General features: G+C 43.0%; 3 protein-coding genes across 9 annotated transcripts; 1 reads left to right on the top strand and 2 right to left on the bottom strand.

The window, feature by feature from the left end:
* Nucleotides 1-4,796: 4,796 nt before the first annotated feature.
* TDRD5 (tudor domain containing 5) lies at nt 4,797-54,439 on the bottom strand. Of its 3 annotated transcripts, none has more exons than XM_072128469.1 (16): nt 54,270-54,439; nt 50,670-50,900; nt 48,177-48,560; nt 47,662-48,095; nt 46,659-46,742; nt 37,811-37,867; nt 31,812-31,968; nt 30,049-30,164; nt 28,889-29,100; nt 18,428-18,640; nt 17,680-17,746; nt 17,392-17,596; nt 14,878-15,014; nt 12,911-13,078; nt 12,660-12,828; nt 4,797-5,448 (listed from the first exon to the last, which is right to left on the bottom strand). In XM_072128469.1, exons 2-16 carry the CDS (start codon nt 50,896-50,898, stop codon nt 5,213-5,215), a joined length of 2,868 nt encoding a protein of 955 aa, XP_071984570.1. In that variant the 5' UTR covers nt 50,899-50,900; nt 54,270-54,439; the 3' UTR covers nt 4,797-5,212. The 3 variants fall into 3 exon arrangements, with proteins under 3 accessions (XP_071984570.1, XP_071984571.1, XP_071984569.1); XM_072128470.1 differs by having other exon boundaries at nt 4,797-5,451; nt 12,660-12,825; XM_072128468.1 differs by having other exon boundaries at nt 4,797-5,451; nt 54,270-54,438.
* Nucleotides 54,152-71,740, top strand: NPHS2 (NPHS2 stomatin family member, podocin). Of its 2 annotated transcripts, XM_072128472.1 has the most exons (9): nt 54,152-54,460; nt 61,797-62,067; nt 65,611-65,714; nt 66,135-66,207; nt 67,276-67,358; nt 68,860-69,063; nt 69,732-69,787; nt 71,222-71,300; nt 71,391-71,740. In XM_072128472.1, the coding sequence occupies exons 2-9, from the start codon at nt 61,821-61,823 to the stop codon at nt 71,664-71,666; spliced, it is 1,122 nt and encodes a 373-aa protein (XP_071984573.1). In that variant the 5' UTR covers nt 54,152-54,460; nt 61,797-61,820; the 3' UTR covers nt 71,667-71,740. The 2 variants fall into 2 exon arrangements, with proteins under 2 accessions (XP_071984573.1, XP_071984572.1); XM_072128471.1 differs by lacking the exon at nt 54,152-54,460 and having other exon boundaries at nt 60,208-62,067.
* Nucleotides 69,687-109,852, bottom strand: AXDND1 (axonemal dynein light chain domain containing 1). 4 transcript variants are annotated; one of them, XR_011850410.1, is made up of 25 exons: nt 109,538-109,852; nt 107,963-108,132; nt 107,675-107,775; nt 105,559-105,649; nt 102,994-103,079; nt 101,453-101,509; nt 101,241-101,349; nt 99,175-99,296; nt 93,726-93,866; nt 91,730-91,834; nt 91,220-91,340; nt 90,423-90,524; nt 89,713-89,879; nt 89,102-89,177; nt 88,533-88,767; nt 86,534-86,747; nt 85,599-85,692; nt 80,418-80,632; nt 80,265-80,343; nt 79,741-79,851; nt 76,929-77,045; nt 76,752-76,843; nt 75,793-75,929; nt 74,021-74,171; nt 69,687-69,757 (listed from the first exon to the last, which is right to left on the bottom strand). XR_011850410.1 is itself a non-coding variant. In XM_072128465.1 (24 exons), the coding sequence occupies exons 1-24, from the start codon at nt 109,581-109,583 to the stop codon at nt 74,074-74,076; spliced, it is 2,886 nt and encodes a 961-aa protein (XP_071984566.1). In that variant the 5' UTR covers nt 109,584-109,851; the 3' UTR covers nt 73,910-74,073. The 4 variants fall into 4 exon arrangements, 3 of the variants coding, with proteins under 3 accessions (XP_071984566.1, XP_071984567.1, XP_071984568.1); XM_072128465.1 differs by lacking the exon at nt 69,687-69,757 and having other exon boundaries at nt 73,910-74,171; nt 109,538-109,851; XM_072128466.1 differs by lacking the exons at nt 69,687-69,757; nt 109,538-109,852 and having other exon boundaries at nt 73,910-74,171; nt 107,698-107,775; nt 107,963-108,101.
* Nucleotides 109,853-119,168: the final 9,316 nt, after the last annotated feature.

Genomic DNA, 119,168 nt, shown 5'->3' with positions numbered 1-119,168 from the left:
ACGTATGACAAGCCCCCGGGAAACAAAAGATGAGCTGTAGTGGATGAAACGCACCCGAAAATATTGAAATATCTTAGGTTCACCCTGCTGCTTCATTTGTCTAAGCCTCAATCACAGCCTCCTGAGTGACAAGACAACCTTCATTCCCGCAACGGGAGAAACCACCAAAACCATTACCAAGCTTGTGCACACCACAGGGAAGCATTCAGAATTCCCAAACAATGGAGAAAAGTGGAAGCTTGGATCTTCTCACACACGAGCCCTGGTCCATACTGGGAGTGTAGCAAAATTGCTGGACTTTGAAAAGCTATTATTCCACAACCACAATTCATCAGTTCCAAAAACACAGTTCATGCAACAGCTTCGGCAGTTCTTTGTAGTTGGCAAAGTTCCAGGGATGTGCATCAACCTGGTTTGGGATGTTTTTGTAAATATTTTTTTTTTTAATTGTCAGTTCTTCCACAAAGTTTCATTTTTTTTTTAGTTATTTTCAAAAGATTTTTTAAGATTCCTGTTTCTGTAAACAATGTCAGTGGTATTATCAGCAGAGCATAACTTTCCATTGCAGTGTGTCAGTCATAGGTCACATATTGGTCACCTGCAGCGGCAGAGGATTCAAAGTAGCCACATACCAGTGCCACTGAAGCTGGGCGGCCTGTCAGGAGGGGAAGCAGAAGAATAGTAGCGCAAGAAAGAGGTTCGTACTGCGGTAAATCCCTTCAATGTTTCAGAGGGCACGTGGAGGGGTTGTCATGGGGCCCAGAGAAAGAGCAGGGCATTGACATTGTGACTAATGGCTACTGTGGGGCATAACTTTGACTACTAGGGGCATAATTGTGATCTCTAGGGAAACAACAGAACACTATTAAATTTGTCATAAGAAAGTGTAGGAGATGGTCTCTAAATCTTCAGAGCTGAGTTCTCGTGAGACGCAGTTGACATATCCTCCAAATGCGCTGCTTCACACATAAGCTCACAATTTTGCATTCAACGCTGAGCTTGGTTTTTGTTCTGTTTTCATATACTTCTGAACATGTCCGTGTGTGTGTGTATATATATATATATATATAGGGCCAGTGGAGTGCCGGGCCCAGAGATGCAGAGGGGCCCACATAAGGCTGTACATAAGGAATCCATGTAGAAAAAGGTGGCTGTATCTAATGAATCCATAGTCGGTGAAGGGGGCTTTATATAAAATAACCATGAGGGGCCCGATTGGTATAATAAACTTGAAATTGTTAGGGAACAGGAGGCTGTTTTAGTTTCTGAATTTCTAATGCCACCACGTGAGTTCACTGCAAAGGGGTCCACTGAGGCTCTATTGCCCAGGAGCCTACTGAAACTGGAGCCGACTATGTATATACACACACATACACAGCCTTTATGATTAAAAGGGTTGTCCCTACTATTTTACCAGTGGAGTGGGGGAGGCTATAAAAACAAGAAAGCAGTTGTACAGCAATGTGCCTCCCATTAGCCCGGTCTCTGTATGTAAACAGAGATGCAGCAGTGAGGTCACGACACAGCACACATCCTCTGCAGCCTCAGCACATTGGGGAAGAGTTAATTCCAAGCGCATGTGCAGGATGCAAAACATGTGGTGCACCATCCCGATCACAAGTCTTTCAGTGAAAACGCAGATGTGATAGGGAAAAACTTCTGTCCATGGTGCTGGAATTGCCTTCCTAAAAGTAATTCAATAACAGAGTGTGAACACAGCTAATTGTGTCTGCAATTTAAATGCATTGGGCAAAATGCATCAAACGCATTTGTGTTCTGCAAGTAGTAACATGTGTTTTGTCTTTTTACATTAATGATGACTAAGAATGTCACACACCACAAACTGCTGCTAAGAAAATGTATTTACATGTGATTTAAGTATTTTGTCCAACGCATTTAAAAACACATTGCAAACTCATCGTGTGAAAGCAGCCTGAAGCAGTTTTTGAATCTAATGGTAGCAGGAACGGTCATGGGGATACCGAATTTAAATAGGTTTTAGAGTTTGCCAATAACTTTTTTACACTTCAGTGGAAGGAGCTTTCTGTGGTGTCATTGTCTGCAAGATGAGATGATCAATTTCTATGCTACAATTTTAAGGGCTGTATGGCGTTTTGATCACTTTATATTACATTTTGTATATGCTGCAAAAACTGACACAATTCAACTTTGGGCGCTAAATGCCGGGAATAACCTGGTCCTACAATATACGATGTGCCCGCGTATGGGGATTTTCCACATCATCTATACTGCAGATCGCACATTGCAATAGATCGGCTAAAATCGGACAGCCTCAGGTCTTTGTATGACCCAAGGCTGTCATGGTAACAGATCGCTGCTCCCAGATGACTTCACAGAGAGCAATGAACGAAGGACTAGCAACGATCACGGTTGTTACCTGTTAAGGAGGTCGCACTGGTTTCGGACGCCATCTTGACTACTGTCCGCCATCTTAGATACAGCGGCCACCTTGGGGGGGGGGGGGTATGCTTCCCTCTTAGAAGCTATAGGGTTAAATGTTTTAATTCAGCTATTTTTCTCATTTAAACTGTTGTTTGCCTTTTCACAGTATCCTTGGCATTTCTTACCGTCCTTCGGGCCTCTGTATTCTTGTTATTTATTTTGGTTATGAAGAAGCTTCTAGGAGCCATTGTGTAGATAAGCATGGCTGTAAACACGGCCTAGTCATTTTTCTCAGAATGTGCTGGTACAAAAACATAATGGCCAATAGAATCTAAGTGTCTTATCAACATCCCAAATGCTGATCTTCATGTGTTAAAATATAGCTGTATCTGTTTGAAATAAACAGTTTGATTTGAGTGCATTGGAAGACCGACTGTGTTTTTCATTTTACTCTGTCAGCTCCGGTCGGTGTTTGTTGCAATATGCAGTAAATTCCAACCTTGTATGGAGAGAGCTCATGAGGCTATCTCCATATACCCAAGCCAACATGTGACGTACTCTTATATCACATCGGTAACGGGTTACTAATAATTCCTTTATATAGCGCACACAGATTATGCAGCGTCGCACAGAGCTTGGATTTGAAAACTATCATTTGTACTTTGGCATTTGGAGCTGGGTAAGTTGTATTTTTTTGCAGGATGAGCTCAATGTTTTTATTGATTTGAATTTTTTCATAACTTCCTGAGGGACGATCAGACCAAGATATCAACTTCTATGTGGCACCACTATTTAAGTTCCTTGTTTGCAATTAACCACTGTACTTAAAGGGGTGTTCTCGTCTGGGCATTCACATTCAGTTCCATTAATCTGCCATATGTAAACATTTCTTCAATTAGATGTTTATAAAAAAAATGTTCCTGTGTGAAGATAATTTCTCATAAATGTAGTGATATGGTCCCTTAGAAACGAGATAGCTTCCTCGGATACGACCACCTCTGCTGGAGGGATTGCACAAAGAAACTAATTGTTTTTGTATATGAAATGTCCGGGAGTTACTACATGTCCCGCACCCTTCCTGTGGTAATGATCGCTGAATCCAGGTGGTCAGGCAGGACTCTATAGCGCATGTCTGGCCACCGCTGCCAAAATGTGAGGTGGTCGTATCCGAGGAAGCTATCTGGTTTCTAAGGGACAACATGGCTACATTTATGAGAAATTATCTTCACACAGGAACATTTTGTTTATTAACATCCAATTGATGAAATGTTTACATAAGGCAAATGAATTTAATTAAAAGTAAATGCCCAGATGGGAATACCCCCTTTAAAGGAAATCAACCACTTAAAAAAAAACACAAAATAGAAATACTCGCCTCCGCTGCTCCGGATGGCTGATTAATTCTACATTTCTTTTCTGGGTGATCCCGATGCCAGGATCAAGATAAAGAGAAGCGGAGTATTTGTAGTAGCCTTTGTTTTTTTTTTAAGTGGTTGATTTCCTTTAGAGGTTTTTAGAGTTACTGTACAATACAGCCCGTGAGCCCTCATCAATTGTTAACAACAGCACACTATACACATTCAGTGGGTAAAGTTAAAAGCTTAAAATATGCCATTCTGTCTGGGCCAGTCAGGAATGGTCACACAGTTGTTCTGAAGTCTCTGCTTTGTTATTTTAGCTGTGTGCTTAGGGTCATTGTCTTGTTAGTAGGTGAAGCTTCAGCCTAGCCTAAGGTGCAGAGCACTCTGGAAGAGGTTTTCTCTGTACTTGGCTGCATTCATATTTCCTTCAATTGTAACAAGCCATCCTGTCCTTGCCCCCATAGCACAATTCTGTCACCACCATGTGTCACTGTTGGGACTGTATTTGTCAGGTTAACAGCAAAAAGTTCAATCTTCATCTCATCAGACCAGAGAATCTTATTTCTCATAGTCTGGGAATCCTTCATGTGGTTTTTTGCAAACTGTATGCAGCTTTCATGTCTTGCCCTGACGAGAGGCTTCTGTCGGCACATTCTGCCATATAGCCCTGACTGGTGGAAGCTGTAGTGATAGTTGAAGTTTCTATCTCTCTACTGCAGATCTTGGGGATCTTTAGCTCTCACCAATGCTCTTCTCCAACGATTGCTTAGTTGGGCTGGATGTCCAGGTTTAGAAAGAGTTGTGGTCATCCTAACTTCTTTAATTTAAGGATTATGGAGGCCACTGTGCTCTTAGGAACCTTGAGTGTTGCAGAAATTCTTTTGTAGCTTAAATAAACACAGCTGGACTCCAATGAAGGAGTATAACCATCTCAATGAGTATCAGAAAGAAATGAACAGCATGTGTGTTAAATAGCATGAGTGTCACAGAAAAGGGTTAGAATATTTATGACCATGTAATATTTCAGTTTTCCATGTTTAATAAATTAGCACTGTGTGTGTGTGTACGTATCAGGAATTACAGCCACTACTACACAGTAATTACACTACACACATCACTCCAGGCTTATTGCAATGCAAGTCACTTTTTTTTTTTTTACAAATATACAACAATGTAAACGATCTTGCAGACAAATATTTAGGCTTGAATCGCAAAGCAGTTTTTGATTCAGTCAAAGCCAGAAAACAAATTCTAATAAAGAAGTCAACGCTTTATACTGATCTGTGGTTAGGGCATATAAATTGGCTTCAGATCTACAACAAAAACTCAAAAATCAAACATTCATTTATAAAAAGCATAAACTAAAAAAAAAAAAAAAAAAAAAAAAAATTACATTACAATGAGAAAGCTTTGAGGGTGAAAAAAAAAGCATCACTTCCCATTGTCCATTACACTTTTCCGGGCTCAGTGACCCAATTTAAAAGACTTCCAGGGGTGGCAGCTAAACGGGCTGCAGGTCCAAGAGCTATGGTTGCTGAGCTCCTTGGGATCTGAAACTTATGAAATCCAAGCAGTGGATTACTCCCTCTTTCTGTTGGATTGAGACTAGAGGATTCATGAAACAAACAATTATCTTCCAGTGATTGTGTTTTTTCTTCTTCTGTTGTGAATTGCAAAATGTGATCTGCTAAAAGGTATTAAAAAAAAGACAAAAAAACAATACAATCAAATGGAAATTCTCCACAATTTATATCAAGTATTATTACAAGAACACCACTTAACGAGCAGTGGTCAGGTGTGTGGTTTAAGGTCCTAAATTGATGTTTATATTGCTTTTGAGTTGCATAAAAATGAAGAAGAAAAAAAAAACCCCAAAAACTATTTATACTACTTGCCTAGATGTGTGTGCAATGAGGCACATTACTCGCACCTCCTCTTGCATCCCGGCTTCACTGCGCAAGTGTCATACCAACGGCGCTTGTAAAGTGAACCCGGGGCCTGGGTTTGGTTGCAGTATGCCAGCTTCACTAGCTGCAACGTGCAAGTGCCAAAAGCTGCAGACGAGGTACATACAAGTCTTTTTTTTTTTTTTTTAATGTGATCGTGTTGGGCGATTTGGGATAGTAAACCATCAGTCCATAAGGATCTGTGGGGTAGTTTAGTGTCCCAAATAACCATGACAGATTCCCTTTAATAGCTCCCTACATACAAGGTACAAGTTGTTTGATAAAAGATGAGGTTTCATCATTGTAATTAAAACATTTACTATATCCAAAACTATATAGTTCTTATCTAATATATTGATATGGGGAATAAGACCCTTAGAACAGTGAAAATACAGCACAACCCTATACTCTATGCTATTAGGTATTAACCAATAAAACATTATTGAACGCTGGGAAAATTTGGAGACAGATACTTAGTGAATGTTCACTGGAGGTAAACGTCCCCTGCTTTCTGCTCATACCTAGCTACAGAGATTGTCCTGTTCCCCAGTCAGTACCCACAGCCCAGTCTGTGCCCCTGCACAAATTCCTCCTAGAGGCGAACTCTAAAGTCATAGGACATCCCCTAATTTCAGAAATGAAATATTAAAAAGACATATCTGATACCCCAGTAAGTAATGGGTAAGGGGAATATATTTTTGGCTAGAACATCTTAAAAAGTTGCAACACTGGAACAAGGGAAAGCTTTTCCAATGGGAAGGTGGTCATCAAATATATCAAACACGGTTATTGGGGCAGATTTACTTACCCGGTCCATTCACGAATCCAGCGGCGCGTTCTGTGTGGAGGATTCGGGTCTTCCGGCGACTCACTAAGGTAGTGCGCCCGATGTCCACTAGGTGAAGCTGCTGCACCGAATTCCGTCGGAGTGCACTGAAGTTGACCAAGCCAGGCCGGGTGCAGGCAAGCAACACATTTTTTTTGTTTTTTTTAAAATGCGGCGGGTTTTCCGAATCTGTTGGGTTTTCGTACGTCCACGCCCCCGATTTCCGTTGCGTGCACACCAGCGCTGATGCGCCACAATCCGATCGCGTGCGCCAAAAAACCCGGGGCAATTCAGGTAAAATCGGCGAATGGAAACCGAATTACCGGTGAGGACGATTTCCTATTTTCCATATCGTTCGTTTGTTCTCAGGAAGACGCTTTCAGGATCCAGGCTGCCAATTTTAGAAACCCTGGGTTCTGATGCAGGAATGGTCCCTGATGTAGTAGGTCCGGCCTCTTAGGAAGAATAACTGGAACGTCCACTGTTAACCTCTGTAGAATTTGGAACCAACTCTTCTTCGGCCAGAAGGGTGCTACCAGGATAAGACTGGCTGGACTGACCAATACCTTCTGCAGCACCTTGCTTATCAAAGGGATTGGGGGAAAGGCATATACCAGATCTTGGCTCCGGCCTGCGAAAATGCATCCAGCCCCCAGGAAACCTCTTGGATTCAGAGAGTAGAACCTCTCTACCTTGCAGTTCTTCCTTGAGGCAAACAAATCGATGGCAGGTAGTCCCCATCTTGAAATGATCTCCTGAAAAACCTCCTCGTTCAGACTCCACTTGTGTGGAAGGATCTGAGATCTGCTGAGATAATCTGCCACCACATTTTCTGAGCCCTTCAGATGAATGGCTGAAATTGAGCGAACATTTTCTTCCGCCCATAAGAATATTCTCCGGGATATCCTCAGCAGCTCCCTGGATCTGGTTCCGCCCTGTCTTTTTAGATAGGCAACCGTAGAAGTATTGTCTGACATGATTTTTATGTGATGCCCCTTCAAATCGTTGGTGCAGGCTTCCAGTGTCTTCAGGACTGCTCTCAATTCTCTTTCGTTTGAAGAGATTTGCGCCCTTTCCCGGGAGCAACAACCCTGAACATATTTTCCTGGCAGGAGAGCTCCCCATCCGGATCTGCTGGCATCTGTCTGAATCTGGATCAATAGCCATTGCACCCATTCCACTCCTTTTTAAAAGGTTCCTGGGATTCTTCCACCAATTTAATTTTTCACTTTTGAAGAAATTACTAACGGCCAATGCAAATGATGATGATTTCTTTGAAAGGATCCAGGGTTGTAAGGTCCTCGAGTGATTTTGGCACCAGGCCACACTCCGCGATGACAGCGATGACATCATGCATCCAAACTGACACAGATTTCCTCTTCTGGAAATTTCTGATTTTCCCAAGAAGCTTGTCCACTTTCTCCTGTGGAAGATATGAGGTTTGTATTACAGAGTTCAGAGATAGCCCTAATTTTTTTTTTATGTGATTTGGGGCCAGGTTAGATTTTTCTAAATTTATAATCCATCCCAGGGATTGCAATATTTCAATTGTGGTCTTCTTCTGACTCTCCAGGTGACTTACCAAAACTCCTATCAGCAAGAAGTCGTCTAGGTAAGGCACCACAAAGATCACTTCTGTTCGAAGATATTTCACTACCTCCGCCATAACCTTGGTGAAGATCCGAGGAGCTGAAGAGAGACCAAAGGCTAATGCGGTAATACTGGTGGTAATACTGCAAACCGTAAGTATCTCTGTGACTCTGGGTGTATAGGTACATGGTAGTATGCATCCTTGAGGTCCAAGGTTCATAAATTGAGTGGCAGATTTCACCGACTCCATTTTGAATTTGGCATATGCTACCCATTTGTTCAGAAACTTCAGGTTTGTGATTAATCTGAAGGCTCCATTTGGCTTTTTTATTAAGAATAAGGGAGAATAGTGACCCATACCTTTTACTTCTGGAAGGACTGGACTGATCGCGTTCAGCTTAAGCAGGCCAGAAATTCCTCCCAAAGGAGACCTGTTAGTCTGTTTGAAGATTGCTTGGATAGTATAAACCGGTGAGGGGGTGGTGACACAAACTTGATAAAATAACCGTCTTTGATTATTGAGAGAACCCACCTGTTTGAAAAATTTTCACCCCCAATGGTAAAATATAACATCAGTCCCCCCCCCACTCTGGCATCATTGCCATTTGTCTTGTTTATTTGCGGAGCTGAAAAGAAACTGCTGACGTCCCCATCCATGGCATCCTTTAACCCCTTCCCGACGTGCGCAGTACTAGTACGGCGCGCGCCGGGTCCCGGTGCATGGAGAGGGCTCGCGGGCCGAGCCCTCTCCATAGCCGGTAAGGCTTTGCTGCATATTGCAGCAAAGGCATACCGGTAACACCCGCGATCGCCGGCGGCTTCAAAAAGACGGCGGGGCATGGGTGCCGCCATCTTGCCGCTCCCCAATGACGTCACGGGGAGCAGCGATCCATCGCCATGGTAGCCTCGGGTGTTCCGAATACCCGAGGCTACTTCGTTTTAACCAATTCATTACAATGTGCTAATTGCACATTGTAATGAATGGGCAGTAAAATCCACATATGCTGCCATGATGTAGTATGGCAGTATATGGTAGGATCGATCAGACAACCTAGGGTTAAAGTACCCTAGGGAGTTTGAAAAATAGTAAAAGTAAAAATAAAAAAAATGTTTAAAAAAAAAATTATAATAAAAAACCTAAAAATTCAAATCATCCCCCTTTCCCTAGAACTGATATAAATATAAATAAACAGTAAAAATCATAAACACATCAGGTATCGCCGCGTCCGAAAATGTCCGTTCTATCAAAATATAATAACGGTGTTTCACTGCATTTAACCCCGTAACGGAAAATAGGGTCCAAAGTCGAAAATGGCATTTTTTTTGCCATTTTGAAAAATATAAAAAAAATTTATAAAAAGTGATCAAAAGGTCGAACAGTGCCAAAAATTATAGCAATGAAAACGCCATAAAAATTCGCAAAAAATGACACTACCCACAGCTCCGTACACCAAAGTATAAAAAAAGTTATTTGCGCCAGAAGATGGCAAAATCCAAAAAACTAATTTTGTACAGGAGGCTTTAATTTTTTTAAATGTATGAAAACATTACAAAAACCTATACAAATTTGGTATCCACTTGATCGTACCGACCTAAAGAATAAAGTAGACATGTCATTTGGAGAGCACAGTGAAAGCTGTAAAATCCAAGCCCACAAGAAAACATCGCAAATGTGTTTTTTCACCATTTTCACTGCATTTGGAATTTTGTTCCTGCTTCCCAGTACACGCCATGGAATATTAAATAACGTCACTATGAAGTGCAATTTAAGAAAATAAGCCCTCCCACAGCTCTGTACATGGAAAAATAAAAAAGTTATAGATTTTTGAAGGTGGTGAGTGAAAAATGGAAGTGAAAAACTAAAAAAGGCCAAGTCGTTAAGGGGTTAACTGAGTAGAATCCTGAAAAGGTAGATCCATTTTTTTGACTACTTTGGCAATGGGGACATCAACCTTGGGTACATTATCCCAAATCCTTGTCTCCTCTGGGTCAAACAATAAACGGTTTTTAAACTCTTTGGGAATAGTAAAACGTCTTTATGGATCTTTCCATTCATCCAAAACAAGATCTTCCAAATTCTCAATAATAGGAAAAACTCACTTTTTTCCGTCTTAATCCAACAAACAATTCACCTACCACCGACCTTCTATTGTGTTTTCTATATTTAAGGTGTCTCTTAATGCCTTGATAAGCCCGTCCATATCTTCATTTGGAAACAGATACTTGGGGTCATTAGGTACAGATTGTTGCATCATATCAGACTCATCAATATCCATTTCATATGAACATGAAGGTTGCTCATCGTCAGTATCTATACATACAGGATTTCCTCTAATCTTCTTATGCGGTGGACTTCTAGAAGCTTTAATCTCCTCACGCATAACAACCCTTAATTCTATTAGTATCTTATCCAAACAAACCTTGCACAAGCTCTTTTTATAAGCCAAACCCTAAGTTTTGTATACCCCAAGTTTTGTATTACAAATCTGGAAAAGTTTAGACGGTGCCTTTTTTGTTTTTTTCCTTAACACAACCCTTAACCTTCTCCTTGACAAACATGTCCTTCTCCCATTTGTAAAAAAACGGAAAACAAGAGGAATGATGCTTAATAAAAGCCGACTCCCAAACACAGCATATAGTGCCAATTAGTGCCAATACATATAGTGCCATATAGTGCCAATACGTCCTACTCACAGAACCCAGGGTTATGGAACGAATTTCAGCCGCCTCTGCCATCTTGTTCTCATAGACCTCAGCAGACAGCGACTACGCAACGATCTTATACATATTACCGGCGTCTGACATCATCTTACGCGACCCGTCCCCTAGGCCGTGACGCCAAGGCCTCTGACGTCAGTTCCGGCAAAACCGGAAGTGACGTTGCGCACTGAGGAAGCGCTATGTGCCGGCTGCCGCGGACCCACGAGCAAGTCGTAGAGCCGCCGACACCTGCCTGAGGGCAACCAGAGCCTGGGGACCCCAAGTAGGACTCCGAAGAGGCCGGACGAGGGAAGCCCCGGGGGAACAGGCACCCACGAGGGGTACGAGATTCCACCTCCCCCTGGAGGAGAGAGAGGTTTTACTCTCAACCCTATCCCTGTAGGGACAGGAAAAACACTGGTGGGAGGTTGAGGGTGGGGCCTTTTAAATGCTCTCAATTTCCTGTCCCTACAGAGGAAGGGGAAGAAACCTCCAGGGGGCCGTCATGGGGGACGATATGGAAAATCCATGCGTTAACTTCAGAACCACAATATTTATTGCATTCTGATTGCTACTACATCAGCTTCAGAGACCATTCTGATCTTCTTTGATCTGCTACTTTACCATCTACCCATTTGAACTTGAACCAATTTGGCAAAATTCTAAATTGCAGCCATGTACTGGACATGACCTAAAAGGTATCCCCCTCAAAATTCCATGATACTGGAGCATCAGATATGTCATTTTGGTGTGCCCTGGGACTTTTGGATTATCCTGTATAGAGAAGGGAAAAAAACACATTAGAAGCCAAATTCAGCAGTTAAATGGTTACAGAAAATAGTGTCGTTGGGATCTGAAAAAAAACATCCATGAAGTTCAAACAAGGAAGGAAAGGGGTGAAGGGTAGGTATATCTTATATAACCATCAGTGTTATTTTCTTGTAAGAAGGCATCTGAAGCTCTCTGCTGCGACCAACTATTCCACAGATCTTATGTCCTACAGCGATTTAAGGGAACCTGTCTCCAGGGACCTCATTTTCACATTACAGCTGCATTACAAATTCTGCTTTCTCTAAGCATTTGCATTACAAAATAATTGTGTGTTAGAACTTACCTTGCACCCTGACAGAATCCTCTGTGTAGTCCAAGAGTTTGGGTTTTGGTTTGGATGCATTTAAAAAAAACAAGTTACTTTTCTGTGTTACTCACTCCCCTGCTCTTGGCCCTCACCTTTGTGCTCCTGACCGACGACTCCCTCCTGCTCCTTCACAGAGCACACAGATTACTGAGATGACATCAAAGGGAGAGGGAGGAGCTGTACAGCACATGATGTTTTTTGAAATGCATCAAAACCAAAGCCCAACCCCTGGGACTACACAGAGGATTCTGTCAGGGTGCAAGGTAAGTTAAAACACACAATTATATTGGAATGCAAATGTTCAGATAAAGCAGAAAGGCATATTTACAATCAATCTGTAACGCACTCCTGCAACCTGTTTTTAGTAAAAATGAGGTCCCTAGTGACAGGTTCCCTTTAAAACTTCTTTCCTACAGGAGGTGCCAGTTCTCCCTTGAAGCAATTTAACCTGGAATGAATTCTCTACAATATTTTTTGTATGGACCATTTATATATGTATACAAATTAATAATGCCGCCCCCTCCACTGCTTAGTCACTAAATAAATCTTATTTTGTCAATCTTTCCTCATAACTGAGACCCTCCATACTTCTCAATATTACCACTTTGTCAAGTAACAATTTCACTGCTGGCTTCTACTTCTATTCTCTATATTCCTTGGCATATGCAGCATAGGGGTTAACATTCAGCTTTTACCATGAAGATCTGTAGCAGGCTGAACAGTCTTCTCAGGCTTGTCATATCTCCCTGGTGCAGAATGTAGGATTGCAGATTTCTCTAGACAGTCCCTAGTCTCTATTAGAGATATGTAAAATTCCTCCATCTGTTTAGAGAGTTGATCTTCATTGCATACATTCTTTGTCTGCTGTAAAAATGTAAAAACAGTAGTTCAGTGTTCAGTACAGCTTAGGTCACCCCTATGACATACCACAATTGGATATACTAACCTCTAGTTTGGGTTTCTCCTCATGATGTGTACTTATGGTCTTTGCAGATTTTAACGCATCATTTAGAGATACCATGCTCCCAGAGAAAGACCACTGCTCATCCCACAGATCTTCCCCAATAGGAAAAGCTTCTAAATAAGGCAACTCAGGCTCAATGTCCTCTGTCTCCTGAATATAAAAAGGACAGAACTATAACCACTTTGTCTTACATAAATATGGTTTTTGTGAACAACACCTTGGATAAGTAACACACATCTAATCACTGGAGTTTCTGCTCCAAGACCGAATTACATAAAGAAGTGTTCTATAATCAGTGTGTGACCACTGCATCTACACGGCCATTTATACAGCAGCAGTAGATGTATTATTTAATACGGCAATCATTTTATGGCTGAACTTTTGTTGTTTTCTGGTTATTGTCTGAATGATGGTTTGTAGCAGGAGTATTTTTCGATTACATTATTTTGGGATCTATATGCCCCCTGTGGCATATAGCCAGCCAGGCCCCCCCCCCCCCTGTGGCATATAGCCAGCCAGGCCCCCCCCCTGTGGCATATAGCCAGCCAGGCCCCCCCCCTGTGGCATATAGCCAGCCAGGCCCCCCCCCTGTGGCATATAGCCAGCCAGGCCCCCCCCCCTGTGGCATATAGCCAGCCAGGCCCCCCCCCCCCCCTGTGGCATATAGCCAGCCAGGCCCCCCCCCCCCCTGTGGCATATAGCCAGCCAGCCTTTCCCCTAGGTCCTCGAGTATAGCCGAGTTAGGGTTTCTTGGCACAAATTTTGTGCTGAAAAACTTGGCTTATACTGGTGTATAAATGGTATACAATTTTTTCAATTATTTTTCTTTCCATTACTTCTTCCACTTTTTTGTGCTGTCTTGTGACCAAAAAGAATAAATCTATGATTGCTTGATCAATTTTTGTAATAGTGTTTGGTAGGATAAACAATAAAGGTTTTGTAGTAGGAGAAGAAGCTAAGGAGTTTTTCATAGTGTGGGACCACTGAATAGCATCCACTGTATGGCCAACCGGTATAGGGGGTATGGCAAATAGGTCTTCTATTAGTATTACAATATAAACCAGAACATTGGAGCTAGAAGTTGTTGAATAGCTGTTTGTCACCTAAACTGTACCCTGTGCATGGGAACCCCATTCTTTTGGCACAATGGTCTGACGAAACAGATCATCTGTGTGACTGGGGTGTTAAAATGACACGATTATGGCTGCTATCATGTAAAACGGGGCTTATGGATAACTTTATAGCCAGGGATTTCGCTGACAAGTATGTAAGAAACAGACATCAGACATAATATGCACCACATTTTTCAGGGGGCAGAGAACGGACCTTAATTTATAGGATAAGACAAAAACAATGGTCAATATCCATTTACACAACTACCCTTCAAGAGTTGGGTAAAGACTTAGCGGACATGAGTAGTCGTACATAGTATAACTTGCTATTGTAGAAAACTGAGCTACACAGAAGATATATGATACATGTCACTTATGTCACGTCACAGACCTGTGAAGTGGAGGTGCTACTCACTGGAGCCCTGGGACAACTTTAAATATGTGATCAACACATGATCCCTACTGATCCACTATCCTAAAAAAAAAAGCCTAACAAGAAAAATCCTGGAAAGCTCCTCAAAAAGAGACACTTTACTATGAATTCCTTCTGCAAATGAGAATAAAGCAGAGCCGTGAGTGGTGACAACCTATAAAGAGATTTATTAATTTACTGTACATTACAGCCTGCCCTTTCCTTCAACTAATTTCAACAGATTTGCCCACTTCTTAACCATATTGGTTTACAAAAGACACAACAGCAAACTCCTGCATAAACATCTGCTAATAAAGTCTACTACAATAATGCAAATAAATTATCTTCGGAAAAAAAAAAAAAAAAATGTAAAAGAGATATATATATATATATATATACACATGTGTATATTATGTGAGACATACTCTAGTCTGTGAAACAGATTCTTGAACTTGGACTTCTACTGGTTCCCTTTTAGTACTTTCACTCAGTCGCGACTCATCTTGGGATTTTTCTTGCGGCTTCTCCGAAGACTGGATAAGGTAACGCATTAATGGATTATCTGCCTGTATAGAGAGGAAAAAAAGAAGTTGTAGATTTGTGGATGTCTAAATACATTTGCTGGCCACAAAGCTTGTAGAGGTGAAGCATGTTGTCACCAAATGCTTAAACGACTTAAAAGAGGACCTTTCACCACATCACACATGTGGAGATTAGAACCCTAGCCTGTAAAGGCTGTTACACAGATTCAGGAGCACCTAAAATTTTCTTTCTAGCCCCCACGGTTGCAGAGATATGATTCCCTGTTTCTGACCATTATAAACGGTGTTTGGTCAAAGAGAAGGAGCCGGGCTGGATGTGTTCGTTATGATAATCTTCTCTCATACTGTCTAATTAGTGGCAGGCAATGTCAGAGAAGCGATTATGAATATTGATCTGTGATATATTTTTTTTATATTCATCTAATGGCTGTGTTCACACACATTCCGCTAACATTCTGTTGACATTGCGTTCACATGTTTTGCTGGTGGTTGCATTTATGCAGCGTTTATACCATGGTTACATTTATGCAGCGTTTGCGTCACGGTTGACCGGTGCTTGTGTCACGCTTACGCAGAGTTCGCACCGCACTTACACGCCATTTGCATTACGCTAAGACAACATTTGCATCATGTTTATGGCGTTTGCACCACGGTTACGCTGACGCGGCTTTTGCATCACACAGTTATGCTTACACAGCTTTGCATCATGGTTACGTTTACACGCCGTTTGCGTCAAGTATAAGATTACATGGCTTTTGCGTTAGATGCTGTTTGCATCACATTTATGCATACGCAGAGTTTGTCATATTTACGCTTACGCTGCGTTTGCGTCACATTTATGCTGCAATAACATCACAATTGCAGTTTGCATTACGCTTACACAGTGTTTGGATCATGGTTACAATTACGCACCGTTTGCAAAACAGTTATGCTTACACTGTCTTTCTGTCACGTTTTTGCTTTGCTGCGTTTGCATCACGTTTACGCTTACATTGCCTATTCGTCACGTTCACATGGCAATTACATCACGTTTACGCAGCATTTGCATCATGGTTAACCTTACACTGCGTTTACACATACACAGATTTTTCTGTTTATATCGAATTTTACTCATATTTATTCTTACGAAATGGCGCTTGTGCTTACGGCGTATTTACACCAGTGCCACACGTTTGCGTTTACACTTGCATGCAGTTTGCATTTATGTCTTGTTTGCTTCACGTTTACGCTTATGTGGTGTATGTGTTGAGGTCTTATTTGCACTTATATTTATATAGCATTTGCGTTTGTGTTTCCTTTAAATACGCGTTTACCAATGTGTGTAACATTGCATTTTTGTAAACAGAATTAGAATTATTAGAATGTGTGTGAACGTAGCCTTTAGATGCACAAAGAGAAATTACAGCTCATCACTGACAGTATGAGAGAAGATTATGCCTCCAGCTCCAGCCCTAGCTCCTCCTCTCTGACCAAACGCACATTATAATGGTCAGACCTCGGGACTAATAATTCTGCAACCGTGGGGGCTAGAAGGAAAATTCAAAGTGTCTGTGAATCTGTGTAGCAGCCCCTACAGAATGGCATGCTAATCTCCATATAAATTAGGTAGTGAAATGTCCTCTTTACAGGGATTCTGTTAGAATTTTGGGCCATATAAGACTTTGGACATTGTTGGGTAGTAGCCCTGGAGTTCTGTTTAACCATACCATTGTATGTGTTAGTCGCAGTAATATTGTGAAGACACAAACAAAATATGGTTATATAGACCACTAGAGCAAATACCTTAGGGTACCTGAACAAGAGTGTGCTATTTTCTTGGGACTCAGATCAGTTTAGTTTCTGAGCCATATGTCCACAAAAAAAAAGTCTGCATGTCATTCCCTTTTTTTTTTTTTTTTTGCAGATTCACAAAAACACCTCACACACCAAACAATCTCACTAACTTGCCCCTACCTCTTTCCACTTTGTGGATACGGATCAAAAATATGGACAGTGTGTCATCCATGATCCATTACATGCATAGAAAATTGTATTAATCTTATAGTATTTAAATGTAGAGTATGAAAAAGTTTATTTGTAATAATTCTGTGTGCTTATGGTAAGCTTTTACTTTTAGGATTTAACATTTATTAGCAGATTGCGCCCATTTGCCCCGTTCTTTTGGTTTCCTGTTATCTTGTACTGGATACTTACAACAACATTTACTTTTGTTGGGTGCATCTTAAGGTTGGTTACTTGGCATCAGTAAATAAGAAGCCTGAATAAGCCAACCTATGACAGGACCGGACCAAGAACTAAATTAATTTTTTTTTTCAAAGCATAATAGACTACACCAGCACACAGTACGGTGTGAGAGCATACAATAAAGTCATATTTATAAATGAACAGAAATCTTACGTGCCTTGAAAAACCTGGGCTCTTGAGCCAAGCTGGCATGTCCCGTGTCAATCAGGACTTGGTGCAGGTATACGTCTTCATCAGTTGTAGTATCACAAAGAAATAGGCACAACTGGTCTGAAACATACTGAAGTACTACTCCAACCAAGGGGCCACGTGCACAATGGTTCTGGAACATCTTTATGCCTTCGACTGACCATTGATTCTACAAGAAAAAGTAATAGAAGCTTGTACCAAAATGGGCAGATTTACAGGTTTTTCTCCAAATTAGTGAAATACATTACTCACCTGAACTGGCTTCAAAAAAGCCAATGTTGAGTGTACTGCCTGGGCTGGTAACGTCATATAGCAAGCTCTGGCAAAATAAAATTTAATTAGAATAAATAGAAACACTAAATTGTTTTGAAAAGCATATAACAGATGATATAACCAGATAAAAACATTGCTTGTGAAGGATTTCAATAAAAAGATGCTGCAATGCAGAGTGTGAAGGCTGCAGCAAAATAACACATTATATTCTGCACATGCTGCAAAACCAGAACAAAAGGACAATTTCAATGCATTTTCTGCGTTATTTCTTAAAATGTTACACATTTGTAATAAGCGGTGGACTTCATCTTCTGGCTCAGACATATTGGCAGTCCATCAAGTCTTTGTGAGTGACAGGCAAGTCAGAGGCCATGAGATACAAGTATGAAACTAACTGCTGCAATCTGCTGGTGGTCTAGAAGGGTAAAAAAATTTTAAGCTGTTAATAGTCCCTCCAATAATTGTTTCCCTGACTATGCTGTCCACAGTTATTATGAAGAGAATAATATGATGTTCAGGGGGTAGGAGGGAGGATCTATAAACAGCTTAGCAAACTTACTGAAAAGATGCTGTTCTGTGCGTCTAGCCTACAACCACAAATTATTAGTGTAATAATTTGGGCAAAGCCAGAATCATCAAAAACTGGATGTGCATGGATAGTATGTGTACACACTGTTAAAAACAATATGCAACATACAGAACTTATGCGCGGATTGACAATTCTTACTTGAGAAATCTCAGCCAACATCTCTTAACTGTGGCCAAAGTACCAAAGTCTGGGAAGAAGACTTGGATGTCCTCAGAAGAGATGAGTGCATGGACGATTACCCTGTACCACCACACATCGCCATCTACACTAAGTGCGTAGATCTCACCAACGATAACATATTCGTCAGGCACCACGTAACGGCTGGATACATGTTCATTTGAATAACAGAATCTGAAAGAAGAAAGTAAAATATATCATGGTATTGGTTCTGCGCATTCAGTATAATGCATGTATTTAGAAGACAGTTTTCATTGTGTTCAATATAATCCACAGGCCATGTTTGAGCTTAGTCATGTGAAGAACAAAATACCTGCTGGGGACGGAAACCAGTGCAAGGCCAAGCTCACATCCACATGAGTTTAGCTCTACTATAAACTAAATTTGGGAGGCAAAATGAATGCATTCAGCTGAATGAGCCCTTGTTTGTAGGAGTCAGGGGCGGGAATCCAGCTTCTTGATGCAGTGTAATAAATCTGTTCTTTCCCTGGTTGAGGACACTTTTCCTCACCTGTATTTTCTCTTGCCCTTACAAGGGCAGTAGCAGAGCTTTCCCTTAAACACTTCTCCTTAGATTACCCTCAAAGCCCATCAGGACGAGTTTCTGGTGGAGTCACCTATTGTCATCATCGGACTATAGGTCTAACTAGTGGTAATTCATTACATAGAATAGTAGGGCTAATACTATGGCAGTGGCTCAAGAATCTTACACCCCTGACTCCTGCACACAGCTCATGTTAAGATCTACCATTTAGCAGAACATGAGATAATTCAAATATTAGTTTTTTTTGTGACATAGACTCATGGTATAAACCCTTTCCCAGCCCAAGGACGTTTCTCATATACATCCAGATTTCAAAAGAGGTTGATATATATGGGGTTTTCAAATGTTATATATTTAAAATGTCATTAAAAACAGTAATTATCCCCAAAATTGTCAACTCTGAAAATACAGAAAACTGATATTCGATTTGTAAGCTGCGTGACATCAAAATAAAGGCGGTCCCTTACTTAAGAACACCCGACTTACAGACGCGACCTAGTTACAAACGGACCTCTGGATGTTGTTAAGTTAAAGTACTGTAGCCTTGGGCTACAATGATCAGCTGTAGCAGTTATCACAGGCGTCTGTAATGCAGCTTTAGTGTTAATCCGATTCTTATGACAAGCTAACATTTCTAAAAATCCAATTGTCACAGAGACCAAAAAAGTTCTGGCTGGGATTACAATTATAAAAATACAGGCAGTCCCCAACTTAAGGACACCCGACTTACAGACAACCCATAGTTACAGACAGCCCCCTCTGACAAAGCTTTCTGAATGCTTTACTATAGTCCCAGGCTGCAATAATCAGCTGTAAAGTGTCTGTAATGAAGTTTTATTGATAATCCTTGGTTCCATTACAGCAAAAAATGTTTAAACTCTAATTGTCACCGCGGCCAAAATTCTTTTTGTCTGGATCTACAATTATAAAATATACAGTTTCAACTTACATACAAATTCAACTTAAGAACAAACCTACAGAATTTATCTTGTACGTAATCCAGGGACTGCCTGTAAATTATCCAGACATTTCAGAAATTATAAAAATGTAAAGCAGACGTGTTAAATGTTACAAAACAACCAATTTAGGTGGTAAAAAAAAACAAAAACAAAAAACACACACACTATCTGCCTAAAACGGATGATTTTGAATTTTGAAAATGGCATTTTTAAAAAAAAAAAAAAAAAAAACATTTTTTTTTAGCATAAAGAAAAAAGCTTCTCAGCCAAAATTTACCACTAAAATTAAGTACCACACATGAGGAAAAAAAAAACCAAAAAAAAACCAAACATCTCATAATTGCTTTGATAAGTAAGAGTGTTCAAAAGTTATAACCATATAGTGACATTTCAGAATACAAAAAAATGTACTCATGATAACAAAATAAACATTCTCTAATTCACCGCTAACAAAAATGCAGCATGTCACAGATATAAGTCCAACCCAGAGGTCGCACTAACATATTTCTAGAAGGGTAATAATACTCCTCTTACTATTTTTGAGGAGTATTTTTAGCCGGGAAGGAGTATGAAATTTTCAGTAATGCAAGTATATAACTCATAGCTGTATATAATGTTGATAGACGCTAATTATATAAGAAAATCATGTGTCAGTATCTTCTGTGTTTAAATAGCAAATTGAGGCAGTTATAGTGATGTTACATCATGCACTGACCAGACTGGAGCTGACGCCACCAACCCTCCAACCAAAGTCGCCGAAACCTCCCACCACCAGACTGCGGCCCACCAAAACCTCCCACCACCACACTGTGGCCCTCCGAAACCTCCCACCACCACACTGTGGCCCGCCGAGACCTCCCACCACCACACTGTGGCTAACGCCGCTGACACCAAACGTACAGACTGCGGCTAACGCACAATGTATCCCCCTCCCCATGTGACCAGACTGTGGCAGCTGCCGCCGAGCCCCAGTGTCCAGACTGCAGCTGACACTGCAAATCCATGATAGTTGCTTTGTAAAATGCTTTGGTGTCTGTGTTGGGGGGAGGCGTTTTTTTTTAGGTTTTTTATTAATTGAATTTGTGTCTGTCATTTTTTACATGTTTTTACTGTTTATGCATTCTGTTTCACATACACCTCATGCCAACTCAGCACCCGCCAGACACGCAGTCCCACGTAACACACACCTGCCACCTCAGCACCCGCCAGACACGCAGTCCCACGTAACATATACCTAATGCCACCTCAGCACCAGACATGCAGTCCCACGTAACATACACCTGCCACCTCAGCACCCGCCAGACACGCAGTCCCATGTAACATATACCTCATGCCACCTCAGCACCCGCCAGACACGCAGTCCCATGTAACATATACCTCATGCCACCTCAGCACCCGCCAGACACGCAGTCCCATGTAACATATACCTCATGCCACCTCAGCACCAGACATGCAGTCCCACGTAACACACACCTGCCACCTCAGCACCCGCCAGACACGCAGTCCCATGTAACATATACCTCATGCCACCTCAACACCAGACATGCAGTCCCACGTAACACACACCTGCCACCTCAGCACCCGCCAGACACGCAGTCCCATGTAACATATACCTCATGCCACCTCAGCACCCGCCAGACACGCAGTCCCATGTAACATATACCTAATGCCACCTCAGCACCAGACATGCAGTCCCACGTAACATACACCTGCCACCTCAGCACCCGCCAGACACGCAGTCCCATGTAACATATACCTCATGCCACCTCAGCACCCGCCAGACACGCAGTCCCATGTAACATATACCTCATGCCACCTCAGCACCCGCCAGACACGCAGTCCCATGTAACATATACCTCATGCCACCTCAGCACCAGCCAGACACGCAGTCCCATGTAACATATACCTCATGCCACCTCAGCACCCGCCAGACACGCAGTCCCATGTAACATATACCTAATGCCACCTCAGCACCAGACATGCAGTCCCACGTAACATACACCTGCCACCTCAGCACCCGCCAGACACGCAGTCCCATGTAACATATACCTCATGCCACCTCAGCACCCGCCAGACACGCAGTCCCATGTAACATATACCTCATGCCACCTCAGCACCCGCCAGACACGCAGTCCCATGTAACATATACCTCATGCCACCTCAGCACCAGACATGCAGTCCCACGTAACACACACCTGCCACCTCAGCACCCGCCAGACACGCAGTCCCATGTAACATATACCTCATGCCACCTCAGCACCAGACCTGCAGTCCCACGTAACACACACCTGCCACCTCAGCACCCGACATGCAGTCCCACGTAACACACACCTGCCACCTCAGCACCCGCCAGACACGCAGTCCCATGTAACATATACCTCATGCCATCTCAGCACCAGACATGCAGTCCCACGTAACACACACCTGCCACCTCAGCACCCGCCAGGCACGCAGTCCCATGTAACATATACCTCATGCCACCTCAGCACCCGCCAGACACGCAGTCCCACGTAACATATACCTAATGCCACCTCAGCACCAGACATGCAGTCCCACGTAACATACACCTGCCACCTCAGCACCCGCCAGACACGCAGTCCCATGTAACATATACCTCATGCCACCTCAGAACCAGACATGCAGTCCCACGTAACACACACCTGCCACCTCAGCACCCGGCAGACATGCAGTCCCATGTAACATATACCTCATGCCACCTCAGCACCCGCCAGACACGCAGTCCCATGTAACACACACCTGCCACCTCAGCACCCGCCAGACACGCAGTCCCACGTAACATATACCTAATGCCACCTCAGCACCAGACATGCAGTCCCATGTAACATACACCTGCCACCTCAGCACCCGCCAGACACGCAGTCCCACGTAACATATACCTAATGCCACCTTAGCACCAGACATGCAGTCCCACGTAACACACACCTGCCACCTCAGCACCCGGCAGACACGCAGTCCCACGTAACATATACCTCATGCCACCTCAGCACCCGCCAGATACGCAGTCCTATGTAACATAAACCTCATGCCACATCAGCACTCGCCAGACACGCAGTCCTATGTAACATAAACCTCATGCCACATCAGCACTCGCCAGACACGCAGTCCTACGTAACATAAACCTCATGCCACCTCAGCACCCACCAGACACGCAGACCTATATAAAATACACCTCATGCCAACTCAGCACCTGCAAGCCATGCAGTCCTACGTAACACACACCTGCCACCTCAGCACCCGGCAGACATGCAGTCCTACGTAACACACACCTGCCACCTCAGCACCCGCCAGACACGCAGTCCCACGTAACATATACCTCATGCCACCTCAGCACCCGCCAGACACGCAGACCTATATAAAATACACCTCATGCCAACTCAGCACCTGCAAGCCATGCAGTCCCATGTAACATACAGGTCTTCCCTGACCTTATCACATCCATTCCTGTCAGGCCCCCTCACCTCCATAAACTTGTATGCACACAGTACCTGTACACATTCTACTTGCAGGCAGCCATTACAGCTCGACTTCCTGTGAGGAGACTGCGTAGTAAGCCACGCCCCTTTCCCGGAGGCCCCGCCCCCTCCGGTGACATCACGGCTACCCGGAGCAGCTCCATTCTAGAGGCTACCAGCGCTGTAGTGTGAGCTGAGCAGTGCCGGCCCGCGCGCTGCCATTGTCATGTCCTGCACACCAATGCTGTGCGCTCCGGACCGCTCACCTCACATACTACAGCCAGGGATAATTGCCAAGCGTACTTTGACGCTTGGCAATTATTCTGGGGAGTAATGGCGCCTCATCATGCGTCTATGACGCTTGGTGAGGCGTTAATGCGATCTCTGGTCCAACCTTTCTATCAGTCCTGCTGTACACAATTTCAGTTGCCCCTAGACATGACCCTGTAACTTCTCACTTAGGGTTGGGTGGCCGCCAACTTGGATGCGATTTTGCAGATTAGATATCCATCGGTCTCTGCTGTGTGCCTGTAGCCACGCCCCCTGCACGGAGCTCAAAGACACATACACTATCACATCCTGTTAGCACATGGTGAGAGGCTGCAAACTACCAGGAGATAAGTGATCCGGGGGAAGGGGAATGCAGGCACATAGCTGCGATATGTAGCAGAGCTAATAGTGTAACAAAGTAATTGTCTATCAGCCTCTGTGTAATCTCACACATCTCTAATCTGTCTCATCTCTGTGTCAGTACAATGTCAGAAGCCAAATGTAATTGTATTTATACCTGTACCCTGATAACGTAACCACATTGTCACCCCACAAAGCTGGAATCTTACACTGAGCAGCCAAGCGAGAGATAGTTTTATTGCTGTTTTAGCTCCTAAGTAAAATTGTAAAGTAAAGGGTGAAAATCTTTATTATCACTAGGGGATTGAAATGTGAGAATTTTCTTTTGAGGGGAAACCCCTTTAAGCTACAAAATGGCTACGTCATTAACGGGTTAAGAGGGTAAGCAGTCTCAAGGGGAGAATTCCTGTATTGGTTCAGAGTTCTGATAATACAAAAGAGGACCAAAGATAGAACACAAGGGGGGGGGGGGATACGGAGACAAACTTCTTTCAGAAGATTTAAGAAATCTCTTGATCCAGCTATTCTCAATGAGTTTTACATTGCAAAAAAAAAAGTTAGTTTTAAAGGGGTTTTCCCATAAACTAAAGTTAGGCCCTACCCATGGGACACTTGCTGAGCCCCCAACATATCGCAAAAAAGAGGGGTCTGTCAGACCCCTCGTCGCTCCATCAAAAACTAATGGAGCAGGCGGCTGCACACAACCATCATGCTCCATTTATCTCTACAGAGCTGACAAAAATCGCAGAGCCGAGACCCTTTAAAACTAAGACTTTTTTTTAGGAATGTAAAACTCGTCTGCTCCATTAGTCCCACGGACCCCTCGTTTTCACGATCGGTGGAGGCCTCAGCACTGAGACCCCCAATGATCAGCAAGTTAGGCCTACGGGATAGGGCCTAACTTTAGTTTGTGGGAAAACCCCTTTAAGACCTTTTTTTCCCAAGACTTTTTTTTTCAGAAAGTCCAGTATGTTGCCTTCATTTTAGGGTTCAACTGATGACTTCTGATCTTTAAGAAAATTGAGAATGGTTCTCCAGACACACCGGTAGATTTTTGAGGTGATCAGAGGTCGCACTAACATTTTTCCAGAAGGGAGTATTTTTACCTGAGGAGGAGTATGAAAATTTTGGTAATACGCCGCACACACAGCACACACTACACTACACTCGCACAGCACACACTACACTACACTACACTCGCACAGCACACACTACACTACACTACACTCGCACAGCACACACTACACTCGCACAGCACACACTACACTACACTCGCACAGCACACACTACACTACACTCGCACAGCACACACTACACTACACTCGCACAGCACACACTACACTACACTCGCACAGCACACACTACACTACACTCGCACAGCACACACTACACTACACTCACACTACACTACACTCACACTACACTACACTCACACTACACTACACTCACACTACACTACACTCACACTACACTACACTCACACTACACTACACTCACACTACACTACACTCACACTACACTACACTCACACTACACTACACTACACTCACACAGCACACACTACACTACACTCACACAGCACACACTACACTACACTCACACAGCACACACTACACTACACTCACACAGCACACACTACACTACACTCACACAGCACACACTACACTCACACTACACTACACTCACACAGCACACACTACACTACACTCACACTACACTACACTCACACAGCACACACTACACTACACTCACACAGCACACACTACACTACACTCACACAGCACACACTACACTACACTCACACAGCACACACTACACTACACTCACACAGCACACACTACACTACACTCACACTACACTACACTCACACAGCACACACTACACTACACTCACACTACACTACACTCACACAGCACACACTACACTACACTACACTCACACAGCACACACAGAACACTGCACACACTCACCCGGCCTTGCTCTTAAGTCCCGACGTAAATGCAGGCAGCTGCAGGCAGGTAGGGAGATGGAGCAGGACAGGGAGCAGCAGCCCCGCTGTCCACAGGTCTCCCGGGGCCTGTGCTCTCGCTCTGGAGCGCTGCTGACACAGATCACTGTGTCACGTGTCCCGCTGAGCGGCCCGGCGCGCTGTGATCGCGCTACAGACATTTCCCTCTTTTGCAGCGCGCACCAGGCCGCTCAGCCTGCGCGCTACAGGGAATAATTGCCAAGCGTAACTTTACGCATGGCAATTATTTGGGGGGGTAATGGCGCCTCATTACGCGTCTATGCCGCGTGGTGAGGCGTTAATGCGACCTCTGGATGTGATCTTCTTCCTACTCTTGAGTAGGGTAGATGACAGGATGTGAAAGGCCGTTTTTTTCAGCATCCATGCAGTTAATTATAATTGAAGGATATTGGGGTGACAGATTGAATCTTGAGACGGGAGATCTTGGTTCAGAGCAAGGATCCAGAAGTCTCCAGTCTCTCATGCAAGTGATCACGAGGCTGGGAGAGAGTATCTATTCTAATTTCTTTTTCAGGAACCACCAAGTCATGTTTTTTTTTTTTATTTTTAGAGGGATCCTTATCTTCTTTTCTAAATGTCCCAGCTGACAATAGGAATGTTTGTAGGCAAATTAAGACTGATGGGATCGTGGACGTTAGAAAACCTACCAACTTCATTACTTCACTCATGGAAAGGAGGTTCTATTTGCTAAAATTATAAAATTTTCTTTTGTAGGGAAATTAAATTTTTATTGGGGGTAAGGCCACATTCACAGAGCCCCCATGGGAACATATATCCGGCCGTAATTTTTGTCCGGATATACGTCCCCATGGACTGCTATGGCAACCTGGCAGCGGTAAGGTGCATGGGGTAGAGCATGTTCTACCTTTCCCTGTATGTATGGGCAGGCAGCGCTATTTCCTATGGAGCGGACCAATGTGAATGCAGCCAAAGAAGGTGTCCAGTAACTCCCCCCAGGAAGTATTTTTGTTGGAATGGCCACATGTCTGACTTTTCTCAATTCACCATCCAGCCTAGAGAGGAAAAGGTTTTCAGAGTAAAAACAAGGTTTTGAAAAAGTCGATGGGGGTCTGTGCTGAAAAAAGAAATATGTCCCGATAAGGTATAATCTGTATGCCGTTCAGGTGAAGAAAGGCTGATACCTCTGCCACCACCTTGGTGAAAACCCTTGGGACTGCAGAGAGGCCAAAAGTAAGTAATTTGAAATGAAAATGACTGACCAACCAGTATATCCAGACCACAAATCTCAGGAACAGTTATGAATTTTTGTGACTAAGCACTCAGTTACATGCGCCTTGAAGATCTACAGGCACCATGATTGTATCTTTATTTAGAAAAAAAAAGTTCTCAACTTTATGGTCTCCATTTTGAATTACTCCATAAACCAGAGCCACCAGAGACGCATAGCAGGGAGAATTCTTAAAAGGGAAGCCATGCCCGCAGCTTCCTATAGTCTGTATAGCGCGTGCCTGCGGCAAGCACCCCTGGGAGGGTTATGGCCTGTCTGAACAGCCCAGGATTGCCCTCCAGGTGGGGCTTGAAGAAGGAGCAAGAAGGAGAACGAGCCCCTCCAACCACATGGCAACCCTCCAGTGCCGAACCAAAGCCACAACACTGGGAACGGGTAGCAATGCTGCTCCTCCACAACTGGCCTAGGAGCAGGATTTCAAGTATCCCAGGGACAAGAAACTATTGAGGAACAAGGGGGACTGAGGAAAATATATATTTTTAAAATTTTGTTTACGATTGTATAAGGGAGAGTTCAATAAAATAGCTGTGTGAAGCTCAGTGTAATTTTCTGGAAACTCGTTTGGTGCCCCCCAAGGTGGCAGTGTGCGAATTAAAAAGTTATCGTTGTATACGTGATAGGTCGTGATTTCTGAACAAAATATGATTTGACAAAATTGGAGCTTTTTACTTGAATTACAGGCGGTCCGCTACTTTAGAACACCTGACTTACAGATGACCCCTAGTTACAAACGGATCACTGGTAATTGACTGTACTTTAGCCCTAGGCTACAACAAACAGCTGTAACAGGTGCCTGCAATTCAGCTTTATTGTTAATCCTGGTTTTTATAACATTTTTAACATCCATTTGTCACCGAGACCAAAAAAAGTTTGGAGTTTCAATTATAAAATATACAGTTTAGACTTACATACAAATTCAACTAAGGACAAACCTACAGACCCTATCTTGTACGTAACCGGGGACTGCCTGTACTGTGAATTTTATATTTTCAAACACATTTGTGGATTGCTCAGGATTTTATAGATTCTTGTAGCCTTCCTTTTCTGAAATATTTATTGGTAATAAATTGTAGTCAGAACTATTCTATGTATGATCTATGTAGTTTGTCTCCGTACACTGAGAAATTGCATAACAAATTTTAAGATTCTATTTGTAAGATTTAAGTGGCCCTGCCAACTATTCCCATGATAAATACATAAGTGTAAGACTGTCCTAGGCAACAACTCACATCATAAGCTTGGAAACAAATACTATAGGGGAAATAAGATCGAGCAGTAACAAAAAAAATGATAAAGCAGTAATGTCAGTGTGGGGTTGCAGGGACACCAACCACATTTCGATGCTAATAAGCTACTTCCTCAGCTGTAGAAAGTGTTTAAGTACAATTTTTTTGTACCTTTAAGTGTTTTATTATGGGTTTGGGTTGTTTATTAATTATCCAAGATATGTTATCCATTTGTATGCCAATGTGTTCACAGAGAATGGGGGAAGTCACACGAAGCTAAAACTACAGGCTCTGAAACAAAGTATTTCTCACCTCATTTCTATCATCATGTCTTCCAGCTTCTGAGAGGTCTCTGTACCACAACACCGGATATAGAAGTCACTTGGAGAAGTCACATTCTCCACATAAACCCCAACCATGAATCCACGTTTCATACGAGATATACTGCAAAGTTTTTTCTTTCTCACAGCATCAGGTGGGATCTCCGACTGAGAAACCGCCAGTGGCACAACCATAGAGCTCCACTGAAGAAAACAATATGGTAAAATATGTATATACACACACATATATATATATAATGCACTCCATATTTATTAATAATAACAGTTATACGTAGGTAAGGCTCATTTCACACTACCGTTCCTTCTCTCTGTTAATTCTTTTATTTTTTACTTTTTCGACAGAGGTTTAACGTATCACTTAAAAATCCCATTGACATCAAAGTGAATTTTATGTTAGCCGTTATGTTCCGCTTAGGCAAAGAACCGGTTTCCATGTGTTTTTTGGACTGAAAAAATGGACGGAGGCTGCAGTACTTTTCCTCCGTTTAGAAAAAAAAAAAAAAACACATGAATAATGGATCCATTCCAAGCTGGCCATAACAGAGGACATAAAACATGGGAAGGCAATGGTTCAACCTCCTTTCTTTCCTTTTTTTTAATGGAGGGAAGGAACGGTAATGTTAATTTAGCCTTATGCAGCCCAAAAAATAAGAAGCTGGCTGTATTGGTGTACAATTTAAAATAATAATAATAAAAAAATACTAAATACACCCCACTTCATAATATTCCCAGTAGTTCTACAAACTAGTAGGTCATGGTGTAAAATCTTGTTTCAGGAACCAACACCTCAAACAGCATTCACTCAGTGTCTCCTGAGGACTGCGTATTCAAATATTTTAATTATTTTACAGGGGATTTTTCATCAGGTTGGATCATACAAAACTCAGATCTGCGTAATTATACTGTTTTGTCCTTTAGAAGTGGAGGAGGAAGGGGGACAAGTGAGGACAGTGACGCTTCTTTCACATTGTATAACAATGTTAGAATGTTTGTTAAAAATGCTCTTAAATAGCCCTTTAAAGTTTTCCCTTCAAACAAAGAGAAAAGTCATCAGGGCAGGAACAAACGAGCCGGAGCAAACAAAAGTATTCCTTCAAAAGTTAAGAGCCTCAGAAAGAAGCAAACTAATACCAGAATCTTTCCATCTGCTGGAGAAATAATCACAGGAGGCTGCAACCTCTCAGATTTCTGTGTAGGTATATTCCATCGGGTAATGGAGTCATCAGCAGCAGCAGACTCGCTCTCATCTATAAGAAAAGCATATAACACATACACACACTACCTCAGTTTATATTTAATAAATGCATTAAGAAATAAAAATTAATAGCCAGGATGACGTCAATAATGCTTCACCTGCAGCACTTAATCAGTGAAGCAGAAACCCGTTTCTCCTTTACCCCTTCTTGACGCGCGCCTTAATAGTACCGCTTCCAGTCCCGGTGCATGGAGAGGACTCACGGGCTGAGCCCTCTCCAAAGCCGGTAAGTCTTTGCTGAATATTGCAGCAAAGACTTATCATTAACTCCCGCGATTGGTGCTGACACCGGTCGCGGGCGTTATCCCACCAAACGCCGCCGGCAAAGCTGCTGGCGGCTTCAAAATATGGTGGTGCATGGCCGAGCAGCCTCATTCCCCGTGATGTTGTCTTCCGAAGACCTGAGGCTGTCTCGTTTTAACCCATTCGTTACAATGTGCTAATTGCCCATTGTAATGAATGAGGAGGAAAATCCCCATATACTGCCTTACTGTAGTATGACAGTATATGTAGGAATGATCAGACAACCTAGGGTTAAAGTTCCCTATGGAATCTGAAAAGTAGAAAACCTAAAAAAGTAAAAACAAACCAAAATAAAATAGAAAACCTAACAATTCAAATCACCCCTCTTTCCCTAGTACTCATACAAATAAACATAATAGGTATCACCGCGTCCGCAAATGCCCGATCAAAATATAATAACACTTTTTCACAGCATTTAACCCTGTAACGGAAAATGGTGCCTAAAGTCGAAAATGGCACTTTGCCTTTTTGAAAAATTAAAAAATTCAATAAAAAGTGATCAAAAAGGTCATACAGTCCTAAAAATGATAGCATTGAAAATTTAATCAAAAGTTGCACCCACAGCTCTGTAAAAAAAAAAAAAGTATGAAAAAGTTATTAGTGCCAGAAAAATGGCAAAAACCAAAAAAATAATTTTTTTTTGCACAGGAGGTTTCAATTTTTGTAAATGTATGAAAACATTATAAAACCTATACAAATTTGGTATCCCCGCAATTGTACCGACCCAAAGAATAAAGTAGACATGTCATTTTGGGCGCATAGTGAAAGCCATAAAATCCACAAGAAAATGGCGCAAATGGAATTCTCTGTTTCCCAGTGCACGGCATGGAATATTAAATACTATCACAACGAAGTGCAATTTGTTACGCAGAAAACAAGCCCTCACAGAGCTCTTTACGTGTAACAATACAAAAGTTATAGATTTTTAAAGGTAGGGAGTGAAAAATGGGAATGAAAACCCAAAAAAGGGCCAGGTCGTTAAGGGGTTAACAATGCTGAGCTTATACCACCCTCACCACCTCCAATCTTTTGTGGCCTCTAACAGGTTTAACTCAATTCTTTCCGGCACAGCTGGAATTTAATCTGTTGCCAGGAACATTGGTGAGAGATGTTTTTGGTTCTTTGCTGTCAAATGGGCAGTTCCAAACTAAAGATTTGCAGACGGGTTATCCTGAGCTGTAGCAGAGAACTCAATAAGAAAAGTTTCTGTACCTACTATGGTAATTCGGCTATTACTCATTGCTTGGAAAGATTGGAGCTAAAATAGTGAAGTCCAAAAGGTCCTCCTCAATTATCAACCACCCATCTGTAAAAATAAGTCAACTCATTTTCTTACCATTTACATTTTTCTTTCTTGATTCAATGTCAAAAAGGCGCCAATCCTGACCATCTTTTGAGTCCTCCAAATAAAGCAGGTCACCTAAGGAACCCACAAGGTCCAAAACAGACATGAATCCCAACTCTTTAAATGGCAGGTCCTTTCCAGTGTGTTGCTGGGAACAGAAGGAATGTGGTTAATAAAGTCTCCCAAAAATATCACAGACATGCATTCATCCAAGTAGAACAGTACAATAATGAATGAAAAAATAAAATTTCAAGTAGGAATCTTTAAAGGAACCCTACTTTGACAAACATTTTTGTCTAAGTATTAAAATGCAAGGGGCGCGCTCTTGACATGCAGCGGCAGTAGACGCACGCACCTGCTTACCGGACACTAATCAGCACCACTGCGTTGCCCAGCAATCAAATATCCCAAGGCAATGCCCAAGGGGAGGCAACAGAAACTTACCCCAAAGCCAGCGGTGCACCCCACAGCCACGTTCCAGCGCTACCTCCGCTCCCAGTCAAGTCCGCCGATAGGTCAGGAAAGATAGACGTTGCTCCGACACGTGCTTCCCTGCTGCAAACGTCGAGCGAGCACCACCAAAGTCTTCAGCTGCAAAGAGTAAGCAGGCGCCCAGCATCTCACTGCCCGCACCCACCGCCCACTGGGCTCTTGTTTCCCAGCGAGCCTGGGAAAGAAGAGCCCACCGCCAGAGAGGCCCCCAGAAGCCACATCCGCCATCCGGGCAGCCCCTGAGGGAAAATGGCAGGAGAATGCGCTGGACCCGGTGTCCCCCACCCATCAGCGGGCGAGGGTGCCGGGTCACAACGGGGGAGGTGGGGGGGGGGGGGGGAGGAATGCCCAGCAGACCCCCATATCTCAGAGCTGGTACTCTCCTATAAAGGGAGCCCCCTCCACACAGGCCCCAAACATGGACTCCATGCCGTGAACCCTGGAACCTCCGCCAACACAATTACCGGCGCAGTCACAAGCCACCCTGACTAGATGGGACAATCGATCGTGGAATGGGCTTTGGGCCTGCAAAAAAAGGGTACAGGTAGCCACTGAACTCCAGGCCTCACTGCCACTGCTGTTCTCTCCCTCTTCATCGCCAGGCCCCAGCCCCTCTCCCCACGGGCAAACCCCAGATGCTCTGAGCTCCTGCCTGCACAGACCTGGGCCTACTCATATGCGCAGGACTTTGTTATGCTGGAGGAGCCCCACTAACCCGGGCTGACTTGCACAATGCTATGAGATGGAGAAGATGCAGTGGCTGGACAAGGTGCACCACTACATGGAGCAGGAGAGATCAGGGGTAGGCTCCCTATAAAGACAAACTGCATCTCACTAAACCAGACTTGAGCAACTAGAACAGCGGGCAACCTCGCAACAGCATATGATACGATCCTTAACTCTGGAACATGACGACCTTGAGAACCGGGTTGCCAAAATAACATGCGGGTGAGAGGCCCCCCCGCGAAAGAGGCAGACAGAGACCTCTGTCTCATTATCCCCACAATCTTCAACAACGTTCTGGGAGACCCACCGACTCACCAATTGAGTTAGATAGAGTACACAGGGCCTTAGGTCCGGGGTTTGGGGATCCTGATATTTCCGACATCATGTCCCGAATTCACCACTATCGCACTAAGGAGCAGCTGATGAGATGCACCTAGGACAAAGGTTGACGAACCCATGATGAGGCTTCCTATACAAATTCTATCAGGCCTCTCAACCCGCACACGTTATGCCCTTTACTTGACAAGATCCATGAATGTGATGTTCCCTATGTCTGGGGTTTTCCTTTCCATCTGGTGGTATGAAAAAAAGGCCACTCATTACCAGTCCATGATCCCAGTGATTTGCAAGCTCTATTCGACCTGTTTGGGGCCCCCCTGTGATGTTCCTGACTTGCTACAAGCACCTGTGATACCCTGGCTTCAAAGAAGGCGCTGCAACCAACCGGGTGACTCTTTTCAGCCCAGGAGGGGTAGTCATTGATTTACCATGAAGAAGAGTCTCATGAAGTTATCTATTTAACCCAGTTAGAATTGTTGCACAAAGCCTGGGTTGATGGGTGCACTCCCATCTTCCTCCCTACCCTGGGCCTGCGGCGGGGCCAGATCGAATCATACCATACCATTCAGCCTGCCATGGGCCAGCTTAGGGCCTCGGATACTGGTTTGCTGACACTAATGGCATGCGGACAAAGGGGAGGGCATGCCAGCTCTCCGCTCTCTGTATTTCCTTACTAAATCCCCCATTAGGGACCCCTAGGTGTTACCTGCTCTCAGCGGTAATAAGGCAATAGGGTGGGCTGGCCCTTCTCAACTTGGGGCCCTACGGCACCTGGGGATGGCATCTCACATAATGAGGTGGATTGGAGCATTGTACTCCAACCAGACAGCGTCTGTGAGGGCCAACATTATATATTCTGATTCCTTTCCTATAAGGAATGGAACGTCCCAGGGATGCATGCTGTCTCCCCTCATCTTTGCCCTCACAATAGAACTTCCCCTCCAGAGGGTAAGGAAAAGTCCGGATATTAATAATCCGGGGCGATAGCAAATAGGAAAGAAAAAAAAAAATTGTGCAGCACTGCTCAATCTGTGTGCACTATATAAATAAAGGAATGATTATTATTATTTTGGGAAGGCCTCCAACTAACCCACTACTTAGGATCCTTCCCATCTCCTACCTCGTATGGTCGGTCTCTGACGGGTCTTGAGGGCACCTGCATACAGCGGGGTCCTATCAGAGGAACTCTCTTAATAGCATACAATCTAATAGCCCTTCCACAAGACCATGTCCCAGAGTAAATGAGAACGAGATCTGAGTCTAGACCTCACTATGGAACAAAGAGAAAAGGGCACACTACTCCATATTTTCTGTAGTTGCTCCACGCTAGCCCCATACTGGACATCAGTACTGGGGGCGATTTGCGAGGTGACGGGTAGAGAGCTGAAGGATGACCCCGCTTGGGTCTTGCTCCACCATCATGAGATCTTTGTCACATATCGAAGGTCCCTACTGTGTCTTCTCCTTAACGCGGCAAAGGCCTGCATTTCGGTGTGTGGGGCACGACTCCCTCCTCAACCCATTTACATTTACAACAGCCTTTATTTTGTCCATAGGCATTTTGAGGAATTTATCAAGCCGTGCACTCCTCAATTCTGGCATAACAAACAATGCAAAAATAGATTATTGTATAATTTTGCACTTCTTAGAGTGAACTTGCCACCTGCTACTAATTTTATACTTAGGACAAATGTGAGAAAGTGGCTGGGGTTAGCCTTGCATTGATCTCTAAAATTGGTCATGTGGATTGCCCATGAAAGAAAGTTCTCAGAGTTTAATCCTCTGGTTATATTTACACAAAAAAAGATCATTTTTAACCCCCTAACTTTGCGATTTTCCTCCCGATTTAGCCCCCATCACTCAGTGATGGTCAGTGGAAAATTCCAGAGTGTGGGCGGGGACTTAAAGGGGTTGCCCCATTTCAGCAAATTAATGTTATTGTTTGTATTATAAAAATGTATACAATTTTCCAATACACTTTCTGTATCAATTCTTCACAGTTTTCTAGATCTCTGCTTGCTGTTCTGCTATAGAAAGCTTCTATGTTTGCATCCAGTGGACAGAAATCTAACCATGGTCACACAGGTGCTCGGCTCATTATAACACACAGCTCTGATTACTCTCTGACGGCAATGAGACGTCCACTTGTGTGACCATGGTCAGATTCCTGTCCGCTGGAAGTAAACACAGAAGCTTTTTATAAAAGGGCAGCAAGCAGAGATCTAGAAAACCATGAGGAATTGATACAGAAAGTAGAGTATATTGGAAAATTGTACAGTTTTTTATAATACAAACAATAACATGAGTTTGCTGAAATGAAAATACCCCTTTAAGTTATCAGGATACCTTATACAATAGCACACAGCTCTGCTACATCGTATAATGAATAAAATACAGTCAGCACGGTTATGTCACCCCCTCCTCTGGATCCAGCGTGCTGCTGCTGAGACAGGAAGTGCCTGTGTCTGTAGCGCTGTCTGCTTCCCGTCAACCCCCTCTTCTGCAATGCAAGATAAGCTAGAGGAAACCTGACAAGCATAGTCAAAAGATTTTGGTCGGGTCCAGGAAAAACTAAATTGATAGAGACAGGTTGTAATTATATGTGTGATACACTGTATTTTTGAACATGGAATTAGAGAATGTGTTATTTTGTTATCCTGAGTATATTTAAGAATCTTGCCTACATAGGAAAACCCCTTTAAAGCGATCCAGTAACTAGGTCATTATTAGCTGGCAACAGGTTCCAATAGCCTATGCCAGTGGTGGCGAACCTATGGCATGTGTGCCAGAGATGGCACTCAGCCATTTTTGTGGGCACTCAGACCATCGCCCCAGGACAGAGTTCACCAAATCCACCAAAACTTCCTGCAGTCCCAGGAAACTTAAGAGATGCTGCTCTCAGCACTATTTTAAAGTGACACTTCATTGGCTCTTTGGAATTGCAGGAATAGTGAGAAGGTGCTGACAGAAGTGCATTATCTTTGGAGGTCTTCCTGCTGAACCCACCATTCTTCCTCTACAGAGAGACCCTGCAGAAAAGCTACAATGATGTCCGAATTTGCCCCTCCTTCTTTGAACTTTATTGGTTGCCTCAGAGGCAATTGAGACGATTGAAAGATGTGGGAGAACAGATAGCAATAAGTTACTGCTTCAAATGCCATGTTGGCACTCCACGTTAAATAAGTGGATTTTGTTTGTAGTTTCACTCTGTCTCCAAAAGGTTCGCCATCACTGGCCTATGCTATGCAGATTTGAAAAATGCCTTTGTCGGCATTCTGAATCATATCAAGACTTTATAAAAGATTATTTCATACTACCTGGTTACCTACCACCAGCTAGTGGAGAGTCCCAGATGGGGAAACTACAGCAGTCTTTGTGCCCATGTTGCTATAACTCCTCATGCATTCTCGGTCTACTCCATACTATCCTCCTCCCCTCTCCTGACTGCTCAATGCAAATTACAGGAAGAAGGAAGGGAGCTGCATGAAAGTGGAGGAGAGGAGACTAACAAACACATGCTGCAGTTGCCTTGTGCCCCCCCCCCCTCCCTCAATAGCATAGGCCAGGGATGGCTAACCTATGGCACTGGTGCCAGAGGTGGCACTCAGAGCCCTTTCTGTGGGCACTCAGGTCATCACCAGAGAGGACTCCAGGTATCTTCCTGCAGTCCCAGACAGCCCAGGACTTGCTGTGCACAGAGCTATTTTAAAGTGACAGCTCTACCTGGGACTATTTTCTGCTTTATTGGTGTCCTCAGGTGCTGGTATCAAAGAAAACTGTGACAGAGAAGGGAGTATAAATCACAAAATAAATTTCTGTGTTGGCACTTTGCGATAAATAAGCGGGTCTTTGTTGTAGTTTGGGCACTCGGCCTCTAAAAGGTTTGCCATCACTGGCATAGGCTATTACAACCTGTCAGCAGATAAAATGAGATTCATGCCAGCAGGTTCACAAGCTAAGCATCTAAACATTACACATGAAACTTTTTAACTTTTCTTCAAATTAAAAAACAATAAAATTTACGATACAAATTCCCTACATGATAAATCTCCACATCTCACAATTGCTGCAGAATATGAGCTTATGGATATAACAGGGTTAGGTTTCTGCTTGGGCTGTAAGCCCACCAGGTTTCTGCTTGAGCTGTAAGCCCACCAGTATATGAAAGGGTGCATTCATAAGCCATCATTTGCACCCTGGTTACATTGGCATACAAGTATTTTGGCCCGGGCAGACATTTCAACTACAAGCCAATGGAAACCACAATCATGTGTGTGAGCACATAAAAATCTATTTGTCTGTGCCCCATTAGTTAAATCAATAGATAGCACACAGACAAAAATTATGTACATGTGCAGGTAGCCCAGGAAAGGATAAAGAGATTGGTTGTAATAGGGCTGCAAATTATAAATATTTAAAATAGAAAATCTCACCTTGAATACAGAAAGCAGATGTGAAACTGGGAGTCCTTCTGCATATTTACAGACAACCTGATTTAAAAAAGAAAATTAAAAATCATCATTATATAGACATTCACTTTAAAATCTCAAAATCTACTGCTTCGAAATATCAAAAACACTCCTGTAATAAGACAGGGAAATGCAGGAGCTTAAATACCATGTGCCCTTTATAGAAAAATCTGTCAAATGTTAAAACTGTGCAGCTACTCATTATTTAAAAGGACATCTACCCTCAGTCTCATGGTAGATTTCCAGCATTATATGCTCGTTTCTCTATGCACTAATTGGAATAGTTTTGAATGCATCAAGATTATTAAAAAATATGTAAATGAGCCAGAGGCGCCCAGGTGATGCCAGCCTCTAGCCATTGTCAGGTTTAAATTTATGCATACACCCCACTCTCTACAGACCCAGGCCGGCTCATAGCTCCTTGGCCAGAGCAGGAGGTAGGATTTCAGCATTGAGGGGGCGGGGAGAGAGTGCGTGCATAAATTAAAATCTGGCGATGCCATGAAGGGGTGCATATTTTTTAATAGAAAACCACAAAAAAAACCCACAAAACACAACACATTCAGGTTTTGAGACAATGCACTGGGGCAGGGTCTGGCAGGCTATATACACTGGGGCAGGGTCTGGCAGGCTATATACACTGGGGCAGGGTCTGGCAGGCTATATACACTGGGGCAGGGTCTGGCAGGCTATATACACTGGGGCAGGGTCTGGCAGGCTATATACACTGGGGCAGGGTCTGGCAGGCTATATACACTGGGGCAGGGTCTGGCAGGCTATATACACTGGGGCAGGGTCTGGCAGGCTATATACACTGGGGCAGGGTCTGGCAGGCTATATACACTGGGGCAGGGTCTGGCAGGCTATATACACTGGGGCAGGGTCTGGCAGGCTATATACACTGGGGCAGGGTCTGGCAGGCTATATACACTGGGGCAGGGTCTGGCAGGCTATATACACTGGGGCAGGGTCTGGCAGGCTATATACACTGGGGCAGGGTCTGGCAGGCTATATACACTGGGGCAGGGTCTGGCAGGCTATATACACTGGGGCAGGGTCTGGCAGGCTATATACACTGGGGCAGGGTCTGGCAGGCTATATACACTGGGGCAGGGTCTGGCAGGCTATATACACTGGGGCAGGGTCTGGCAGGCTATATACACTGGGGCAGGGTCTGGCAGGCTATATACACTGGGGCAGGGTCTGGCAGGCTATATACACTGGGGCAGGGTCTGGCAGGCTATATACACTGGGGCAGGGTCTGGCAGGCTATATACACTGGGGCAGGGTCTGGCAGGCTATATACACTGGGGCAGGGTCTGGCAGGCTATATACACTGGGGCAGGGTGTGACCAATGCATTTCCCACCCTCGGCTTATACTCGAGTCAATAGGTTTTCTCAGTATTTTGTGGTAAAATTAGGGGTCTCGGCTTATACTCGGGTCGGCTTATGCTCGAGTATATACGGTATTCTCACACAAAAAAAACCCTTGACCAGATTTTTCAGCAAAAAAAAATGTAAAAAAGTTATGCCTCTGAAAAGATGGTGATGTTAAAATTAACAAGATTTTCTACTAATTAGCTTTTATTCAGTAAAATTGGGAAAGAATAAAAAAGCCATATAAAGGAGGAATTTCCATAATTGTGGTGATCCATAGAATAAAAATAACATTATTTCTAAAAGGTATGGTTCACTGTGTAAAAAAAAATTAGCAGACATTAGAGAAAATAAATTAATTTTGGTGGTTTGATATCAGAAGTAGATCTGATAGCAGATTCCTCCTGCCCCTGCCATAATGTGTAATATAATCATCCTAAAACCTAAAGGAAACTTTTTAAAAACTTTATTTTAGGAATATGTAAATTAACTGCAGACGCTACTGGGGAATGGAGTAGTTTTCGCTCCCAGAGCCCATCCAGACTAGTACACGCCCAGTAGCCTTTGCAGTTAATTTACATATTACTAAAATAAAGTTAAGTTAGGTTCCAGCATTATTAACCCCTTCCCGACATTTGACGTAATAGTACTGCATGCCGGGAGGTGCGTTCCCGCAAAATGCAGTACTATTACGTCAAGCTTCTGGCGCTGGCTCCTGAACGGAGCCGGCGCCAGAAGCTGCGGGTGTCGGCTATATATTATAGCCGACACCCGCCTCTAACACCCGCGATCGGAGATTTCTCCGATCGCGGGTGTTAACCCCTACACCCCACTCTCTACAGACCCAGGCCGGCTCATAGCTCCTTGGCCAGAGCAGGAGGTAGGATTTCAGCATTGAGGGGGCGGGGAGAGAGTGCGTGCATAAATTAAAATCTGGCGATGCCATGAAGGGGTGCATATTTTTTAATAGAAAACCACAAAAAAAACCCACAAAACACAACACATTCAGGTTTTGAGACAATGCACTGGGGCAGGGTCTGGCAGGCTATATACACTGGGGCAGGGTCTGGCAGGCTATATACACTGGGGCAGGGTCTGGCAGGCTATATACACTGGGGCAGGGTCTGGCAGGCTATATACACTGGGGCAGGGTCTGGCAGGCTATATACACTGGGGCAGGGTCTGGCAGGCTATATACACTGGGGCAGGGTCTGGCAGGCTATATACACTGGGGCAGGGTCTGGCAGGCTATATACACTGGGGCAGGGTCTGGCAGGCTATATACACTGGGGCAGGGTCTGGCAGGCTATATACACTGGGGCAGGGTCTGGCAGGCTATATACACTGGGGCAGGGTCTGGCAGGCTATATACACTGGGGCAGGGTCTGGCAGGCTATATACACTGGGGCAGGGTCTGGCAGGCTATATACACTGGGGCAGGGTCTGGCAGGCTATATACACTGGGGCAGGGTCTGGCAGGCTATATACACTGGGGCAGGGTCTGGCAGGCTATATACACTGGGGCAGGGTCTGGCAGGCTATATACACTGGGGCAGGGTCTGGCAGGCTATATACACTGGGGCAGGGTCTGGCAGGCTATATACACTGGGGCAGGGTCTGGCAGGCTATATACACTGGGGCAGGGTCTGGCAGGCTATATACACTGGGGCAGGGTCTGGCAGGCTATATACACTGGGGCAGGGTCTGGCAGGCTATATACACTGGGGCAGGGTCTGGCAGGCTATATACACTGGGGCAGGGTGTGACCAATGCATTTCCCACCCTCGGCTTATACTCGAGTCAATAGGTTTTCTCAGTATTTTGTGGTAAAATTAGGGGTCTCGGCTTATACTCGGGTCGGCTTATGCTCGAGTATATACGGTATTCTCACACAAAAAAAACCCTTGACCAGATTTTTCAGCAAAAAAAAATGTAAAAAAGTTATGCCTCTGAAAAGATGGTGATGTTAAAATTAACAAGATTTTCTACTAATTAGCTTTTATTCAGTAAAATTGGGAAAGAATAAAAAAGCCATATAAAGGAGGAATTTCCATAATTGTGGTGATCCATAGAATAAAAATAACATTATTTCTAAAAGGTATGGTTCACTGTGTAAAAAAAAATTAGCAGACATTAGAGAAAATAAATTAATTTTGGTGGTTTGATATCAGAAGTAGATCTGATAGCAGATTCCTCCTGCCCCTGCCATAATGTGTAATATAATCATCCTAAAACCTAAAGGAAACTTTTTAAAAACTTTATTTTAGGAATATGTAAATTAACTGCAGACGCTACTGGGGAATGGAGTAGTTTTCGCTCCCAGAGCCCATCCAGACTAGTACACGCCCAGTAGCCTTTGCAGTTAATTTACATATTACTAAAATAAAGTTAAGTTAGGTTCCAGCATTATTAACCCCTTCCCGACATTTGACGTAATAGTACTGCATGCCGGGAGGTGCGTTCCCGCAAAATGCAGTACTATTACGTCAAGCTTCTGGCGCTGGCTCCTGAACGGAGCCGGCGCCAGAAGCTGCGGGTGTCGGCTATATATTATAGCCGACACCCGCCTCTAACACCCGCGATCGGAGATTTCTCCGATCGCGGGTGTTAACCCCTAACACGCCGCGGTCGCGCTGACCGCGGCGTGTTAGAAGCATTTAAAGTTGAATAAAAGGCAATCGGACCCCCCCCGCGGCACTTACCGTGGGGGGGGGGGGGGGGTCCGCTCCTCCGATTGCAGCCCCGGGCCTGCCGGTGCCCGGGGCTGCGCAATCCTCATCCAGAAGTTAGGTTCCGGCAGGACCCGGCTGTAAGACACTGGGCATGCGCAGCATGCTCAGTGTCTTACATTACACAGTGCAATACTTCTGTATTGCACTGTGTAACCTGTAAAAAAGCTTGAACAAGTGATCAGAAGATCACTTGTTCAAGCTAAGATGTTAGTAACTGTAAAAAAAATAAATAAAGCTTTTTTTAAAATAAAAATAAATAACAAAATAAAGTGAAAGTCCCCCCAAACACCACATTTCCTTGTACACAAGTAATAAAGTATAAAAAACACTAAATCACAAAAAAACCCCACTTATTTGGTATCGCTGCATCCGTAACAATCTGTACAATAAATCCTAATCAGAATTGGAACCGCTCGGTGAACGTGGTAAAAAAAAAAACAAACCAAAAACTTGCCAAAAATTAAAACTTTTTATCAAATTGCTTTACAAAAAATGTTCTAAAAAGTGATCCGAAAAAGTTACAATCACCAAAATGATACCAATGAAAAGAGCATCTTGTCACGCAAAAAATAAGCTCACAACCAGCTCCGACAACCAAATAATACTATTTTTATGCCGCTATAAGAATGGCAATACTAAAACAAATGCAATTTTTTCTATTCTAGTTTTCCTTCAATAAAATTGGACAAATATAAAATAAACTATATAAATGAGGTATCACCGTAATCGTAGTGATCCGTAGAATAAAGATAATATATTATTGTTATGCTACAGTGAACACCCCCACAAGAATTGATGATTTTATTTTCCTCCACACGTAAAAAGTTAATAAAATTGCTTCAATAAGCTAAAACCCCACTAAAATGAAGGGTTTTTTTTACAGTGCATCTCATCTCGCAAAAAATAAGCCCTTATTTGTCTAAATTGCTTAAAAAAATAAAGATTGTATAGCCTATTCCCAACACGCGTTGTAATAGAACGGTGCGGCGGGTAGTGACTTGCCAACACGGTTAAGACACAGTGATCGGGGCAAGATGGCAGCTGTTCCTGACGGCCATCCATCCTGCCCCATGGAACAGAAGGGTTACGTCCCGCCCACATGATCGCTGCTATTGGCTCATCAATTCAGACGAGCCAATAGCAGCGAATTTACTTATGACGTCAGTAATACCGATCACCATGTCTGTAGACACGGTGATCGGGGCAGGATGGCGGCTGTTCCTGACAGCCACTAATTGTGCCTTGCGGTCCAGAGAGGTTTTGTTTCCCCCCTCTGTCCATGTTTGCCGCTATTGGCTGGTCGATTTGGTCCAGCCAAAAGCAGCAGTATTCGTCACAATGGGCATCGCTAGGGTGAATAAGAGCAACACTTGGCGATAATTTCCTTACGAAAAACGAAGATTTGTTACAAAAGCGCTGGCCGTGTACATTGTACAGATTACGCTGTACAACTCTTACGAGCTGTTCCAATGTGCAGGTCCTGCCGTATCATTTCTCAGTTTTCAAGAGGAAGATATTAGGAAACTAATATTGGGACAAGAAGGACGGGGCCCCAGTACCTCTGGTTTAGATGTTCCAGGACAGCATTTTCCCGGTGAATTCTGCTGCTTCTAATGGTAGGACTCAATAAAGAGTCTGTTCCAAAAGAGGAGTTAGGATGGACACTACATACTAAGGATGGACACTACATACTACTAAGAGACCTGCGACAACTCCAGAGTGACAAAAGTTTAGTTGGTCCCCTGGTATATTCTACCTCCTTATACGCAACACATTCACAATTCACGCCCAACCTGTTGTGAATTCATTTCAGTAAAATGAATAATTGTAACAACTGTTATGTCCCGTTGCTCCCTATACCCCTCGATTATCTCATAAGGGGCGCCACATAACGGGCACTGAACTTTCCAGAAATAATTGCAATTTCCATCTTGGACTCCATTGCACATCATATTTGGAAACCACCTATATGTTCAAAATGCTCATTTCACCACGTGTATTACACTATACCACATATTAGGGTTATATATACCACATATTACACCTTGCTATATTCCCCAAGGGGTGTACATTCAACAATTATGGTCACTTTTCGGGTTTTCCTCTGTTTTGGTACCACTACGGCTCTCCAAATGTATCCTGACACATGTGAAGGATTTCTGTCAAATTTGGCCTCTAAAAGACAAACATCCCTCTTTTCCTCTACTGTGCGCCCATAAAGCATTTTATATGCACATGTGGGGTACTTCTACACTCGGGAGAAATAGTTTTACACCTTTTTTGGGGTTATTTAATATATTATCCCTTGTGGCTTACAAAAATTAGGGGTAAAGTGACATTTATAGGAAATTTTCACCTTTTTAATGTTTAGGGCCTAATTGGATAATTTACCTGTAGGGGCAAATATATATATAACACATTGCAAAATTCTCTAAGGGGTGTGCATTCAAAGATTAGGGTCACTTTTCGGATTCTTATCTGTTTTATACCACTAGGGTTCTCCAAATGCATGTCAAACATTTCTGTCAAATTTGGCTTCTAAAAGGCAAACATCCCCCTTTCCTTTTACTGTGCGCCCATACAACATTTTATATACACATGTGGGGTACTTCTACACTCGAGAGAAATAGGTTTACACATTTTGGGGGGTTATTACATTTTTTTTATCCCTTGTGGCTATAAAAAATTTGGGGTAAAAGTGACTTTTTTGAGAAAATTTTCACCTTTTTTCCCTTTTGGGGCCTAATTGAATCAAACACCTGTTGGGGCAAATACACAAATTACACCTTGCTAAACTCTCCAAGGGGTGTGCTTTCCAAAATGGTTTCTCATGTTTGGGCTTTCCTCTGTTTTGGTACCATTATGGCTCTCCAAATGCATCCTGTCACATGAAAACTTTTTCAGCCATATTTGCCCTCCAAAAACGAAACAGCGCTCTTTCCATTCCAAGTGCCCCCTGTGCCCGTACAGCAGGGTACAGTGACAAAATGGGTATTGGCATACTCATGAAGAATTGCCCTAAACATTGTAAAATCCATTTTCCTTTTGAACCCATTGTGAAGGTGCAAATTTTTGTGTTCAATGAATCTATAGTAAGATAAAATTACATTTCTGTAATTTCATTTTCATTTATCTTTCACCCTCATGAAACGCTCATACGGTTAACAAAATTCCCAAAGGTTGTTTTGAATATTTTGAGGGGTGTAGTTTCTAAAATGTCAGGAAGGTGAAAAGTGGCTTCAGCGTTAAGGGGTTAAATTACAAATTAGGGCAGAGGCAGGTACAGTGGCGTAACTACCACCGTAGCGGTTGCTACGGGGCCCGGGGACGCACGGCCGCATGTGCCTAACCCGCCTACTCCCTCCCAAACAGCTTCCCATACGCCGGCCGACAAAGGGGAGCGACCACCCACCCAGTGACTGACCCACCGCACTATCCCCGCGCGCGCCCCCAGCAATTGCTGCCCGCCCCCCCCTGCACTTTCTGCCCGCCCCCCCTGCACTTGCCGCCCGCGAACCCACCTGCCCGCCCGAACGCCGAACCACCCAGCTGATGGCCTACACAGCCGCCACGCTGGACATCAAAAAAGTAAGTACTATTATTTACATGTGTTTGTATATATATATGCTAACGTGTGTGTTATATATATATATATGCTTATGTTTGGGTGTGTGTATATATACACTAGTGCTTGTGTGTGTGTGTGTCTATATATGCTAGTGCTTGTGTGTGTGTATATATATAATATATAAATGCTGTATGTGTGTTTTTGTATATGGTGCGAATGTGAATGTATGTATGTATGTGCTGTATGTGTGTACATGCTATATGTGTGTGTATATGCTATATATATTAAATGTATGTGTGTAAATGCTGTATGTATATGTTGTGTTTATACTGTATGTATAAGTATACATATACATACTATATGTATATAATGTGTATGTAGTATACAGTAAGTGTGCAAATTTGATGTGCATATACTGTATGAGTTTGTATATATGTGTATAAATGTATTTGTGTACATAAATGTATGCATATGAGTGTATACATGTATGTATGTGGATGCGAGTATAGGATAGTGAATGTATGAGTGTAGAACTTTATATGTGTGTATATGTCTGTATAAATTTGCATATATCTTTTAAAGGGGAAGGGGGCCCCATGCAGAAATCTGCTATGGGGCCCAGCCACTACTAGTTACGCCACTGGGCAGGTAGGAGGAAACGGTTATCAAATCTACTGATGGTAGATTTCTCATGGTAGGATTCCTTTAAAAGCGCTCCAAAGATATAAACACTTAGGCCCCTCCACACTTGCGAGCGTGATGTGTTGGACTTGCATCACACTCTCAGTCATTGCTGCATGGATCTTTTGGCCCAAACGCTGCAAACCGGAACTGAACTCAGCCATGTCAGTTCAGTTCTGGTTTGCACGGTTCAGGCCAGGCAATCCAGGCAGCACTTGCTGAGACTGTGATGCGAGTTCAGCGAATCACACTCGTGAGTGTGTAAGGGGCTTTATAGTGACATAGGGCAGATTTGAAAAATAGGGCTGTGTCCTTGAGGCCAAGAGTTCTGAAGTAAGTCACTTGATCCAAAAATTGAAATCTACTTGACTGCTAAATGTGAAAGAAAAGGTTAATAAATTATAAAATTCCACCAGTTTTTGGGCCTTCTGAATTATATTGTATTAGCCTTACATGTCTTATATCTTGACGTAGATCATTGCCGATGACAAAACCGGCTCTTGTCTGTGATAAACAGAGCTTCAAATCTTTGTCAAACTGTAGGGAAACAGCACAAGAGTCACATATGCAGCAATAAATACGATAGTATCCAAAAAGCAAAATGAAGGTATAGGATTATCTCAGACATTTATATATTTATATCCACAGGATATCACACGTGTCTTACAGATGCAGGTCACACTGGCTGAAGTGTTGCATAATCAAAGAAGAGAATAAATAGAAGTATAAAAATGTTGGATATTTCATGGAAATTTGCCTACTGTGTGAGACGGAGGATGTGGAAACCCAATGGGATGTAGAATGAACATGGAGGAATTTTGTAGGAAAATATAACAATACCTTAAAATCTGGTCAGACAGCCTGGAGTGGTCTAAGAAAACATGGCTCAGTGATGCCTTCATCTACTTGATCAACTACAGATCAGCTGCACTGAACTCTCTGCATATTAGTGACCTATAATTTTGTGAGTCACAGCGAAACTAGAGGTCTACTGTCCACTACTCAAATAATATAATATTTATGGGGAAGTAGTTCCACCATGGTATTAGGCCCCTTGCACACTGCCATGTTCTCACCAGACCATAACCCAGTGTTTAAAGGGGTTGTCTGGGATTATGTTTTACATATGGCTGGGGGACTCAGCCATAGAACTTAAACTTACCTCTGCCCCTTCCCCCACTGTCCTGAGCCAGCGCCTACCACTGTCGCTTGTGTTTGCATACAGAGGTGGGCAGCAACACACATCTACAGCTTATCCTTACTTGCAGAGGCCGGCACCGATGCACACTTGAGGTGCTCCATGAGTTTCAACCCCTTTAAGATAATGTCTGCATAGACTCATTGGTAAGAAGGAGCGTAAAGACCAAGTCTAGGGTTACTTACCAGTAACTCAGAATGTCATGATACGGTGGCTTTCTAAACCAGTAACCACATAAAGACACACTGTTAAACATACCTTCTCCTCTAGGTCCCCTAGATTGCAGTCCTTGGTATGTTCTTCTACACAAGTCTTTACAGAACCTGTGTTCAGGTTTGGACTCTCTTCAGTACCATTTTCTATGTGTGTTAATGGTACAATGTCCTGTACTGTAGCTGGCGTGAGAGAACTTGAAGTTGAGACATTAACGAAATCTGAATGTTCAGCTCTTACAAAAGAAGAAACTATTTCAGTATCTCCTTCCCCCTCAGTAAGGCTCTGAGCGGACTGCTTGGTAGCATAGTATTGCACCTCTGCTGCCATAAACAGCTTATCCAAGGTGATGACGCCAGCAGATTGAGGGGGTGCAGGCGTTGGGGGACTGTCCACAACAATTGGTTTTTTGGGAGGGTTTTGTTCTCTTTGAACAGAGACATTGCTAGTCCCTTTGAAGACGTTTCCTGGATTTAGGACTAGAACAAAAAAAGAATATCACAGAAAGGAAGAAATTACCAAAAGAAAAATAAATAACTGCAGCAGCTATGAACACTCACATTGTAATGTTGCGTTTCTAGCAGGAGCCTTAAGCATCAGCAATGAGCCAGCTTTAGTCTGCTGTACCTGCACAAAGTCAGACACCGACCTGAGGACTTCTAGGAGGGAATAAAAGCCGTAGCGCGTATACTGAAAACTCCGACCAAACCGTTTATAATAGGCCGTTTCCAGCTGGGATACCAATAATGACGATATGGAGAGAAGGTCCCGTAATTCACTTTTCACTGATGCTGGAAGCACCGGGGCTACTCTACCACGCCGCACCAAATCCATATGAGACACCGGTCTTACTGTACGGCGCTTGTAAATCCCTTTCCTTTTACAAGTGGTCTTCTGTCTAGATACCAGCTCGGCCATACTCCTGGTTTCTTCATTAACCACAGCTTGATTAAACGAAAGAGACGAAGAAGAATAATGACTGACATATTTATACACATTTTTGGACATATCAATACAAACTAATTCAATCTGAGTTAGAGCACACTAGAAGCACTTACTGTAACACTTCCCAGTACATATATACAGTGTATGTACTGCATACATTTTGAATTTACATGTCATTTGTAAGTGGAGCTTATATTCATTCTTTTGTAAAAATCTGTACTAAAAAACACACATATAAAAGTAGTGGATTTGACCTCAAATCAACCTCAAGTCAACATGAACCTACCACAATAGCAATGAAAACATTAAAGGGGTTGTCCAGAGTCAGTTTTTCTTTGAAAGGACATCCAACAATAATCCTCAGGACTTCTTTTATTATAACTCTATAGGTCACTGATATATATATAGTTATACAAGTTATGCAAATTACCCTGGGGCACTCATTCTAGGTCACCCGGGATCCTCAAATTTTAATTTATGCACACCCCCCCCCCCTTCCCACAGCGATAGATTGGTTTAAGGGTTGCACCGCTTGCCGTAAGGGGGGGGGGGAGAATATTAAAATACAAGGCTCCCTGAGGTGCTTGGTTTACGTAGTCTGAGCGTCCCAGGGCAATTTGCATAAGTTTTATAACTTTACATTTAAACAAACAAGCTATACTCTCCCGTCTCTGGTACGCTGGTTCAGCACAATGTGCTGAATGTGCTACTGTCAACACTGCATTAATGAGTCTATGTATACCCTGATAAATCTACCACCAGGGCTATATGTAAATGAGCCTGAGGGGCTCCAGGTTCCATTAACACCTATGGAGCCTGAAGCTCCTCAGGCTCATTTGCATATAGTCCGTCATCCTGGTGGTAGATGTCCTTTAAGGGTATCTACAAGATTTACCTCAGCGATAATGCTACATTGTACAAGCATCAGAGACCAGACACGACCTGCTGGTTTCTGATACTGCTTGGCTGGCCACACCACAATCCGCAGCAATAAGTGACACCCACACTATAATGCTACTGTATTACAGCATGGAAATGCTGTGCAGACAAATCCACAGGTAATGTCAAACATGACATTCAAATAAAATTTTAGTAAAATATCCTATTTTATAGATTCTTTTAGTTTTGTACATTTGTGAATATTTGTGGCATTTTCCATATGAGATGGGGGAAGGTGAACAGCACAGAATTATTTCTGTGGCTGTAGGATGGATGTAGTTCGTGCGAGGGAATTTTACATATCTGCCTCTCATTCTCTTGATCTCATCAAGTATCGCTCAATAGGCCCAAAAACTGGCAAACAAGCCCTGAAATTAGGCAGAATTCCTGCCACATTGTGCCCATTTGCTCTTACCCTGGTTCCACACCAGGTAGGGTGAAGGGGGGCAGCACAAGGCGTTACTGCCAAATGCCGACACACAAGCTACAGCATTTGTCTGTTCAGGCACAAGCTATAGCGCAATAATAGAAGTGCCACGGTTCAATCCCATCAAAGAGACACCAAATTTTTATACAGAGGGTTCTTTACTTAAGGACACCGACTTACGAAGGACCCCCAGTTACAGACGAATCCTCTGTGTACTCCTAGGGGTTGAGCTTTGGTTTGGATGCATTTCAAAAACAACATGTGACTTCATGTGCTGCAGACTGCTCAGCTCTTTGCCCCTAGCTCCTGTACAGCTCCTTCACAGAACTCATAGCCTGCTGAGCTGACATCAGTGGGAGAGGGAGGAGCTGTACAGGAGCACAAAGGTGGGGGCAGAGAGATGAGCAGTCTGCAGCACAGACAAGTCACATGTTGTTTTTGAAATGCATCCACACCAAAGCCCAACCCCTGCGACTACATAGAGGATTTTGTCAGGGAGAAAGGCAAGTTAGAACACACAATTATATTGTAATGCAAATGCTTAGAAATAACAGAAAGGCAGATGTGCAATGCAGGCGTGATGGGCTTCTGGAACCTTTCTTTAGTGAAAATTAGGTCTTTTGGTGACAAGTTCCCTTTAATAACGTATACACCTTCTTTATACCATATAGATGATTCTATGTCCATCGGAGGTCTGGAAGAAGACAAAGCCATCTGGTAGCAGTTTCTTGAGAAAACTTACCTGACAACACCACAGTGCCATCCACATTAGTACGGATGTGGACCACATCTGGCATATCTAGGAGGAGCTCCATGGTGGACCTGTAGTCTAGGGTCCTGAGTGGAAGAGGTGCCCCTATCATCATGCGGTAGTCATGCTCCAGTTCTTGAATACCGAGGCCAAGCTTGGAGGCGATCAGCAATGAACGCACATCCTTCTTTAAGGTTTGTAAGATCCGATCCTTGTTCATTTCTGTGTAATAATGGAAAAGCACAACTAAAAAAACTTTCTTATGCACCAGCTCCTCCTGTTTCGCAATCTAAAGTGTACAAACAAGCGTAAAAAATAAAATAGAATTGTCTTGCCACCATGTCTGGAATCACAACGTTGGACGATCAATATCTCAATGAAGTGAAGCAAGTGATGGCACCGGGGCCCACCGAAGTCACTGAATTGCTTGCAGCGGTTCCATGACTGCCAAAACTTGTAGCCCAGTGTCAGCTATGGTAAGGTTACAGCTGCAATCGTTTTTCTGTTGTCTTGTCACTAAACAATTATAACTAAAACCCTGAGTGTGCCGTCACAAGTACAGATCGTGCTACATTTACAAGCGCAGCGCGTCCCAGCGAATGCATTTGCAGTATAACACGTGCGATGGCTAGGCCACTCAATGCATTTCACTGGAAATGCTAACGAGATCGGATGTAGGCACGGCCCCCCTGAGCTAGCACAGCGCTTGTAAGTGCAGCTGTAGCGGTATTTGTGACTGTACCCTTAGTGTGGTCACATGCATTGCTTTGATTCTGTTTAGCACACGGGGGTGTACCATGGCCCAATAGTTCATGTGTTTCTATAGAAACGCATGCAATCTGCCACCAACACCTTGATTTGTTTAAGGGCACTGTCACACGGGACGTTCTGGCTGCGTTTGCACCCAACGCAAATGCAGCCAAAACGTCCCGTGTGACCCCGCCCTAAATGCAAGACACTGTGTGCTAGTTACCAATCGCATGCGTTTCTGTAGAAACACATAAACAACCAGGCCGTGGCACGCCCATGTGCGTTTTGATTCCGTTTTTAAAAAGAATCTAAGTGGTACATGTGACCGCACCCTGATCAGACTCTGATCAGGCCCATGGATATTTCTTATATTTTGGCTTACTTTTACATGCCCTGGCCTCAACAGTGTTTTGCTACATTTTCAGGACAACCTGGAATACTCCAGAAATTATGAAAAATTGCAATTATTAATAAAGCTTACATTAGGAGAGACAACAAGTCCTCTTTCTAGTTTGTTTTGTAATTTTATATAAATCCCTACAACCAAGGGCTCTTTCACATCACAGTTGTTTATCTTGTCTTACTGAGCCATTGTTTTCTAAGGGTCCTTAGGCTGGATTCACACGACGGGCACACGGCATTGTGCGGGGAGAGGAGGAGGGGGAGAGCGCTGCTCACCCCCACCCTTCTCCATAGGGATATATGGCGCACGGCGCCGTATGCCCTGAAAAAATAGGACGTCCTATTTTTTCACGGGGCATGGAGCAGTACGGTGTCGCACATGTGCTGCACCGTACCGCTCCCGAAGGGCGCCGCGCGCCCATTGCCGTCTATGGGGGACGTATATCGGCCGTATATACGTCCCCCTTGTGGTAGTGTGAATGCAGCCTTACACTGTATTTTCTTCCATCCGGTGTCTGTGGAAAAAATTCTGAAATCTATCCTATATCACAGATGAGGTACAGAAAAAAAAACAAACCCTGATGACAGGTTGTTTTTTCCCCCCACTTGTGAGGCTGGGGAAACAGTTTCTTCTAACCAATGTTAAGCTTTCAGATATTTTATTTGCAGATGTGAAGACAAAAACGTGGACAACAGGCAACAAATGCGTAACACACGTGCAAATGTGAATATGTCTGATTGCTGCAGCTCCCAATCACTTTCAGGCTGTATTCACACGTGGCATCAACGCATGCGTTTCTAAATGCAGATGTTAAAAGTAATTTCTATAGGCAAATTTCAGCTGCTGTATTGCACGTCAAAGCGCATGCGTTAATGCCACGTGTAAATGCAGCCTGAATATCAGGGGCTTCCAGCTCTGTGTCAGGGGCTGGATAATGGTTCCCATTATCAGACACTGTTGACCCATCCTCTAAATATCGGGACTATGTTCTCATAGCAGTAACCTGCATTTGCACTTTTATGTCAAAACCAGAGTGACACACACGGCCATATAAAAATATATACGGCCAGAATACAGCCCCATGCATTCCAATGGCCTATAGGGCCATCCATGTACATGGCCGTATTGTCCACCGTACTGTACCGTATAAAAATATAGAGCATGTCCTAGTTTCCACCGTATTTCCGTTACGTGCAGCCCATGGGAATGTATAAAATCAATGGGAACGTATAAAATACGGGCTAAATATGTGCAGCATGCGGCTGTGCACCGTATGCTACCGTATATACGTGCAGTATCCATAACCAGTGGGAGGTGCATTCTGTCATCCAGCCATCCCCCATCTGCCAGCTCACTGTATTTTATACGGATACGATGCAATAATACAGCCGTATATACAGAACACAAAAGACCATACGGTCGTGTGTATGAGGCCTTGTATAATTGAAAGATTGAAACTCGTTTGGGTTTAGAATGCTCTATTTTAGCTTACAGCGATGCTAAATATTGCTAAATACTGCTGCGTGAACGCACCCCAAGCCCCCGGCCAGACAGAGAGGAGTGCAGGGGCTAACCCTATACCCATACACAGGGACAGCAGTGCGGATGGGGCTAAGAGCTGCAGTGCAAAGGGATCTTCTATGAGGGTCTTCAGCCAGCTACACAGGTATATGGCTGCCATTACGTGTTGGTTGCCATGGGAAGAATCAGAATAGTCTCCCGCCAGTATTGCGCATGAGTTGTCAGTCATGTAGGATCCTGCAGGGGATATTAACCCATGCAGCTCCAACCTGGGTTTAAACACAATGCACTGTGGTCTTTTTATGTCTTTTTGACACATTACAAAGGCTTCAGTCTGGATCACGTGCTGAGGTAACATTGTATTTCCATTACCTTTGCTAAAACATAATGCTACTTCAGCATGTGATCAAGATTGTAGACACTGGAATGCGTCAAAAACACAGCAAAAAACACAACGCGTAGTGTGAACACGCTCTCAGGGTCTATGCACACAGTTAAAACAACATTGCATAGACTTCCATTTACAGGTGACATGCATTTATTGCAATCCCCATTTATTGTAATCCGGAGACTACAGCCACATGCACACTGGCGCAGCTTTGGTGGAACCGCATTAGTAAAACGCGATACCTCAATAAGTAAGGCATATCGACTGTCATTGTGTCACCCCAGGGGTAATACAGCTGAGGCCTCACAACCCCAGCATGGCTGCACCCGCCACCACATGATGGAGCTACTGGGACCAGGCATCACCACAGTCTCACCTAATGTCCCCAGCTAGAGGTTACAGGACAGATTATGCTCCACATTCACCACAGTGAAAAGACTGGAGCTATATCCTGTCACCTACTGACGCCATTGTCTCTACTTATTGGAACGTATTCACATGTGCGGCATAAAACAGGAGATGCGCTTACTGGACGCTCAGGAACCCTTCAGCCGCGCAGCCAGATACCGCACCAGCCAAGTCCAGCTACTCCCAGAGCAGCGCGGCGCCACCAGTGCAGAACCTTCCGCCCTGCACCGGTCCCGCGGGCAAGTTACTCCTCTCTCTGCCAGGATTCTTCCGCGCTAAAAGTAATGGCGGCTGTGGAGAAGGCGCACTAAGGTCTCGTTTTAACTCTTGATGTTTTGAAGTCTACGGAAATGCTTGTAGTAAAGATAAGTGAATGGTGATGGATTCCCATTATGTGATCACTGGAGATGTGCTTTCTTTTAATATTTGGCAGAGGGGATATATTAGGGACTTCTGGTGGAAAGGATTCTTTAATTTTTGAGTAAAATAAAAATAGTTTTTTTTCCGTACAAAGACTGTTTCAGGCCAGAACTGCCACCAGAATAATACATTACTGTAGATTAGCCTTCATCTCTACTTTTCCACACAGAAAAGGGCATGCAATGAGCCTTTATCCTCCAGTGTCCCCATCCCAAATGTGCCCCTTCCAAACAGCGCCCACCCCTGGTGATAAGGGGAGACGTTCGCCAATGGCACTTGTCTTTGGATTAAGATTTCCAGCAGAGGTCGTACTGTTTTTCAGAATCATGAAAATACTCCTTTTACCATTATGAGGCGCAATTTTAACCGAGGAAGATGAAGACATTTTAAGAAATGCAAATAAATAATTTATAGGTATAAAGTCATTTATACAAGAGATCCGATACTGACGCTGTTTTCTGTGCATGAAGGGATAGTTCTGGGATAACAAAAAATTGAATGGAGGGGGGGAAGCTTAAAGGGAACCTGTCATGAGAAATTGGCCTAATAAATCTCTACCAGTATGTTTTCAAGCAGTTGAACACCTTCCAGATCATCTTTATTTCATGGCCCATTTTGGTGGCATCATCCAAAAAATCTACTTTGAAGTGAGATGTAAGTTAGATGTATAAAGTCAGGGAGGCGGAGAGTTTAACACTGAAGTCAAGCTCTCCTTGCTTTGAACACCTCCTCCCATGTGATTGACATCATGCAGATCTACTCAATGATGTCCCTGGACGCAGGACCATCACTTACAGTGAAGGGGCATTTCAAGTCGACTTCAGTGTTAAACTTTCAACCTCCTTGACTTCATAAAACCAATTTACATCTCACTTTAAAGTTGATTTTTTGGATGATGCCCCCACACCTGGCCATGAAACAAACATGATCTAAAATCTGCTCAGCTGCTTCACAACAAACTGGTAGTGGTCTATTGGGCCAATATCTCATGACAGGTTCCCTTTAAAAAAAATAGTAAACTACTTATCCTCACTACCTCCGGTGCTCCTGTTCTCCTGTCACTGCAGGACTCTTTGTCTATAGATGCTGGTGGTGGCGCCCTGACCACTGGACAGAAGTGCAGGCAATAACGGGATAGCACCAAAGGCCTTTGTACACAAACAGAGACGGGCAGTGACAGGAGAATGGGAGCACCCTGCAGGTGACTATAAGTACTTGATTGGTTTTAGACCGCCCTCTATCCATATACTTTACCAGATTTTTTTAAAGTTCAATTTGGATTCTTTTTTCCATTACATTGATAGATTGGACATTTTGGGATGTGGCGATACATAACATGTTTGTTTATTTTTGTATGCATTTTAGGGAAAGGAGGGGGAGTGATTTAGTTTTTTTTTAATTTTCATTATTTTTAATTTATCTACTTTAAAAAAAAAAAAAAAAAAGAAATTAGCTATTGTATCAGGCCCCTTAGGGTCCTTGAATCAAAGGGGATCTGGTCACATATAGAACGCTGATGATATTTAGAATTTTAATTGACCTAGCCTTTCTGCTGCCTGAGGCAAGCTATAGAAAAACGCCCCCTCCCCTTCATACATGTAATATATAAAGGAGTGTCAGGACCAGACCCAATCATATTGGTTTAATGTGAAAATAAAGCAATGCAAAATACATAGAGTGTGCCACCATGTCCTATAGAATAAACACAGTGAGCTACTACAAACAACAATATACATACAACAATCAGCCATATAATATAAAATCAATACAGTGTGCTGCCATATACCATATAATACATACAGTGTGCTGCCATATACCATATAATACATACAGTGTGCTGCCATATACCATATAATACATACAGTGTGCCCCCATATACCATATAATACATACAGTGTGCTGCCATATACCATATAATACATACAGCGTGCTGCCATATACCATATAATACATACAGTGTGCTGCCATATACCATATAATACATACAGTGTGCTGCCATATACCATATAATACATACAGTGTGCTGCCATATACCATATAATACATACAGTGTGCTGCCATATACCATATAATACATACAGTGTGCCCCCATATACCATATAATACATACAGTGTGCTGCCATATACCATATAATACATACAGCGTGCTGCCATATACCATATAATACATACAGAGTGCCGCCATATACCATATAATACATACAGTGTGCCCCCATATACCATATAATACATACACTGTGCAGCCATATACCATATAATACATACACTGTGCAGCCATATACCATATTATACATACAGCGTGCAGCCATATACCATATTATACATACTGCGTGCCCCCATATACCATATAATACATACAGTGTGCTGCCATATACCATATAATACATACACTGTGCCCCCATATACCATATAATACATACAGTGTGCCGCCATATACCATATAATACATACACTGTGCCCCCATATACCATATAATACATACAGCGTGCCCCCATATACCATATAATACATACAGTGTGCAGCCATATACCATATTATACATACAGTGTGCCCCCATATACCATATAATACATACAGTGTGCTGCCATATACCATATAATATATACAGCGTGCTGCCATATACCATATAATACATACAGTGTGCTGCCATATACCATATAATACATACAGTGTGCTGCCATATACCATATAATATATACAGCGTGCTACCATATAATACATACAGTGTGCCGCCATATACCATATAATACATACAGTGTGCTGCCATATACCATATAATACATACAGTGTGCTGCCATATACCATATAATACATACAGCGTGCCGCCATATACCATATAATACATACAGTGTGCTGCCATATACCATATAATACATACAGTGTGCTGCCATATACCATATAATACATACAGTGTGCTGCCATATACCATATAATACATACAGCGTGCCCCCATATACCATATAATACATACAGCATGCCCCCATATACCATATAATACATACAGTGTGCTGCCATATACCATATAATACATACAGCGTGCAGCCATATACCATATAATACATACAGTGTGCCGCCATATACCATATAATACATACAGCGTGCAGCCATATACCATATAATACATACAGTGTGCAGCCATATACCATATAATACATACAGTGTGCTGCCATATACCATATAATACATACAGTGTGCTGCCATATACCATATAATACATACAGTGTGCTGCCATATACCATATAATACATACAGCGTGCCCCCATATACCATATAATACATACAGCATGCCCCCATATAGCATATAATACATACAGTGTGCTGCCATATACCATATAATACATACAGCGTGCCCCCATATACCATATAATACATACAGCATGCCCCCATATACCATATAATACATACAGTGTGCTGCCATATACCATATAATACATACAGTGTGCCCCCATATACCATATAATACATATAGCGTGCCACCATCTAGGCACGCTGAATGTACATACATACATACACATATATAAACAGTACATACAGCAAATATACCGACATACATATATAGAATATATATACATACACATACAAACACACACAGACACATCTATACATACACACTCATATATATATACATACATAGAAGTTACCTTCACTCTTTTCTTCTTTTTTCATCGGCCTTGTCTTCCGGTGGGGGGGTTTGCCAGGGACGTGGGGAACGGGGATGTCGGAGCGGGGTGGGTGAAAATGGAGCGGGGGGGGACAGAATTGGAGTGGGGGGGACACCAGCACGGACATTGGGCTGGGGTGGGGACTGTTATGCGGGACGGGCAACGGGAAGATGTGCCGGCCGGAACACATGTCGGCGGGCAGGAGCCCGACGCCCCCCCGTAGTGTAGCAGGAGGCGCGCCGCCTGAGGCGAGAATCTCAACTCGCCTCATGGCAGGTGCACCCCTGGCTATAGGAGCCTCCCGACAGTCACAGCAACTGATGGGCATCCTCCGATTAAAGATGGCAATTTTTATTTACTTGTTATTCCACTGCATATGTTGCATATGCCATGTTTCTATATATTTGCATCTTATGATGTGTGTTTGATCTGCCTGGTCTTTACCATCACGTCTGCTTCCCAGCATCCTATTTTCTTCTGTGGATCCACTCTAGATGGTTTTATTGAACATTTTTTCATGTATATGTAATAAAAAAAAAACCTGGTTTGCTTGTCTTCTGGTATTTATCTTCTCTTCTGGCAATTACCTTTTTTCTGAGTGGCAAGCTTACATCAATGTTTCCGTTTTCGCTGTGACATATTGTACAAGGTGTCTACTACTTTTTACTGTTCTCCATTGACCACTTGCCTTTTTTATGCTGCAGGCCCAGAGCCAGGCAATGGCTGACTCCGCAGGCCCAGAGCCAGGCAATGGCTGACTCCGCAGGCCCAGAGCCAGGCAATGGCTGACACTGCATACCCCAGAGCCAGGCAATGGCTGACACTGCATACCCCAGACCATGCAATGGCTGGCGGCTTAGAGCCCGGACCAGGCATTTGCTGATGTTGCAGGCCCTAGTCCGGGCAATGACTGTTGCCATAGGCCCCGGACCAGGCAGTGGCTGATGCCGTAGTCCTTGGACCAGACAGTGGCTGAAAACGCAGGCCCATGCCTGGCAATGGCAGATGCTGCAGACACGGACCAGGCAATGGTTAACACCGTACGCTCCTTAAAAGGCATAGGCTGTTGTCTGTATTGAATGAATTAAAGGGGTATTCTCGTCTGGGCATTCACATTGAATTTAATTAATCTTCCATATATATATATATACATTTCTTCAATTAGATGTTATTAAAATAAAATTTAACTTTGTGAATATAATTTCTCATAAATGTAGTCATATGGTCCCTTAGAAACAAGACTGTGTCATTGGATACGACCACCACTGCTGGAGTGATTGCACAAAGAAACAAAAAGTTTTTGTATATGAAATGTCTGGGGGTAACTACATGTCCCATGTGCCATCCTGAGGTAATGATCGCTGAATCTAGGTGGTCAGGCAGGGCTCAATAGCAGGGTGGTCGTATCCAAGGAAGCTATCTTGTTTCTAAGGGACAACATGATTACATTTATGAGAGATTATCTTCACACAGGAACCCTTAAATAACATTTAATTGAAGAAATGTTTACATATGGAAGATGAATTAAATTAAATCTGAATGCCCAGATGGGAATACCCCTTTAAAGGAAACCTACCACTTTTTAAGGTAGGTATGAGATGTAAACACCGGGCACCAACTCAGGGTGAGCTGGTGCCGGAGCTTACCTTAGCTAGTGTTTTAAACCGCTATATCGCGGTTTAAACACATTTTGATTTACAGCCCCGAGGTAGCTTCGGCGCTGCACGCGGCCGTGCGCACCTCCATAGGAAGTGCCGGAGGCGTCACGCACGCACGGCCGCGCGCAGCGCTGACATAGGAAGTGCCGGAGGCGTCACGTGCGCACGGTCGCGTGCAGCGCCGAAGCTACCTCGGGGCTGTAAATCAAAATGTGTTTAAACCGCGATATAGCGGCTTAAAACACTAGCTAAGGTAAGCTCCGGCACCAGCTCACCCTGAGTTGGTGCCCGGTGTTTACATCTCATACCTACCTTCAGAAGTGGTAGGTTTCCTTTAAGTAAATTTTTCATTGGTCTACCAGTTGACACATTATATATGTGTTCCCTGCTATTCTTGGATATAGAACACATATCCAACACGGGGATATATTTATCAATGTGTTTTCGCTGTCTTGATTTGCATAAAATATCTTTATGACAAAGGGGTGTGTCCTATGGGATAGGCGTGGCTTTTTTATTTGTCAAATGTTTGGCTGGCTTTTTGGGCATAAACTTAGCAAACTAATAGAAGTTGCAAAGTAAGAATAGACTGCATTAAACTAAGTCAGATTGATCAAAGTTTGTACTTTCGATAAATCCGCCCAGTGGGTCCATATCCCTCTTTCTGCTTGTTATACTATGGATCAAGTCCTTAATTGCCAAAGTTCTGTCTCTTTTTAGGATGAAGGTTTATATCCAATTCCATGACAATTTATTTCTCACAGGACTCCCCCTCACTTCCCTGCAGTCCTCCCCCACAGAAAAATATTTTTCTAGCACTAATGAAAAGTGAAAACCTGCTGCATACTCAGCACCTACAGCAGTAATGACTGCTTACATTAACCCCGTGTGTCCACACCAATCAGTCTGTAGCTACTGCCACAAGCTACAGAGATGGCTCCTTGTGACATGAGGGTTTTATGGTATGGATAGAGAATGTAGTTGTGTCTCACTGGGAAATATTCCTACCTGCTGGATTTCAGTGACCCCCTTTATCATCGTAGTTGTATTTTTACACTGCAGGACAGTGAGAGCTAATATCACTATGTTATATGTAGCCCTGGCCTGATGGTTTATACTAAAAGGGATATATCCCATGAAGAGCATTTGTTACCTCTACACAGATGAGACTGGTAGACACACAGCTAGTACAAGAGCTCACCACTTCACTCACCTATGGGACGGTGCACTGCTATGTATCTGCAATGAATCTGAATTTGTAGGTGAATTTTGGTAGGTCAATTCATAAAAAGGAGTATATCATTTGTATATAATGACCAATTGTGTGGCTAATCGGACATATTTTGTAGTAACTGCAGCCCACATCATATGTTACTGCATAGGCATATAGTGGGCCTACAATACGTTCCCATTGATTCATATTATAAAAACAAAATTCCCAACCTTCAACACAGGACCCCCTTGGTCTCTTCTTTCTGGTTCTGGTTAATGCAATGTCACCAAATGCCAGTACAGCTAATCAATGGCTAAAGCTAGTTAAGAAAGTCACCATTGCCAGTCAAGTTTGTGCCTGGTAGGACTCAGGACTCTGTGGTGGGTAGTTGGTGAGTATCTTATATATTAACATTTAAGAACCTCTTTAGGAGATCAATCACGGCCTATCTGTGTAACAGAAATGGAAAAACTATGGGAGCACCCCATTGAAAAGTAGTAAGAGAAGAATAGAACAGCTGAAAGTTACAAACTATTGTGAAAAAGAAGAATAATTTGTTTCAGTATGTGGTATTTATGAGGATAACAGATTTCCCAGAAAATAGAATGTGGAATGTAATTGACTTTCCTGTTTTTAATTACTGCCTGTCTGGTGACATGTCCCACCTGCTGACATCCCATAAGTACACTGTGCAGCCCCCCCTCACTAACCATCCCACCATGACTGAGAAAAGATCACGCAGTTCCTCCAGAGAGCCTCCTCAGAAGCAGAGGCCGTCCCCTGGCCATGGGTCTAAAAGGGAAAAGAAAGAGAATCAAGGCTCGGGAAGATCAAGGAGCGGGAGGCCCAGAGAACCCACAAAGAGCGATGCTAAGGTATCGGCCGTGGTGGATGTGGATGATGTGGTGGCTTCAGACGAAGAAACTGAAATTATGGCTCTTCTAGAGGGGGAGCAAAAGGATGACGGTAAGGATTGTAATCCACCTTTTATTTTACTTCTTGATCATATGTAGGATTGTATTACAGACACATTATTATATACTGTACCTAACTTTGTAATGTTACATATTGTAAATACCAGTAGATATCATTTATTAATGGAATAGAAGATATTTGTAATCATTAACCATAGTAAAGCGCTACATATGTCTATGACACTCTTCTGTTATAGAAGAGCATAATAAAAATTAAATGCTGAATGAGAACAGAAGGGTCCATGGTCGTGTTCTACTATTGCTATATTTCAAGGGCAAATGCAAATATGTCACATCACTCCTGCAATGGATCCATTGACCCCAAAGAAACACCTGTGCTTTCGTTTGCATAAGGGAGTGACCCAGGCAGATTTAAACATAGTTTGGGGGGTTTTATAGCTGCAGACATTAATGGGGTCTCTCTGAATTGTTTTTCCAATTAAAGCAAAAGCTGCAAAAATACTTCAAAAGATTAAATTCACTTAGAAGTATTTGGCCCATGAAATACGGACCTGATTGAAACATTTCTTCCAGGTCTGACTCCTGGCTATAAAATCATCTGTGACACTAGAAGTCCCTGACAAAACAAAAAAAAAAGCCTGCATCATACACAGGCTGCTAGTATTATAGATTAAAATATGATTAAAATGATTAAATATGGCTGAACTTTACAGCCCAAATATCTTCTGAATTAGTTTTGAAAAGTTCAAAACTTTTCAACGTTCAATTTCTCCATATAGTTTATTTACCGTACATACTCGAGTATAAGCCGACCCGAGTATAAGCCGAATTTTACCACCAAAAACTGTGAAAACCTTTGGACTCGAGTATAAGCCGAGGGTGGGAAATGAATTGGTCACAGGCCCTGTAGTATATAGCCTGCTAGCTCCCTGTAGTATATAGCCTGCCAGCTCCCTGTAGTATATAGCCTGCCAGCCCTCTGTAGTATATTGCCAGCCAGCCCCTTAAAGTATATAGCCAGCCCCCCTTTACTATATATCGCCTGCCAGCCCCCTGTAGGGTATAGCTTGCCGGTAAAAAAAAAGTAAACTGACTACTCACACTCAGACGCCCCGGGCAGCTCTTCTTCTATCTTCATGTGCTTGGCAGCGCCTCTTCTTTCTTCAAGCGCCATGTCCGCGGCAGCTCCATGTGTGCTGTCTGGCCGGCGCACAACTGTAATGTCAGCAGCGGCTGATATCAAAGTTGTGTGCCGGCTGGGCCGTGTATACGGAGTTGTTGCGCACCCGCAACCAGATAGAAGAAGAGCTGCCTGGGGCGTCAGAATGTGAGTAGTCAGTTTACAGTTTTTTATATACCCGAGTATAAGCCGATTGGGGAATTTTCAGCACAAAAATTGTGCCCGATCACGGGTATTACCGTTTATGGAGAGGGCAAAGACTTACCGTCTATGGAGAGGGCTCTGCCCGCGTCGGGAAGGGGTTAAAAAACCAGATAGTGTAGTGATATATAGAAAGATCCATCTATCTATACCAGTACATGCAGCATGTGTCACAGTGTTACTCTATGGAAGCTCTAGTCAGAAGAAATCCTTCCATTGACAATGTCTATACAACTAGATGTCTAAGCAGAAGTCATCCAGTACTGAAAATGACAGAATTCTTGTATTGAATGAAAGTATCGCACAAGTATTGAGGTTTCGATGCATCGCCATTGCCAAAACCTACCATTTGATTTGATGCATTATGAAGCAAACATACCTTGAGAATTCTGTAGCTACACTGATGCAGGATCATATCTTGGTTAATCCCTGTGCTGCGTGGTTTTGCTGATAAAACAATTATAACATTCAGGACCTTGGGACAGCTGAAAGCACTAATCAACCTGAGCTGGATCACTCATACACAGAAGCTGGGGGATGGTGCCTAATGTTCATAATGTTATATCTGGTTTTTCAGCAAAACCACTCAGCACAGGGATTAACCAAGATATGATCCTGCATTAGTGTAGCTACAGCATTCTCAAGGTATGTTTGCTTCATAATGCATCAAATCAACTGGTAGGTTTCCTTTAAACATCAAACATTTTGGATATCCTTCCACAAGCTTCTCACAGTAGTTGGTAGGAATTGGGGCTCTTTGGTCCTGGTAGAACGGTGTAACTGAGCCATGTTTATAGGCGCTTTTCTTTCACCAGCCTTTTCATCTTTGCCCATAAGTTTTTGATAGTTTAGAGATCAGGGCTTCATGATGGCTATTCCAAATCTTGGGCCAGCATATGTTGGTGCCCCTGGCACCCTCTGCATCCATCAGAAGGCTCCGACCTCCTGTTAATCTCGGCGGGCATCTGCTATGTGATGCGATGCTGTGGCAGGGCACTTCTACATCAGATCTATAGGGAGTGCACAGGCGCAGAGTAGAAACACCACGCATTGCTGGGTGCACCCCTACACACCCCTTCATGCCCACTTAGCGTGGAGGTGGCATAATGGGGAATCTGCTTATTTACCAGAAACTGTACCTATTTCATCTGTATTCCAGATTTCAAAACCCTGCTAAATGCGCCCAGTGGCTTTTAGGGCTTAAGTCACTTTGTAACCATTTTGCAAGAACCATTTGTGCCCAAGCTTTAACTTCCTGGGTGTCTTGGAATGTTACTTCAGTATTGCCCCATAATATTCTTTCCTCGACATGCTATCTATTTCGTGAAGTGCACCAGTCGGTCTGCAGCAAAACAGCCCCACAACACGATGCTGCCGCCCTTGTGTGTCACATTGGGATGGTCTTCTCAGCATTACAAGCTTCTCCTTTTCTGTACATTCCCATCTTTTTTGTACGAGCGTATAATTGTTTGTACAGGTGAAGAAGGCACCTTCAGGTATCTGGAAAGTGTACCTAAGGACGGCTATACATACCCCCCCCCCCCCATACGGTTGTGTAAATGTAGCCTAACACTGTACATGCCATTTTATTAGTCTCTCGAGACTGTTTATTGTCCAATCTGCCTCAGTTCTGTGCACCTACAACTATTGACAAACCTTCTACAAGTGGACAGACAAGAGACAGGCAGGATCATGAATAGATTAATATATTTCATAACATTTATTGATTAAAAATACATTTTGTTTGTGTATTTTGAGAAAGGGTCTGAGACCAGAAATCTACAGATTTTCTTTGCAGTTAAACTGGCTACATGGGGGACATTTATCAGGACTTGTAAAATGTGGGGGTGAAGGGATGCGCAGAGTGGGCAGGGCCTGGTATAGAATAGTACGCCAGCACAGCGGGTTTTTTATCATATGGTTCAGGCATATGATAAATGTCCCCCATTTATGCTACCAAGTTTTCTATTCATGTGCAGCGCTGTACCAGCTTTTCATTTCATTGCTTTGTCTGGATGGGAATTGTGATGCATACACAGATTCTCTCCGGGGAGGGCTAGCTTGCCAGTCTGGGATTTGCCCTCATAATATTTTTGTGGGCTAGTGGTGGAGGGTTCAAATATCTATCCTGTAGTTGCCTTCTGTTTCTTCAGTTTATAAATATAGATGTTCTGTCTTATTGTGTCTTCCCAGCTGTGAAGTCTGCAGGTCACAGATTATGTGAAGTGCTACTGACTTTCTGCTGTTTGCTGCTGGCCATCCTTACATTCCCTTTTTCCATCTGGTTTTGCATTAAGGTAAGAGTAAAAAGTAATATTTATGAGGTCAATGGCTGCGTGTACAAAGCCTAAAAGCTGAAACACAAAGCCCTTCTGTGTGATGCACGTCCTTTCTCACTGCCAAACCGCAATGCTGAACTGTAATCCTTATAACAGTACAGCGCTGTGGTCACTGGAAAGGAGGGGACTCACCATGATGCACAGAACGCAACCGTGTGGTCAGGTCGTGAAACAGGACATAACTATGGGGTACATTTAGGGCCCGCACTTCCGTCGGGTTTCCTGACTATTTCTAATTCGGATTTTGGCGCAATTGCGCCGACTTTCATGCGACAGAAATTACCCGACAACCCGACTGATTCAGACAAAGCACGGAATTTAAAATTCAAATTGTGTCACAAGACAATGCACTCATATTTGCACTTTTCTCCTTCACAGATTTTGAGAGAATATGAACGAGCTGTGATTTTCCGCTTGGGTCGCTTGCTGCCGGGAAGGGCCAGAGGACCAGGTACAAAAGCATTAACCTTAGAGGCAGGCCCCGATTTACATTTTTCCGAATTACGAACGACTCGTACTTAAGAACATGGATCACACCACTTGGTAACTTGTGCTGTTGAGATCCCCATTCAAGCGGATTCTCCTTTGCCCGGCGCAGCGGCTTGTGTTTTCTTTTACAAGCCACTGTTATCTCAGATTGTGGATAAAGCGTGCATAATTATGTATCTGCTGAGGCGCTCAGGTGACGTGAGCCTGAACACCTCAGGATAATTTGCATGTTTTCATAACATTATATTCACGCTATTAGGGAGCCCTGGATTTAGCTGAAAAACGTTCCATCATCCCCTAGAAGTAACGAGCATCCATAATGAAAAGTCTAACTCTGATAATCTGATGGTAGATATCCTTTAATATCATGTGCCGAGGGTGATGTTATCTAAGGTCCTGTCAGATTTTCCACATCTACACAGTGTATGTATCTGACCACATCACAGCAGTTTTCATGGAGGCAAGGAGAGGAGTAGAAGTCCATGGAAGCTGCTGTAATTTAATGTGCTCAAATACAGACAAGGGGTAGACGTTGCAAATGTAACAGGACCTTAGATGACATCACCTTGGTCAAATGACATGCCGAGAAGAGACATGGGACATGGGGAGGATAAGATGGGAGGGGCCAGCTGAGGCGGGCACACCTCCTCTGATTCCAAGTAATATTAAGATAAAGATGATTATGGGAATGTAAGGGAAACAATTCTTAGATAGAAGAAGGGTGTCAGTTAGTTAATAGGGCTCCATGGGAACCTGTCACTAGCTGTATATGTGAAAATGTGGTGAGAGGTGACTGTGGTGACAGTAATTACTGTGCTGAAAAATAGTATATATGATGGGGCTCTTCAAGGACCCTTCATAGTACTGATATGTTATTTTATCATCAGTCATTAAATCCTGGAATCATTATTTTGTTCAGGAATACCTGAAATCAGTGTCACAATGTAGTAGAGGAACTTTACTTAGGCATGGCAGTCGTAGCAACTATACACCAATCTCATTTAAGGTATGATTTATTTTCTATTTGCAGGGATCTTTTTTTATCTCCCTATTTTGGACAAATTTACAAAATTAGACTTCCGTATAAAGACGTTTGAGGTTCCCTTCCACCAGGTAACTATTTGTATGTGTAAGAATATAAGCAGAGCAACTCCTGGTACCATTTCTGGAAACTTGCAGAATATTACCCCTTTGTAGAACCCCTTTATTGAGATTTTTTTCAACTCTTTATTTCTAATTTTATTTTTAATGGAGAAATAAAATTATAAACAGCCACAACAATGAATTTCAAGATATACAATACATCATACAACTCCCAACTTTCAGTGGAGAGAAAAAGGGAGAAAATAGGCAGCGCATGTAATAGTTTTGTGCCACAAGCCACACCAATTGCCCCACCACCAAGCATGGTATACTATCAACCTTAATGGCTGACACATAGTATAATGCCCCCTTCTTGTGATATAAAACGCCTATTGACTCATATAATATCACCTCTTCATTTTATCCCCCCCTTTCAGTGGCCCCACACACTTATATTGGCCTAGTTTTCAGTTGTTCCTATCTCCACTTCCCGTCACATGATGGCCCCTCTATCACCCTCCTCAAATTGTCCTCCACCCCCTTATACTCTGGACCCTTGGCCTCCACCTCCCCGATATTGTGGCCCCTTTCCTCAACTCCATTCATATTGTGGCCTCCTGTCCTCCACCCCCTTATATTGTGGCCCCTTGGCCTCCACCTCCCTGATATTGTGGCCCCTTTCCTCAATCCCATTCATATTGTGGCCTCCTGTCCTCCATCTCCCTCCTATTGTGTCTCTTTTGTCCTCCACCCCCCTCACATTGTGGCCCCTGTGCTCTATCCCATTCATATTGTGGATCCCTGTCCTCCATCCATTAAATAACAACAACAAAAAAACTTGCTTTCCCTTGTTCTCCCGCAGCAGTCCTGTTTCCTCTTCTACCTTGGCTCTGAGCTGACTTAGAGGAGGGAGGCCGGTAGATCTAGCCGAAGTGATACCTCCACACATGTCTACTAAAGAGAAGCAGCCATGTATAGAGGTAGCAGAAACCTGGTCTCGCCTCCTGATCCTGCAGGGCACTCCAGAACAGTTGACCAGGATGGTGGAACCATGGCGAAAACCAGATTTTCACTGCTATCGTGCCGAATCCGGGGTGATTGGGAGCTATGTATACATTATTCACCTCAAACCACAAACCATGGGAGGTTAAGGATAGAGAAAAGGGAAGGAAAAAGAATGTAAACAATGTATTTTATCTTCTCATGTATGTTAACATGAAAGGACCCGCCTTTTATAATGGAACCAGGCGGCTGTGCACATGATTTCTGTTTGTTTCTGACTGCATGGGCCACACATGATAAGAGAAGAGAAGGTCCTATTCCTGCCCGTTTTGCGGCCAGGCCAGTGTTTTACAATTGGATCTCAGACACTGATGACACCACAGACACTGATGAAAGACGGGCTGCAAATAGGTTACTTTGGGCCTATTGTTTGTGGCCCACAAACGGCACACGTTCGTGCTTGTGGCCTTACACAGAGGTTAAAGGTGAGAAACAGTGTATACAGTAATATTTTTTCTTTTTTTATTAGATTGTTACCAAAGATTTAATCACCTTGGAGGTCGATGCAATTTGTTACTACCGCTTAGAGAATGCTGCTTTATTTCTAACCAGTGTGAGCAATGTCTCCAATGCTCTGCAGTTGCTAATCCAGAGTACCACAAAGCGTCTTCTGGCTCACAGGTCATTCTTGGATATCTTACTGGAAAGGAAAAGTATTGGAGAGGAAGTAAAGGTAAAAGCTTCAGATATTGTAAATCTTGTGTGAGACGTTGTTCATACATTGGCCCACATTTACTAAGCAGTCTGCGCCAGTATTCTGGCGTAGACTGCACATAAGTACACGTGGAAACTGCTTGCACATGTCATTATGACGTGTCTGCGGCAGTATTGGGTCAACACAACACAATACTGTGCACATAATTGGGCGTTCCAGGGCGCATTTGCACTTAGCACCACATTTATGTCGAAAGTCTGACATAATTGTGGCGCACGCCCCTTAAACTGAATGCACCAGATAGAAACTGGGGCGCCTTGGGCACCCACAGAAATCGCCACATGCATGAATTGGGTGGACTCTGCGTGGTAGTTAGGCAAAATGCACTAAGCACAGTTTGCCTCACTTTCAATAAATGTGGGCCATTGCATTTACATTCCATTTACATTGAGATAACAATGCGTTAACATTGTGCCTACATTGCTGTTATGTAAACACAACATTTGAACGCAGCCTTATGGAGGACATTAGGGGGATAGGTGGAACATACTTGCAAAATTTGTGATTTTTAAAAAAAAAAACATTTCATCTCAAAATTTTGTATAAAACAAAACAAAGGATCCTAGGTATGATGAGAAGTAACAAGAGTTTTCTCAAGTTGTAAAGATGATTTAACTTCTTTACAGGTTGCACTGGATGCTGTGACATGTCACTGGGGGATCAAAGTAGAAAGAACAGAAATGTAAGTGCGAAGAAACATTACTGGAAATTTTTTCCTAATCGTATACAAATATTAATATTTTGGGTTACATTGTCTATACAGTTCTGTGATAATTTGTAATAATATTCTAATCCCTGTTGCTTATATCACTATGTGTTTACTACAGAATTAGTTTCGGTTCACATTGAAGCCACTTTACAAATCAGCAATTTATCAGTGTATTATTATTATTATTATTATTACAATTATTATTATTGGAAGTCTTTTTGAGCCAGGCAAGTCATCTGGTCATTTCATGGTAGTGTGCAGCATTGATATTGGGGTTGCCCTGCAGACCTATTGGCAGTAACATGAAGCTTCTGGCCCCAATGCAAAATACTTTATATTAGTATTACATATTCAGCATCATGATAATTGGGTTGTTATTATACTAATATGTTTTGCAAATTTTTTAATAAGAATCTGAAAAAACATCACTGTGGCAATACAAAATATAGGGGCCCGATTCGCGTTTTCCCGACGTGTTACCCGAATATTTCCGATTTGCGCCGATAGTACCTGAATTGCCCCGGGTTTTTGGCGCACGCGATCGGAATTTGGCGCATCAGCGCCGGTATGCACGCGACGGAAATCGGGGGGCGTGGCCGAACGAAAACCCGACGTATTCGAAAAAACCGCCGCATTTAAAAAAAAAATTGTGTTGCGAAAATTTCACTCACCTTCATCCTGGATAGGCCGGTGTATTTCGAGGCATTCCAGCGGACTTCAGTGCAGCAGCGCCACCTGGTGGACGTCGGAGGAACTGCTTTGATGAATCCCGGCCGGACCCGAATGCAGTGCAGAGAACGCGCCGCTGGATCGCGAACGGACCGGGTAAGAAAATCTGCCCCATAGTGTCTTTGTAAAGTTTATTGACTTCCTATCTAGATTATAGGTGCATATGATTGCTGATCATAGTTTTTGGGTGCCAGAGTCTGATGGATAAATAGAGCAATAGACCATCAGTCTATTCACTTTTAAATAGTGATAGTGTTTTTTCACTATTGGCCCCAGATAAGTAATATTTATCTGGGTCTGTCTCTAATATACTAGTATAGAGAGACTCCACGGTGACATCACTTTAACAGCAAAGTCCTATTACAGCTGATTGTGGCGCAATGTCAATGCAAAGTCATCGGTTAGTCTCTGTATGCAGGTCACAGTAATAGAAGGTGCTGTTCTATACTGGAGGAGCGGTCAGGGGTGAGTATGTCTTTCAGATTATTTTTACTCCACCTGGGACAAATAGTATAAGAATTTACCAAAACAGACAACCCCTTTAGTGTAGCTGTGCTTGCCACCACTCTTGCGCATTTCCACTAATGAATTAGAGGAACTGGTGAATAAAGTAGTTTATGGGCAAGGATCCAATTGCATTGGAACCAATTTCTTCTTATTTTTCCATCCCCTCTTTAGTAAAGACATTAAGCTTCCTGAAGAAGTTAAGCAATCAATGGCAGCAGAGGCTGAAGCCCAAAGACATGCCAAAGTAAAGGTAGGGGTGATGTAGGCCAAAGTAATTCACACCCGCTTACATGGAACAGATAGTTTATATTATAATATATAAAACATTTGTATGTGGCAGGTTCTTGCAGCAGAATGTGAAAAAACGGTGTCAGAATCCCTCCGAGTCGCAGCGGAGAGTTTATCGGGATCACCCACAGCAGTCCAGCTCCGGTATCTCCACACATTACAGTGCATGACGTCAGAGAAGCCCACAACCTTCCTTGTGCCATTCCCTTTTGACCTCATGAACCTCAATATTCTGCCAAATTTGCAGGTGAATAATACAAAGACGGACAAGCCTAAATCTGATACCGAAGCAGACCAGGAAACTAAGAAGGACTCTCCCATGCTATAAGCCCTGGACATCATTGAGTAACTAGAGACTAAAGTTGACCTATGTTTTATTTTGTTACTGAATTGCCATATTATTGCCAAATGTCATTATATTGAAAAATAAAACTAAGTTAAAATAATACGTGTGGTGACATCTACAATTATTAGATTCCTGCTTTCATTTTCCTTGCTCAGTAAAGGAAATTAATGGAACTGAATGTTATGAATAACTCCTCCTCAGCTTTCACCTTACAACACTGGGATTAGCTGTTATTTTTAGGACACCCTGCTTTGTAATTAAAGGGAGATTTTCTGCAGGTTTTATTGCTGACATTACTCTACAGGAGACAGGGGGAGCTGTATAAACATCCCAGGAGATGTTGGTCAAGAATCCAGTTTAATGTCCTCTGTGCTAGAGTGACATGTCCCCTGGATGTCACTGAATACTCCTTAGCCTTTCCGCTTTGCTTTTAGTGACCACTCTAGTATCCAGTATCACTAAAGCCATAGTACAATGTAGGGATGCTGAGAATTTGCAGGAACTCTCTGTGACAAAAGCAATCATTGCTCTAGAAGCTTTATAACATGCCGTAACTTCATGTAATGGTGTATACACAGCTCTCCTGTCCTCTATCCAGCATAGTAAGCAGCATGGAAGGATAGAAATCTCATATTTCTATATACTTGATTTGGACCATTAAGATGTTTAAAGGAAACCTACTATTTGATTTGATGCATTATGAAGCAAACATACCTTGAGAATGCTGCAGCTACACTGATGCAGGATCATATCTTGGTTAATCCCTGAATTGAGTGGTTTTGTAGAAAAACAATTATAACATTCAGGACCTTGGGAAAGCTGGGTTAGGCTGGATGCCTACATAAACACATTACACACCAGCTTGTGTGATGACTAATCAACCTAGCAAGACATGACTAATCAACCTGTGCTGGATGACTCATACACAGCAGCAATTGATTATTCTGCCTTCAGGCACAACCCAAGGATTACATCATCCTGTGCAGCAGTGAATAACTATTATACAAGATGAAGCGCTGAGCAAGCCAGAAAAGCGAGAGAGCTTTGTTATCATAATTTTATAATTGTTTTATCAGCAAAAACACTCAGCACAGGGATTAACCAAGCTATGTTACTGCATCAGTGTAGCTACAGCTGTCTTAAGGTATGTTTACTTCATACTGCATCAAATCAAATGGTCGGTTTCCTTTGATCTCTTGGTATGATTACATCTGAGGGGGAGCAGAGCATGAGGGGGGGGGGGTCACTATTTTCAATTTTATCAATGGGTAAAATATTCAACTTTGTAAACATTATGTGTTAATTCTATAACAGTGGACTGACTCTATTATTGTATATAATTATATCTCACCACATCAATGCCTATTAACTTTATATAGAATTAAAACTTACTTCTAATTACTAGGTTTTGTTAATTAAATATGTAGGTGTTTTATTCCAAATATTTAGGTGTTTGATGGGAGATATGGATTATTTTTATAAAAAAAGGCCTATGGCCAATTCTTTGTATCCTTAAACCGATGCTGCTGCACTGTTTCCACTGGAACTTTTTGTCTCTTCTCATCACTATTTTTCTGTTCAGTATAGTCCTCACCCTTTTTAAATTTTTGGATCTAATGGACTATTTCTACCTGTATCAGCTATTCATTCCATATTCTGTAGCTATGCCATAGTTAGCTGGGATGTGAAAAGTTCACTACATGCTTAAAGAACAACCGTAAAGTATAAAAACATTTGCCTTACTTTGAACTAAGCAAATATAAGCAATTCAAAAATGTACTCTAATTAGCGATCTTCAGGGCAGGCCCGGCGTCAGCACCCGGATGACCCGGGCAAGTGTCGGGGTCCCAGAGCTCCAAAGGGGCCCACCACGATGATGTGGCGCAGCTGATTGCAGGAGGTGGGCGGAGAGGTAGTGGGATGGGCCCGGGGGCTAAGTATGAATTCACCATCCCCTCCCGTCGTCCAATTATTCTGATTCATATGAATGCTCTTAGCTGATGTACCGGCCACTTCAGGAATAGCTGAATATGATTTATAAGAAGGAATGATATATATACCAGGCTGTATATCAGGATATAAAGAAGCCAGATGTATGATACAGATATCGTTGGAGTTGTTGTCAGTCTCTCTCCAGCTGTGCTCAAACTATTTTTGTCTATTTATTTTATTTTTTGACAGTTACACTTTAATATTGTGCAGACAGAGTTTACACATGGTTTACATTCAACATGTCATTTTATTATAAAGAAAATAGAATTATCGCAATGATATAAAACTTTGCATATATATGATGATTGACTGAAGTCAAGCCACGGACGGGTGTGTAATCTTACCATTATAAGGTATGGGGAAATAAACCCTGATTTATTGCTTTATAACTCTTGTATTATTTGTGCTGCTTTGCTTTACTTGATTTGGGCCTCTTTTTTGTTGGTACAGGGAGACTTAGATGTTCACTTTGAACCTCGACATGAGTTGGAGTTTCTATAAAAAAAAAAAAAACAGATTGATATGACAAAGTTAAAGAGCATGAGAATCAGATGGAGGCAAGTATAACCGAATCATTGGGTTTACACAACCTGAGACACACTGTATATCCAGTAGTTTTAAAACACAATACAATAAACATTTGTCATCTTTCTGTTTTATAATAGTCTTTAGCTTTGGGACTGAAAAGAGATTTTAGATATTTGCATTATTAATAAAATAGTTCTAGAGAATTTTTTTCTTAGAACTTTGTTTTTCTATTCCTCCATTATTCCTACTGCCAATATATAAATAAATTGATAAACCTGTGTTTTTTACCTTTTAAATGAGGAATGTCTCTTTACACTTCAGTACAATTCATGCTAACAGGGTCATACTTTACAGAGAAAACTTTTATTAACAAAAGTAAACCTACCGTAATTGTCACATTACATTTCTAGTTAAACAGAGGAAAAATATGCTCTTAAATGCTACCAGAAAAATAGAATATTTTTTTTAATTACAACATGGCAGCTGAGCTGAGCAGTCCTGTAATGCTGTACAGATCTCATTATCAGATATTAATTAGAGTCAAACGTGTGTATCTTTAGGTGACATTCTGGTGGCTCACAACCAAATTTGTTTGTTTTTTCTGTATTTATTAAAGGGGTTACACTCGAGTATAAGCCTAGTTTTTCAGCACAAAAAATTGTGCTGAAAACCCAAACTTGGATTATATTCGAGCAAAAAAAATATTGGCTATATACTGGGGCAGGGGGCTGGCTATATATTGGGGGATATGGGCTGACAGGCTATATACTGGGAGGCAGGTGCTAGCTATATACTATGGGGAGGGTCCAGCAGGCTATATAACGGGGAGGCTGTGACCAATGCATTTCCCACCCTCGGCTTATACTCAAGTCAATAGGTATTCCCAGGTTTTTGTGGCAAAATTAGGGGTCTCGGCTTATACTAGAGTATATACGGTACTATATTTGTACATTTTCTGTAGAGGCGTCTCCCAGCCCCGCTAGTTTCTGATTGTATACAGAGATTGCAGCGTTGATGTCTCACGTCTGTTACCACCATTCGGGCCATTTTTGGTACTTATTGCTAATGCTTAAAGAGAACGAAGTTTTTTATTGCCTCTACTGCTAATGGCTAATAATTTCCTAACAATGGACAAATCCTGTTATCACTCCAAAAAATAAAGAACCGGAATGATGGTAATGAGTTACAGTAAGTTTGTTGCATCAGAAATTTGTCCTGGTTCCTAACATGTACAGGCAGTCCCCGGGTTACATACAAGATAGGGTCTGTAGGTTTGTTCTTAAGTTGAATTTGTATGTAAGTCGGAACTGTATATTTTATCATTGTAATCCCAGCCAGAACTTTTTTGGTCTCTGTGACAATTGGATTTTAAAAATGTTGGGTTGTCATAAGAATCAATATTAACAGTAAAGCTTCATTACAGACGCCTGTGATAACTGTTCCGGCTGATTATTGTAGCCTAGGACTAAAGTACAATAAATTACCAATATCCAGAGGTCCGTTTGTAACTAGGAGTCGTATGTAAGTCGAGTGTTCTTAAGTAGGGGACCGCCTGTATATGGTAAAATGGTAAATAATTTCTTCTTACCATGAATTACTTCCTTGTTTTCTACATCTACAGATGATTTGACTTCCATTTCTTGTATCTTGTGTAGTGCGGCTTTCAGTTGTTCCTCAAGACTTTCCGACCTTTCTTCAGCGTTTTGTGCTCTCAATTCTGCATGACTAAATAAAAGCATGTACATATCTACACAAACTCAATAATTAAGGGCATACAACTGGCAATGTATAATGACTCATCTGATAGTTGGTAACTTTGTTAGGGAAAATACATTTTTTATTTACCTCAGTGATGGAGGTAGGTTCTATATGCGACTACCAAATTCATGGACAATCATTGTTTTTCATGTCACTAGTTGTTCACATTGAGGTTTTACTAATAAAAACAGTTTTGGTGACAACTAAACCCAGTTATGTTAATTTATCCAAATGAATGTGATACATTTTTTACCGTCAATTGAAAGTGGGATCTGAAATGGGGGTCATGGGCAGTGTAAAAGAGAACCTCAAGTGCAACAAAACTTTCTATCTCTGGAACCCCAATATATCTGCTGTATTTGCCACAGTTTTGCAGTGAAGCCTCTAATCTTCTTATAAAAACGGAATCATCATTTTTACTATTTTCCCCTTTCTTTTCCTTCCTGCTTTGCCATCAATCTCATGATGCTTCAGCACAACATTACATGATTAGTTTTCAATACATTACATGATCCCTGTCCCTATTTACACAGTCTTTATTTATACAGTAGGTATGTAACACTAACCTGTCTTATTATTAACATATACTTTAATACCATAGACTACTATGATGCTACACATAATAAACTTTAGTTTTTTAGAGAAACATCCCTTTAGTAATGTTATTTCTTATATTATACTATTTGATATCCTTCAGAAAATACAACAATGTAATAAGCAAATCAAAAAAATAAAACTAAACATCTTGTGAATTCAACACTAATATATATTTATAAGGCAGGTACTTACAGTAGACGCTTTTCCAATTGCTCCAAAGATGATAAGGACTCAAATGCTTGTATGGAGCGTGGGGTGCTGGGGCGGCTAGCTGTGAGAACACCCTACATAGCACACAGTGACAGACTTGTTTTATTTTACTACAATTACAATAGAGTTAAAAAAAACTAATTAAAATAAATGCCTAACCTGTGTAAAAACAGGGATTTCCTCTTCCCTCAAAGATTTTTTAGAAACGATGCCATCGAATCCTATGACCCTCATGACATCCTGAGCAGGAGTCTCTGCAGGGTTGCAGTACAGAACCTGTGTGCCAAAGTAGTGGAGGCTTTACAATAGAAAAATGTTCTTATGGGCACTGATTACCATTACAAGACGTGGAACTGTTCACACCTTGTGCTTTGCTTTTACCCTTTGACCCTTTATATTGTGCAATGCTGTGCAGAAAAATACTGCGCATTACACTGTCCTGTATACTGAGAACTTTTGAAAAAAGTTTTGTAGGTTAACAAATAGAAAGCTGCCTCCAGTGCTCCAGATACCTAGAGGTATAGTTTTTCTTTTTGTATACTGGAAAATCTATATATTTCTTACCCAGATTTCTCAGTGGCTTTTAAAACGCTATACACCTACAAAGGTAGTCCGCTTAAATGGGTATTCTCATGTAAGTTTCTTATATGTACTCAGGATCACACACATTCTCTAATTCACTGATATTGATAAAAATGCAGCATTTCACAAATATAATTCCAACCTGTCTCTATCAGTCCTGCTGTACACAATTTTGGTTGCCCCTACACTCGCCCCTGGATCTTCAGAGTTTAGGGTCGGGGTAGACATCTTGTTTTTCTGTCTGACACTGCGCTACAAGCTACAGACAGGTAAGATCTTTATCCAAGGCAGGGAAGGTATATAGCAGAGCTATGTGTGTTATAGTGAGTTATCAGAGCTAAGAGTGTCATTGGGGCTCATTTACTTAACCGGTCCTGTCGCGCTTCTGTGGCGCGTTCTCCGACGTGAATTGGGGTTCTGCCGGGATTCACTAAGGTTGTGCGCCCGATATCCAGCACGTGTCGCTGCTGCGCTGAGGTCCACTGGAGTTCACCTTCTTCTTCCTGGTGTATGTGAGTGCTTGATCTTGCGACACATTTCGTTTTTAAAATTCCGCTTTTTTCCGAATCCGTCGGATTGTCCAAAGGCCACACCCCCTGATTTCTGTCGCGTGAAAGCCGGCCGATCATGTGCGCCAAAATCTTGGTGGAATTCGCCGCCAAATGGAAAAATTCGGGAAACCCGACGAAAGTGCGGCTGCAGAGCCCTTAGTAAATGAGCCCCACTATGTGTAATAGGCATCTCATGTATCTCAGTGGGGCTTATTTACTAAGGGTCCGCGGATCACATTTCTGCTGGACTGTTCACGGTTTTTGGGGAATGCACCGCTATGACTGGGGTTAAGAAGGGTATAATGTCACACACGATCGGTTTTTCGTACAGCGGTGCCGGCTTTCGTGCGAAATCGGGGGGGAGGGTCGCCGGACGATTCGACTGATTCGTACTGAGCACGGGATTTAAGATTAAAATTGTGGGGAAGAAGGAGGTAAACTCCAGCAGACCTGATGGGGAAGCGACACATGCAGGATACCGGGCGAACAATGTTAGTGAATCGTGGCACAGTGCACTGTCGTCAGACAATGCACTTTAGGGAACTCCTCCGGACGGGTAAGGGAATGTGCCACATCAGCTTTGATTGGTCTCATCTCTTTTTCTATGTGTCAGATATTAGTAGAATGTTCAAAAGCCAAATAAAAGTGTATATAAACCTGCGCCCTGCTAATCTAACCACATTGTCACCCCACAGAACTAAATGGGTCATGAAGTGTCTGCTTAGAGAGTCCCTGCCCACACTCTGGAATTTTACACTGACCTGTCTAGGGACTGATAGGAGCTAAAACAGCAATACAACTCAGTAAAATTGTAAAGTAAGGGGTTAAAAATGATTTTTATTGTGTAAACAACACTAGGGGATTGAATTTGAGAATTTTCTTTAATAGGCAAACCCCTTTATGGAAATATATTTCCCCTCACTGAATATATAGCAAAAAAGATATGTCAGTGTATACCAGCATGTTGTATGCCTCATGGCTGTTTTACTTGGCACCTACACTTATGTGTATTATGTGCTTCAGCAAATGTAAAGGGAAAATGTGAAAAGTGCGTAATATATTATTTAACCTCAGAGCGAGCTTCTTTCTGCAAATAGTTTTTTAGGAATCCTTTGCGTGGTTTGTGCCAACCTGTGGTGGTTTGATTTCACGGTGAATTGTTTTGGAGCCTGAGCTATATTACACTGTAACGCCTGTGCTGGCCGCAAACAGTTGAACATGATCCCTTGTTTGCGGCCTGTTTGGCATCAATACAAAATGTCTGTCTGGGCTACTATGATGGGCAGGTGTAGGACCTGCTCTATAATTTGCCTGGGCAGTTAGCCCCAAACAGTGATCATGTGCAGTACACCAGACAAGGACATGAGCAGATCACAAGGAAAGTAATGGAGCCTTATGTTAACCGCAACCAACATCTAGCACACAACCATTAATCATCTGAGTGCATGAGGCCTTATTAGTAGACAAGCTTAGATTATAACATTGTCAGAACTCTCTGAATGGCTTCTGATTGCAGGCTTCGGAGCCTGTGAGCCAAACCCCTCAGATGCCTTGCAGTATCCCTGGAAAGCTGGGTGGTTTATTCAGGAGCTCAGTGCTAGTCTCAGCTATGCGTTGAGTGATGCAGGGCCAAGGCAGTCAGCTGCTTATACATTGTTTAGGAACTGGATAAATGGCTTATCCCCAATTTACTCAGGGCTGGTTATACAGAGCCCTGTATCTTGCTTGATCCTGAACCCCAACTTGAACCCTGAACCTTGTATACTGCTTGTACCCCGATCCTTAGCCGGTTTCCTGATACTTTTCTATCTGCAGAACATTAATGAATGACATGTTACCTCTTTATTGCCTTTGCTTTGTGAATCCTCTGGAGTTGATGATGGTGTCGCCCGCTCTGTAACCTTTGTGAGAAGCAACTGGCAGGTTTCAATCCATTCATTACAAGAGATCTAAAGGAGCAGAACATGTTGCCTTATCATTTTGAGGGAATAAAAAACCAAGGCATCTTCATAGACTGCTTGCCTTATCTTATTTTTAAATACCACGCCCATATAATTCATTGTTCAGCTTTAGAGTTCATATAGAGTCTTTAATAAATTTATGGAAATGACTAGGCTTTTGTGGATCTTTGGAATAGCTGACCTCAGGAGTCGGCCACAGCAGGAATAGGAGAAGGTCTTGGGTGTCTTCCTACAGCAGAGTAACATTAATACTTCTATGTTAAATAAAATTGTCCAACACCTTCCCCTGAGCCCTTTTCATTTTTTTCATCCATCTGATGGACGTGATATTTATCCCTCTGATGAACTTTATATCTTTTTTTTTAAACCATACTAGTAAGAAAAATACTGATAGATAGTACCTTGATAGATTGTAGTTGTCTCATCTCATAACCCTCATCGCTCACTATTGGGTTGTTCGCCACCATCTCTTGGCAACACCTGTCATGGAGAGAGAGCTTTAGCTTTGCATATTCTCATAATTGACAATATACAATGTTAATATTTCTACTCACTTTGTAATGTAACAAGAGAAACTATTGACTTTTTCAGATAAGGAAAGAGCTGCTTCTTGCATTTGCTGCAAAGAAACTGTTTCTGGAAACGCTTCTTCTTCAAATCCAGCGACAACTGTGTTATCCGAGGCGTCAGAATGAGAAGAGTAGTCAGGAGACATTAACATGAGAACGTTCACCATGTACTGCACCATGGCTGTATGAAGATTTGTAACCTGGGGGAGCAGTAACAAGACGATATTTATTTTTGGTTCTTTCTGTGTCATTATTCGAAGAGCTATAGACATAACTTTTTTTGTCTTGTACTGACCCTACTTTGGGGGACTTATAAAGTATAAGCCATGTTTTAGTGTTCACTGTCCTGTCTGTCCGGCGAACGGTTGCCACGACAGACTCGGGTCTCGTTTTAACCTATTCACTAAAATGTGCGATTCACACATTGTAATGAATGAGGAGGAAAATCCACAGATACTGCAAAACTGTAGTATGGCAGTATATGGTACGATCAATCAGACAACCTAGGGCAGTGGAGGCGAACCTATGGCACGGGTGCCAGAGGTGGCACTCGGAGCCCTTTTAGTGGGCACCCAGGCCTTCACCCCAATACAGACTTTGCCAGACAGGACTCAGGGCTTCCTCCTGCGGTCCAATACAGCTCAGTACATGCCATGCTCAGCGCCATTTTAATGCAACATCCCTTGCTGCCAGGGCTACAGGAGAAACAAGAAAGTGTGGACAGAGAGATTATTTTTGGAGCTCCTGGTCTGGGAACCTGGATTCTTCCTTTTTAGGGCACTTTGCGAGGAAGCTACAATGCAAATTTCTCCATCATATTTCTATTATATTGGTGAACTCCGGACGGCAATACGATTGAAACCTGTGATATAGCAGGTGTCAATAAGTTACAGCTTAAACTGTCATTTTGGCACTTTGCAACATATAAGCGGGTTTTGGTTGAAGTTTGGGCCTCTATCTCCAAATGGTTCGCCATCACTGACCTAGGGTTAAAGTACCCTAGGGGTTCTAAAAAATAGTTAAAAGTTAAAAAAAATAATAAAATAAAAAAAAATAAAAAAAAAAAAAAAAATATATATATATTTAAAAACTCAAACATTCACCCCCCCCCCCACTTTCCCTAGAAGTCATATAAATATAAATAAACTGAAAAATGATAAACACATTAGGTATTGCCGGATCCGAAAATGCGTATAATAACGGTTTTTAACCCCGTAACGGAAAATATCGTCCAAAGTCGAAAATGGCATTTTTTCCCATTTTGAAAAATATTACAAATTCAATAAAAAGCAATCAAAAGGCAGTACGGTCCTAAATATAGAAGCATTGAAAACGTCATTGAAAGTCACAAAAAATGACACCACCCACAGCAAACATGGAAAAATAAAAAACATTTTTTTGTACAGGAGGTTTTAATTTTTGTAAATGTATGAAAACATTATAAAACCTATACAAATGTGGTATCTCCCTGATCGCAGCGACCCAAAAAAATAAAGGAGACCTGTCATTTGGGGCGCACAGTGCAAGCCGTAAGAACCAAGCCCACAAGAAAATGGCACGAATGCGGTTTTTCACCAATTTCACTGCATTTGGATTTTTTTCCAGCTTCCCAGTACATGGCATGGAATATTAAATATTGTTACTATGAATTGCAAATTGTTACACAAAAAACAAGCCCTTACACTCTTTACGTGTATAAATAAATAAGTTTGATGTTGGGGAGTGAAAAATGGAATGAAGGGCCAGTTCGTTAAGGGGTTAAAGCCACAGGGCTCCCTTCCTCCCACAGCTGCCATTACAGTGGCCCCTCTGCTTCTATGCTGGGCACAGAAAGTTATTCTGTACAAATGGATTTCAACGGATCCCCCAAGGGTGAGGGATTGGATTGTTTACACAAAAAAAATGTTGCTATATGAAAAAGTCTACCTGGAAAGAATTAATAAACCAAAGCTCTTTATGGAAATATGGGAGGGGTGGGGAGAGGGAGATTGAGGAAAATTCTAATTAGTGATAATAAATCTGGGAGAGTAGAGAGAGGGAAACAATTTTTTTATTTTTGTCTGTGTTTTTTTTTTTTTTGGGGGGTGGGGAGGGGGGGTGGGTGTTGAGATAAGTATAGTATGGAGTATAATCTCTAGATATATGTATATGAAATGTAACATCTCTTGGCTAAGGTTGGATGTTTAACTCCCAATATGTACTCTGTTTTTGTTTAGGCTAGAGATGGGAAAGTATATTATCTACGTGATTGTTATGTTCTGTATACTATATGTATATGTATTGGAGATTTATATATGTGGATTATAAGAAGAAATAAAAAACTTTAAAAAAAAAAAAAACAGTGGCCCCTCTCCACACAGAGATGCTTTTATAGGTCCCCCCTCTCCTCCCAGAGTTGCCACTACAGGGGCCACTCCTCCCTCCATAGTAGCCATTACAGCCCCTCTCAGAGCTGCCATTAAAGGGTCCCCCACAGAGCTGCCATTACAGTGGCCTGCCACCCCCCAGAGTTGCCGTTGCGTGGCCACCCTCCCCCCAGAGCTGCCATTACAGGGGCCCCTCTCCCCACAGAGCTGAAATCACAAGGCTCCCTCTCCTCCCAGAGCTGAAATCACAGGGGCCCCTCTCCCCCAGAGCTGAAATCACAGGGCCCCTCTCCCCCAGAGCTGAAATCACATGGGCCCATCTCCCCCCAGAGCTGAAATCACAGGGGCCCCTCTCCCCCCAGAGCTGAAATCACAGGGCCTCTCTCCCCCAGAGCTGAAATCACAGGGCCCCTCTCCCCCAGAGCTGAAATCACAGGGCCCCTCTCCCCCAGAGCTGAAATCACATGGGCCCCTCTCCCCCAGAGCTGAAATCACAGGGGCCCCTCTCCCCCAGAGCTGAAATCACAGGGCCCCTCTCCCCCAGAGCTGAAATCACAGGGGCCCCTCTCCCCCAGAGCTGAAATCACAGGGCCCCTCTCCCCCAGAGCTGAAATCACATGGGCCCCTCTCCCCCCAGAGCTGAAATCACAGGGGCCCCTCTCCCCCCAGAGCTGCCTTTACAGGGCTACCCGTCCCCTCACCTCCTCAAAAGGCTGCTTTAATGCTGTGAAGGGCAGCCCAGCGTTTTGACACAGCTTCCACTCACGCTACTGGTACCGCTGCTTTCCAGTCAGGCACCGCGCACTTCCTCTGAGAGTCCGCACTCTGAAGCCGGCCATGGTGGCTCACACAATGACGTCATTGTGCGAGCCGCCGTGGTAGGCATCAGAGTGTGTGGCGCGACTGTGTGTGCTGGCCCCGCTCAGGAACTTTTCAAATATATAATGGCACCTGAAAAAAACGTCATCAAAATCTGCCCCCTAAAAGCTCAATGCCTTCTCCTGTTCTGCTGTCAGCTGTGGATCCTAAAGTAGTTTAATTTGTCAAGTGTGGGATATTGCCCTACATGTGAGAAAATTCACAACAAAATCGGTTTTCTCATTTTATCCTGCATGATTGTGTAAATTTTCGGACTAAATAATCATTTTATTGTCAAAATGTTAAAATTCAAAATACAACCTCCATTTTGTTTCTTGTGAGAAGCTTAAAGGGTTAACACACTTACCAAAGGCAGTTTTGAATAGTTTGAGGGGTACCGTTTTAAAAATGGGGTGATTTGTGGGGAGTTTCTAGTAAATAAAACTTTGAAAACCCTTTTGAAGATGAATTGTCCCCTAAAAATATTGGGGCAGATTTACTTACCCCGGTCCGTTCGCGATCCAGCGGCGCGTTCTCTGCACAGGATTCGGGTCCGGCCGGGATTCACTAAGGTAGTTCCTCCGCCGTCCACCAGGTGGCGCTGCTGCGCTGAAGTTCCCCGGAGGCGCGCTGGAATGCCCTGAAATTCACCGGCCTATACCTGGTGAAGGTAAGTGTAATTTTCGCGACACATTTTTTTTCTTAAATGCGGCGGTTTTTCCGAATACGTCGGGTTTTCGTTCAGCCACGCCCCCCGATTTCCGTCGCGTGCATGCCAGCGCGATGCGCCACAATCCGATCGCGTGCGCCAAAATCCCGGGGCAATTCAGGGAGAATCGTCGCAAATCGGAAATATTTGGGTAACACGTCGGGAAAACGCGAATCGGGCCCTTAGTAAATGACCCCCATTGAATCTGAAATTCACTTGAAAATTTGGAAAGTCGCTGTTCGAACTGTAAGCCTCCTAACATCCTAATAAAATAACTGAACATATAAAAAATCATGTCAGCAAAAAGTAGACATAGGGTTAATGTTAGTTAGAAACCAATTTGGGCCGTTAGACTAACTGTATGATAAGTATAACATTTAGAAATCCGAAAAATAGGAAAATTTTTAAAAATTTCACAAAATTTTGGAATATCTTTCAAGTAAAATATAGAATTAATGTGAAGTAAAACATGTCATGAAAAAAACTGTTTGAAAATAAACTCGGTAAGATAGAGCGCTCCAAAGTTATAACTGCATATCGTGACACAGGCAGATTTAAAAAATAGGGCTGTGTCTTAAGGGTGAAAACGAGGTTTAAACTGGGGTTAAACAATTAAAAACACTTAAAAAAATAGTTTTGTGTTACCATATTCTAAAAGAAACTCAACAAATCCTGTCTCCACAAAGTAGGGGGATAACAAATTGGTGCGGTTCCAACTGCAAGGATCCACACCAATCACAAGAATGAGGTTGTTGTTCTTGCTAGTTAATGGCGCAGCATGTCCTGCATGTGCAGGAGTGTCAGAAATTGCCAAGCACAGTTCTCTGGTATCTCTTGCACTCTCATGATCCACTATGAGAATACCACGCGGAATGCTCTGCAACATCGGGGACTCTCATTGGCACTCACAGCGCATGGAGTGGCAGAATGCATGGTCGATCATGGGCATCCCAGCTACCAGACTCTCACAAATCAGATTGTTATTCCCTATCCAGGGGATAATGAGAAAAAATTAAGATTATTATATAACAAGTTGTATGGAACCATTTCCCAGTAAATTATGTATTGTGAAACTTCTGCAAAGACCTCATTCAAAATGTCCACCCTAACAATCCAAAAATATAAGCAGAATACACAAAAGGTTATAAGTCTTGTAATATTATGTGATTTAGGATAGAAAACTGATTATATTGTTTCTTCAAATTGTAATTTTTCTCACAATAACTTCCCAACCTCTTGGGTGAGCTGCAGATCATCTCTCTCTGTTCCATTTGTTGTGGTCAGTACCCAGTTTTGCAACATCTTCAAGACCTCTTCCAGTTTCACTCTAGTAAAATACAAGCTATTATAGTCAGATCTACAGAGATCATTATATAGACTATTCAATCTAAGAAAATATTGTCATATTATAGTGGTATATACAAGGCAATCTATTGTGGTATAGAGGCTGTAGTTTTTTTTGGTTCTTCACTTGAACTATCTCCATGATTACTATTTAATAATTTCAAGACTGTGAACTTACAGTACAGAATTTACAGTACATAGGGGCACATTTACTAAGAAAAGTGCAGTCTGTACTATGTGCAGTTTGGCAGTGTATAGTACAGGGGGCGCCACATTCAGGTTTTATGGCGCCTGCTCTTCATGAATCTGGCGCCCCCTGCACTGCTTCGACAGAATGCACCAAATTTTTTTCTGGTGCACCTTTAACACGGGGAATGCGACACATTTCTATTGAACTTCTAATCTTTTTTCTGTCCTGCCCAGTTGCTTGCCCTGCAGCATTTGATAAAAACCGGACCTCATACAGATGTCATCCGTGTTGTGTCCTTTTTTTTTCAATTTAAATTTTTCTTTCTTGCTGTCTGCACATCTTTGATTTCTATGGGTCTGTTCACATGTCCGTTTTTTATCAATGGGTCAGTATGCTGTGCTCTAAAAAAATGTATAGCATACTGATGTTAAAAACATCCTCCTAAATGAGCCCTATTACTAACAGTTTTACAAATGATCTATTTTGGTTTACAAAACATTTTGAATATGCATTCTATAAGGGAACAAATGATGGGCAATGATGTCAGCATGACTTTCCTTAACATCCATCAGCCTTACATATCTAGAGAGTATGGGTAGCATAAATTCAGTATGTGGTAGTGTATTGCCCTTACTTTTTATCTGGAATCATCCCTGAAATGTCTTCCGATTCTGTGTTTCCTATAAGTTCCAATATCCTTTCTGCATGTGTTATCCAATCAGGAAGCAGATGGTTTAGGGTCAACCAATCAGATTCTTTTATTTCTTTCGGTGTTAGTTTCAGTGGATGCATAGGCAATGACCAGCTCTCAATGCTGCTTGAAAAAGACATAAGGCCTTTTGCGACTCCTGTGGATCAAGGAGAAGAATATAGACATTTCTGTACTGCCACTAAAATCGCTTCTTCAGAAAAGGAAGTAGTTTCCAATACAAATATAATTTCTTACATATTAAATACAATCATCACAAGTTAAGGATTAAAGGGGTTTTTCATAAAAAGTATAAAAATAAAGTATTATAAAGTATATAAATAAAGTTTAATTACCTGGTTCACACATGTTGCCTCTTCACTGATACTATCTGCTGGGCTGGAAGTGTTAGTAATCATGGGACGGCTGCAGCCATAAGTGCTCTCACTGGCCCAGGTGACATCATTTTTTCTATGTCACTGGGAATGGCAGGGGTCAGTGATTACTATGATCACCAACACTTCCAGCCCAGCCAGGAGTGACAGTGAAGAATGGACAGGAGCATCACTGGAACTAGTAGCCACAGTAGAATATGTATACCACATATACTCTGGTTGAAAAAGCCACTCAATTTATACTCGGGTATGTAAAAAAATTAAGCTTAATAATAGCCCTCCGGCACTGACCGGGCCCAGGAACTATCATGCTGCAGTATCACCGCCAGCTGACATTATAGTTTCTGTGCCGGCAGATTGCTCTGGCATGCATCTTCCGTCCAGGTTGGGAACCCGAAGATGTGTGAGGAGAAGAGGGCGCCGGAAGTCAGCGCCAGAGGGTGAGTACTAACTTCATTTCTTTAAGGGGACGTTTTATTAATGGAGGCACTCTCCTGGGCGTTTTATAAATGGAGGCACTCTGCTGGACGTTTTATTAATGGAGGCACTCTGCTGGACGTTTTATTAATGGAGGCACTCTGCTGGACGTTTTATTAATGGAGGCACTCTGCTGGACGTTCTATTAATGGAGGCACTCTCCTGGACGTTTTATTAATGGAGGCACTCTGCTGGACGTTTTATTAATGGAGGCACTCTGCTGGACGTTTTATTAATGGAGGCACTCTCCTGGACGTTTTATTAATGGAGGCACTCTGCTGGACGTTTTATTAATGGAGGCACTCTGCTGGACGTTTTATTAATGGAGGCACTCTGCTGGACGTTTTATTAATGGAGGCACTCTGCTGGACGTTTTATTAATGGAGGCACTCTGCTGGACATTTTATTAATGGAGGCATTCTGCTGGACGTTTTACTAATGGAGGCACTCTGCTGGACGTTTTATTAATGGAGGCACTCTGCTGGACGTTTTACTAATGGAGGCACTCTGCTGGATGTTGTATTAATGGAGGCACTCTGCTGGATGTTTTATTACTACTTTTATGGGGGCACTCTGTTGGACATGACATTAATAGGGGCACACTGCTTTACTTTTAATCTACATTACTTTTCTAGGGGCACTCTGCTGAACATTACTTTTCTGGGGGCACTCTTCTGGACATTACTTTTATGGGGGGCACTCTTCTGGACATTTTTTTATGGGGGCAGTCTGCTTGACATTACATTTAAGGGGGCACTCTGCTGGACTTTTTTTTATTGTAGGGGTTTCTGTGGACATTTCATTCATGAGGGGAGACTACTGGACATGTTATTAGATAGTAGCACCTGCATTTCCTACCCAAGGCTTTTACTCAAGTTAATAACGTTTTCCCAGTTTTTCATGGTAAAATGCAGTGCCTCGGCTTATACTCGGGTTGGCTTCTACTCAAGTATATACAGTACTTTAATTTTAGTATATAGAGCACTATCTCATCTTGAAGAGACTGTCTCTTTTATTCTGGCATCTGTTGGATTTTTGTAATATTTCTATTCCAGCACCACAAAGTCACTCACCATTTTCCCCCTCCACTCTTCTTCTGAATTGCTCACTGAGTTCTTCTATGGTGTTGTTCAGGTCTTCCATAGCCTTCTGCTCTGGAGCTGGACTTCCGTCCAAATCTTGATGTCTTTTAAGTAATTTCTCTCCTAATTGAGACCATTCTTTCTGAATATCAGAGGCAATTTTTAAAGACTCTTGACAGCTGAGAACATTATTCCCCTCAAACCGTTGTTGTTCTTCAACCAGCATCTACATAAATATTACAAGTAGAATTAATATAACTTTATTATTTCCTAGTTTTTGTAAAAACAACGAGAGGGTAAATAGGTTTTGCACATTAGATAGCTGCTGGCCAAATGACTATACTTGCATACTCAACCATATGTTCTAAAAGGATTCCACACCGGAAAGCCACATATTATCAGCACTACATTTCTTTGAAGATAATCCATTGAGTGACTTGCTCATTATGGCTTCTTAATCCCCCACATTCCTCCCCCCCCCCCCCCCCCCATACACATGCAGCCTCAGTTTGTCAGGTTTAAACCGTTCCAAAATATGTGTAACCATAACATTTACATACATTTTCCCAGTTCTTTACATCTTGTAGTAACGTGATTGACTGCTCTTCTTGTGGCGCATGGTAGTGCCAGTCCACACTGGGAGAAAAGAAAAGGATAATGAATGAATGAACTGAAAAGAAATTCATTCATTAGTAGTAGAAAGGTAATATCTTCCTTACATATATGCTGTACTGCAAAATCATGAACAGTTTACAAAAAGAGGAGAATTTTTTTCACAAAATTTTGCAATATGGCATGTGATTGGTACTTGTGTTGTATTGTGAGATGCTCCAGCTGTAATCTGTTGAGGTTGGAGCATCCCCTGTATGTTTGTTGGACCCCATAAACTTGGTATAATGATGTATCTCAGTTGAAGGTCATAAATATAAATATCTCTGTGTATTTGGATTACAAATCTAATAAAATAGCAAGGTCACATGAACCAAATGTGACCAATAGACAACCCCTTTAATAGTGTGCGTAATTACTTCCCAAATATTAAATAATTTAAGGGAATTTATCAAGCCCTGCACATCACAATTCCTGTGTGCACAAGTAAGGTAACGCAAATACATCATATAAAAACCACAGTTATTATGGTGAAGACAATGTAGAAGAAACTTTGTCATACAAAACTTTCTCCCCAAAATATTGCTGCCATTTCTTCAAGTCTTGACAGATAATCTGCATCTTCTCTCTGCTGGACTCTTCACTGCGCTGTAGCTCTAGCTGAAAACGGGTCATGTGATCTCTCCATCGCTCTGTTATTTGCTGGATTTCGGAAAGGTCTTTTGTGTCCTAAAGTAGGATCATAATCACATGTAAGCATTGAATTGCAGAGAAATCATGAACAATCACTTGTTACTAATCCATGTCTGCTTTTTTCCCAAAATAACACCACACCTGTCCATAGGCTGTGCATTTTATTGCAGCTCAGCTCCATTCACTATTGAATTGGCAAAGGTTTGAGAAGAAACCTGCAATGTTTTTTTTATTTCCAAATCCTTGATCTATTAAATCCAAATCATAAATAAAAAAAATGAAATGGTCATGCTTAAAGGAACGACTGATACAATTTTACTCAATGGGAGGGTGTTTTGCATAGAAGAAAACATGTTAAAAGAAAGAAGAAGCAACATGTTCTACATTTAGTGTAGATAAGAATCTGAATTGATTCTTTCTACAGATATCAGAAAGGTTGGTTAAAATAAAAGTCAGAAGGCCATACAGTAGACAATTCTGATGTTTGAACATAACCCTAGGATTGCACCTTGCTTCCTATGAAAGTAATAAATAATCTCAGTAGATGACTTGATTATGTTACATTACACAGTAACTCACATTTGATGCAAGGAGTACAATGAAATGCCGGACAATCTTTGTCCAGGTCTTCTCACTCATGTACAACCTACGAGCCAGCTGTAGTTGATTCTCTTCTATAACCTAAGAATAAATTTGCGATAAGATTTATGACAGAACTAGAGTCATTATATGCTCATTAAAAATATATTTTAACTCAATCAATCCCTCACCAATATGCCCACATGATTATGCTAACATGATTGTGATGGCTGTTCTTATTATTGGTGTTTGGTATTTGGATCATGTGCTTCTTTCCAGATTCCACCAGCACTGAGAGCACCAAGCACCAGTGATCATGGGACATGGTCTCCTGAGAACTGTCAAATGTCAAGTGGCTACAGAGATGGTGGACAGCTGAATACATGATGCAAAAAAAAAACAGTTATGAAACTGTTCTCTGAGGACATAACCCATCCACAAGCCATCATCAAGCAAGACATAAACGGGTCTAAGGCCGCGGTCACACGTACCGCTAGACGTCCGTTCATAACGCGACGCTAGCGCACAGGGGGAGGTCCTCGGCCCGAACGCACATGCATTTCCAGAGAAACGCATGTGATCGGCTTAACAATCGCATGCGTTTCCCTGGAAACGCATGTGCGTTCGGGCCAAGGACCTCCCCCTGTGCGCTAGCGTCGCGTTATGACGGACACCTAGTGGTACTTGTGACCGCGGCCTAAATTGGTTGAAAGTGCTGCAAGGCATGTTTACGATTGTCATGTAAATTCTGAAATAGAACTTGGGTGTATGTTCTTTATTTATTTTCATAAAGTTACCTTTCTTGCCAGTCTGTAAGTTGCAGAACTCCAAAGATCTCTTTCTTCAGTGAGGTGAAGTAGTTGTTTCTCCAGACGACTTCTTTGTAATTCATACAACTCACGATACTCTTCTAAAAGACTGAGAAAGCCAGCAATCTTATAGTGTACCCTACATCCACATATGTTTTATGATGTCATTTATCATGTGCCGGTAATTTTGGGGTTTTTTTTGTAGGCATTTGCCCAGATCACTTCTAACAGTTGCATTTTATTATTCTTTAAGGGCTGGTTTAGATTACAGATTCGACCGGAATATGGGGTAGTTACTACTTTTTTCCATGAGTGGATAATGCTGCTTGTGTGAAAAAGACATAACGGACTCCCATTGGTGTAATTGGGAGAACATGTGAACTGAACCTTAAACTTTAATCCATGAATATTTTACATAAAATATTGCAATTTTGCAGTGTGTGACCATCTTCAGGGAATGTACATTTAGGTGATGTATAGAACTGTAGTTAGTCTTACTTGGCGTTCTTCTTGGCATTGTTGAGGGCCTTAGCCAGTTCAGCCTGTGCTTGTTTTGCATCTTTGCTCACGCGCATGTCATGTTCCCGTACTTGGTATAACTCACTGGAAGAAACAAGGACATAACATTCTTATATAGTTTCTAGTTAAAATAATTCATAACTATTTAAATGTAAAAGGCTATCGCAAAGTAGTAATGTATGTGGGGCGGAAAACCGCGAAAAATGCCGGAAATGCATTTTTTTACATACATTGGGGGTCATTTACTAAGGCCCCGATTCGCATTTTCCCGACGTGTTACCTGAATATTTCCAATATGTGTCGATTTTCCATGTATTGCCCCGGGTTTTTGGCGCACGCGATCGGATTGTGGCGCATCGGCGCCAGCATGCACCCGACGGATTCGGAAAAACCGCCGCATTTAAAAAAAAAAAAAGTGTCCCTGGACTCGCGCTTACCTTTACTCGGTCCAGCTTGGTGAAGATCAGTGCATTCCGGGGAACTTCAGCGCGGGAGCGACACCTGGTGGACGTCAGAGGAACTGCCGTAGTGAATCCCAGCCGGACCCGAATCCACCGCAGAGAACGTGCCGCTGGATCGCGAATGGACCGGGTGAGTAAATTTGCCCCATTGTTTACCAGAAAACTATCAGGGAAGGTATGTTAAATTCTCCTAAGTATATATGAATGTAAGGAGCTGTAGATGGTGACAGGTCCTCTTTAAAGTGAAAAAAGGAGGAATATCCAGCACTTCAGTTATAAAAAATATAAAACTATATTATATTAGAACATGTTAAAAAACAGAGATGTGCATCAGGTAAAAAGCAAAAGATCTACGCATTTCGAGCCAAAATGTTTTTAACATGTTCTAATGAAATATAGTGCTGGAGATTCCTCCTTTTTTGATATTTGTTCCAAGCTGAAGCCGTCACAGATCCTCCTCCTCTCCTGGCACTCCATAGTGGACAATGGATCAAAAAATTAGTGGTGAGCTGACAATTTTTTCAATATTTTTGGTTTAAAGGGGTATTCTCATCTGGGCATTTACATTTAATTTAATTAATTTGCCACATGTAAACATTTCTTCAATTGGATGTTGTTAAAAAAAATGTTCCTGTGTGAAGATAATATCTCATAAATGTAGTCATGTTGTCCCTTAGAAACGAGATAGCTTCTTTGGATACGACCACCTCACATTTTGGCAGCAGTGGCCAGACATGTGCTATTGAGCCCTGCCTGACCACATGGGTTCTGCAATCATTACCACAGGAAGGGTGCGGGACATACAGTAACTCCCGGACATTTCATGTACAAAAACCTTTTGTTTCGTTGTGCAATCTCTCCAGCAGAGGTGGCCGTATCCAGGGACACAGCCTTGTTTCTAAGGGACCATATGAATACATTTATGAGAAATTATCTTCACACAGGTAAACATTTTTTAATAACATCTAATTGAAAAAATGTTTATTTATGACAGATTAATGAATCTGGATGTGAATGCCCAGAGGAGAATACCGCTTTAACTTCTTTAAAGTGAGTCTACCAGAAGTTTTGACTCTACAATCTGCACAGTTTTAGGCATTGGCCTCGGAGTTTTGTGTAGCAATTGTGTGTTTTTTTAGTATCATTAGGACTGTGAAAAATTATTGTATTCCATGACTGTAGCTAGACCTGGAGCACTGGGGTGCACCGGTGTGTTAGGTCTCTTCACTGAACACAGATCAGCCAATTGATCCTGAGTTAGATTTGCTAAAATAGTGACTAGAGAGCAGAGTGGAGGGGGGCTACCTCTTCTATCAGTAAACACAAAGGGGTTGTTAAACAGCTCTATAGGGTCAATACCTTACACTGTCCACAGCTTTGTACAGTTAAAACTGTGTGTAGACGCTCTTTACCACAGTGATTTAAAGGTACAAGACCAGAAAACTTGTAACCTTAGACACTTCTAAGATTTGATATAACACGTAATATACCCAAAGTAATAGGAATAAACTTACTCTGTAAGTTCTCCAAGGGAATTCTTGAAATAAATGATCTCTTCAGTTAGACATCTATCCAATGCTCGCTGTGCCAGAAGGTCATTGTAGAGACTGAGGACTTGCTGTGGAATCTTATTCAATAACATTACATATCGCTGCCTACAAAAACAAATCATATCGGATAAGGTTTGGCTTTAGCAAAACCAAAAAATAAAGTTTCTGAGAAGCACAAAAGTTCTTGTCCCAGTTTTATTTTATTTGTTTCTTGCTGCTATGTTACTTTTTTTCACCAAATGTATGGGCTTGTAACAGACCAGGGTTGGAAGTTTCTTAGAGAGGACTGTCCTGATAAATAATTTTACAAGCCGTTTACTTTATATACACTTTATTAACACTTTCATGTGAAACTGCCATTATGACAGAAAAGTGAGGTGTTATTTCAAATATTATCACCATAATTAGTGATAAGTGACCCTCTCCCACTTACAAGAGGGACAAACGACGATACAACAGGAATTAACAAACCCCAGAGGTCAACAAGGGGAACAACTACGGGTTATTAATCTCTCTGACCACACCCTGTCCACCATGGAATTATCCGTCTTAAGTAAGGGGTTAACCTTCTCACCCATGTGCCAATTGGACAGATTTGAACTAACCAAAGATGTTTTTTTGTTCTGTCGTCAGCTAGCATTTAAAACACTGTATCATCAACCATCACTCCTGGATGAGGTACCGGAATCTGATCGACAGGCTTTTCGTGATCTCCTGGACCTACTGCGTGAAAATGAAATATCTGACAACCCAGGTAGGAAATCTTGTCCATTACGCAACCCCTCTCAAATGACACCTAACCTCTCACTTATACCAGCCTTACAACTATTTTACAACAGTGTGGCTAATGACATTCGGACATTACCAGACAATCGCCACAGTGGGGAAAATTTAACGAGGGAGGAACGACTTGCCATAAAAACACTCAAAACAAACCCAAACTTCCTTATCAAGGAAGCGGATAAGGGGGGGAACATTGTTCTATGGCCTGTGGACCTTTATCTAATGGAAGCCAAACGCCAACTGTGCAACAGGTCATATTATACACCGCTACCCTCTGATCCCACCTCTGTCTTCCAAGATAAATTGAAGCGCTTATTAGATTCTGCGCTAAAATTTGAGATTATCTCAAAAAAAGAGCATGACTTCATCACAGTCAGTCATCCCAAAGTCCCCACATTTTATATGCTCCCGAAGGTGCACAAGTCCCTGACATGCCCACCGGGGCGACCCATCGTGTCGGGGATTGGGGGCACCTGTGAGAAGGCCTGTAGCTATGTGGACTATTTCCTACAAACCATGGTGTTATCTTTGCCGTCCTACATTAGGGATTCAACGGATCTCATACAGAAGATACAACCAATCCGTCTCACAGAGAATACATGGTTGGTGACTCTAGACGTGGAGTCACTATATACCAATATTGCACATGATGATGGAATTGCTGCCGTATCTTACTTCTTGGACAAAAACTCGACAGGAGACAGGAGACACGACTCTTTCCTCGTAGACCTACTCGGGTACGTGCTGAAGCATAATTATTTTATTTTCGACCATTGCTTTTACAAACAAATATCTGGGACGGCGATGGGTGCACGTTGTGCGCCCTCCTATGCCAACCTCTTTTTGGGGTGGTGGGAGGGCGAACACGTGTACCCAACGCCTTATTATAAACGGCACGTAAGAAGTTGGCATCGTTTCATAGACGATATTCTTCTATTGTGGGATGGATCTTTGGAATTATGTAAAGAATTTATAACTGAACTTAACAACAATCCCTGGAATATTGTTCTAACTTCCAACTTTTCACAGGTGGCAGTTGAATTCTTGGATCTTAAACTAACAAAAAAGAATGGCCGGCTGGTCACTGATCTCTTTCGGAAAAGCACCGCGACTAATAGTTTACTTCACTTTAACAGCTTTCACCCAGAACATTTGAGAACAGGCATTCCTGTGGGACAGTTTATCCGGGTAAAAAGAAATTGTACACAAGAGGATGACTTTCGCAGGAATGCATCGGAATTGACGGATAGATTCCTCAACAGGGGTTACCCTAAAAGAGTAATCTCTAAAGCCTACCGCAGGGCCCGGGATTCGCATAGACAAGATCTATTAACACCAAAAAGTAACACGAAGGAATTCAAGTTGGGCATTGTAACTAATTTCAATAACCAGTGGTCGGATATTCGGGAAATCCTGTCAAGGAATTGGAACATCCTAAGGGGTGAACCACGATTGAAAAACTTCATTTCGGATAAACCCACCTTAATAGCAAAACGTGCCAAGAACCTCAAGGATAACTTATCCAATAGTCACTTTCAACGTCCGACACAGGCCACTGGCAGAGGCAGAAAATTGAGAGGCTCATATGCCTGTGGCAACTGTTCGATTTGTTCTCTGATGCCTGCTACCCAGACATTTGTACAACCAATCTCTTCCCAGAGTTTCTCTCTACGTAACTATGTGAACTGCCGTACCAGAAATGTAATATATGCCCTGATTTGCCCCTGTCAGAAAATTTACGTGGGTCAGACCACACAGGAGCTTCGGAAGAGAATCCAACAACATCTATCAACCATCACGAATGCTGGCTCACATTTTCTGTCAGGTAAGACCCTTTCTACTGTTGCAGCCCACTTCCGCAACTTTCACGCTAGCAAAACCAGGGGGATCAAGGTAATTGGCCTAGACATGGTACATACCAATGTGAGAGGAGGAGACATAACTTCTGAGCTTTTGAGGCGGGAGGCCCGTTGGATATACCAATTGGGCACCCGAGCACCCGAGGGCATCAATGAGGATTTGTTGTTTACAGGCTACTACAAACGTTAACGAGGACATTTACGTTATCCTCACCAGACGAAGGACACCGAAAAGCATCCACGATCAATGTGATACTCCGTGGTAAGTTTAAATACCTACCCCATGCACCCCACACACCATTCACTATTCACTCCCTTATCCGCTTTTTCCATCCCTCACCTCTCTCTTTTCTTCTTTCACCATCGGTATATATGGTACCCTTACACTTTTTATTTTCACGGGTCTTACACCTTTTTCCTTTGGGTTATTCACCCCTTGTAGCTTGGGACTCTTATGGCCCCCCTATCACTTACACAGTCACTTTCCCTTGTCACTTTTCCCCACTCATTTGTTGTACACTGAATTAATTCTTGTCCACATTTTCTCGAATTTAGTACTAACCATTACCATGTGACCATTCAACCCGATGTGCCTCGCAGTGACCGACAAAGCCCCTCCTCCTGTCAATGAGAAGGATCTACTGTTTGGAAGCAACCTTCTCAGAACTATAAAAAGAAGACAAATTATAACAACAGGAGGACGACAAAGGGGTCTCTGACCCACATGGACTGTTGTTACTTTCATCCATCCCTTCTTCATCATGGACCTATGACCTATACCCTTCAGGACTTTTTACCATACTTAACCTACTACAATTGTTTTACAATTTATGTTCATACCCACTGAACACAGGTTTGTTCATTCGTGTGATAACTATATCGTGGTTTGCTGTGGCTCCCCTACATACCCCCTTCTTTACCCTGTTGGTATCCCTTCATCCTCTCTTTTCAACCTTATATTTTTCATCCATTATTCTTTGGTCTCTAAGTATATCTTCAATAGACCAATATTTTGCAAACCATCTCCGATGGATACTATACTTTGATAAGCGTCATGTATTAACAACAATATACTATACCTCTCAAGTAGGGCAAGAATATGTGATCATTTTTTGAATCCATACCCTTGGAAAATTTGCATTATATACCATGATAATATCTTATACTCACCTACGTGTGATTACTTACCTCTTAACATGTTGGCACTTTGGTGTTTCCGTTGTTCTGAGCTTTTCTACTTTTTTTTTTTTAGGAATCTATTGATTTTCAAGGGCTGTTTTTGTCTACTGCCCTTAGACAATGATATTTACCTGCTAACAAATATTTTTTCTGTCATCTACAGATTCTATCACTTGTAATCACTTGTTCTATTATCGCACATACTACTATTATTTGTTCACAATAAATGGTTATAATATACACCATTTATTTTCTTAAAATACCCTTTTTTTTCATTGTGTCTAGATAGACTCATCGGTATTTAGATCTTTGGATTCCATATATCTATTATTCATAATAATAATGTATATTGACAACATATTCTGCTTGATGGCCGATGCTTCGCCGTTCGTCTCATGTAAACTATTTAGTGCCGCATAATAACGTTTGGTTGCTACTCTCACTACTTTTAAATGTCAGTATCCTTTCTCATAATCACGCTGTCCACAGGGGGTGCTCCCTTTTTTTGCACATTTTTTACATACTAAAGGCAATCATTGTAAAAAATCTTTTTCACACTTCCAATAATACTATTCTCATGGTATCCTACGCAATAGCGCCTTCTTGCGCTACTATCGTCAAGCGACCAATCTAACACTGTATGGTATCATTCGGTCACCTAGTAACCATATTTACCTTGATCATGTGACCTATCGTGATCATGTGACATGCTACTTCCGGTTTTCGCGATCATGTTACATGCTACTTCCGGTTTCAGCGATCATGTGACATGCTACTTCCGGTTTTCAGGGACATAATGTTGAACACATGTTTCTACAGCTGAGGGTGAGTGAAACGTAGGGGGTATATAAGGGGAGCCCAGCAACACAGGGGGCATCTTTTACCCCTGAGGAAGTCTCCAGTTGGAGACGTAACGCGTGGGGAGCCCTCCACCTCCTGACAACTTTACCACCCCGTTTGTATGCTGCTATTTTACTGGTTTATTGCCAGGTTATCTGTATTTTGCACTAGGGTTTGCCTCCATTACCTGTATTGAATGTTTACTATGATTGCATTGTAGGCATCCATTTACCTCGCATTTACCTTTATGGCAGCTTGATATATGCATTTGCACTTTATACCTGTTTTTTCAATACTTAGGGGTGGCTTGGGTATATTTTGCCCATTCAGGAGGTGTCTTGTTTCTGCACCAACTACAGTGCACAACATGGTAGATAATTGTATGTACTTCGGTACAATTTTAATTGATTTTAGATATGTGTTTGTGTTCAGTGTTTGATACAAATAAAATTTGTTATGTTTTTCTGAACCCATTATGTCAGTGACACACTGCTTTTTCTGGCTTTTTGATTACTTGTTTTGAGTGTGTCGACCATTACTTTTACTTGGCGTTACACTTTGCTGTGCAAGGTTCATTTTTCTTTGATTGATCACCATAATTACAGTTATGGGTAAGAAATGTGCAAATTAGTTTTCCAGGATGGCAAAATAAAATTTGCAGCTACCTTAAAGAAGACAGCTCCCTTTAGATCAATTCCTGATCTTGTGACTTGACTTGCAATATTACTACTCGTAATACTAATATACTTGACCTGAGCTTAGCAAGTAGTTCTCCTCTCTCCACACACTCTACGCTGACTTGTCGGATCAACTCATGAAACACAATGTTGTAGATGTTTTGTTCCGTCTTCAGCAATTCCAGGAGATTGTGGAGCTACATAATCGGAGAAAACAATAAGAAAAAGCAAAGAGAGAGTTCCCTAGGACAAATATGTATTTTGCACAGGGACTTTAGAACTCCTTAATTTCAACACAATGGGGGTCATTTACTAAGGGCCCGAATCGCTTTTTTTCGTCGGGTTTCCCGGAAATTACTGATTTGCGCCGAATTTCCCCAGGTTTTTGGCGCACGCGATCGGATTGTAGCGCATCGCGCCGGCATGCACGCGACGGAAATCGGGGGCCGTGGCCATCGGGAAACCTGACGGATTCGGAAAAACCGTGGAAATCAAAGCAACGGATGGTGAACTCCAGTGAACTCCAACGAACTTCAGCGCAGCAGCGACACCTAGTGGACATCGGGCGCACTACCTTAGTGAAGACCCGAATCCTCGACGGAGAACCCGCCGCTGGATCGCGAATGGACCGGGTAAGTAAATCTGCCCCAATATGGCCGTTGTATTAAGACACGCGCGCCAGTCTTAGTTATCGGTGCACCAAGTGCGCAACATGCCCTAAGTACTAATAAGTTTTTACCTTTAAGCAATGGTGATGCAGTCTTGCCTTGGAATTTGATTCTTACAGCTTTAACCTTCACCAAATTTCTGGCACAGATAATAATACATTTCTCTGGTCAAGGCATCCCTGCCCTTGTAACCTTGATTCCCACCATACCCAAACTTTTTTTTTAAGGTTGCGCATGTTAGAGATATATTTCTCTACAGATGCCATTTCGGTCCAACCGGACGCCATTTTTGTCTTGCTGACCACTGTCCACCCATGTCATGATTCAAACTTAATTTTGTGTGAACTGTTTAGAAATTACAGCTTCTCTGTCTGAAGGCCATGTTGTGACTTTTGCAAAGCTAACACAAGGACAATTAGTATAAACATTCCGTTTAGTTAAGAACAAGGCTTCTGGAAGAATGTCTTAAAGGGAATGTTCTGGTATATTCATCTGGCCTACAGCATTGCAGTTTTCTAACACCTTTTCACGTCCCTATGCAGATCATTTTCCGTGTTTTTTATATGTGGCTGTTTGCTAATAAAGATTGTGAGTCTGCATTTTCTAAGAGACTGGTGTGTCTTAGTGTGTGCTCTCATCCCGGTACCGGGAGCCATTTTTTGGCTAAAAGGGTTAATTTGAAAGTCACCTCACAACTGAAGGGCTGTTTGAGCCCTAGATAACTATCATTTACAAGCGCATGGTGCAAAAGGGCCAGACAAATCAAAAAATGGAGACTTTTTCAGGTGTTGAACACCAGTTTTATAGGATCCAAGGCCTGAATAATCTACATTTTTGGTACAACCCATTGAAAATGCAATTTTTATGCCCCTTCTACACCATGCACGTAACTTTAAACATTGGCCCCAATGAGTCTGATTGTTGGTTTACTGATACCAAACAAAAACAGAGGCCCACAAGTAATGTGCATGAATGGATTGGCAGTGTGTATTCGTAATACACTGCTTTATTCACTTCTATGGGACTACTGTATCAGCATCCATAGGCGGTATTTGCATAGCCCTGTTCTTGTGATTACTGAGGGTCCCGATGGCTGGATCCCCAGCAATCATACACTCATCCTGTGGATTGGGAATAAATGCAATATGTGTGACTGCATTCATGGGCTGAACTGCTGATTGGGACTCCTGTATAGCTGTACAGAGTCTATATTTCTATGACCACTGTACGTTCTATCTATAAGAAAATGCAGAATAGAAACAGAAATGTGTCTGTGTCAAATATACATGAAAAAAGTGAGTAGATTCAGAGGGGCACCATTGGTTTCCATGTTACAGATCTATTCTCAGCTGGAATCCTGTTGTTCTGTCCCTTTGATAGAACAGACAGATGGAACCACAAATGCATCTATAAACCCACGCTATTACTAGTTTACATAAATGATTTATACCTACAATTGGTGGGATATTTTACCTGTGTAGGCCCTTCCAATTGCAGTTCTTCTTCATCTATACCTGCTTGCTTCAGCATGGTGTCCATCACCTTCATCAGCTGAATAACCTCTGCTCTGCCACTTGGTTTCCTAAAGAAAAGATATTCGTCAATATTTTAGACCAGATTTTATGTCATCATTTTTTTTAACATTTCAGCAAAATAATTAAATAATGGACAAGATATGCACTTACATAGAAGGAAAGAGGCGGAGCTTCTTTTCATCATCTTCTAGCAGAGTTGTGTACTTACTACAGGAAAAATGATAAAGTAAAATTAAAAGGAAAAGTTCTCAAAGTTATACACTTACCTTATATACTCGAGTATAAGCCTAGTTTTTCAGCACAAAAAATGTGCTGAAAAACCCAAACTCGGCTTATACTCGAGTCAAAAAAATAAATATATCTAAACTCACCTTTACGGCGACCCCTGTATATCTTCTGTGCGATCTGTCCGGCAGTGGCGGCAGGCTATATACACTGGGGCAGGGTCTGGCAGGCTATATACACTGGGGCAGGGTCTGGCAGGCTTTATACACTGGGGCAGGGTCTGGCAGGCTATATACACTGGGGCAGGGTCTGACAGGCTATATACACTGGGGCAGGGTCTGGCAGGCTATATACACTGGGGCAGGGTCTGGCAGGCTATATACACTGGGGCAGGGTCTGGCAGGCTATATACACTGGGGCAGGGTCTGGCAGGCTATATACACTGGGGCAGGGGCTGGCTGGCTATATACACTGGGGCAGGGGCTGGCTGGCTATATACACTGGGGCAGGGGCTGGCTGGCTATATACACTGGGGCAGGGGCTGGCTGGCTATATACACTGGGGAGGCTGTGACCAATGCATTTCCCACCCTCGGCTTATACTCGAGTCAATAGGTTTTCCCAGTATTTTGTGGTAAAATTAGGGGCCTCGGCTTATACTCGGGTCGGCTTATACTCGAGTATATACGGTAGTTTAGTTTATAATTTATAGAAAAATATTAGAAGTCAATGATGCTATAATGCTATAATGATGCTATAAATAAATGAATGTAACAAAACTCAATGTCATTAGTCACAAAACGGAGCTTAAATAGTTTGATTTTATGATTCACAAAATTTTATGGCCTCTCTAAAGCATGCAGAGTTATCACCAAGATGGCTGCCACTGGAAACTTCAAGTCCCATGATCCTTTAGTTCTCAGTAACTCCTCCTCCATCTTATGCTCTGCTCCCAGTGAGGATCTAACAGGTTTTCTTGCTCTGTTACCATAGTAATGATGTGTAACTGCCATCACCAAAACACTGGCCATACTGGATGCACTGCAACCAACAGACTACAGCCAAACGTAGTGATGATCACATGACCTCATGGAGCTGCAGGTGGAAAATACACACAGCCATTACATTAACCAGGGCAGCAGAGTACTGCACTCAGCTTTCTGCACCGCCAGACTGGTTTCTCTATTCATTGGGTGGAGAATGGATCCATCCTCGTCACCCATGGAGGACCCTCACCGATCAGCAAGTCACCCCCCCCATGTTAAACTTCATCATGCCCAACCTTTTATTCTCCAGGGAAGTAAGCCACCCCCAGAGGGTTAATCACCTCTTTTGCACTCATCATGTGTAATGGGAAGTTGAAAGTTGGATAACGTGTAATTTCCATTACTGTGTCTACATCACTGTGTCATCATTTTTGAAAGCCCCCTCATTATCCCCCTAAGAATAAGAACATTTTTTACTCACTCTTCATAATACTCAAGTCCCAAAACACCTTTATTCTTTACAATGTAAAAATCATTTGGAATAAGACTTTCTTCGATGCTTCGCTCCTAAAATAAAAATATTCTTAATTATTATATTGAAAGAAACATCTTAATATCCACATCCAATCACAATTAATGTCAATAGTAACTGCACAATCCACTAGTTTCATGTGAAGAGTGGCGATGATCAATGAAGCTCTACCTACCTATAACATAGATCGTATCTCCAATAGTAATTCAGTGTCATATTATAGTGGGAGGAAGGGACAAGAGAGCCGGAGGCACACTTTAATAACAGTACCAGTGCTATAGTAAGACCACGTTCAGATGAGAGTATTTGTGAGCCATGAGCTGCCTGTGTGCATAGTAGACTACACAATGATCCATATTAATGCATCTGCAAATCACACCAGTGTACAGCACAACCTTAGTCCATTTTGTAAAGGACAAGGGCTTGGACATGGCCCATCTCTTTTTGCTGGCATATAGCACATATAACATAGGACATCATACTTAAAGGTAACCTGTATGAATTTTGGTACTACTAAACCAGCAGCTTGGGCTTGTCATTTATTCCAACTTGGAAATTCAGTGGGAAAGGTGCTGTGGGTCCTCTAATATGGGTCTGCAGCAGGCCTCCAGTGCATGTGCACAGGGGCTCAACTAGGAGAGGCATGGGCTCACCTTTCCCCTTAAAAAAAAAAAAATATATATATATTTGTAATCTCATTTATATACACACACATAGGCCCTAATTTACTGGGGGCCGTACATCAGTTTACTGGCGGACTTTGCCTATTCTTTTCTGTGCAAACTGCTTTCACATGTATTTAAGAAGCATCTGAGACACATTTCCGGTGCACGCTGCACTATTTTTCACGTCAAACATTTCTGCACTGAAATGGGCGTTCCGGTGCTCAGTTGGACTGTGCGACACATTTATCATGCAAAGTCTGACAGTTAAAAGTGCACCCAAAAAAGTTGAGATTTTGATGAAAATTTATGAAGAATGTGCACCAGAAATCTTGAATATGGCGCCCTCTGCACACTACACAGGCAACTGCACATAGCACATATCATATACACCGGCCTACATTTACTAAGAACAGTGCAGTCTGTACTATGTGCAGTTTGGCTGTGTAGCGTGCAGAGGACGCTGAGTGAAAGCCGTAAAATGCAAGCCCACAAGAAAACGGTGCAAATGCATTTTTTCACCAATTTGGATTTTTTTCCTGCTTTCCAGTACACGGCATAGAATATTAAATACCGTCACTATGAAGTGCAATTTGTTATGCAGAAAACAAGCCCTCATACAACTCTTTACATGGAAATATAAAAAAGTTATAGATTGTGGGGAGTGAAAAATGAAAATGCAAAAAGAAAAAAGAGCCTGTTCGTTAAGGGGTTAACATAGGGTGTGCAATACATTTCTGTTGGGCTTTGCATGATACGTATGGCGTTTGATCCGCACATTTTAGTGCAGAAATTAGTGTGGCATGAAGAATAGTGCAGCAATTAGTTGCAGCAATAGAAAGCAGTGAGTCAAATATGGACCCTACACCCCAGCGCTATCAAGGTGGTCCCAAACTACCTACAGGCTAAAAGCCTTCAGTCTCTTGTTTGAGACATTAGCTGGAGACATTATGAAGTATCTCTATACACACAGTAGTCTCAGCCTACACTACCTGCCATGGGGGGTTAGGGCAGCAGAGGCTTTAGTGCAGTGATTTTCAACCAGTGTGCCGCGACACAGGGTCGGGTGTGCCGCGGGGAAAGTTCCCCAAACTATGGTGCCCCCTGTGTTTTGTTTCCCGCCAATGCGCAGCGATGCGCAGTCACGGCTTTTTACAATGTAGGAGACGTGTACAATAACACATGCGCAAGCTTTGAACCTCCGCGACAAAATGACGTCACCGAGGCCGGCGCATCATCCTGAGAGCAGAGAGACTCTCGCATTTGCCCACCGCCAAGGTAATGCCCACCAATAATGCTGACTACATGAGCTTTTGCCTGAGTATATGAACTGTTGGCAGAATACTCAGCATATGAGCTGGTACTTTTAGTACTCCAGCAGTATACTGCATATAACAATGAGAAATGTAAAATGAGAAATACTATAGTCATGAGGCTGGAGTACTACAAGTACCAGCTCATATGCTGAGTATATGAGCTGGCACTTGTCCTCTGGCCTCATGGCCATAGTACTTCTCATTGTACCCCTTTATTTTGCAGTATATGAGCCACATAATAATCAGCACCATATACTAAAAACAGGGAGAAACTGAGAACTGTTGAGGAAGAGCTTCGTGTGTGTCCTTCCACCATTCCTGCCAGGATATCCCTTTTGTGTTTATCGAAACAGGCCCAGGTTTCGATTTTGAATCTATATTATTAACTATATGTATAATATGACTGTTTTAGTGTCATTTTGTGCTATTTTGGTTGGCGGTGTGCCCCAGGATTTTCTAAGTATAAAAAGTGTGCCGCGGCTCAAAAAAGGTTTAAATTACTGCTTTAGTGTGATTGTGAAGGTGCAGAGACTTACCGCTGTTCTAGGCGTCTTATCAGCTCGGCTTGATGATAGTGTTACTGTCGTATTCTTTTTCTCTAAAGCATCACAGAGGAAGGAAATATCCCTGAAATATCGACATGTAAGGGTATTTTACCGCTCTGAACAGAATGAAACAACATATTTTTATCCATTACAATAATATTGCATTGTTGTCTGTTTAAGGAGATTTGATTTGATTTTTAGCACAGTCTGTTCAATTTCTGAAGCAGTAAAACAATTTTAAAAATTGGTTATAAGGATATATGCAGCATTTCAAATATGAAGAAATTATAACATTATAATTTAAGTTCATGATATAAGTAGTGCTCTATCTCAAGGATGGATCTCTCTATTTCTATCTCTATTTTCTCATCTCAGTCTATCTCCCAACCCATGCTTTTAACTTCTACCTTAATTCAAACCTCTCATGGACGTCGCTAGGACTTCTCCCAAGCTGCATCAATTCTCTGGAATGCCCTTCCCCGGACTCTCAGACTAATACGCAACCTCAAAAGTTTCAAACGTGCTCTTCAAACCCATCTTTTTAGGGAAGCCTATGACACTCGCTAACTGTATAAAATGTCAACTCTCTCTTTACTTATCCATCCTGTGTCCTCCTCCCGTCTGTTATACAGTAAACAGCCGATATATACCAAGCTCCAGGCTTCTCCGCAGTCACCTTCACTTTTGACCTTGTAGAAAAGATGGCAGCTGATGACTGGTTCAAGCAGAAGAATTTTTATTTATTAAATTATTTTATACTGTTCCCTTATAAAGAATGGCTGGACCATTATACAAGCTCTTATACCTCATGTGTCACCCCCTCATCCTCATAGACTGTAAGCTCTTGTGTCACCCCCTCATCCTCATAGACTGTAAGCTCTTGTGTCACCCCCTCAGCCTCATAGACTGTAAGCTCTTGTGTCTCCTCCTCATCCTCATAGACTGTAAGCTCTTGTGTCACCCCCTCATCCTCATAGACTGTAAGCTCTTGTGTCACCCCCTCATCCTCATAGACTGTAAGCTCTTGTGTCACCCCCTCATCCTCATAGACTGTAAGCTCTTGTGTCACCCCCTCATCCTTTTAGACTGTAAGCTCTTGGGAGCAGGGCCCTCACTCCTATTGTTCCATATGACTACTGATGGCTTTGTACATAAAGATTATTATTATGGATCCTCAATAATACATCGATGGGATCCAAAAATCAGGAGCCCAATGTTCAGATTATTCCAAAGACAAAGAACAGAGTACTGGCTAATATACAGAGAAAAGTAATGTACAATTGATGAATATTTCACCTCCAAAGTTATGGTAAACCCTGGCCTTAGTTTGCCTAATCCCAATAGCACAAAATATAGTCAAATGTAGTTAAAAGAAACCTACCACTTGAAGTGGTAGGTGTAAGAAGGAAATACCGAGCACCAGCTCAGGATGAGCTGGTGCCGGAGCTTATTTCTGTTAGTGTTTTAGACCGCTGTATCGCGGTTTAAAACACTTTTTAAACTTTATAGCGAAGCTGCTTCAGCGCAGGAAGGTACGCGCTCGGCGCTTACCATGCGCGCGACCGTGCGCACGGCTACATAGGAAGTGAAGGAGAGCCGCGCGCACGGTAAGCGCCGAGCGCGTACCTCCCTGCGCCGAAGCAGCTTCGCTATAAAGTTTAAAAAGTGTTTTAAACCGCGATACAGCGGTCTAAAACACTAACAGAAATAAGCTCCGGCACCAGCTCATCCTGAGCTGGTGCTCGGTATTTCCTTCTTACACCTACCACTTCAAGTGGTAGGTTTCCTTTAAATATACAATTATTTACAATACCTTCATTGCTCCTCATAAGCCCCCTCAGGGCCCCCTCGTCACTATGTACATCCTGACTATTGTATAAGTATTATGTAACGATTTGCTGAAAGATGTGTTCATAGAAAATGTGGGAGATTTTTCAGAAAAAGAATTTTTATAATCTGCAGTGTTATACATTATAAGTGTAAGCAAAATTGGCAACTTACGACTTTCTAATGGCCAAATTTGACATTATGGGCAGGATAATGCTCTCCAGTCATGGTATAAAGCAATAATATACCAATAACATATTTCATAGAACAGTTATTGTACCTCCCTGCTCCTGTCAAACAAACCGGTTGGTCGGTGAGATGCTTGAACCTGTTCCTGCGGAGAGGATGATGCCAAACCTGATCTGTGCCACGGAGAGAAACCTTAAGCAAACACAAAATAGTATAAATGAGCACTCCCCATTGTACATTATTGTAGAGATTACTATGACAAAGCCGTCAGCCCACACCTGCTGCAGATTGTTGGGGCACAGTTCCAAGGCCTGTGGTACCGTCTCCTACGGCTCAATGACACCAAGTGGTGGAGGAAATATAAGAGGCCTGTACACACCTTTGCATCTTTAGCTTGTCTACATTTCTTCACTTGACCCAGTTCAGGTTTCTCTGTTCCTCGCGCAGTTGTAGTAAGAACTTGAAGAATTTCATCTGGGATGTAATCACTCTGCTCATGTGTAGAAAGGGACTGAGCTGGTGCCAGTGCGTATCTGTCCTGAACGTGCACTAAGTATGTGGGAAAACAGAGCACAAGTGTTGGTAAACTGCTGTATGGGCACACGGACAGGCATAGAACGGAAGGAGGCGCCATTCTAAGCACACTTGCATTGTCACATTTTACAAGCCATAAAATGTTTCAATGTTTTGGTAATTTGGACATATGGGGGCACATTTACTTACCCAGGCCCTCGGGGTTCCCGAAAGTACATTGCCTGATGATAATGTACTGTGCTGCGATTCACTAATATCGTGCATGTGTCGCTTCCTCGCTCAGATCCGATGGAGTTCACCTTCTTCTTCCCGGTGCATGTAAGTGCATTGTCTTGCGACACAATTTTAATCTTAAATCCTGCGCTCAGTCCGAATCAGTCGGATCGTCTGTCAGCCCACCCCCTGATTTCTGACGCATGAAAGCCGGCGCTGCTGCGCCAAAATCTGATCGTGTGCAACACAATCCCCTGCTAAATCCCTGTCCCAGCGGCACAAATCCACAAAATCATGAACAGTCCGACAAAAAAGCCCCATGGAGATGATGAGATTTAGTTTTAACTATTTTGGTGGGGATAAGAAAATCATTGATTTTGGTTTACGGTTTTTAGCTTTGTTTTTTGTTGGCCGTTCACCGTACAATAAAAAAAATATTTATATAGGTTTTTTGGGGTGACTTGTTTTGTAGAATACAGAACTTATTTGGTAAGAAATTTGCTTGTTTTTGCATCACCATGTTCTAAGAGGCATGACATTTTTATTTTTCTGTTTTGCCTCTCACACACAGTCGAGCTCCCGCAGCTTCTGAGCCCGGGCGATCGTTATGATGTAAATGTACATCATGGTGCATTAACTACCCGCACCTTATGACGAACAGTTACCTAAGGTGTGGGAAGGGGTTAAAAAGTTATTCCATATGGTAAATGCTGTAAGTCCAAATGCTGTATCTACGTTTCTTCACTACTGAAAAAGTCATCAAAATGACAAAAGTTCTGTACTCCAAAGTATAATACGTGACAGGTCAGAAAATGGCGTATAGAGATTATTCTACATATTAACAGGATAGAATTTTGTTATCTTCGTGATTGCGACGACCGAAACAATAAAGGAGAGGTGTCATATATACAGCGCACAGGGAAAGCCGTAATAACAGAACCCACAAGAATATGGTGCAATGTGTTCCACTGCATTTAGCTTTTCCTCCAGTCTCCCGGGACAGTGTATGGGACATCAAATGGCGCCACTATAGAGTACAACGTGTCCCGCACACAACAAGACCTCATATGACTCTGTAAAAGGAAGAATTAAAAAGTTCTACATTTTGGAAGGTGAGGAGTAAAAGCAGAAAAATGGGAAAAGAGAAAGTTACACAATGTCCATACAGGTGACTGACACACTGTAACAGAAGCGCTGCTGTACTTGCCTGGGTGTGAAGCAGCAGTGATCCGGGGAATGGGCCCCTCAGACATGATGGCAGCCGGGGGTGACAGCCCTCTTCTCCTGGGTCACATCATGTGGAGAGATTCCAGCACACAACTCCCGACATCACTCAGACAACAGGACAACACTCCGCCCTGTAGTCATGGCTACTACAACAAGCAGCGCACAATCAGGAAGCAGTGCACACTGTACGTACACTTACATTCCTATGGCCTCCCTCTATATCAGCTCCTAACTCCTTACCGCTAAAGTGAAATACTGAAACCGCAACAAGAAACGCACGGCAATAAAACGAGAGACCTACAAACCTTATACGAGAGCGCCATCTGCTGGCGAAATGCTGCCACTACCATAGTTACTGTATTATTATCCCTTATAGAGCGCCATCTGCTGTCCAATTACTCAATTACCGTAATATATCCCATAGAACGCCATCTGCTGGTTGAAAACTGACAGTAACCATAATTACCGCATTAATATCCCTCATAGAGTGCTGGCAAAAAGACAATATTTATGGCACTTATTTGGTTGTGAAAACTACAAACTACACCACTGGTGAAAAACAGATAGGGGAGATTTCCTGCGCCGGCATGCGACTGTGGCCTCCTGCTTTGACTCTACCTACAATTATATCATCCATAGATCGCCACCTTGTGGTGAAATCCAGGAAGTTTCTCTTTGTACATTGCATATATACACTCACCTGCCACTTTATTAGGTACACCATGCTAGTAACGGGTTGGACCCCCTTTTGCCTTCAGAACTGCCTCAATTCTTCGTGGCATAGATTCAACAAGGTGCTGGAAGCATTCCTCAGAGATTTTGGTCCATATTGACATGATGGCATCACACAGTTGCCGCAGATTTGTCGGCTGCACATCCATGATGCCATACCTCCCAACATTTGTGAAAAGGAAAGAGGGATCCCGGCGATCCCCCTTAAGCCACACCCCCAATCACTCCCTGGCCACGGCCCAAATTTTAGCCATATTAAAATAATAAAAATCATCTCAATAAAAAAAAAAAAATTATCCTCATTGGGATTTGAACCCAGAACCTGCAGTGTCATGTACAATAATACCACAGCGCCTCAACCCACTGAGTTATAACCTCAGTGATTAACAAGGTGGAGAATTTTGGTAACTAAGAACTATGACTATATACTGCCTTGGTATATAGGGAGGGATCTTCTCAGATTATTGTAATTATTGAGACTATTATTATTATTATGGAGATTATTATTATTATTATTGAGATGATTATTATTATTTTTACCATTATTAATAATCATCTCCATAATAATAAAAATAATAAAATTTATAATAATAATAATAATAATAATAATAATAGTCTCAATAATTACAATAATAATCTCTGAGAAGATCCCTCTCTATATATCAGTGCATTAGTCTGTATCACAATGTAACACTGGCAGATAACATGTCTTAGTTACCAGAAATCCTCAGCTCTGTATCATTGGGCTTATAGCTCAGTTAGTTAAGCTCCTGTCTATGGTGCACAAGGTCCCAGGTTTGAATCTCAGCCTCAAAACTTTATGTAATTTAATTATATAAAGAGCTTGTGTCTGGGGAAGCCCTGGAGACCATATATGGACAGATGCTGATCTGACCTGATGATGTGGTCCCTGCTCTCTCTGCTAAGCCGACACTTCTCTGAAAAGGATTCCCTGCCCGATGTCTGCTCTGGGGAACCCTAGGAGATGCAGTGACCATATATGGACAGATGGTGATATGACCTGATGATGTGGTCCCTGCTCTCTCTGCTAAGCCGACACTTCTCTGAAAAGGATTCCCTGCCCGATGTCTGCTCTGGGGAACCCTAGGAGATGCACTGACCATATATGGACAGATGCTGATCTGAAGCTGATGACGTGGTCCCTGCTCTCTCCGTTAAGCCTGACACTTCTCTGAAAAGGATTCCCTCCCGATGTCTGTAGAAGCCATTCTGTACTGTGAGTTCAGACTTTCAAAGTATTTACTATGCGGACACAGCGCCAGGACACAGCGGGACCTGGGGGGAGAATCCGTGACAATCTCATAGCTGCCCGTGACGCGGGGCAGAGGTACGAAAAGCTGGAAAGTCCCGTCAAAATCGGGACGGTTGGGAGCTATGTGATGCGAATCTCCCGTTCCACCACATCCCAAAGATGCTCTATTGCAGTGATTTTCAACCTTTTTTGAGCCGCGGCACACTTTTTATACTTAGAAAATCCTGGGGCACACCACCAACCAAAATAGCACAAAATGACACTAAAACAGTCGTATTATACATACAGTTAATAATATAGATTCTAAATTTATTTTACTCACTCATTGTGAAACCTGGGCCTGTTTCGATAAACACAAAAGGGATATCCTGGCAGGAATGGTGGAAAGACGCACACAAAGCTCTTCCTCAACAGTTCTCAGTTTCTCCCTGTTTTTAGTATATGGTGCTGATTATTATGTGGCTCATATACTGCAAAATAAAGGGGTACAATGAGAAGTACTATGGCCATGAGGCCAGAGTACAAGTGCCAGCTCGTATACTCAGCATATGAGCTGGTACTTGTAGTACTCCAGCCTCATGACTATAGTATTTCTCATTGTTATATGCAGTATACTGCTGTAGTACTACAAGTACCAGCTCATATGCTGAGTATTCTGCCAACAGTTCATATACTCAGGCAAAAGCTCATATAGTCAGCATATTGGTGGGCATTACATTGGCGGTGGGCAAATGCACGAGGATCAAAACTTGTGCATGTGTTATTGTACATGTCTCCTACATTGTAAGAAGCCATGACTGCGCATCACTGCGCATTGCCGGGAAACAAAACACACGGGGCACCATAGTTTGGGGAACTTTCCCCCGCGGCACACCCGACCATGTGTCGCGGCACACTGGTTGAAAATCACTGCTCTATTGGATTGAGATCTGGTGACTGCGGAGGCCATTTGAGTCAGTGACCTCATTGTCATGTTCAAGAAACCAGTCTGAGATGATTCCAGCTTTATGACATGGCGCATTATCCTGCTGAAAGTAGCCATCAGATGTTACAGGGTACATTGTGGTCATAAAGGAATGGACAAGGTCAGCAACAATACTCAGGTAGGCCGTGGCATTGCAACGATGCTCAATTGGTACCAAGTGGCCCAAAGAGTGCCAAGAAAATATTCCCCACACCATGACACCACCACCAGCAGCCTGAACCGTTGATACAAGGCAGGATGGATCCATGCTTTCATGTTGTTGACGCCAAATTCTGACCCTATTATCCGAATGTCGCAGCAGAAATCGAGACTCATCAGACCAGGCAACGTTTTTCCAATCTTCTACTGTCCAATTTCGATGAGCTTGTGCAAATTGTAGCCTCAGTTTCCTGTTCTTAGCTGAAAGGAGTGGCACCCAGTGTGGTCTTCTGCTGCAGTAGCCCATCTGCCTCAAAGTTCGACGTACTGTGCGTTCAGAGGTGCTCTTCTGCCTACCTTGGTTGTAACGGGTGGCGATTTGAGTCACTGTTGCCTTTCTATCAGCTCGAACCAGTCTGCCCATTCTCCTCTGACCTCTGGCATCAACAAGGCATTTCCGCCCACAGAACTGACGCTCACTGGATGTTTTTTCTTTTTCGGACCATTCTCTGTAAACCCTAGAGATGGTTGTGCGTGAAAATCCCAGTAGATCAGCAGTTTCTGAAATACTCAGACCAGCCCTTCTGGCACCAACAACCATGCCACGTTCAAAGGCACTCAAATCACCTTTCTTCCCCATACTGATGCTCGGTTTGAACTGCAGGAGATTGTCTTGACCATGTCTACATGCCTAAATGCACTGAGTTGCCGCCATGTGATTGGCTGATTAGAAATTAAGTGTTAACGAGCAGTTGGACAGGTGTACCTAATAAAGTGGCCGGTGAGTGTATACACTCCTGTTAAGGAGATCGCACTGGTTTCGGACGCCGTCTTGACTTAAGAAATCCCAGAATAAGTATTAGCCAAGGGTCACGCCAGGGGTCAAGCACTGTCCAGTTCAAATTTCATTTTATGTAACCTGTTTGCTGGCCTGTCAGCTAATTCCCTTTGACATTTAATGAGAAGCCAGTCTGTCCTTCATCTTTAGTTCTATATTTTGATTTTTGGTGCCAGTTTATCTCTTTCTTCTCAGGAAATTAGTATAAACAATATCTGTGTACAAGGTCCAAGGTACAAGGTAAAATGTATTAGAGGGCGGTTGTAGTACATTTAAACTAAGCCTATAGCATCCAAGCACCTTATCTCCTCGTCACGCCGACCAATGCGGATTCTTCTGTCTTTTTATACATGCAGCTGTGATTAAACGTGGGAAGATCTTTACATACACTAAGAGACTGACGTGTCTTGGTTTTATGTTAAAATTCCATGAAATATTTAATTTGAGGTCACTGAAAGGCGGTTAAGGCCTAGATAAAAATCTCTAACAACTCCATATGGCTCCACCTGGTGGTGAAATACAGGTAGTCTGTAAGTTGCGACAAATGGGGGGCGTGAGGTACTGGCGTATGATAAATCTCCCTCAATGTCTCTGTATTTACTGCTACGATATAAACCATATGGCTCTACCTGGTGGTGCAATACAGGAACTGTCTTTTTCAGTTCACTTCAGTTCACTTCAGTTAAATCATCCATAGATGATGAATATGGAGGTAGTGCCTCCATATTCATTACAATTAGAGATGAGCGAGCACTAAAATGCTCGGGTACTCGTTATTCGAGACAAACTTTTCCCGATGCTCGAGTGCTCGTTTCGAGTAACGAGCCCCATTGAAGTCAATGGGAGACTCGAGCATTTTTCAAGGGGACCAAGGCTCTGCACAGGGAAGCTTGGCCAAACACCTGGGAACCTCAGAAAAGGATGGAAACACCACGGAAATGGACAGGAAACAGCAGGGGCAGCATGCATGGATGCCTCTGAGGCTGCTTAATCACACCATTATGCCAAAATTATGGGCAACAGCATGGCCATGACAGAGTGACTGAAGGAGGCTAGATAGCATCTAAAACATCCAATAATTGACCCTGACACTATAGGGGATGGCATGCAGAGGCAGCGGCAGCAGCGGCAGGCTAGAGAGTGGCATGGCGACATACCCTAAATGGACTCAGGCTTCAAACCAATGGGTGGCAGAGAGGAACCAAAGGAGGTGAGCAAGAAGCGCTCAAATAATATAGGTACATGATAAAAGTTTGCCAGTATATTTTGTGGATTACACAGCAGGGTGGCGACAAAGTTAACATGGAAGCCATGAAAACAACCCAAAATTCTGCCTGACACAGCACGTTTGATAAGGCGGCCATGTATGGAGGCAGTGAACTAGTAGTAGATTAAAGGTGCTGCAGTTAAAACTATGTTAGTTGGTTCTTGGCATGGAGCTGGCGCTCCGCTGCCAGGCGAGCTTTCGCCAATCCAAGCCCCTGTCTCTAGGCTACTCCCCAAACAGCACTTCTAAGAACCTTTTGTATAAGATCAAGTGTAGTAGCGTTCTTATAAGTTTAGGATATGGCGGGTGAGGGGAATGTAAACATCTGCGCAAGAAGCGCTGAAATAATATCCGTAAATGGTAAAAGTTTGCCAGTGTATTTTGTGGATAACACAGCAGGGTGGCGACAAAGTTAACAACTTTGATGTGGAATCCATGAAAACAACCCAAATTTCGGCCTGACACACCTCGTTTGATAAAGGGACGATGTATGGAGGCAGCTATATGGACTTTTGGAGGTAGCAATGGAGACAACGTGTGGAGGCTGCTATGGAGACAATTCAATTTGGATAGTGCCTGTATGTGGCAGTCCAAAAAAGTTTTCAAACCAGAGGAGCAGGTAGGTGGCCCTCCAGAAAAATGGAATAGATTGAGTGCCTGTATGTGGCAGTCCAAAAAAGTTTTCAAACCAGAGGAGCAGGTAGGTGGCCCTCCAGAAAAATGGAATAGATTGAGTGCCTGTATGTGGCAGTCCAAAAAAGTTTTCAAACCAGAGGAGCAGGTAGGTGGCCCTCCAGAAAAATGGAATAGATTGAGTGCCTGTATGTGGCAGTCCAAAAAAGTTTTCAAACCAGAGGAGCAGGTAGGTGGCCCTCCAGAAAAATTGAATAGATTGAGTGCCTGTATGTGGCACTCCCAAAAATTGTTTAAAACAGAGGACCGGGTCGGTGGCCCTCCAGAAAAATTAAATGCATAAAGTACTATAGCTAGAGCCAGTGGGCCCTGTCAAAAAATAGCCAGTTTCCTCTGCTTTACTGTACAAAGAGGAGGAGAAGGAGGAAAATGAGGAGGAGGAGGAGTGGATAAATTATTCAGGTTGAGCTTCCTTCACCTGGTGGAGATTGGAAATTAGGAGAAATCCAGGCTTTATTCATCTTGATAAGCGTCAGCCTGTCAGCGCTGTCAGTCGACAGGCGTGTACGCTTATCGGTGATGATGCCACCAGCTGCACTGAAAACCCGCTCGGACAAGACGCTAGCGGCAGGGCAGGCAAGAACCTCCAAGGCGTACAGCGCCAGTTCGTGCCACATGTCCAGCTTTGAAACCCAGTAGTTGTAGGGAGCTGTGTGATCATTTAGGACGATGGTATGGTCAGCTACGTACTCCCTCACCATCTTTCTGTAAAGATCAGCCCTACTCTGCCGAGACTGGGGACAGGTGACAGTGTCTTGCTGGGGTGACATAAAGCTGGCAAAAGCCTCGTAAAGCGTACCCTTGCCAGTGCTGGACAAGCTGCCTGCTCGCCTACTCTCCCTCGCTACTTGTCCCGCAGAACTACGCACTCTGCCGCTAGCGCTGTCAGAAGGGAAATACTGTTTCAGCTTGTGCATCAGGGCCTGCTGGTATTCATGCATTCTCACACTCCTTTCCTCTCCAGGGATGAGAGTGGAAAGATTTTGCTTGTACCGTGGGTCCAGGAGAGTGAACACCCAGTAATCGGTGCTGGAATAAATTCTTTGAACGCGAGGGTCACGGGATAGGCAGCCTAGCATGAAATCTGCCATATGCGCCAGAGTACCAACGCGTAAGAATTCACTCCCCTCACTGGCCTGACTGTCCATTTCCTCCTCCTCCAACTCCTCCAACTCCTCTTCTTCTGCCCATACACGCTCAACAGTGAAGGACTCAACAATGGTCCCCTCTTGTGTCTCGCCAACATTCTCCTCCTCTTCCTCCTCATCCTCCTCCACCTCCACCTCCTCCGATATGCGCTGAGAAACAGACCTAAGGGTGCTTTGGCTATCAACAAGGGAATCTTCTTCCCCCGTCTCTTGTGAGGAGCGCAAAGCTTCCGACTTCATGCTGACCAGAGAGTTTTTCAACAGGCCAAGCAGCGGTATGGTGAGGCTGATGATGGCGGCATCGCCACTGACCATCTGTGTTGACTCCTCAAAGTTACTCAGCACCTGACAGATATCAGACATCCACGTCCACTCCTCATTGTAGACTTGAGGAAGCTGACTGACCTGACTACCAGTTCTGGTGGAAGTTGACATCTGGCAGTCTACAATCGCTCGGCGCTGCTGGTAAACTCTGGATAACATGGTCAGTGTTGAATTCCACCTCGTGGGCACGTCGCACAACAGTCGGTGAGCGGGCAGTTGGAGGCGGCGCTGCGCTGCCCTGAGAGTGGCAGCATCTGTGCTGGACTTCCTGAAATGCGCACAGATGCGGCGGGTATGTCTTAAAGAAACGCTGAACTATGAGATTTAACACATGGGCCAGGCATGGCACATGTGTCAGTCTGCCGAGTTGCAGAGCCGCCACCAGGTTACGGCCGTTGTCACACACAACCATGCCTGGCTTCAGGTTCAGCGGTGCCAGCCACAGATCAGTCTGCGCCGTGATGCCCTGTAATAGTTCTTGGGCGGTGTGCCTTTTATCGCCTAGGCTCAGCAGTTTGAGCACCGCCTGCTGTCGCTTAGCGACGGCACTGCTGCTGTGCCTAGAGCTACCGACTGATGGCGCCATGCCCACGGATGGTCGTTCGGAGGAGGAGGTGGAGGAGGGGTGGGAGGAGGAGGAGGCATAGTAGGCCTGAAACACCTGGACCGAGGTAGGCCCCGCAATCCTCGGCGTCGGCAGTATATGACCAGCCGCAGGGTCAGACTCGGTCCCAGCCTCCACCAAGTTAACCCAATGTGCCGTCAGCGATATATAGTGGCCCTGCCCGGCAGCACTCGTCCACGTGTCCGTGGTCAGGTGGACCTTGTCAGAAACGGCGTTGGTCAGGGCACGGATTATGTTGTCTGACACGTGCTGGTGCAGGGCTGGGACGGCACATCGGCAAAAGTAGTGGCGGCTGGGGACCGAATACCGAGGGGCGGCCGCCGCCATGAGGCTGCGAAAGGCCTCGGTCTCTACTAGCCTATAGGGCAGCATCTCCAGGCTTAGCAATCTGGAGATGTGCACATTAAGGGCTTGGGCGTGCGGGTGGGTTGCACTATATTTGCGTTTCCGCTCCAGCGTCTGGGGTATGGAGAGCTGAACGCTGGTGGATGCTGTGGAGGATCGTGGAGGCGACGATGGGGTTTTTGTGGCAGGGTCCTGGGCAGGGGGCTGACTATCAGCTGACACAGGGGAAGGAGCAGTGGTGTGCACGGCCGGAGGTGAACGCGCTTGTTGCCACTGAGTGGGGTGTTTAGCATTCATATGCCTGCGCATACTGGTGGTAGTTAAGCTATTAGTGGTGGAACCCCTGCTGATCCTGGTTTGGCAAATGTGGCACACCACAGTCCGTCGGTCATCCGGTGTTTCCTTAAAGAACCTCCAGACTTCTGAAAATCTAGCCCTCGCCGCAGGAGCCCTCTTCTTCACTAGTTGACACATTTGGCGCTGATGCACCAGCTCTGGCCCTGCCTCTCCGTCTGGCCCCACCACTGCCTCTTCCAACCTGTTCTGGTCGAGGACTCTCCTCCGTCTCAGAAGCACTGTGTTCACCCGGCCTCTCAACCCAGCTTGGGTCTGTCACCTCATCATCCTCCGATCCCTCAGTCTGCTCCCCCCTCGGACTTCCTGCCCTGACAACAACTTCCCCACTGTCTGACAACCGTGTCTCCTCATCGTCGGACACCTCTTTACACACTTCTTCCACTACGTCAACAAGGTCATCATCACCCACAGACTGCGACTGGTGGAAAACCTGGGCATCGGAAAATTGCTCATCAGCAACCGGACAAGTGGTTTGTGACTGTGGGAAGGGTCCAGAAAACAGTTCCTCAGAGTATGCCGGTTCTAATGGCAAATTTTGCTGGGAGGGGGCAGACTGGGGGGGAGGAGGCTGAGGTGCAGGAGCTGGAGGAGTGCCGATTTCGGTGACATGGGTGGACTGCGTGGAAGACTGACTGGTGGACAAATTGCTCGAAGCATTGTCGGCAATCCACGACATCACCTGTTCGCACTGTTCTGGCCTCAACAGTGCTCTACCACGAGTCCCAGTAACTTCAGACATGAACCTAGGGAGTGTAGCTCTGCGGCGTTCCCCTGCTCCCTCATCAGCAGGTGGTGTCTCACCCCGCCCAGGACCACGGCCTCTGACCCCTGCAGTAGTTGGACGCCCACGTCCCCGCCCTCGTCCTCTACCCCTAGCCCTCGGGTT

This window comes from Engystomops pustulosus, chromosome 10 (genome assembly GCF_040894005.1).
Source record: "Engystomops pustulosus chromosome 10, aEngPut4.maternal, whole genome shotgun sequence".
Classification (NCBI taxonomy): Eukaryota; Metazoa; Chordata; class Amphibia; order Anura; family Leptodactylidae; genus Engystomops; species Engystomops pustulosus.
The sequence above is the reverse complement of the archived record's forward strand: the minus strand, read 5'-3'. Positions and strand labels throughout refer to the sequence as shown.

Excerpts from the sequence above, each read along its gene's own strand:
- AXDND1 (XM_072128465.1), bottom strand. The coding sequence starts at position 109,583 with ATGTCTGAGGGGCCCATTCCCCGGATCACTGCTGCTTCACACCCAG. Across the intron at positions 89,880-90,422 it reads TTGTACTCCTTGCATCAAAT|GACACAAAAGACCTTTCCGA; the intron begins GTGAGTTACTGT and ends ATCCTACTTTAG. Across the intron at positions 79,852-80,264 it reads GACAACTACAATCTATCAAG|ATCTCTTGTAATGAATGGAT; the intron begins GTACTATCTATC and ends CTGCTCCTTTAG.
- NPHS2 (XM_072128471.1), top strand. The coding sequence starts at position 61,677 with ATGAGGATAACAGATTTCCCAGAAAATAGAATGTGGAATGTAATTGAC. Across the intron at positions 67,359-68,859 it reads TTGAGGTTCCCTTCCACCAG|ATTGTTACCAAAGATTTAAT; the intron begins GTAACTATTTGT and ends TTTTTTTATTAG. Across the intron at positions 71,301-71,390 it reads AAAGACATGCCAAAGTAAAG|GTTCTTGCAGCAGAATGTGA; the intron begins GTAGGGGTGATG and ends TGTATGTGGCAG.
- TDRD5 (XM_072128468.1), bottom strand. The coding sequence starts at position 50,898 with ATGAACAAGGATCGGATCTTACAAACCTTAAAGAAGGATGTGCGTTCA. Across the intron at positions 17,747-18,427 it reads TGTTGGCTGAGATTTCTCAA|AGCTTGCTATATGACGTTAC; the intron begins GTAAGAATTGTC and ends TTATTTTGCCAG. Across the intron at positions 15,015-17,391 it reads GCCCAGGTTTTTCAAGGCAC|ATAATCCATTAATGCGTTAC; the intron begins GTAAGATTTCTG and ends CTATACAGGCAG.